The 121,992-nt window shown below is 37.4% G+C and overlaps 7 protein-coding genes and 1 long non-coding RNA gene across 12 annotated transcripts in view; 3 read left to right on the forward strand and 5 right to left on the reverse strand.

Moving 5' to 3' along the window:
- cracdla (cracd like a) overlaps nucleotides 1–5,189 on the reverse strand; it is a 12,155-nt gene extending 6,966 nt beyond the window's left edge. Inside the window, exons 1-7 of the mRNA XM_019069969.2 lie at nucleotides 4,699–5,189; nucleotides 3,055–3,126; nucleotides 2,819–2,945; nucleotides 1,998–2,133; nucleotides 1,723–1,884; nucleotides 1,437–1,505; nucleotides 1,138–1,326 (exon numbers count right to left, since the gene is read on the reverse strand). Of these exons, the coding sequence (XP_018925514.2) occupies nucleotides 1,138–1,326; nucleotides 1,437–1,505; nucleotides 1,723–1,884; nucleotides 1,998–2,133; nucleotides 2,819–2,945; nucleotides 3,055–3,112 (741 nt within the window). The 5' untranslated portion in view covers nucleotides 3,113–3,126; nucleotides 4,699–5,189. The remainder of the gene's footprint in view (nucleotides 1–1,137; nucleotides 1,327–1,436; nucleotides 1,506–1,722; nucleotides 1,885–1,997; nucleotides 2,134–2,818; nucleotides 2,946–3,054; nucleotides 3,127–4,698) is intronic.
- Nucleotides 4,702–10,532, reverse strand: LOC109052544 (MIT domain-containing protein 1-like). Its single transcript, XM_042730915.1, has 6 exons — nucleotides 10,384–10,532; nucleotides 10,209–10,295; nucleotides 9,964–10,076; nucleotides 9,800–9,860; nucleotides 8,998–9,621; nucleotides 4,702–4,840 (listed from the first exon to the last, which is right to left on the reverse strand). The coding sequence occupies exons 1-5, from the start codon at nucleotides 10,426–10,428 to the stop codon at nucleotides 9,601–9,603; spliced, it is 327 nt and encodes a 108-aa protein (XP_042586849.1). The 5' UTR covers nucleotides 10,429–10,532; the 3' UTR covers nucleotides 4,702–4,840; nucleotides 8,998–9,600.
- A 35,191-nt stretch (nucleotides 10,533–45,723) lies between these two features.
- Nucleotides 45,724–52,140, forward strand: LOC109056610 (indian hedgehog B protein-like). Its single transcript, XM_019073807.2, has 3 exons — nucleotides 45,724–46,727; nucleotides 48,371–48,632; nucleotides 50,493–52,140. The coding sequence occupies exons 1-3, from the start codon at nucleotides 46,428–46,430 to the stop codon at nucleotides 51,170–51,172; spliced, it is 1,242 nt and encodes a 413-aa protein (XP_018929352.1). The 5' UTR covers nucleotides 45,724–46,427; the 3' UTR covers nucleotides 51,173–52,140.
- Nucleotides 52,141–52,251: 111 nt separating this feature from the next.
- Nucleotides 52,252–60,542, reverse strand: slc23a3 (solute carrier family 23 member 3). Its single transcript, XM_019073809.2, has 12 exons — nucleotides 59,800–60,542; nucleotides 59,363–59,499; nucleotides 59,199–59,269; nucleotides 58,991–59,064; nucleotides 57,845–58,026; nucleotides 57,555–57,639; nucleotides 55,541–55,736; nucleotides 55,194–55,444; nucleotides 54,972–55,077; nucleotides 54,103–54,270; nucleotides 53,910–54,005; nucleotides 52,252–53,487 (listed from the first exon to the last, which is right to left on the reverse strand). Exons 1-12 carry the CDS (start codon nucleotides 59,932–59,934, stop codon nucleotides 53,225–53,227), a joined length of 1,764 nt encoding a protein of 587 aa, XP_018929354.2. The 5' UTR covers nucleotides 59,935–60,542; the 3' UTR covers nucleotides 52,252–53,224.
- Nucleotides 60,543–61,049: 507 nt separating this feature from the next.
- LOC109056614 (myc box-dependent-interacting protein 1) lies at nucleotides 61,050–78,013 on the reverse strand. Of its 3 annotated transcripts, XM_042730917.1 has the most exons (20): nucleotides 77,744–78,013; nucleotides 74,423–74,503; nucleotides 74,256–74,310; nucleotides 74,061–74,155; nucleotides 72,347–72,442; nucleotides 72,158–72,265; nucleotides 71,942–72,034; nucleotides 71,326–71,411; nucleotides 70,667–70,742; nucleotides 70,386–70,441; nucleotides 70,120–70,164; nucleotides 69,641–69,713; nucleotides 69,115–69,237; nucleotides 68,240–68,317; nucleotides 68,048–68,065; nucleotides 67,343–67,576; nucleotides 66,972–67,025; nucleotides 64,126–64,188; nucleotides 63,930–64,031; nucleotides 61,050–63,849 (listed from the first exon to the last, which is right to left on the reverse strand). In XM_042730917.1, the coding sequence occupies exons 1-20, from the start codon at nucleotides 77,828–77,830 to the stop codon at nucleotides 63,748–63,750; spliced, it is 1,725 nt and encodes a 574-aa protein (XP_042586851.1). In that variant the 5' UTR covers nucleotides 77,831–78,013; the 3' UTR covers nucleotides 61,050–63,747. The 3 variants fall into 3 exon arrangements, with proteins under 3 accessions (XP_042586851.1, XP_042586852.1, XP_042586853.1); XM_042730918.1 differs by lacking the exon at nucleotides 70,120–70,164; XM_042730919.1 differs by lacking the exon at nucleotides 67,343–67,576.
- On the forward strand, nucleotides 66,716–70,386 carry LOC122138453. The gene is made up of 2 exons (XR_006155573.1): nucleotides 66,716–67,088; nucleotides 67,273–70,386. It is a non-coding gene; the product is annotated as an uncharacterized LOC122138453 (long non-coding RNA).
- A 5,536-nt stretch (nucleotides 78,014–83,549) lies between the features above and the next one.
- tmem198a (transmembrane protein 198a) lies at nucleotides 83,550–106,504 on the forward strand. 2 transcript variants are annotated; one of them, XM_042730921.1, is made up of 5 exons: nucleotides 83,550–83,864; nucleotides 99,498–99,783; nucleotides 101,387–101,962; nucleotides 104,111–104,358; nucleotides 104,477–106,504. In XM_042730921.1, exons 2-5 carry the CDS (start codon nucleotides 99,615–99,617, stop codon nucleotides 104,627–104,629), a joined length of 1,146 nt encoding a protein of 381 aa, XP_042586855.1. In that variant the 5' UTR covers nucleotides 83,550–83,864; nucleotides 99,498–99,614; the 3' UTR covers nucleotides 104,630–106,504. The 2 variants fall into 2 exon arrangements, with proteins under 2 accessions (XP_042586855.1, XP_042586856.1); XM_042730922.1 differs by lacking the exon at nucleotides 83,550–83,864 and adding an exon at nucleotides 85,320–86,027.
- Nucleotides 106,505–112,396: 5,892 nt separating this feature from the next.
- On the reverse strand, nucleotides 112,397–118,599 carry desma (desmin a). 2 transcript variants are annotated; one of them, XM_042730923.1, is made up of 10 exons: nucleotides 117,965–118,599; nucleotides 116,191–116,251; nucleotides 115,969–116,064; nucleotides 115,013–115,174; nucleotides 114,779–114,904; nucleotides 114,212–114,432; nucleotides 114,078–114,121; nucleotides 113,434–113,543; nucleotides 113,209–113,250; nucleotides 112,397–112,784 (listed from the first exon to the last, which is right to left on the reverse strand). In XM_042730923.1, exons 1-10 carry the CDS (start codon nucleotides 118,519–118,521, stop codon nucleotides 112,743–112,745), a joined length of 1,461 nt encoding a protein of 486 aa, XP_042586857.1. In that variant the 5' UTR covers nucleotides 118,522–118,599; the 3' UTR covers nucleotides 112,397–112,742. The 2 variants fall into 2 exon arrangements, with proteins under 2 accessions (XP_042586857.1, XP_042586858.1); XM_042730924.1 differs by lacking the exon at nucleotides 113,209–113,250.
- Nucleotides 118,600–121,992: the final 3,393 nt, after the last annotated feature.

Below are 121,992 nucleotides of genomic sequence, written 5' to 3' on the forward strand. Positions count from 1 at the left end.
TTAAAATTTCTGATCTTCCACAAGCATTAGAGTGTTTCGGGAAGAAGTCCTAAAACCCAGAAATTAGGATCTTTGAACTTCTGCTTCCATTGTCCTCAAGTCAAAGGGTTTTTGGCTAAATGCATAAAATAAGTTCTGTAGTTAACACAAGCTCATGATATTTCCACATTTTATTCTACAACATAAAATACATCAGTAATACCCCACTGATGAATTTTCTTTTTCTTTTCTTTTTTCTTTATAAGACAAGGAGATCTGACAGGAGGCAAGTGGGAGAGAGAGGGACGAGTTCGGGAAAGGTCTACGAGGCGGGATTCAAACTCTGGACACCCAAAAAGCAACTGTGTCATATTTCGGCGTGCTGCCCACCAGGCTATTGGCGCAGACACTCTTGATTTTTAGAAGTATTTAAAAATAAGGCTGTTTACAAGTGGCTAAATGAGACTACAGAGGTCATTGAGAACACTAAACATCATCATGCCAAGCATTAGGGCTGGGCGATATATCTAACGATATAATGATGCGCATCTAGTCAGTAAAGCCGGTTCCCTGATTAGCGCTAAATCGCCATCACCTGCTTTCAAATGGAGCGGCATTTAATAGACAGAGCCGTAGATCACTGACAAGGTACGCAATATCGCGTTCATTATCGAAGGCGATACATCTGCGATAATGAACCCGATATTGCGTAGCTTGTCAGTGATCTACGGCTCTGTCTATTAAATGCCATCAGTTGATGGCGATTTAGCGCTAATCAGGGAACCGGCTTTACTGACTAGATGCGCATCATTATATCGTTAGATATATCGCCCAGCCCTACCAAGCATGTAAACTTATCTACTAACTAGTCTACTTTCATAGCCTCGTGTTCACTTTTCTAACTATGCTAATTCAAGCTTTCCAACTTGTAGATTTAAAATAAAGACTGAAAGAGTTTTTAACTTTTTACTACTGGCGATTGTATTTAAGTTTTAAAATTTATAAAGGCTGATGAATTTTTGATGAACAAAACTTACTTCCTACAATATTTCAAAAGCCAGTGGAAAATTCAGACTGGCTTTTTGTCGAGGGAACCTGGGTGATGCTAATGGATACCAATGGATAATAAGTTTAGAAGGGTCCATTAAAAAGGCTCACCGAAGTGGTCACCCTCCTGTTCTTGGCACTGGCTCTTTGGTTCTTAGGTTTGAGGGACATACGGTGACGGGCAGCAGAGTTGTCCAGGAGGGAAGTGAATTGTGGAGGAGTGCTGAAGTCCACTGAGCTAAGGGCAAGTGGGGAAAGGGGTGCAGGTGCTGGGCTGACCGGCCGAGGCTGTAAAGAGGCCTGGAAGGGAAGGAAAAGGGACATTAGACAATATTCAAATTTAAGCCATAAATCAAATATATGAATGACAGGTATAATGTCAACACGTCAGTGAAATGGCAGCAGGCTACCTGTTCTTCCTCCTCACTTTTTGTTTCAGCTAAGCTCAAGGTGCTACGGTTTTTGGGAGGGATAGAAAACTGCAAACATCATGACATAGAAGTTTACATCAGATTTAGGCTGGGGTAGTAGCAGCAGTAATGGAGACACAAAATGAGCCACACAAACTCATGCAGATGTTTGATTAATGATCAAACATGCATTTAACACCAACACATACATGTATTAGTGACAATACACTCAAATACACTATCACAACAAAGAAACTAAAATGCTACTGTATTATAGTTAAAGCACCTCGTTCGATATGCTCATGTTTATTCCTTCTCCAAGGGATACTTCAGAGGGGCTATGAGAAAAGCTGTCGCCTTCTGAACTTCCACCTAAGTCTTCACGCCGTTTAATGGGCAACAGAAGTGGGCGAGGACCTAAATGCAGCTTCTGCTGTTGGAGTTTCATCTGATCAACCGAAAAAAAAATCATCTTAGAATCTGTTCGAAACATTTCCGTCAGTCACACTGATGAGTGTTTATAATAAGATTGTTTAGTGTTTTGTGTGTGATCTGTCTTACCTGCAGAGCTCGAATTTTGCCATGAATGTTCTCTTGAGACAGAATTCTTAGTGGTTCAGGGTCCGAATGACTGTGCTCTGCATGAAAAATGCTGTCATGTGAAGATGCCCGGGATCCCAGCATTCCTTTGGAGCAACTTTGAAGAAAAGATGTAAAAAGGGGCATGTTATCCCTTGCGAAAAAAGTTAATTTTTTTTTTTAAGAGCATTTGTTATGAAAATAATATATAGTTTAAATGTATTTTCAATGCAATTAGCTGAATCTGAGACTGCGTTCTGACCCAATTATTTAGAACTTTTTTATATGCATTTCATTGCAATGGTGAAGTTGCAATTTAGTACATTTCAAATATATTACATTTGAATGTAATATTCAAATAACACATTGGGTTTGGAATTATAGTCAAGTACTTTACGCTTTAGTTTGTCATTAAAACAAGTCTTTGACAAAATACTATTAAAACATAGATGTAGAATATAACTTAAAGCAAAACTTTTAACTTTACTTTAAGTGAGCTTTAGTGTGTTAAGAAACATGAAAGTTTTCATCTTTTTAAATACACTTAAGTAGCATTTATTTCATTTATATTATCTACAAGTAGAGTTTTTTTAAAAATATACTTTTAAGATTTGAAGTACACTACATTCAATGCAACGAGGTACACTTCAGTTTCACAAGGGATCATCAAAACTTGTATTGCTTTAACGTGCTTCAAATTTTTACTTCATGATCAAACATTGTCCATTTTTAATTTGTCGATGTTAACATTGGTGAGTTTAGCTTTTCTTAAACCACACCATGCTGACACTGTGAACACTTACTCTGAGTCTTCCACACTCCGTGTGATGTCACTTTCAGACTGACTCGGCTTCATGCCGCTATCATCCTGTTTCCTCCTTATCTTCCCCAGCAGGCGTGACTTAGACTTTAACCTGGACTTCTTCCTTCCTAAACATCAAACATATTAATGCCTTTAGAATAGTATGTCATATATTATAAAAAAACAGAAACTGTTTTAAATGATGACAGCATTGAGCTTTACTGAAAGATTTCTGACCTGTTAAGTCGTCACTGCCTTCTCCCTCTGGGTCTCCTGAAGCCTCCAGAACATTCATCTTCACCGGTACAGCTGTTAATGAGGACAGTTACACAGAAATCAGATGAGACAGAATGAGGAGTAAAAAAGAAATCCAGGCGGGGTTTGGAAAACGTCAGTGGAATTACCAAAGGAAATGTTCTAGATTAATGTATTAGGACAACAACAAATCATAGTTTACTAACTATTAACTGTTAATTGTTGTTCTTAAATTCACAGTAGAGTAAAGTAGTTGTTTTACAAAGGAGAGCAGCAAACGAGTAATTTATTGACATGTAAAATACTAGAGGAAAGTCATATCTCTGGTGTGGCAACGTGGCTAGATTCTGGATCTGATAACAGAAGGCTTTCTCAACCCAACAGAGACCAAAGGTTTATCTGCAGTCATATTTTCCATGTGATTTTCCATTACTGAAAATTATGGATGTTATGTTAGTTAACAGCATACAATACTGTTCAAAATTTAAGTTAATATTTTTTAAAGAAATTAATACTTTAATTTAGCACGGATGCATGAACTTGAACAAAAGTGGCAGTCAAGACATTTAAAAAAATATATGTTTGAAAATTTCTATTTCGAATAAACACTGCTCATTTGATCTTTCTATTAATCAAAGAACACTGAAAAAAAATTGTATCCCAGTTACCACAAAAAATAATAATCCTGGAGTAATGGCTGCTGAAAATTCAGCTTTGGAATAAATACAGTTGAAATATATTAAAATAGAAAATAGTTACTTGAAATTGTAATAATATTTCACAGCGTTCCTATTTTTACTGTAATTTAGTTTTGAATGGTAGTGTATATAAGTGATTTTTTTATTTTACTTGAATGAAATCTGTTATGTGCTGCATGAATCACATATTAAATGCAGACTGTGTTAAATCAGGGCTCAGTAACCACAGGCTTGTGTGATAGCATTGGCATGCAAGCTAGATTGTAATTAATTTAGTACTCTTTCATCATTGTCAAACGGAGTTGTTTAGAACCAGTTGTCTTTTTACATAGACATTAAGTGAAATATGTGAGACTGTGTCCTTTATTTGGACAATGTGATTCACACTTATTTCAACCTTAGGTCATCTCTATCCTTTATTATTATAACAACAAACCTTTCTTATCACTGACCATGCCTTGATAATGCAGATATGCAATATAAAAAAAAGAAACATGCAAAGTCCAACCAGTCCATCCCTTTTTTGACATTTGCTGCTCTGTGCTTGCTTTCCTAATTCGCACAGAAGAAACTCCAACATGTTTCTTATTGCTACATGTTAAAATTAATAAATAAAATATGTCTTCATGTTTGAGTACACAAGATTGAATTCTTATGTAGTTGAGGAATTTTCTTAAAAACCTTTGGGTTTTAAAATTTAAAATAGAGATCTTTTATAATATTGCGGAATGTTTTGAGGAATAACAATATTTTCTTTCAAAAACAAATATATTATTGACCCCAAACTTTGATTACTTACTGAATACTTATATATTATATATAAATAATGAAATTGCTATGAATGATGCTGTACTATAGTTACCCTGGACAACAAAACATATGTAGGCTACTTCAAATAATATTAAGCATGAAAAATGACATCACTTACTTTGTCAGTATAAATCCTTCTTTCCTCTTTTCTGTGTGATTTAGCTTCTGTTCTTCCTTTTAAAAGACACACATTATGTCCTTACATCCTATGAACCATGGCAGCTCTGTCCCAATCACTAACATGCAGAGAGATGGAGGAACTGAAAGACAGACCGGAGAAAGCAAAATCAGGAGAGGAACTACTGAAAAAAAGAAAGCAAGGGAAAGGAAAATCAGGCTCTGACAAAGAGACAAACTGATGGATTTGATGTTTGGCAGTAAGGAGATGGACACACACTGACTGGCAACTCATGCTTTCCCTGCATGCCTAAGCTTCTTACTAAACACTAAACAGCTTTTGGAGCAGAGAGAGTGTGCTGCTGCTGCTGGCCGAGTGAAGACATCACCACTCGGCACTCTTATCAACAACAGCACGTGTGTATATGTTGATAGCAAGAGCATAAGGAAGCTATTTGATCAAAAATGAACATGAACAGAGCCAGTCATCCAGAGCATCACATCTGATTTATATTCCTCTTGTGTTTGTAAATGATTTGTTAAAGAAACAGCAGAATCACGGTTAAGACGACCGAACAACTGTGGTTTGTGTCATGCATTTGCATCCACACGTCAGAGTAGGTCAGTTTTTGTATGCAAATCATTTAAACACCGTCATGTTCCACTCAAGGGTCACTAAACATGGATGAAAAATTCATCTTCTGTTTTTGTGTACTGTATATACACTACAATTCAAAACTCTGAGGTCAGTATGATTTTTAGAAAGAAATGATTACTTTTGTATATTTTTGGAGATCTGGGACCCATTCATTGTCTTTTTTTCTTAAATGTCATTATGATTGTGGTCTGAATTTCTTTCTGTGTGTGCGTGTGTGGATGCCTGTATGTAAATACTTTCTTTTTGTAAGGAATTGTTTGTCGAAATATGTACGTATACTTTATTTGTGACCCTGGAACACAAAACCAGTCTTGAGTCGCTGGGGCATATTTTTAGCAATAGACAAAAATACACTGTATGGGTCAAATTATTTCAAATAGTTGTATCTCGGCCAGATAGTGTCCTATCCTAACAAACCATACATCAAGGGAAAGCTTATTTATTCAGCTTTCGGATGAAGTATAAACCTCAATTTTGAGAAATTTACCCTTATGACTGGTTTTGTGGTCCAGGGTCACATATATGGTTAAATTCTTTTGTTTCTAAACTTTAATGATTCATCATGAATTCTGTACATACTTGACATACTCTGTATTACAGTATAATTATGCATTGATCTTTTTTTCTTCTTTATTTTGTATGTATTTTAAATTTAGCTTGTTTTATTTTATTTTTAATACTTTTATTCCGCAAAGGCACAAATTAAATTGATCAAAAGTGACAGTAAAGACATTTTTAATGTTACAAAAGCTGTTTTATTTCAAATACATATACTGTTATTTTGAACTTTCTATTTATCATAGAATCCTGAAAAAAGGATTCCTCAAAAACACTGATAATAGTAATAAATGTTTTTGAGCACCAAATCATCATATTAGAATGATTTCTGAAGGATAATGAGACACCAAAGACTGGAGAAATGATGCTGAAAATACGGTTTTGCATCACAGGAATAAACAACTATATGTTTTATATTAAAATTGTAAAATATATATACAAAAAAAATTAGTATTAGCCATATTACCAAGTGACAGATGAAGATGAATTCAACAATAACATTTGAAAATATCATAAGCCTATATTTAGCTGTCTTAGATACATGAGCTTAGTTATTTTATAAATATTTGACCATATCATGGAAGACTAGTCAGTTAATAACCACTTATTAAACCACATCTGAACCAGACTCACGATCTACTTCTCAGTATTGTGTGCACAACAAAAAAGAAGTGAGCAGATACTGCTATCTGTGATGCAGAAATCATAAGCAGGTTTAGATTCATACACTTAGGTGAGACGGTGGAGCTGAACAGATGATGTGCTTCCTTTCCTTCTGTGCAGACAAGGACAGGAGCTTTCAACTCCCTCCTGTGTTACTATAAGTAACTGTGAAAGTAGGCTACAGCCTATTTGAAATGTTTAAAAGGTGAGGTAAAGAAATGACAGACAAGGCTCTCAAAAGAAAGTACTGGGTCCATTGTACAAATACATGTAGACATGTACGTCTCCTTCACTGACTTTTTAACCCTAAAAATGTCACTCTCTCATTAAACTACCCATTATCTCTGAGGATTAAACATTTTGTATCTGGCACTCCACAAAGCACAGAGCAGCTTTGCCCCAGATACAGGCATAAATCTGTGTCAGGATCCAGAGTTGGCCACAAATCCCTCTCCTTTCCTCCTACTGGACAAAAGTCAGCTCGACATCTGGGTGACTTTCAGCCAGCCAGGCCTTCAATATAATCCATCCGTCAATTTATATTTTCATATTCAGACATGCATATTGAAGGGAAGCAAAAGTATTCTGCACATACTGTATGCCTCTTTCAACGCAAAACCAGATTTTCTATGGAATGTTTTACTATTGCTGACACCTTCCTCCGATTATTGCTGGACAAGAAAATATATTGACATAGCATGCTGAATTGTTTCAGATATGTATTGCCTGCTTGCTTGCATTCATGCCATAATCTGATTTGATTTATATATTTTCCTTCGAATTTCCTCCTAATCTGGTGGTCTGTGGCAAAAATGTTATATGTATTATGTGCATACAGTATTTTATCTGTTTTCATAGTTGAAGCACATTGCATGCAGCTTAGAGATTGTGTTTCAATATATCTGTAATAGTAATAATATTATATAATGTTTTTGTTATAGTAACTTGTTTTTTTGTTTTTAAGGTAATTAAAATGCAATAGAGGAGACTAGTGCTAGTTGTTATAAGGGCTGTATGTTTTGAGTGACACCAATGCTTGTTTCCTCGAGCAGTGTTGGATTCAAACACCTAGACCTCTTAAATTAATATAGTGGATTTTAGTATTATTAAAATACTGTTATAGTTTTTGTTAAGTTTTTTAATATTCTTAATTTTAATTTTATTGTTATTGCTGAACAATATTTTGAATTGGTTTTATTTTACTTTTTGATTTTGGTTACGGTTTTAGTAATTTAGTTGTGTTTTTGTCTTTTTTGTTATTTTTTTCTCAAATATGTCCACATATTGTTTTTTCTCAACTATGTCTACATAGTTTTTATTAAATTTATTCCAGTTGTATTTTTAGTTATTTTAGTACATCAAGTTAAGAAATTGAAAAATGTTTTCTTGACAAGTAGCTGTATAAATAAAATAAGTGTTTTATTTTATTCCCAGAAGTTTATTCCAAATTTTTTTATTTATTTTTTTAATGGTTTTAGTTTTAGTTAAGTTTAGTTAACATGTTCAGTACTACCATTAAAATACTAAAGAACTAAAGAACGTTGGTTAAATATTTCACTTCAAAATCATATGAAATTACATTTTTGCACCGGAATATTGGAGCATTGTGACATTGTTTTATGGAAATTAAGTACAACACTTACCCAATAAAAAAATAAATAAAAATCTCAAAATTGCTAAAAATGCAACGTAAAATTATTTAAAAACAACAATAAACAAACAAAACCTAAACTGTATTACAGGGGAATCATGCTGAATTCTCATGAAAATACTGTCTCAATTCAAAAAAAAATCTTAATATGTCCTGGACATGTTTCATAAGATTCACCATCATGACCATCATCACTCCAGTATGTTCCCTTGAGAGATGAATAGTGTTATTTAGAGACAACGCTTTATATTTTTCATGAACTGAGAAGAGGAGCACATATCGAGATTAAGGGCGATTATAGATTTAATCTCCTCCTGCAGGGAATTCAAGCGTGTTTCATCACAACTAATGGTTTCTAATATGACGGGCAAGAGAAGCAATAACTCATACAAACATGTCCAAGCAAACAAATACAACACCACAACCGACTGCTTTTGAATATATATATATATATCACCAGTCATCAGTCCTTTCACAAATTGCAAGCATTTTACAGTATGAATGCCCCAAATCAAGTGGCCCATATAAATATGAATTCATATAAAAAGATATTCAGAAACGCATGAAATTATATGGGTTATCGATTTTTACAATCTGTACACGTCACAATTCCCGCATATTTATGAGTTCCAATTTAAAAAAAAAAATACATAACACAAACTTACCGTAACCACTATAACAAACAATATCTTAAATCAGAATGACAACGATAACTGACACACGACTGTCCTAAAACTTCATGTAAATATAATGTAGTCGCGTATACTCACATACTGCTGTAAATCATAGAGAGAGTGCAGGTGAGGTGATCTCTGGCATTCGCTTGCTCTTTAACTGAGCCGGTGGAGCAACACACCGTCCTATCAAGCGATTCTTCACGTGATGCTGCAATATAACGCAAATCATTCCCTTTTACACCACGACTGGAGGTTCGCCCAGTGACCACAGGAGGGCTCTGCAGCTGCACAGGATATGTTTGCAAATCGTTATTATTAAGGGCACAAACTAGTGAAGAACATTTTACAGACTACCACCTTATTTACAAATGCACTTATAATAGCAAACATATAATAAATACATATCAGTATCAATCAGCCCATCATATACTAGTGCATACATTTTTTCAAACCAGCAGAATAGAAGTAATAGCAATTACTATCGTTGGAATTACTACAATAATAGTTCATATCAGAACTTTTTTAAACAGGCAATAAAATATCACTCCTTTCGCGTTATTTAAAAGCTGTAAATGGGATCAAAAGGCACATTTCCAGTCATCCGGGTTAGTTTGTGCGGATTGCATTCAAATCAAGATTATGTCTTCTTAGTGTGTTTTGTATGAAAAATGTCCACAGTAGTCTCATGACACTCTCTCAGATCATAATCACAGTATCCTACAAAAAAAAGAGGGGGAAAATGTCTTTTATACATCCATTATGCAAACATGCACAAATAACAGTTATATATATATATATATATATATATATATATATATATATATATATATATATATATATATATATATATATATATATATATATTTCACAGGTTTATGTTTCACTTAGGTGGTACCTTTGGTTTTTTGAAATAATCAAGTCCCCTGCTGATCTTAATAATCCACCCGTTATTAAACCTGAGAAAACAAAATGAATATATGGAACAGAAAGAGTATAGGCACATTATCCTCCAGTGTGTTTTCTGTAACATACAGTAAATGAGAATGATTTGAGATGTACCTGATCTCCCTGTCATGAATAGTAGATGAGTACTGGACGTCCAGACAGACATTTTGACTCTGCAGCGACTGCTTTATTTCTGCAAGGGCAGTGGTTTGCTGAGCAGAGCTGTCCTGGAAAACCACGAGATTAAGGTCAACTTTAATGAAAGCCTCTGATGAACAAATTGCTATACATTGTACACTGTTTTCTGTGTGTTAGTCAGTGCAACTATAAAACGATTTGTAGAAGCGGGAGAGCCTTACCTCATCCTGTGAGGTCAGAAGGTGAATCGTCTTTACTTTACACTGGCATTTCAGCAGCATTTCACAGAAACGAAGGAAGTTATACAACTACAAAGGAGAACATTTGTAATTTATCATTCTGAGATATATTACTGCACTGTTCATTCACTCTGTAATATAGTCTTTTGTGCTATACTGTATATTCAGGAGCATCACTGTAGTAGATGGACATGCCGAACATAAGGGTCCTGCACCCAGACTTCAGTCAGTCCGTCTCTGATGTAGGGTTTGAGGAGGGATTCGTAGCTGAAACCAGTGGAACTGTCAGCTATCTCTGACAGACGACACAACAACGAGAAAGCGCAGCCAATGTGAAGAGCAAAGGTGGTTTAAGACAGGGGTCTTCATTCCTTACATATAGCTGTATATTTTCATGCATAAAAGCCTCATTAATACAGTAAACGATTAATATTGTAATTTATTTCTTATCATTTTTAAAATAGTTTTTCTCCCAACTTTTTCCACAGTCCCTTGCAGCCCCCTGTAGGTTCCCGGAGCCCAGTTTGAAAACCCCTGGTTTCATTATTGCTTAACCAACCTTCTTTCAGTTTGTTCACATGGTCTTTGATCTGTTCTACTTGGTCCATGTAACCCTTGATCTTCTCTCGGTAGTGGACCTTCTTTGAATCATCTTTTACAGCTAGGAAAACTGTGATCATATTAAGACTACCTTCTAACTCCATCAGCAATTTACCATTTCCAAACTCTTGGCATACCTTTCAGAGCATCCAGCAGGAGCTGGATCCCCTCCTGGCTGCACACCAGAGCCTCCTGGTGTTCTGTTATGAGTAGCGCTTCACTGTCAACGCCATCCATCCAGGAAAATAAATCTTAAAAACACTCGACTTTGGAGGGTTTTCGTAATCTAAAGTAACACTAAATCAATGAAGGCATATTTACATATTTAAAATTAATTATACGAGCGCGTGTCAATTTTCTTCTAAGGCGAATACAACTTTTGGAGCGAAAACAACTTATTTTAAATCAGAAGCTGTTGTGTGTTTTTACTCTCCCGGTGGGAACTAAAGTTTGAATACATCCGTTTCTTTTATGTTGAAGGACCAGTTCTCGCTTCCGCTGGACAATAAAAGTCCATAAATTAAAAGTCAATAAAATGGTTCAGCCCAGTTATGTTATGAATTATAACAATGGATCATTCAATAATTCATTGTCCAGATATCTACAGAAACTATATTATATATTAAAATTCTATATTTAATGCATATAGGCCTGCTTAAATTTAAACACATTTATTTTTGCTGCATTAGTGAGCTTTTATGTAAAAAAAAAAAAAAAAGGCCAATGAATGCAATGTGTGCAAATATGTGGCATAAATGTGCTGTGGTTAAATGGACTTATAATAAAGATAACATGTATCAACTTTAATTGATTTAAATAAATGCAAAGGTACAACTAATGTAGGAAAAATAAATAGCATTCATGACATAGAGTGTCATATCCATTTTTATGTAGTTAAAATGAGGGGAATTATCTAAATAATTGTGTGAGGACACAGGGCCGCTGCTGGCCAAATGGGTGCCCTAAGCAGGATTGGTTTTTACCTGTACCTGACTGTACATCCTTATAGAAATATGATAATATTTTGTAATTATTTAAATCTGATTAACTTTTTTGTTTGTCATAAATCAACATATCAGGAAAATGTTTATGGGGCTTCAAATCGAAATATGACTTCCTGTTATGAAACAGGACATAATTTTACACATGTCGACTGTAGAGGACAACAGGACTAAAAGCATGTTTACTGTTTTATGCATTTTGGGAGACAAAAGAATTGCATAGGAAAACAAATTATATAGCAATATTCTTATGAAATAGTAGATATTATTATGAAAATCTGCCCAATTACTCCCATTATTACACTTCTTTTTTCAACATGCTGCTCCAACAAGCACTTTAATGTGCAAATTAGATACAGTGTATAGATAACATGGTGCTTAATGGAAAACCCAGTTTATGGACTTTTTGAACATATTGTATAAAGCAAAATGGTATATCAAATCATTTTGTTATATATTTTATAACATAGTTGAGAATCATCCTTAAAGTTTGGTATAAAAAAATCCTGAAACCTAAAAATTTATTGTTTTTTTGTTATATATTTTATAAAATAGTTGAGTTTTTTTGTTTTTTTTTGTCTATTCTTGTCATTTTATTTTTTAGAAAAACTCAGTTCTGGTGTTCTCTACAGAGGACATAGCATAACATATGAATGAAATATATTTTTTTCAAAATTTTTATTTTACCTTTTTTTTCTCTCTCTCTTAAGCTCTAAACAATGTAATGACATCAAAAATACAAAATTGACAAAGCTTTTTATTTCTGGTTCTCAGGAGGATGGGGTCAAAATTTTACTAGAATTAAATATAAAAGTAAATAAATAAATAAATTGTATTATTTACAAATTACAATTGTAGCTCTAGACAGTTACCTATGGCTATGACTTTATTAATACAGTTGTCTGATTGCAGGTGAGTGAATGGGGGTTTTGAGGGGCAGTTGCTCCAACCTAAAAAAGGGCACTCACCCCCCAACCCCCCCCCCCACTCCAAAAAAAAAAAACTCACGGGCTATATGAAGGACTGAGAATAACAGGGTCTTTATTAAAATATATATACACAAGGTAAAACACTAAAATACAGCACTCAATCACCTTAACTACTACTAATAATAACATAGAAAAACATGACTTTTTAGTGTTAGTTTTAGTCTTTTTTGTAATTTGGGTTATTTTTCAGGGGCAAGATTCAAAAAGGTCAGAAAAAGTATTGTGTAATAATAACTCAACAAGAACATCATACAATTTTAGAAAATATTCATTCAAAAATAAAATCAGTACATAAAATGTACATATGGGCACACATATGTAAACAGTCTCAACACTCCGCAGTAAGTGCAAAATGTGTAAGTGACGTGTGCCAGTAAAAAAACCTAAAGAGCCAACAGACTAAAGAAGACATACATGAACCGCATGTGTTCAACCCATTTTTGAGCCACAACAAGACATTTCTGTCAGATTGTCAGGGAGCTTAATTTGAGAAAAGAACATGACAAATAACAAATAAAAAGAAAACTTTAAATACAGCATATTTTTTTTTAGTGTGTGTGTGTGCCGTGGGTGTGTGCATGAGTGAGTGTGCATGGGTGAGAAAGAGAGAGAGGGCTTTACTTTAGTCAAGCAATAATTTTCTATACAGAATTCACACCCTATACAAATTCCACAGCTGTACAATTTTTCACACCCTATACTAAATGTACCCTATATAATAGCCTACTCATCTGGAATGAAGGAGCAAACATTCAGTGTAAGAGTAAAAAATGACATAACATTATTTAATATTTATACTACGGGGCCGTTGAATGCTTGAATCTGATTGGCTGACGAACGTTCTGAGGCGTGACTTTATTAGAAGGGAAGTGCGTTGTTTGCGTTGTTGGAGTTGGGTATCTTGACCGCATTACAGTTCCATATCACTTCGCATAGTAAAACTGTAATAACGGAAATTACAGGACTAACAAAAACAACAACATGACAGACGATTTTCCGAAAGTACAAATGACATTTCTCACTAGGGTACTCACGAGGTAATAACAGCGCTGTTTAGAGACGCTGCTGCAGTCTAATTCACACAAGCTCTCTCTCTCTCTCTCTCTGTGTGTGTGTGTGTGTGTGTGTCTCTCTCTCTCTCTCGCTCTCTTTCTAATAACTTCATTAATAACTGCATCATAATACTATCAACGGCTCAAGCCTCCATTACCAGCTTTAAAATGACATTGTGAAACCAGCAAAAGAAGCGTTGGATGAGATGCGGAAGAAATAGTCCTACCCACAATAGCGATTAAGTACAAAAACCGAACGAAATCCCTTTAAATATATCATCTGATAGATGTCTTGAGGTGTGGTAACCGTGGTATAAGCGGAATAATTGACTCCGCTTCGAGTCGTGACCCGAATCACCACCTCAGGTGTGCATTATTTTTCTAATAATTCAACCGCCCGTCGTCAATTATTCCTTACTTGAATCACAGCCTTAAATAGTGTTTTTTGACATCGACAACCCAAGTGCATTTTACCTCGAACTTGGGTCTAGTTTAACTTTCTAAAGTAGCAATCGCTTCTCGGGTCGACATTAACACACTGACAAAAATTATATTCAGAATTAAAAATATTTTTATACCACTTTTTAATGTGTGATTGTGTAATGGTTTTCACGAGATACCAACCTTTCGCGAACTTGCTTCCAACACTCGTTATCATGGAGACGCGGTGTGCACGGAGGGGAGGGCTGTGCGCGCGCGAGTAACGTTATGTGAGAGAGACGCGTGAGTGAGAGACGCAGGGAAATGAAATGCAGCTGAACGTTTGCTCTATGAAAGACATTGACAAAGACGAAAACTAAGGACATTTAATCTATAATTTTATTTTATTTTAGTTAGTTTTGCCAAACACACATTACAGTTTTGGTTAGTTATCGTTCTTTTGTAATGCCTCGTTTTTATTTTTATTTCAGTTAACACAATTTTTTTTCCCAACTAGTTTTAATTTTTTTTTCGTTCGTTTTCGTTAACGATTATAACCTTACTATTACTTTTCCGACAACGTTGAGTCGTCTCACCCGACAACCGCGACAATCTCCTTCTAGGGCCGCTCATGCAGGCTCAGCTCAGGTGCCGGTCGCGTGTAGCGCTGCAGCCACGTAAAGAGTGTTTGCCCTTCCCCTACCGACTTTCACTTTCGGACGGGTGCCCGAATATGGAAGTGAGTGAGGGTTTGCGATTTTTTTTTTTTTTTTTTTTTTTTTTTTTTTATCTAGGCCTACGTGAAATTCTGCATCCATTGTATGATTTTTTTTATTCATTTTTTTTCCACCTCGGAAGGGCAACGTGAGTCGAGAAGGGCATATGGGCAGTTGCCCGGGCAACCTGAGCAACCCCCCTGTGCACGTCCCTGTCTGATTGATTTTATAGTCTCAAGCATTCAGAAATCATACAAAAGAAAATTAAGTAGTTTTACTACGATAAAACCATGGTTTGTTTTTGTAAGGGTTGTGATGTCCACATGTTTCTGTTGAAGAAATTATAAAGACTGTGTCATCATATAGCAAAAAGCTGGCCAAAAATGAAAGATTAAGTGAATATTTGAATTAAATGTTTGGCCAACAATGATTTGATTGTCCTGTAAGTGTAACAGCAGCAATAACGAGGCTTTTGGCTCCCTTTGCAGGCATTTGTAATAACATGTAATGTACATAAATTGTTTATTTTTTATTAGCCTACATGTGTACATTATGTATTTTAACAGCCTTATTAACCAATCATTATTGCCTCGTTTTTATATAATGCATTTTAAGTCATTTTAAATGCTATTGTTGGCTTATGTCTGTTTTTATAACCACAAAAAAAAAAAAAAAATCTTATCTTAATACTTCTTTGTAAATTATTATTCGAAGTAACAAAAACATGGTTAATTTGCAGTTACCAAAGCTAAAAGAATGATAAGTTTTGGTGTTATTGGTGTTAAAACTATGATTAATTTTCGTAAAGGAACATGGAAACTCAGAGAGAATATTAGATGCGTTGGTGATGGTGAAATTATTTCCAACATTAAAACACGTTATTAAAGGCAACAGACATAAAAGTTTCACAGGATTATGAATGTGCCTGAAAGCTATGCACAGGCTTCGTTTTCATCTTTTCTTTCTTTCTTTCCTTTTCTTTCTTTCTCTTTTCTTTCTTTCTTCTTCTTTCTTTCTTTCTTTCTTTCTTTCTTTCCTTTTTTTATGAGCAACTGGGATGGTACCCCCCTGGGAGTTGTTGCCCTACGCAGACTGCGGCTGTACTATGAGGACATATGGTTGTTGTGACACAGAAAACAACGGCACTTACTTACATATAACCCTATTTGGAAACAGATGTTCAATATATGTTTAATCTGGATGGTTTTGGGCAGGAGGGCATGTGACTGTAATTTTTTAAAATAAGTAAAATAAACAATAAATAAGATGATGATTAATATTAAGGTGAAAATATTCAAAAACCTCTATTTCAAAAAACTAAAAGTAGTTAAATGTGTTTCATGTCTCAAGAATTTGTGAGCTAGTACTTAATTTGCATATTTTCTCTAATAATTTTTCTGTTTTTTTCTCAGTATTTTTTTTTTTTGGAAAGGTTCCATGGAACTATAAATGGCAATTAAAAAAAGGTTATTTTTAAGAGTTATAGAACTGGAAAAATAGAAATTTAGAAAATGGCAAAAATATTTAATTAAAAACATATGTATTGTGTTTTTCTTTTGCTCTTCTCTTATTACTCACTGAATCCAGTTTGAATGAACATTTTCCCTCTCATCATTTCTCTGTCTTTTTTCTCCTGCTTGTTCATAAAGGGGCAACGATGACCACAAACAACATCAGAACATGTAAATGAAAAGCTGGCTGGGCCGCTCCAACAGTTTTAACAGCCGAGCAAGCCCGTTTTATTCACTGTCATGTGGGTGTAGTAGGGGGTGTTCTTTTAATGTACACAGTTTAAGAGTTGGGTGGAGCCGCATTTAGTGAGGAAGCATTTTATAGTTTAAATGGCTGAGAAGATTGAGTGAGAGCAAAGGACAGATGTGGTCGGGGCAGCTGTGGTGTGGAAACCTAAAGCCTGCTGTCTGACCAGCACCACAGTAACAGCATACTTCCCATTCTTCCTCCAAACCTCAGACCAGCCACGCCATTTCCTCTCGCCAACTGCCCAGAGCTTTCTCCTGCTTTGGCATGAATGGAGGTTGGTGAGTTGTTCAGTCAGTCTGTGTACAGTTGTAACTATGGAATGTAATTCATTACCATGTCTTTGTGGTGGATCTTTTTATTTTCTGTGGAATAGCATCCTTAGTAAATATGTGGTCATAATATTGTAGCATATGAGTAGTCCACTGCATCCCGCTGCTATAAGAAGGAAACTGTGTCCAAAATAACATGTTTTCCTAAATAACGAAAAGCAGATTGGCTTGATCAGGATGAAGCTATGATAGATGTTTAATAGAAGTTCATTTTAAATCTTTGACTATAAACTGAATATTATTAACTGAATATTTTAGACATTCTAGGAGATTATTATTATTTTTTTAAATAAAGAAATGAAATTTAGCTTGATGACAAATTGCAGTATTGTCATGGAACGTGGGATAATAAAACATGAAATTTTTGACATTGGGGTGGCGGGTGCGGTCCCCACAAGGGGAAAAAAATAAAAATAGTAAATTATGTTTTCTGTAAGGGGTAGGTTTAGGGTTGGGTTAGAGGATAGAAAATATTGTTTGGTCAGTATAAAAGTAATAGAAGTCTATGAAAAGTCCCCACAATTCACAGAAACAAACGTGTGTGTGTGTGTGTGTTAGCGTGCAGGTTCAAGAAACACTGCAGCAGTGGTCAGTGACGCATGTGTGGTAAGTCATGTCAGAAATATCATGTATTTAAAATTTCATTAATGTTCATTAACAATCTCATTAAATTTGAGAAACTGTTATTGTTAACATTTCTGAGGTAGCATGGTCGCACCACTGTGTTCACACCACTTGGTGACCAACTTCTCCAGTTGTTTCCACCATGCGTTCCACAGTGGGTTCAGTAGGATAGGCCCCCCATCAAAAACATGCTTAACATTTTCAGAACTTTGACTAATGTTCTGGCAAGGTTCTGAATAAAGATTCTTCCAGTAATGTTAATAGAACGTTCATTCAAAGTTATCTGGTATTTAATAACTAGCATTCTCAAAACATTAGCACAATACAATATTTATGGAACCTTTTCCTGAAACACTTTAGTTGAACGTTCATTTAAGACGGTTTAGAGAACATACAAAAGTAGCATTCCCATAATGTTTGCATTCCCATCGTGTAGGCTATGTGGAGGGAGGGGAACAATGGCGCACATACTGGCAGGATGCAAAACAGCCCTTAGCCAAGGAAGATACAGGTGGCGCCATGACAAGGTTCTCTTTTGCACTGGCTGACATCTTGGAGCGGGAGAGGCAGAAAAAGTGCCAGACCAGTACAAGGCCGAGGACATGCATTCAGTTCATCAGAGAAGGGGAGAAACCAGCAGCCCCCAAGAAGATCAAAAATAGCCTCTTGCAAGCAGCACAATCCTGGGAGATGGGGGTGGACCTGGGAAAGAAACTAGTCTTCCCCCAGGTTGTGCAAACACTGCTGAGGCCAGACATGGTCTTATGGTCTGAGGAGGCAAGGAAGATAATCTTGATTGAACTGACGGTCCCCGTGGGAAGACGGGTGTGAGGAGGCCCATGAGGGGGAAAGCCACAAAGTATCAGGACCTCGTTGAGCAGTGCAGGACCAAAGGGTGGCAGACCTGGCTATTCCTGGTTGAGGTCGGGTTGTAGGGGTTTCCCGGCACAGTCCTGTGTGGAAGACACTCTCACTGCTTTGGGTATAGCAGGAAGGGAGAGGAAGGCAGCTGTCCGTAGGTTGGGTGAGGCAGCAGAAAGAGCGTCTTGTTGGCTCTGGAGTAGGAGGGAGGAGTTGAGCTGGGGGCCAGAAGGAGGAGGGCAGTGACTGGCCACCACTGCCGACCCGCCAACTGGAGGGTGTTGTGGTTCAGGGTCGAAACACCCCGTGAAAGTTGGACGCCACCTGATGACATCTTCTCCTGGCCGAATGCTACAGTCATGCATTACAGTCAGTGACTGAGTAAGATAGCATCAGTTCAGATGTTTTCAATAGTGTATTTTTGATTGCACTTATTTGTAATTAGAATAATAGCCATCAGCTAAGAAGGAGCATTTGTTATTTATATTGCTCCATTCCTGAACTTAAGTGCGAACTTTAGTTTCGATTTGAGTAATTGTCCTGCTATAGGCTTTTGGGTGTGCTAATTAACAATGCGGCCACAGCTGTTTTTCTCTGAAGTGTCGTGTGGCTGTGTATTTATTTGTTATCTGTCAGCTCAGCTGACGCGGAACTTCAGAAAGATCAGGCCCTTCCTAACTGAGCATGCTGCACAACTTCTTGTCCAGGCCCTTGTCATTCCTAGGCTGGACTATTGCAGTGCTCTTCTAGCTGGACCTCCATCATGTACAATCAAACCTTTACAAATGATTCAGAATGCAGCGGCACGACTGGTCTTCCACGAGCCCACTGGTTGCCTGTTATGGCTCGCATCAAGTTCAAGACACTGATGCTTGCATATAGAACAGCCGGTGACCGTGATTTCACCAAGTACAACATGTTCTTGGATCAACATACTTGTTGATCCTAGAACAACATTCCAATCAACCAATCAGAATTGAGGGATAACTTTTCAGGAAATATCTGTTTTAGGCTTATGTTTGGGGTTAGGTGCTTCTACACCCTTGTTAATCAGCTATCATTTCACACTGATTTTAGGAATAAATTATGGGTAGGGTTAGGTTTAGGGGTAGGGATTGGGTTAAGTGTATATTTTTGGACAGTAATGTTGATCCAGGATCAACAAAAGATGTTGATCCAAGAACATGTCTTACTTGGCAAAATCATGGCGACCTAGAACAGCCACAGGCTCAGCACCCGCCTACTTCCACTCACTACTACGTATCTACATTGCCTCCAGAAGTCTGAGATCCGCTAGTGGTGCCATCACACTTTCCAGAACATTTTCATTCACCGTTCCTGGCTGGTGGAATAATCTTCCAACCTCTATCCAGTATGCTGAATCCCTGACCATTTTCAAGCAACAGCTGAAAACTCACCTCTTTCGTCACCATCTGACTTCATCCTAAAAAACAAATAAATAATAATATATATATATATATATATATAATATATATATATATATATATATATATATATATACACACACATACATGCATATATATATATATATATATTATTTTATTATTTTTTTTCTGTAATCTTTCCCTGTCTAGCTTGTACTTATTTGAACAATGCTTGAAACTTGGTATTATGAGCACTTCCTGTGTCTATTTGCCTCTTTAAGATTAATCGCTTGATGCTTTGCTTAAGAACGTCTGCTAAATGAATAAATGTAAATGTAAAAGATCACTCAAATTGAGTGCACAGGACGGATATTAGCAGATCGATTATAGATAGAGAGAAATGAAAGATAAAAAAGAGGAAAATATTGGAGGAACAAAACATTAAAAAGAAGGGTTAAGATCAGGCAAGAGGTAGGACCCTCTTAAATATCTGAGCAGCTTTCCAGCGGTGGAGAGAAACTCAGGAGCCGGAAGGGCTCGAATCGGACACCAAGGTTGCGTTGTTTCTTCTTGATAGGTAACATTGATTTAGCTTTGTTTCACACAACTTACCTGTGTTGGCTTTTGTTTAAATATGCTTGGGTGTCATCTTTGCTTGTTTCCGCAATCGTCGTTGCCATGGTTGTGTATGTACAGTTGTGGCCTTGCAAAGTTTGGGTTTTGCAAAGTTTGCAGTGTAAACTGTTGTGGTGCTCATTCACATTGTTTCTAGATTATTGTGTAGAGTGATCAGATGCATTTTAAATAATTGCTATTGGCCAAAATATGAACTTTTCACACACAAAAAAACAGCTTCACTGTTTTTTGATCCTGACACAAAATGACCAACTAACATTAATTGACTAATCATATCAGCAGCACATGTGAAACTGTGAATGAGTACTAGTCAGGTTAATCACTATCATACTTATTAGATTGTAAGAGCAGACTGGTTGCTATGAAAGGAGGGAAGAAGCCCTTCCAATCATTGTGTTCTTGTTAGCAATGGTTACCTACAAACAAACACGTGCAGCCATCATCACTGTGCATCAAAATGGCCTCACATGCAAGGAAATTGCTACAAAGAATATTGCACCTGAAAGAACCATTTACCGAATCATCATGAACTTAGAGTGGCCAAACGTGCCATTTTCGCAGGACACATCCTGGCCAGGATTTCTATATTGCCTAAAATATCCAGGTTTTGGCTTATGTTTCCTGTTTTCATACTTAATGACGGTAATGATCGGGTTTGACCAATAACATGCAGACATTGTATGTAATCGACCAATCGTGGTGTGTGAGAAGGTGGGATCTACAGAGAACGGTCAAAGCGATGCAAATACGTGTACATATTAGTGTTGGACTGGAAGCAGCACTGAGCATACCGATCGGTGCAAGACATCAAAGTACCGTGAGAACAATTCAAAAGCACAAGAAGCCATCTGCTCTCTAGAGTTCTCACGGTACTTTATACAACAATTGGTCTGCACAGCGCAAACAAAGCCAAAACGTAGATATTTTAGGCAATATAAAAATCCTGGCCAGGACGTGTCCTGCGAAAATGGCACGTTTGGCCACCCTACATGAACTTCAAGGAGAGAGGTTCGGCAGCAGTGCAGAGCTTGCTCAGGAATGACAGCAGGTTGGTGTGAGAGCATCTGCACACAGTGAGGCCAAGACTTTTGGGCAACGGCCCGGTGTCAAGAAGAGCAGCAAAGAAGCTACTTCTCTCCAAGAAAAACGTCAAGGACTCTGCAGGAAGTACAAGGATTGGACAGCAGAAGACTGATGCAAAGTTATTTTCTCTGATGAAGCTCTCTTCCGACTGTTTGGGACATCTGGAAAATCGATTGTTCGGAGAAGAAAAGGTGAACACTACCATGAGTCCTGTCTTGTGTGCCAACAGTGAAGCATCCTAAGACCATCCATGTGTGTGGTTTCTTTTCAACTAAGGGAGTGGGCTCTCATAATTCTGCCCAAAAACACTGCCAAGAATAAAGAATGGTACCAAAACGACCTACGAGGGCAACTTCTTCCAACGATCCATGAGCAATTTGGTGATGATCTGTGCATTTTCCAACGTGACGGAGCACCATGTCACAAAGTATGAGTGATAAAGAAGTAGCTCGAAGATCATTACATTGACATTTTGGATCCGTGGCCAGGTAACTCCCCGGATCTCAAGCCCATAGAGAACCTTTGGTCAGTCCTCAAAAGGCGAGTGGACAAGCAGAAGCCCACAAATTGTGATCATCTCCGAGAACTAATAATGAAATGGATCGCCATCAGTCAGGATTTGGCCCAGAAGCTAATATCCAGCATGCCAGAGCGAATTGCAGAGGTTATGAAGAACAAGAGTCATCACTGTAAATATTGATTTATATATATATATATTTGCCAATAAAAGCCTTTAAAACATATGATATGCCTTTTTTTATTTCAGTATACCATAGAAACATGCGGAACAATAATCTACAAATACTGAAGCAACAAACTTTGCAAAAGACAAAATTTATGTCACTTCCAAAACTATTGGCCATGACTGTACATGTGGGCAGAGACATCAAAATAGGGGCGAGGTCAAAGGTCCTGTTGGGATATGGGCGTGTCTGTTTTGATGCTTTCAAATATCAACATCATTTGGCAAAAATCGCTTATTGCACCTTTAATCTTGCCTTTAACAGTCACATGACCAAGAAAAAAAGTTTTTGTGTGAAAATGTATACATTACATAGTATAAAGCCATTTTTCATACAAATTTGCATTAGGAAACATGCAAATGTAGTCATCACACAACATACACCATCAATTCACACAGTCTAATGACTTTTATTTAATGCTCATTGCAAAACTACTCATGAATAGTAGAGGGCAGCATTACACAGCACATATAGGCTTTGAGTTTGAGGGGAAGCTCATTGTCAAGTAGCACATCTGTGCACTTCACCCATACGAGCTCCTCTGCCTTATGTTTTTTCTGGCAGCAGTTGCCAGGCCAACAGCAGCCATGGTGCGGAAATGATAATGGACAGTGGTCAGAATGGTAGTAGCTGTCAGACTTGTTTAGAGAAATGTCTATCCCCTTCCTATTTCTTTTTCTTCCAACCACTAAGTCTGTGTTCTGCTAAAAGCATGAACGTTAGGCTATGTCTGCTGCAGGGGTGTTATGGACTGTCTTGTTCATTCAGCATATTCTCCAGGCAACCAGAATGAAACCAGAGTTGTTTGTTCATCAAGGCTTTATTCAATGACACATTGCAAACACTGAAAAGTCCAAAAACATATTGAGAAAGCAATAATTATCATTTAATATTCTGAAATGCGTAATGTTGCCCATGACTAATTCCATATCACCTGCGATTAAAGAGATTTATCTGTGAGCACAGAGTGCTAGAGAAGACAAAGTATAAGACCAGGACAGAGAGAGATGTGTGAATGAGCCGTAGAGTCCGAGCGCCAGGGTGACGCAGGCGGCCGCAAGAGAGGGCTTATAAAATGTGAATCATCTTGCACCCTGTTTTTAGCCAAACCATGAAAATGCTGGAATGAAAGGGCACTTAATTTAGACTCCTCTTTTTTAACTTTCCTGTGGCTGGCAATTCATGCATGGCAGCAAGTAGACCGGATTTTGGGAGAGAAGGCAATGGGAACAGTTCGGCCAGGGGGCGGCACCTTACCCAGCACTCAACTTTAGAGCCTATTAGTGTGCCCACGATGCTGCCATCTTCAATTTACTGTGACAGAAGAGGTGAGGATAGGAGAGAAGTGGAGATGGCAGTGATGCTTGCTGACAAGTATCTGTTGAAACAGAAAACAGTGTGCACACAGTGCTATGTATTTGCTTACATGACTGAACTAATGTTTCCAAAAGGCACAAGTAAAGAGTGTGAACTAAACTGAACTGTTTTATGTAATGCACCAAATTACCCTGGTTCACAAAAGCCTGTACACTTACATCAACATTATTCAGCATTTGTGGGCTTTTGATTCAGCAAACAGTGTTGTATTTCAGTGCAAAAAATGCATTTTGTTCACTAAGTGCTTCCAATCGAGTTTAAGCAGGTATAGCTAACTAGTATAGTGCACTGTGAGAAATTAAACAAAAAGCCCTTGATACAAAACAAAAGCCCTTGATAATGTTTCTGTGATTTATCAATAAAGAAAAATAACGTTTGCCAATTTAATGCTAAGATAAATGAAAATATAAAACCATGCTAGATTTATGTTAGTAACTGTAGAAATGTGTCATCACAATCTGTGAAAATAGTACATTCTCATTCACAGTATACACAACCATTTATACTGTAGTCCCTTTATATTTAGAAAGGGGGTCTCTAACAAGGTGATCATCATATTTGGCACCTAAGGTTTGGCTAGTTAGCATATATACAGGTGCATCGCAATAAATTAGAATGTCATGGAAAAGTTCATTTATTTCAGTAATTCAACTCAAATTGTGAAACTTGTGTATTAAATAAATTCAGTGCACACAGACTGAAGTAGTTTAAGTCTTTGGTTCTTTTAATTGTGATGATTTTGGCTCACATTTAACAAAAACCCACCAACTCACTATCTCAACAAATTAGAATATGGTGACATGCCAATCAGCTAATCAACTCAAAAAACACCTGCAAATGTTTCCTGAGCCTTCAAAAGGGTCTCTCAGTTTGGTTCACTAGGCTACACAATCATGGGGGAAGACTGCTGATCTGACAGTTGTCTAGAAGACGATCATTGACACCCTTCACAAGGAGGGTAAGCCAGAACATTCATTGCCAAAGAAGCTGGCTGTTCACAGAGTGCTGTATCCAAGCATGTTAACAGAGAGTTGAGTGAAACGAAAAAGTGTGGAAGAAAAAGATGCACAACCAACTGAGAGAACTTATGTGGATACAGCCTTATGTGGATTGTCAAGCAAAATTGATTCAAGAATTTGAGTGAACTTTACAAGGAATGGAATGAGGCTGGGGTCAAGACATCAAGAGCCACCACACACAGACGTGTCAAGGAATTTGGCTACAGTTGTCGTATTCCTCTTGTTAAGCCACTCATGAACCACAGACAACATCAGAGGCATCTTAACTGGGCTAAGGAGAAGAAGAACTGGACTGTTGCCCAGTGGTCCAAAGTCCTCTTTTCAGATGAGAGCAAGTTTTGTATTTCATTTGGAAACCAAGGTCCTAGAGTCTGGAGGAAGGGTGGAGAAGCTCATAGCCCAAGTGTGATGATTTGGGGTGCAATGTCATCTGCTGGTGTTGGTCCATTGTATTTTTTGAAAACCAAAGTCACTGCACCCGTTTACCAAGAAATTTTGGAGCACTTCATGCTTCCTTCTGCTGACCAGCTTTTTGAAGATACTGATTTCATTTTCCAGCAGGATTTGGCACCTGCCCACCAAAAGCACCAAAAGTTGGTTAAATGATGGTGTTGGTGTGCTTGACTGGCCAGCAAACTGACCAGACCTGAACCCCAGAGAGAATCTATGGGGTATTGTCAAGAGGAAAATGAGAAACAAGAGACCAAAACAATGCAGATGAGCTGAAGGCCACTGTCAAAGAAACCTGGGCTTCCATACCACCTCAGCAGTGCAACAAACTGATCACCTCCAGGCCACGCAGAATTGATGCAGAAATTAAAGCAAAAGGAGCCCCTACCAAGTATTGAGTACATGTACAGTAAATGAACATACTTTCCAGAAGGTAAAAAAATACACTTAAAATATTTTTTTAATTGGTCTTATGAAGTATTCTAATTTGTTGAGATAGGGAATTGGTGGGTTTTTGTTAAATGTGAGCCAAAATCATCACAATTAAAAGAACCAAAGACATGAACTACTTCAGTCTGTGTGCATTGAATTTATTTAAAACACGAGTTTCACAATTTGAGTTGAATTACTGAAATATATGAACTTTTCCACGACATTCTAATTTATTGAGATCCACCTGTATGTTAATTCACAATTTCTTCCTGATAAAATATTTTAGAGCTTGGCATAAATAGAAAATTTCCATATCAAAATGTCCAAACTGTATTAATTTTCAGAAAATATAGAAATATCATTTTTAAAATTATTCTTTCAGTCACTGCCCCCAGCTGTGAACCCCTTTATTAGATGTTTCACCATTGCTTGATTCTCATTTGAAGGCTCTTAAAATTAAGAAATGGACTTTTATTTGTCCCTGTCTGCCGCCTTTGACGTCACAGCTCAGGATAGACACTAGTGAAGGGTTTGGGATTAGCCAGTTGGTATTGTCATGATGTAATTTTCCTGCGGCCCCAGAGTGAGTCACAAAACATTATGGCTTGAGTGACTGGCTCAAAAACTTACTTTTGTGGGGTCCTGTGCCAGCTATGCAACTGTCAAGGAGAAGAAAAAGTTTATGCCAACAGATAGCTTTCTCCAGGTATTATAGACCTCCTTTGTACTGTATTTAAAGAGAAAGATCTCTCCAGTCAGGTTTTTCATAACTGAAGTCTGGAATCCTTCGCTGCATCAGATTTTGTCTATTGGTAGTACACACACAAGCATCTAGCACTGAGTGCTTCCTTTATTTCATTCACTTCTCTTCTTTCCAGGGTAAGTGTGTTGACAAATTAAGACGTGTCATTTCAATTTAAGGCATGCTGCACAACTGTAGCAATCTTTCCTTGCGCACATAGTTACACACATACGCATACTCTTAGTGTATAATAAGCACTGTAACAGTGTGGTTTGCATTTCCCCATGTGCAATCTTGGAGAAGCCACATGAAAAGGCCTTGGTATTAAAGGACAAGTCTTGGTTGGGAGGGATTCTGTCATGCAACAAGAGTGTGTTTTTCACTTTTTTCCCTCCGTTTTGGAGAAATTCATCCACCCCATTAGACAGGGTAACCACACATGAGCCCTTCTTAAATGGCCCTCACCACCAAATTGAGAAGGAAATAGTATGGTGCTTTGGATTGTCCGACACTTTCATTAAGGCTTAATTAGACATGACACATCTTTGTGATTATAGGACAAGCAGCAGTTTACATGTGTGTGTATGTGTTCACAGGCTTGTAATCAGTGATTCAAGCCAAATTAATGATAAATGTCATGAAAAGGAATAGTTTGCCCAAAAATGACAATTGTATCAAGTCCTTCAAAAACTGGTTCAAGGACCAAGCTTCTCTTATAAAGTGAAGGTGACCACAAATGTCAACACTCTTAAAAATAAAGGTTCCAAAGGGGGGTTTTGTGAAGGACCTTTGTGAAGAATCTGAAGAACCTTTTTCACAACAGAGAACCATATTTTATTCAGACTTCCCAAGTTATAAGGGCTTTTATGATGCTTTAATGGGCCTTTCTAGTCCTGTTTGGTTCCGGCCTATACATTTAAAGTAGACAAAATTATATAATTCATATTTTCATATTTTTTGGATGAAGTATCACTTATAATGACATTGCCAGCCTCATGTTATCTTGTTGAAAATGATTGTTTATCCGCTGATGGCTTCATTCAGCTTATCCATCCATCCATCTGGTCATTTATCACCTGCTGTCCGTCTTTCTTCAGACAAGACAGAAGTGCATGAAGACAAGAAGAGGCCATTATTACAGAGAATCCCAGAATAGACATCTTTTTATTATAAGCCTGTCCAGTGCTAGTGGTGAAGAAAAATTACAGGGAGTTCCTCAAACACATAAAAAAGGTTGCTGCGCTGAAACCAGGAACCTCAATAAAGGTTGCATTAGAAAATCTTTAGTTTCCACTCTCCCCAAAGTTTTGAGAAATCGCTTCATTTCTGCCCTCTTTTTCATGTGCTTTGTTTTATGTTGAGCTGCAGCAGACTGTTTTGTGGCTTCTCTCTCAAGCCTGTGGAAAGAAAATACGCTCACTTGTGGCTTATTGGGATGCCACTCCTGAGCCTAACATCTGCTTAGAGGAAGATGTTGAAAGAGAGAGGGGTACGGCATAAAAAACCTGCTAATCTTGTGCTCAAATTTTCAGATTCATGTCATGTGTTGAGTTGAAAGACAAAAACAGCCTTTCTGGCTTTGGCGAATGGAGATCACTGGGCCTTTAGATCTTGAGATTCCTTCATGATTCATTTGATGTTTTTGTGACAGACAAGTGCACATCAAAGATGAGTGGCTAGAAAATGTGTCCCTAAACAGTGATTCACACCAGATTCTTGATTGCACATTTAGTCACATCCTTAAACGCACATCTGTCACAGCGAATAATGGACAACAGATGGAAGAAGGTCTATGAAACAAAAAAACAACAACAAAAATTATCCTACCATGTTTTATGGTTATCTGCTCATCTTCCTAGAAATGAAATTTCACATTTGCTCCACAGGCAGACAATGTTAACAGGCACCACACCGACTTTACTTTCATTACTCCACCCTGTATTTGGTCATAAACCATTACAAAAGACTGCAGAACTATGCTCTGATTGACTGCAAAGTAGAAACTTCCCACTAATATCGGCATGTGGGGAAAGCGAGCAGTCTGGCGGTGATGCTGGGCATTGTGGGCCACTCCCTACATGCTGCTAATTGGTGTAATCACTGCAGTAATGAAGTATGGCGGTTTCTCCAAGTGTGATTACAGGTCGTCAGCTCGCAGAGGAAATGAGGGGTTGGGGAGCTGTGGAATTCTCTGTTAAATGGGTGTTGGTGCTCATTTACGGGATGTGCGCGTGAGGCATGTGCCGTTGTTTTGACGTTGTCGTCTGACGGCTGGCTGGTGTCAGGCATTTGCCAGGGAAGTAAACAACTCACCCTGTGTGGACACGGACAGCCTTTGATATTCACGGACTTCCTTATTGACCCTTATCAGGATTTAGACATTTTTCACTTCTGACAGGACAATGCTGCGCGAGTGTGTGCGCTTGTGCAGTCCGACGGTTTTCTACAACACCGTGTGATGTGACATACACAGTTGAATACAGTATGTGTCAACTGTTTCCTACAAAGATAACATTTATAATCTGATGTAGCCCAGTGAGATTTGAACGCTCTGAAGAATGGGGGCAATAAACTTGAGTATTAAAATCAGTTTTAAACTTTTCTCACTTCGTTAAAGAAAAAAGAATGTCAAAATTATATAATGGTAAACTGTATTTAATCACTGTACAAGGCTGTAACCAGTGAAGGGGGCCTATTCCACCAATATTAGTAATATTTGGCTTTACAATTACCACTTCTTTATAGGGTTAGTTCAGCCAAAAATGAAAAATCATTTGATTATCCTTGTGTTGTAAGAAAATGGTACTTTAGATTTTCTGCAGAACATAAAAGAAGATATTTTGAAGAATTTTGCTAACTAAACCAATTTGGTTACCAATGATTTCCACTATATGAAAAAAAAAAATTCTCAATATATATTCTTTGGTGTTCTACATAAGAAAGAAAGACATTCAGGTTTGGAAAAAGAAAATTTTGACTGAACTATCCCTTTTCAATTTTTGGCTGAACTATCCCTTAAACTTTGTCATTGTGAGATCTGAGACATTTCAACAAATGTCACTGTCATTGTCAAAATTTTTGGTTACATGTGGCTCCATATGGTTTCCAGGCAGAGCACAAATCATGCTGAATTCAGTCTCATGGCTGTTTCTACCAGTTTAGAAGCAATGGTAGTTCTTTCCATGAAATCAGTTTTCATTTTTTTAACCTTCCTATAATATGGTGTCTTTAGCATAGTTTATTTTCCCTGCGTCTCCCAGGGAATCCTGAATCACGTTTGGTCTAATAATGATAAACTTGCTCTCATTCTACAGACCTGAACACAAACAGACATTTAAGACAGCTCACTGTCCCTGTCAATGTTTTTACAAGTATATGATTGATGAAACAGTACATTCATCATCAAATTCCAGAGACAGATATTTCTGGAGAATAATTTTCCCTCATTTGAAAAGTTGAAAAAGGAGTCTTGTTTCAAGGTTGTTTAACGTGGAGAAACAGAGCTTCCTACACGTCCTGTTAACCGCTCTTCAGCCTATCCTGAGAATACAGACTATAGAGTGATGAAAGATGGAGACAAAGTCATTCATAGTTACACAGGTTGTTACGGTAAAAAGGATGAACTCTTGGAGGTCTTACAAACGAACTTCACAGAGTTTTTTTGTTAAAAATGTCCGCCTTTGCTTATCTCTATAGGGTCTGTAATACCATGAATGGATTTTAAAAAATGCTGAACACACATCAAACTATAAACAAGTATTTCCGTATGTTTACTATAAGTTAGGAATAGATTCCAAGGGAATTTGTTCTCTGTGATCCCCTAGTCACACTTTTCCAACGGTCAATATTGACCTGTATGGTAATTATAACACTCTGAACACTGCTGACAAAACAGCCTTACTGTCAACAACTAGTGTTAGGGGTTTTCATTTAGATTACATGATCAAAAGAGCCTGGGATTTTTTTTTGCCATAAATATTTACCTCTGCACTCTTAGAAATAAAGATTCCAAAAAGGCAATGTTGCAGAAGAACCATTGCTTCCTCAAAGAAGGACCTTTCAGTGAAAAGTTCTGAAAAGAGTCATTCCTTTTTTCATGTGAAGAACATTTTAATAATCTATCAAACTTTTTCCCACTTAAAAGAACCTTTTGTGCAATGAAAATGTTCAATGGATGTTAAAGGTTTTTTATGAACCAAAAGTGTACTTATAGCAAACAGAACAGATTTTTTTAAATGATTATTTATTCTCTTAGGGTGCTTATAAACACAGTTCTTTGATTCTTATCATTTAAATGCAGTGAACTCACTTGTCCGAGTCTTCGCTCTGCGTGTCTGGCTGTCGCAGACTTTTATTGAAACCGTGTAGTTCTCTGCCTTGTCAATCAATGGGTAAAAAGCAGTTAAATCTCTCTGTTAGCCATACATGTAATTATAGCTTGCCAAAATGTTACTAAATATGCCCTCGCTGGCTTTCTGGTTTTGTTTTTTCCTCCCCTTTCGCCTTTTGAAGGAGTTCTAATTGGTGGAGACAGTGTGTCAGGATTAGAGGCTGGGAGTTTTAAACCCCAACACCCCCCGAAACCACACACACCCCCTCCTGTTCCCTGCTCGGAGCTGTAGCACAGGCTCTGTGAGGGACATACAGGGCTGTGTGCTCGCTGTGGCTGGCCTCTCAGCACCTCTCCTCTGATTCTGCTCTGCACCTCCAAACTTACTTCTCCACAAAGGCCACAGTCAATATACCGCTACATATGACTCAACAGGCATTTCGGGGAATTGTCGTTTATTTTCAAGTTCGACAGCCGTTGATTTGCTCAAGCCCTGGGAAGGATGCCTTGATTGAGCAGTGAAGATTAACATAACCAAAGCTTAAAAATGCATGTAATCCAATGTTGGGATGCAGGATTCGGCAGGTCCTGGGACAGGTGTATGAGAGCAATCAATCAGCCCCTTTCGTCACCTCCTCCTGCTGGACTTGTCGACTCTGTGGGTGCCTCATCTTATGTGCTAGGAAGTTATTCAGCCCTCCTTTTTACAGTGCTGCTGCTGTCCATCCGACTCCAACTGAGCCAAGTCAGAAAAACACAGAATCCCTGAGGTGTCTATGACAAAGCCTGCTGGGACCTGCTGATCATTCAGGTTAGAGTGAGGGCACTAAAGTACGTGAATGTAAAGTATGTTATTTGAAATCTGTTAAACCACTGGGAACTCAGTTCGGCGTCCATGTTTTGACACCGCAGCCACAGGAAAATTGTCACGTGAAAGCTGATTGCACAAGAACACGCAGTCCTAAACTCTCCACTAGTGATTATCCTGAGCTGTGACGTCAAAGGTAGCTTGGCAAATATGTCAGTTTCACAGTTTTAGAGTCCTCATGAAAAAAAAAGGCAAAACATCTTTTTTTTCTTTGCTTGTACAGTGCTTTATACAATACACATTGTTTCAAAGATTTAGATTGTAATCTTTTGAAATTACTTCAATTTCAGCTAGGAGCAGCTTTACAAAAGACATTCAGCTCAGTTTAATTCAATGTTAATTCAGTTTAGATCAAAAAGAGTGTAAATGATGAGAAGTTAATCAATTATTAAAAAGAAAGCAGATAATTGAAGTCATTATACATCTCATGCAGTTTAGTTCAATGTTAATTCAATGCAGTTAAATAACTGCCAACAGTGTTGCACTGTTCATGAGTTATGAAGCATCTCTACTAAATACAATATAGTGTCATTATCTTGGTCAATTCAGTTTAAGTTTTGTTCTCAACAGTGTCGATAATATTTCTGAATATTTCTGGCTTCTCTGCCCCAATTAAGGCAAGAATGGCAAGGAACCAAAACTCCATGACTTGACAGTAGTGAAGAAAAAACCTTGGGAGAAACTAGGCCCAGTTGACAGGCCTCTGTCTCATCTTATTTACTGTATATGTTGGCTTATTTTATATGCTGTATATTTACTGTATAATATAGCAAAACATCCTCAGAATATGTAGCTAATTTTTTTAATGATCATCATTAGGAAAAAGTTGTATTTTGAGTCCTTGATCTTGTGCAAAAAAGTTATTTACTAATAATAGTCACCTAGTATAGTTGCAAGTTTGGATTCATTATAACTTTGAACAGACAAGCTTGATAAGTGCTTCTATCACACCAGTCCCATGCTAGCATGTGTAATGTTTATGTTTTTATTTTCAGTGCGATACAATATTTTTTTATGGTTCTGTATGTGCCTTATAGATTTCAACTGTAAGAATTCCATTGGATTTTTCCTTTGTTTACATAAACTGAGGGATGAATTCTTTGTTGTGGCCACAAATGCTGTCATCATAGCTGAAATTGTATTTAAGCCATAATATTCCTGTAAAACCACATATGATCAAAGAATCAGAAGAGGACAGAAAATAATTGACTCAGCAGACCTGTGAAGTGTCGCTTAAGGCGAACCTTGTGGCCTTTTTGATAAATGGCACAACAAAGTCAATAGTCTCCATTAGCAAGCAAATTCACTCACTGACCGCTTGTTTAGGTCCATTTTAAATTAAATCGAATGAAACAATATGAACAATCAGCAAAATCTCTGGGAGCCAGCTAAAGTAATTATGTGCTCTACACAATAAACACATGAACAATGAATGAGTGTGTTTGGAGTCTCGGAGTGTAAATATCACTCCCCTCGTGCCCATTGCTCTGCAGGACAGACCCCCTGATGGGCTACTGGAGCCGTCTGTATTTTTGAGGGACTATGGAGTTTCCCATATTAAAATCAATCATTCTAGTTTAGAGTGAGCACTGAAGCTTTTAAATACTGTTTTTTATACTGTTTGTGATGATTATTCACCAGACAATCAACTCTGCTACAATCAAAGTGAATATACTTATACATTTTAAAGCTAACTTTAAAGGTTTACACACAAATATAGAGACTAGTTCATAATTTAATGCAATTATGCAGCGATCAACCTGTCTTCCTAGGTACTGGCTAGGAATAATTGATTCCAGGTTCACAAACCTCTTCATGATGAATGACCCTCACATATACATTAGACTGTCGCACACACTAACAGGCCTTTAAAATTATATCTATATTCTGCGGACTATATTGCCTCATAACTATTTCTGACTCTGAGTTCTTAGGAAATGGGGGTAAAACTGGTTGCATTGTGTTTTGCGTATGTTTTTCTCCTTCCTTTGCCTTTTTTTTTTTTTTTCAAAGTTGTGTTGCAATTCAGAGTTCATTGGACCAGAGGCTGTGCAGCTATCAGAAAGGAAGGGCTACGAGAGGCCAGTCCAGCCACTGATTATACTGCTTGCTTGCTCGTGCTCTCTCACTCATTCTTGCCCTCTTCCCTTTATTCTACAGGTTATACATTTACAGACAACCTGTCAATAAATGTTCAAGCTGTTTGATTATGTGAACTTGTAGAGGTGATGCAAACCTGTCCATTGAAAGAAATACTGAAAATGGGTTAGGATTCAACAATGTGTTCTTCTCCATTTTCTCCATTGAGAAAATTTGCAGTACATTAAAATTTATTTTTGGCTATGAAATGGTATTTTGTATCATTTAAAAAATGCATTTTGTATCTGTGATGATGGAAGTAGGTTACTTTTCTCATATTTCTGATATTAAGATAAAAGCTGTACTTTTCTGGTTAAAAACGGTCAAAAAATGTGAAGACAAAACAAAGATGTTTTTGCTTGTAATAAGTCGCTTTGATGACATTTAGGTGGGTGCTTTAGTAGATAGTTTGTAGAGATTAAGATTATAATTTGCAGTCCTTCTTATAATTGATCATATATTATGTTGCAAATTCTTTAAAGGCGTAGTTCACCCAAAAAAGAAAATCTGCTGTGAATTTACTCTACCCATGGTCCTTGGTGATGCAGGTGGCATCATGAGACACTGGAATGCAAATCATTGCACGTTTGCATATTTTATGCAAATCTACCTCCACTGAATCAAATGAAACTATAACTGTATGTAAGATTTCACAAGTAAAGCAAATTTGTAAATAAAACATTTTTTACAAATGACAAAGTACATGTTATTTGGCCACATGCTTGAGCAAACTAATCAAAGTTAATCAATTTGTTAATCCACCACTAACTCTCTAAGTGACGGCACCCATTGACTTGTGTATTAAGAATGACCAATGGCCATGGGATCAGCTTAAAATCATCTGTAGTGTTTAGTGTAGAAACAAATTCATCTACATCTTGGACGGCGTGAAGGTGAATAAATTAACAGCAAATTTGTATTTTTAGGTGAACTATTCCATAATAAAGGTAAAAAGTTTACTGGCCACATTATTAACTCACCAAAGCCATTTAACCGACATTTCGCTCTTACCTGACAGATATCTCATGCCATTCCAGGCATTAGTTTGGTTAGTTTTTAAATGATGTAAAAAAAAAATTGGCTTGTTAGAGATGGGTTTCCAACACATCTGTGCACTGAACTGACCAGGGCGCCCATCGCATTTGCCCTTTGAAAGCCACAGTGGGGACCAAATCTCTCTCTGTCTCAGTCTGTCCTGCATGCCCACTCAACAAACTTACAGTTTCTCTGCCAGTCTAGTGCGGCCTTGCATCTCCTCTCTAAAAATACTATTAGCAGCAAAATACAAGGATTATATAAAAGCATGAGTATAAATGTATAAATATAAAGTGCATAATGAATGTATTGATATTTGCCATTTCAGAGTTGCATTTTCTTCAGGGAGTGGCGAACCAGACCAGCCGGGACACTCTTTAAAGTGGTGCGCTGGGATGTGGGAATGTGCGCTTTTGAGCCGGAGTGCTGAGCGATGCAAGTGACTCTGGCTCTCGCTCATATAACATCACTGATCAGTCTCACTCAGGCTATACCTTTCATTTCCAGAACTTTCCACATGCATTCATAGACTCAGATATTACTGCGCTGAGGATTAGTTCACCCAAGTTGATCCTTTTGTGTCAGGTTATTTCTGTTTATCTCTTCTCTCAGCCTTTTCCTCTCTTGTTCAATCTCTTGTTCAATCTTCTCGTCATGTTCTCTTATAATGCCTTTGATTTTTTCTTCTTCTTTACTCTTCTCTAAAGTATATTTTGTCCAGGAAGGGTGTTTCTGTGAAGATAAAAGACATGTTGACTGAAACGTAAGAGACAATAACATTAGTCATTATTATAACTTCTGATTAAATGGCAATTCCGGTAAATTCTGTTGTTCTTACAGAAGTATTAAAACTAGCTTGATTACACCCCCCGCTGTTGACGTTTGAAATCTGCGAAGATCACAGAGCGATGTTTTGGTTTCAGTGCATCTGTACGCTGCTCACTGATTGCACTTGCCTGTTTAAATCACTACTGATGACAAATTGGGGCTGAGGTGGGACTGTTAGCACACGCTAGCACAAGAGTACCAATGAGTTTCAGCGGCTGCATGGGAGTTGCCTTTATTACTTCCTTCAGATTTTAATCTTTTTGTGAACATGAAGTTTGCTCAATGAGTCTCCTCCACTTTCCTTCCTATTCTGAATTTGACTTTCAATTGTGAGTCTGCAGAGAACACCTCCGCCCATATCTATATGCGGAAACAAAAGTTTGATCATTTATAGATATCCAAAAATGGTGAATTTTTCAACTCCTTTTAGCCAGATAGAACAATTAATTTTAATAGAAGTCATTTTAACTCATTTGGTTATGCAGTCTATTTGTTTTGTTTCTTTATTACAATCCAGGCAATGTCTTCTTTATTGCTACTATGATTTTTTTTTGCATCTATCTATTTAAAGGGATAGATAGATAGATAGATAGATAGATAGATAGATAGATAGATAGATAGATAGATAGATAGATAGATAGATAGATAGATAGATAGATAGATAGATAGATAGATAGAAAAATAAATTAAAATGCTATTATCATTTACTCACCCTCATGACATTATAAAATCTGTTTGACCTTCATTCCTCTGTGAAACACACAAGAAAATAAATTGTTAAAAATATTGTTTTTTTTTTCCACACAATGAAAGTCTGTGTGGGGCAGGAATTTTTTTTTTTTTTTTTTGAATATTCATTTTATTGAGAAAAACAGTCAAAATACTCTATCATTCAAAAGTTTGGTTGCTTATTCTTTTTCTTTCTTTTTTAAGCTTTGTTTTAACATTTAATTTAACATAAGTCTCTTATGCTCACCAAGGCTGGATTTATTTCCATCAAAAACACAATAAAAGCAAGAATACTATGAAATATTAATACAATGTAAAATCATGATAGTTTTATATATATATATATTTAAAAATATAATTTATTCCAGATATAGCAAAGCTTAATTTTCAGCAGTCAATAATCCAGTCTTCAGTGTCATGTGATCTTTCAGAAATCTTTCTATTCTGATTTGCAAGAAACATTTTTTATTATTATTAATATTATTATTATTAATATCATTTGTGACACAGCTTTGTAATTGTATAAATCTCTGTACTGTTACTTTTGAGCAAATATATGAATGGAAGTGTATTGGTAGAAAGAAAGTCAGTTCAAATATACATATAACACAATGTAGAGCATGGGGTTACTAACCAATTATTTCTAAACAAAATAATTACAATATAACAGTAAATCATGTAGTGTGACCAGAGTAAATATTATCTAGCTGTAAATATCCTGATCAGCCCCATCTCTATCACTGTTTTTGTAAATCTGCTCTCTGTCCCTTACTTCCCTTTCAATCGTTTCCTCAGACGAATGCACTATGGGAAAATTTACTGTAAGGCACTGGATGTATACACAAACCATGAGGACAGAAAATGTGTCATGAATCAGATTGTGGTCTTTCTTGGAAAACCCTGAATGATAAAAGCTCTCTCTGAGAGTAACAAACAGTCAGTCTGCTTTAAGGTGTATGTGTGCATTCATCGCAGTGTGGTATTTTTGTCCATTATAGCCCTAAGTGAGCATGTCTGTGGTAAGACGGTGTTTACCTATGGTCAGATTAGCTATACTGCAGGCCTGTGGGTCTCCCTCTGTATATAGGTGAGACAGGGAATGTGAGGGGACCTGAAGACAGACAGGGAAGAGGTTAAAATTAGCAAAAAGGAACACTATGTTGCAGTGCCGATCATAAACAGCATTTAACAGTCCAGGCCGAGATAATGAACTGATTCATCGTCACAGCATGTGCTAATGGCTTACTGAAGAGGGGAACTGAGACAGAGTTGTGGAATGACAGTCTTTTAGGGAATGATGAAAGGATGTTGTAGTAATCCTCTGGTGTCCACTAAATCATTAAACTGAGGAAATATCCAGGTATATTTAACCACAAACTGACTATATCCTGTAGCAGTAGGCTGAGGGCCATTGCTAATGGGCTGAAAGGTGGGAATGATTCTAGGGTCCCACAGATCCAAGGGGACCCACAGTATTTCCAGTAGGATTGATGTAGGATCGAGTATAATAATTCATTTGAAGCCACATTAAAAGGATAAAGGCGAGAAGTTTATGTGGTGAGCGAGTCATACTGTCAGGAAAGAAACAAAAATCTGTTCACCATATAAAGACAAGAAAGGAAGCAGTGTAGAAACACAACACAAAACCAAATTACTTTTTAAGAAAATTTAGTTTATCAAACAAGTCATATTAACAGTAACAGACAAGAAAGTTCACAACACCGCTCCTTTAGAACATTTAATTCTCACACAGTTCTACAAATTCATTTAATTTCCAATGATCATATGAACACATCAATATACTATAATTTTCCTTAAATAGTTCTATGATGACCACTCTCAGGAGATTTTAGCATGGTAAAGGATATGACAATGTAAATGTATTTGTTCTTGGCAGAATATATATGCTATGCTGCTGCTGCTGCTGCAAAACAAGTACAGGAACTTGCTACTGCCAATGCCTGTGACAATACGGTGCTGTGAGTATTTCAGACATACTGCTGCTGCACAAATAGCATGTAATAACCTGTAGCAGATCTATACAGGTGGAGCTGGGGAAGTGGAGGGTTTCAGAGGAACTCTGAAAGCACCCTCAGAATGCTCTAGCGAATGCTAACCAGCCATTAAAATGTAAAGCAGTAAACTCATTGGCTGCATATGCAACATCAACCAATCAGCTTGTGCCAAGTAGTTTAACACTGTGAATATCATCAGTTTACGTTAACGACCCATCAGCCTGTGCAATCTAGAGTTTCACGACAGAACTTGGCATTTACTGTACAGTGCCGTTTAAGTTTGGGATCAGTAAGATTTTTAATGTTTAAAGAAGTTTTTTAAGCCGGTCAAGGCTGCGTTTATTTGATCAAAAATACAGAAAAAAAAAAAATATAATAATTTTGTGAAATATTGTTGCAGATTAAAATAAGTTTCAATATTCTTTAAAATATAATTTATTCATGTGAAGCAAAGCTGAATTTTCATCATCATTACTCCAGTCTTCATTGTGACATGATGCTTCAGAAATAATTATGATATGCTGGTTTATAATCAATGTTGGAAACAGTTGTGCTGTTTCTTTGATAAATAAAAAATAAAAAGGACCGGTGTTTAGTCAAAATAGATAATAATAATAATTTTATAATAAAATTAATCATAGTAATAATAATATATAATGATAATTTTACATTACAATACACACTACTATACAAAAGTTTGGGGTTGGTAAATTTTTTATCTGTTTAAAAAAAAATTTATACTTTTATTCAGCAAGGATGTGTTAAATGGATAAAAAGTGATAGTAAAGACTTATATTGTTAGAAAAGATTTCTATTTTGAATAAATGATGTTCTTTTTAACTTTTTATTCATCAAAGAATCAAACTTACACTCTCTCATCTGACCAATATTTTAAATTAAGTATTAGGACATATATGACTTTATGATGTTTTAATGCCGATGTTTAATTTACTTCAACAAAATCACAAAATCATATTACATCTTACACCAATAACTTATTGCATACTTACAATCAACATGTTATTTTTCTCAAAATTTGGGAAAACAGAATAAAACAGTAAGAAGGTGTTAGATAGAATAAAAATAATGTATGAGAGATCTTCAGTGAAAGGAATCTTGATAAATATATAATTTTGTAATATTAGTAGAATCGGAAAATTACTCAAGCAAGATTTAAACTTGGGTCATCCTCATGCAAGCGCCACGTGTCAGAGCATGTGCGCCGTCCACCAGACCACATCTCCATCTAAGCTTGTCTTATAAAAGGTGAGGGGCCTAGAGAAATATACAGTCAGGAGGCCCAGACTCCCGATAGCTACAGTCCCAGATAGGCTACATCTACAGCACTAATGGTTTCCTTCCAGGCCTGAGCCGTGGATTGACAGAGAGAGATACAAACAGACAGAAAGAGAGAAAGACTACTGTGGGACAGATGAGAGTAAGATGCTATTCCTCCCTTCATCCATGTCAGCCTGCTGCTACTGAAGCGTAGTGTGTGCACTTGCGCACACTTTCCGCTAGCTTGTCCCCAGCTCCAAGCAGGCACCCTCTAATTAGGGCTGTGGGCAGGCCTGCAGTCTTTGAAGCTTGCAGCAGCACCACAGCAGCTCGCCACAGCCGGGGTGACAGCGGCATCCCACAGAAGATCACGAGACAAACCCGTACAACATGGACACGCAGGATCTGTTCTGTCTTTTCTTCACTATTCCCCTCTTGTGTTATTGCGCAATACTCTCTCTCTCACCTTTCTATCCTTCCTCTGTTTTTCTCTTTCGCTTACCTTTGTTCTTTCATTTTTTCTTCTATACCTGGTAGTACCACATTTCAGAACAAAGATCCATTAATGGATCCATAAGATCAATCCAGCCTTAAGCTGCTTGAATGATCACTTTAAAGTGCAAAAACACTTGCAACGGCAGGTGTGAGTACAATTAAACAAGCTTGGCAGCTTCTGAGATAATATCAAACTTAATTTCTGTACTCTTGCCTTTTACCTCGGTCTTGCCTCTCAGCAAAAATTGAGGCCTAAAATCCAGTCTTTTTTGCTTGTGGGCTCTATGTCAATACTGGGCACTGAATGTTGATGTTTACCTTCATTTTAGCTGTTTAATCATATTGTCACAGCCTATTTAAAGGAAACAGGCTGTTAGCCAGTACACAGCTGGCAAGGGCAGCAGCGGTATAGTAAAATATAAATATAATAAGAACGTTTTTGAGCTGGTGAATCCATTCTGAGCAGTGAAACATCACCACAGGGACCACAGCTGTGGCATGCGTGCAGGAAAAAAAAGCAGCCCAGGCCTCTGAAGCCTGAGAGAAGAACCCAGTAGAACCAATAAACAGGCAGAAATGTGCAGCATGTGCCCCACTTCATTTTAAACGCTGCCATTAGCATGGATCCCTCCACAGCTATTGGTTACGCAAAACAACACTGGACACCATCATCACCATAATAATAATAAAATCAATATCAGTATCCCTGGGAAACACAAACAACTTTGACTTCTTTTGGGTTCTTATAGGATAGGCCACAATCAGAGCGACATTTTGAATGAGCAAATGTCCTTTGACTTTAAAACATGCTGCATCAATTAAATAAAAAAAATTCCTTAATCCTTAACACAAAATAAAGTTATTCTAGAAACAGGAACACTGAAACTCACCTTTCATCTCATCATCTTATATATTAAGCCAAGAGTAAAGGTCACCACAACCATGGAGGTGAGTGATGTTTCAGCTCATCCATGAAAAAAAAAAGGCGATTTCAGGTCGGTTATGAAGGTAAAGAGAAACATAGAGGGGGGAGGTCCCACAAGCTGCTATTGATGCATTGAGTTATTCAGGGCTCTTGACTTTAGGCCTCAATTACAGCCATTTGGCAGGAGCACTAACGTGTGGAGACGCGGCTGTGGCGAGTCCGGTCCACACTGCCTGACCCTGTGCTTGTCCCCTGGGCAGTTCTTTGTTTTTTTAGCAGGCGGCTAGCTCAGGCTGCTTTTAGCCTCTGCTTTTATACATCTCTGGTATTATTTTTTCCCTGCTTGCTCCAGCTGTGACTGCCCCAACCACTCCTCGTGCTCCACTGCATGTGGAGGAATGGAGTAATCAGACATTGACGCTGCACAGCTCTCTGCATGCATGAATGAATTCAGTGACATCTTCTGTCTCTGCTCCAATCAAAACAGAGGCCTCCAGAGACTTCAGAAGTGAAGTTGGAATTCAGGTGCCCTTAGCTGAAGTCCCAAATGATGTACTATACATTGTGCACGTAAATGTCATCTAGTATAATAATTTTAGCAGGATAGTGTCTCAAACGGAGCACTTAGTGTATATCAGTGTGAACGCACTACTAGCATTACTGTACTTGTGCTACCATGTGGCACAGAACAGTGTAAAAGTTTGCAAAATGGGACACACCTTTTGCTCTGAGAAAAACTGTGCAAAATGTGAAGCTTGTCACTGAATCAGTACTCTCAAAGGGATTTCTTTGTACCTTATTTAACCCTAAAAAGTTCATGGTAGTACCTTGAGGGTGCTCTAATGGCTATTTCCATCGAGCGATACATGTCAGTACAATACAGTATGGCATGATTTGAGACAGTACACCCTTATCTGGCTTGCGTTTCCACCACCAACAGTACTCTAACTTGATAAGATTGGTGCATGCTGGAAAGTAGCAATGAATGTCATTCTCACGCAAAGAAGAAAATGCAACATTGTCTGTGTGATAATATGAAATTATAAAATGCACTGTTATATTTTTTTGTTTGTTTTTGCACACTCTGATGTAAACAAGCCTAACATGCATGAGCAGCATGGCAGAAAAAAGAGATTCTCCTTGTGCTGTCATTCTCTGTCAACCAATCAACCTTCTGCAGTGAATCTAGCTGCACCCTTCAGCTACCGAACTACTGAGCTAGTTACCTCAATGGAAGGGTACCAAAAAAAGTGGCATAGTTCACTTCACTGAAAAAATTTTGCAATCAATTTATTTTAGCTACATTTAAATAAACAAATTAAGCTGACTTACTTTAATTTTTTTTTGTTTAAATGTAGCTAAAATAAATTGTTTGCAACCACTTATCCTAAAAAAAAAAATTCTTATTTTTTTCAGTGTATTTTGGTACCATTCACAACTTCAGACAATAGAAAAATTCATAATTGCATATTGTACTGTGCTGAACCAAACCATACCACTTGGTGGAAATGAGTCATTACATATTAATATGCACCGTTTGTGGGTAGAATTGTCCAATCCTGCTCCTGGAGGGCCAAAGTCCTGCAGATTATAGAACAAACCTGCCCCAACACACTTTCCTGTAAGTTCCTAGCATGCCTGAAGACTTTGATTAATTGGTTCAGGTGTGTTTAATTAGGATTGGACCTTACTCTGTATGATATTGACCTTCCAGGAGCAGGATTGGACAACCCTGTTTCAGGGGTAGATAAGGTACAAAGTTGTTCCTTTAAGGGTATTGCAATTGTGAGAAACTGTTATGCCTAAAAGTAAAATTTTTGGATTTTTCTAAGAGTGTTTAATTGTGAAATTGCAATTGGCTTCCACCGAAAAGTGAATTAGTAGAGTATGGAGGCTGTTAAGATCCTACAAGGTTTATCATCCAGTTTGAGGGCACTGCCCCTCTTTCCCCTGAGGTTGTTAGGGACAGCAGGAAGCGGTGAGGGAAAAAAGCTGCTATTACCTTGAGGGGAGTGAAAGAGCAGCTCACAGAACACCGAATCCCACCACAATCCACAAGAACGCCATTCCAAAAAACGAAAACAACTAAAAACAGAGTTGTTTACCAGTTAATAGTGGAGAAATACCAAGTTGGCCATGCTCTTTCTCTCTCTCTCTTTCTCCTCCCCCTCGGCACTCAAGCTCCCTGTCCCTCCTGCACACCCTTTGTTGGTTAGTTCCGTGGGTAGCCCTGGTGCCCATGTGAGAACCCAGCAGACCCAGTTCACTCACCCCACTGACAGCAGATGAAAGGCTCCCTGGCTGGCATTATTTGAAAGGCACCCATCTCCCTCTGTTTTGGCCCGGGTGTCCTCTTATTTCACAGGGCAAATTAATAACTCTGCTACATCAATGGACTCTCGCTAAAAGAGCCTGGGTTGGTGTCTGAACCACTGGCATCGCCTGGTTGACGGGGAACAGCCGCTGCTGTGTTGCCTTTAAGGACGTGGGCTCTTTTCTTGAGGGCAGAAGGGATTTCTGACTGGATCTGACCACTTCTGGGGCATTGTCAACAGCCAAGTTCAATAGGCAGGCCTGCAAGGAGCCTTGTCTTTATTTACGTCCATCAAAGGGAAGAGGACATGCTCAGTGGGATCCACACACTCTGTAATTGTGTCTCTGTGATCTCCAAAGTCAAGATGCAAAAACTTGAAAACAAGTTCATCCTCTGCATTCCATTTATGCATGCTGGGATTGCTCAAACGTACCTGGTTCCCATGAGGACTTGGGTACCTGGAGATAAAATCAACTATCTGTGGAAGGTGAGCTATAGTGGAAGGAAGTCACCAGTAAGTTAGGGAAGAGCTTGGCCAAAGTTCTTCAAGACTCCAGTGACTGTAACTCATGGAGTGCTTCTTTCATATTAAGAATATATTTAGATTAATGGTCCAGATACAGGGCGGTATGGTGGCTCAGTGGGTAGCACTGTCGCCACACAGCCTGGGACTCCCTGCTGAGCAATGAAGCCTTTCTGTGGGGAGTTTGCATGTTCGCCCTGTGTTGGCATGGGTTTCCTCTGGAAGCTCTACAATCTAAAGAGATGCAAGTGTATTGGAGAGACAAAAAAAGTCAATCGATGTGAGTGAATGTGTGTGTTAGCCCACTGATGGACTGGCCTGTGGGGTTCCCTGTGATCCTACATGGGACAAGCAGTTTGGAGAATGGATGGATGGGTCCAGTTAAGGTAGAAAACCATTAGAGTTCAATATAAATAGTCATTAAGAGAGTTTTAAACAACCAGCAGGGAAGGAATAATAATTTAATGATTGATTAGAGGAGCAATAGGCCATGATGGTAGGAATGAGGGATGGGTTTCACACTGACCTGCACCAAATGGTCAAAGTGAAAGTGAGTTTGATTGGAAGAGTGACAGTAGTGTGTTCCTCATCCACTCAATTACTCTCTTTTACTCCTTGTTCCAAATGAGGACATACCAACCCCCAAACCTAAAATACTTTGATATTTACAGACATAAATAATAAAAATAAATGAATAAATCAACACCAAACACCACGTCTGTTAAATTTGCTTTTGAAATGGGCACAAAACCACTAGCCCCCTTCCGGCAAATATTTGCAGAGCTAATTTGGAAGACTTGGGTCTGCTTCCTTTCCCTCATTTAAAGAGAAAGTGAACAGACTTCGAGTGTCGTGGATATATCTGTTCTTAAGGTGCTGACCGCTGGCTACCTCCACACAGTCATGACTTGTGTATGTGGAGCGTCTTCTCTCAGTGCTGTAGAATAGAGCTGCTCCTGTGTAACAGTCTTCCAAGCTATATGCTCCCGTCTTTACCAGCTTCATCTTCAGTTAGAACAGTGAACCCCTCATGCAGGTCCCACCACTGCCCATTACCTCAGCATAGGCCAGCACACACCGGAGCTCTGTCCTTTAATATCTGATACAAATAAGATCCATTGAGCAGCTGATGTGAATAGAACCTGGAACCAGGAGGCTGTAATACACAAACCAACATTTTTTCAGCTCAACTGAATTTTCACAGTGCTTGTCTTGTCCATAAGCTATAATGTATTGCCATGAAGGTCAATGCAGATAAGGATGCCCAAAATGACAAAGAAGGAATAATTTTGAAATCTAGTACAAATGTTTTTTAAAGTCACAAATATTGAGAGTTATTCCATTTTATTTAAAATGTGCAATTTTTAATGGCCTGACACATAGTGATGAGGGTCGAAGGGATCACATAACACCAAAAATGGCTTCCTTCCTATTTGTTACACCATACTGAATTTGACCTGTCTGGACAAGTAAGTGTTGTCAAATATTATTATATGAAAACAAAATTGCTTTACTGTTTTTTTTTTTAAGAAAACATTGCCAAACTACTAATGCAAACAACATCCCCATTTCTCTTATTTGTAGACACCACTTTACTTTTATGTAACATTGCATAACAATAGATCAGGACAAAAAAAAATTACTTGTCTTTGAGTCATAAGCAACGTCGTTACACCTGTCACCAAAAATGAACAGCCTAAACAAACGGGCGTCTTCTGATGAATAAATGATCAATCATTTAAACGAATGCGCCAAGTTCGTCTAGTGTGTTTCCTGAAGCGTATCAATGTTATAAAGAGGTAGGGGAGGGCAGCAGTCGCTCACGTTTGTTTGAGGAGCAGCCAGGCTCGTTCTCTATTTGTGGATCTATGAATGGGAGAGTCTGATTCCACAGTTATTCCCCGAGACTTGTGTTTGCCCAGCCAGGCGCTGTGAAGCGTTAAAGGGAGCCGGTGGGTATACGACGCACCCAATGTGACCCATGGGGAGGAGTGGCAGGCAGGGATAGACAGGGGCAAAAACTGGCAGGGTGCGGTCTCAGTTCGCCGGCAACTCAGATCACTTGACGTGCGCCAAAGGACGTGCTCATTCAAAGACAGCAGCCGCAGCAGTCTCTCCGAGTCTGACAGCTCTCCCTGTGTGCGTCGGAGTCACCCTGTATCTCTCGCTCGTAGAATCTGTTAGATAAATAAATGGACTTGCCTGCTCACTCTCATTTCGGTGATTTTCTCGAGAGACCAGCGTTTCGCATTCTATGGGCACTGAACACTTGGTATCACTGGATCTTTTCTCCGGCGTCTCTCCATGACAGCCTCTGCGTAAAGCGACTTTTACGCACGGACGATGGCGAGGATAAGGGTGATAAAGAAGTAGAGGTTTTGTCCTCCCCATCTTTTACCCCGTGGGGGGGAATAAGGTTCTTCCGGGGGGTAGTTTCTCATTGAACGGCGAGCTGTGCCACCGTACCACTCCGTGTCGGAGTGCCCGGCGGGTTGGGGTGGAATGCGTCTCCCCGTGGTGTTTGGGCTCCTCGTCGGCTGCGCCCTGATTTTCGCACCTGTTAACGAGGGCTGTGGGCCGGGGAGGGGACATGGGAAAAGGCGGCCTCCAAAGAAACTGACACCCCTTAATTACAAGCAGTTTAGTCCAAATGTAGCCGAAAAGACACTGGGAGCCAGTGGGAGACACGAGGGCAAGATCACCAGGACCTCGGAGCGCTTTAAAGAGCTCACACCGAACTACAACCCCGATATCATCTTCAAAGATGAGGAGAACACAGGTGCGGATCGACTCATGACGCAGGTAATAATGCAGCTCGAATGAATTCAATTATCTGCCCATTAGAAACACACTCAGTGGCTCTGATTCGATTGCGAGCGCATTAAACCTGTTGCTCAGCGGTGTGCCCTTTGCTCAGTCCCACCGACGCGCTCCTATCGATCTTCACAGCTTTCAGAGGAATTGATTGCTGACAGCGGTTTGTCTCTTAAAATCGCTTAATAATAAAGCTTCTTCGATGGCTCTCGGGTTCAGCAGAGAATCTTATGGTTTTTTTTTTTTTTCCTTTTTTTTTTAAAAAAAAAACCTTACGTTTGGTGTCTTGAGTTTGGCTGTATGGTTCTTTGGGGATTTAAAAAAGTTATTGATGTTACATTGCTGGTCTTTCAGATCAGCATATTGGTTTCTTAGTTCTTCAAAGCATAAAGCAGATTGTTTGCTAAATGACTTGAGAATATGATGTTACAGGTCATTCAAGGAAAATCTAGGACCTGTCAAATACTTGTTCATGTGCTCTTTTATGTACAATGTGAATATTTAAAAAACATATATATTTTTTTCATGTTAACTCACACTAAAACTAACATTAGAGTATGACTTAGTCATAAATGGAAATAGTTTCAAAAATAAGTAAACTTTCCATTTAGTTTGTGGTTTATTTAACAATTTATAAATAAATCTTAAATGTCTCATGAAACTGAACTTATGACTCTTATTTCCTTTCCAAATAATGAAACCGATATTGCCAGAAATTGTGGTTAGTTACAGTATATCTGTGCTTTGGCAATGAACGCTTGTTTCCATGCCGAAATATGAATTTGCTGTTTAAAGCAAATTTGTCTTGTGTATTCTAAAGGGTGGTGAATGTGGTTAGGTTAAATAAGTAAAAGTGAATCACTCAACATTTTGTACCTTGGTCATTGAAAAATACCTGTGGGATGGTAAAAATAAGTCAGTATATATTTGTGGGTTCAAGCATCACTCGTTTCCCCTCATGATTCAATAATTTGTCCTTATGTAATGTTTTACGTGGGTGCTTTTGAAAACAAACTCTTCAGGCATGAAAGAGAGGTGCCTGAGTTAAAAACAAAAACTATGGCATATTGTATGGCATGTTAATGTGGAAAAACTGTTAATATAGTTAATATAGGAATAAATTCTAATTTATTTAGGAAAGCAAAATGAATTATTGGAAAGTGTACGGTGAGCTCTGCATGGAAGATACAAAACAGGGTAAACAAATGGAAGTTAAATACTAATTTCAAAAACTTAAATCAGAGTAATCAAAGTATCTTTATTTAAACAAGATTTAAAGATTTAGCCTGTTGATCTATTTCAGATATTATTTGTGGTGTTATAGCCATACACTTCAACTCACTAAGGAGGTGATCCTGGACTCTTAAAAGTATCATTTGCAGATCTCTAGATATGTTTTTATGAACCACAACAACAGAAATCAGTGTCATTTGCATTATTCTGCCTGTCTTCTGTCTTGCCCTGTGATGAAAGTCTTTGTGTGTGTGAGAGAGAGAGATTCAGACTGTTTTGCCCTTTGGAGTTATAACTTGTCTTGCTTGCGTATTTCTTGCAAAATTCCAGTAAATGCAGGCCATCATCTTCCACGTGTGTAACCCAGGTCTAAACATCTTTCCTTGTTGCATTCACAGCGCTGTAAAGATAAGCTGAACTCTCTGGCTATCTCTGTAATGAACATGTGGCCCGGGGTGAAGCTCAGGGTGACCGAGGGTTGGGATGAAGACGGCAATCACTTTGAAGATTCGCTGCATTACGAAGGAAGAGCTGTCGATATCACCACCTCTGATCGAGACCGTAATAAATATGGCATGTTGGCACGTCTCGCGGTGGAGGCCGGATTTGATTGGGTCTACTATGAGTCCAAATCTTACATCCACTGCAGCGTCAAGTCAGGTAGGGCTGACACTACATATATCTGTTTATTTACAATACAAAACTATATAAAACGTAACCTATGTGGTATACAGAGTAATATAATGTAACATTCAGCCATAGACTTTATTCACTGAACTTCAATAGTTTACAGTTATAGTTGAGTTCACTACATCTAAAAGGGGGAAATTGGAATATTATGTGAATTAAAAAAACAGGGTTATGATTGATGGTGTAAAACTGTCCGGTCTGATCTCTGATGTTTGAATGAAGAGACTCCAGACTGAACGGTTCATATGTGTTCAGTGTGCAGTTAAATCAGGTGTGTCCTATTGTGGTAAAGATGGTCATTTCTCATTAACTTGGGTGAGATAAGTAGTAGACCTGGGATGAAGGTAACAACAGGTAACAGAACACATCATTAAACCTTAAACACCTGCCTCTACCTGAGTCACCAGAGACCAAATTATTGGCCAGACAACAAGGAAAGTAAAAGTGCACCCATTTAGTGTTTTATTGTCTCTAGTTCTCTTGAGACCTGCATTTTCATTTTTTGGATGTTAAAAATTACCTGTTGCACACATTGTCTTCTCATTGAAGATAATGAAGTAATTTGATTTAACACACTTACTTAACTTGCAACACCTTTTCTTCGTGATACTTCTTTCTGCAAATGTTTTGGATTATTTGTTTATCTCATCACCTAGCTACCAATAAAAATCTGGGACTGTTCAACTTGGTAACTTATTCTACTTCAATCAGTTCTTCAGAGTTCATTATATCTTCCTGCATAGGCAGTGCAGAAAAAAAAGGTCTACAGATTTTAATATAAAGTATCATTTTTCAAAAATGTCTGCAGAGTATTTCACCACTGCTAAAGAGAAATGAGACCTGTGTGTGGACATATTTGAGGCCCTTCTGTTATCTTTCTGATAGAGCATGCAAACACAAGCAATACCTGTTGTCTACTTCTGCTCTATCAAAGTCCTCTATAGGTGTGTTCTTCATTCGGCTTCTTCAACTGTTATTGCAAGATTTCAGGCACGTACTTCAGTATAAAAAGAAGAAAGATACAGTTAACCAGAGATGATACAACATTACGAAATATCATATAAAATAAGTTCTTCAGAACTCAAATATAAACAAAACAGTATTAAATTTGGAGTTGTGAGCACGCATACATATGCTAGAAGCGCATAAGAGTAAATATGTATGCGTGCGTGTTTATGTAAGAGAGAGAGAGAATGTGCCTTAAGAAGTAGGACTGGCTGCTAAAGTGCTGTGAGATGATTAACCAAGCCCTTTGTTTTCCAGACGGCAACTCTGTTGTCCCCTTTTCTCAGATCTCTTATCTCAGCCTGTGTTATCACCTGGCCTTGATACTTACCTTTCCCAAATATTTGTGTAGGACTCAACAGAGACTTAAGACTCATTCTGGTTTTTCTAGTGTATAAATCGCTCCAGACCCCAGTCACTTCTGTTGGAAAGAAGTCATAGGGAGCTGGGATTCAATCAAGTGGTTATTTATCAGCTTTTATTGCATTTTTACCTGCTGACTAGAGTTGTGCGAAAAAACGAATTAGCTTGAAGGATGGCGCTTGAAATGTTTGCCTGCACACGCCAGGTTATTTTGCCACTGCAACTCTCTGTTTGATTGGATTTTTATGGGTTTACAATGAGAACGGGAGTGTGTTTGTGCTTGGGTGTGTGTGTTTTAAAGATTGAAGATTAATCTGAGAAAGGCACTGTGCCAGCTGAACAACCCAAACCCGAGCTTTAATAAACACACAAGACCTTTGGAATTATTTTAGGCTACTGTGCGCATCAAGGAGAGAAACAGGGCAATTTTATTGTTAGTTTGTCATTATATTTCTCTTTCAGAGCACTCTGTGGCTGCAAAAACCGGCGGCTGTTTTCCCGCATCAGCTCTTGTCACCGTTGAGGATGGAAGCGTGAAGACTATGGACAGCTTACAGCCTGGAGAAAAAGTACTCGCTTCATTAGAGAGCGATGGAAGTGGGCCGCACATCTACAGCGAAGTCATCGCCTTCCTAGACCGCGATCCTTCTGCAGAGAAGCAGTTCTACACCATCAAGACGGACTCGGGTGCTAAACTGAGCTTGACAGCGGCGCATCTCCTGTTTGTATCCGAAGGGAACTGCTCAGGGCCAGTAGCAAGTGCAGAGCTGAAGTCTGTATTTGCTAGTGACGTGCTGCCAGGTCAGTGCGTGGTGTCCACACGAGGAGCAGGACAGCAGGGACATCTGTCCCGGGTCACTAGGATCCAAATACAGGAGGACAAGGGGGTTTTTGCGCCGCTTACCCGTCACGGCACGGTGGTGGTCAATGGTGTGGTTTCCTCCTGCTACGCAGCCGTGGACCAGCACTGGCTGGCTCACTGGGTTTTTGGCCCACTCAGGGTACTTTCTAGCTGGGGAGGGACAGTTGGACATCAGGCTGTGGGGATACACTGGTATTCCTCACTGCTGCACTGGGTTGGGACTCGTGTGCTGGATCCAACACACTTCCATCCCTGGAGCATGATGGACAATGACAGATGAAAACAAGCATGGGGAATGAGAATGTCACGTTTTGGAAGGATCTAAAAGAAAGCGAAGTAAGTCCTGAAATGAAGAACACAATCAGTTATGACCCTGAATAGACCCTAAAAGACTAGAAAGGATGAAGCTATTCAATGGGTCGAGCCTCGTTTGAGGAAGTGGACATTGGATGTGACAAAATTGATCTTTAAAACCCATATTTAACACTTTTCAGATGGGTTTTCTATACTGCCTACACTGGAACATTATCACAAATATATCAAGACGCACACACTTCCACTCGGATATCTCCTATTCAGTCTCTTTCTCTTTTATACACACATACACATTCAATAAACATATCATTATAGGCATGGAAGTGAGGAAACTATAGATGAATTCGCTTTATACTCAGGTATGCAGTGACTCAACCACAGGCAATCAGACCAACGCGGCCTGATAAGGTTTGAGACGGAGGAGGAAGTTCTGTTAGAAAAGAAATGAGAGTGGAAGGTACACACAAACACTCCCATAGAACATACACTTTACAACTGGGTTAAAGTCTTTAAACATCAGAAAAATGTACGTTCTGGTCCAGAGCTGTTTATGATAACATGTTTTGCATTCTTTCATATGGTCAGTTACATGTTTCTCACTGTAAACGTAGAGGTGTCTGTCCCAACTTAATCAAGTATTTAATGGTCACATTGTACACTGTATTTCTCCATCTAGCATACATTATTAGGGTGTTGAGTACTTTTATGAAAGCTCCTTTAAGAGTTAACTCTGTGCAATGTGTAGCAATGTTTATGCCAGTTTATGTAGTCCTTATGTGTGCTTTATGCAGTAATACTCAGTTTCCCATACAACTTACTGTATTTATCGGTTTTGTGGCATTATTTACATTTTACTTAAAGATGTCAGAAATTATATAATATTTGTAAAACTATTTAAAGATCTATTTTTCAGAATTAAAGATTATGGAAATATCTGCCTTTGTCTTTCTTTAGTCTGCTGACTAAATTTCTCTGTTTTCAGAACTCCATGCTAAAATGTATAGGGTGTATTAATAGAGTGCATTAGTGTTCAGACACTTTTTCAGCTGCGTTGGTTCCGGAAGTATTTTTTCCATTCATTTTTCCAATAGGGATTTTAAAAGACTTATTTTGGCATTACAAGCCATGAAACCAAATCAACCAGCTATGAGGTGAATCACATCATCACAAATGTTTATTTAATATACAAAAGTTATTCGAAAATCAGACATAAAGACAAAGGTACAAGACTGGTGTACTGGATTTAGTGAGGGAAAGAACTAAAATACAATGAAGCATTGCCAATGACATAAATTAAAAATGCTGGTTAAAAAATAAATAAAATAAAAATAAAAAACATTTTAATTATAGCTATAAAAACTACATATTTTACATTTATTGAAAATATTAATATATATTTAAATATTTAGCTATTTTAAGAGTAGGTGCACCAGAAGAGTATGTTATTTGTGAAGATTCATGCAGTGGATGTTCTCTGCTAGCTCTTTTGCCAAATTTTGTTCACTTGCTCTCTCATTGGTCGAATTTTCTGCAAGGTATCAAGGGTAATGTAGTTTTTCCATTACAAATTCTAAGAAAAACATTTATCACCAGTACAGAACCTTGAAGCTCAAAACAGGTTTAAAAATCTTTAAAATGATTTAAAATGATTCCCTATAGAAAAAATGAATGGGATTTCACCTCCGAAACTCAACTGTAGCACTCTATCCAGTGATTCTGAACCGGAGGCTGGGGCCCATGAGGGGGCCTCAAATTAATATATTACTATTAATAAATTATCAATATTAGTAATATTATTCATAAAATAAAACAATCTAACTTTACTTAAATGATCTAATAAATAACTTTAAAAAAAAACAAATTTCGTTGATTAAAGGGGTCTTCGAGTCAAAAAGGTTGAGAACAACTGAATTAATGCAAAACTGTACCACTCATAAACATAACACAGTTTATAAAAAGCAAACCAGAAGTTAAATATTAAAAAACTAAAATAAAAGTTGGACTGAACACCAAAAATTCAGCCACTGCTAACAGCAGCATCCTTGTCAGGTAATAGGCTAGACATCTCTGGTACTGTCACTACCACCTCTTCAACAGGTGGGCTTCTGCAGGCACAGAACGGGACGGTCCTCAAGCCGCTCAGGTCCAGCACTTTCATCACGAGTGGAGGTGGGTCATACACCGCGTTTGGACTATAGCTGTAACCCTGCTGCTGGTCAGCAAGAGACAGAATCTTCTTTGTGCCTTCATGTCGCACAAGACCCCTCTCAGGCAAAGTCCCTAAATACAAAAAATCACAGACATTAATTTAGTGCTCTATTTTAGGAAAAAACGCAGTAAATGACAGTAAATACATTTATAATATTGCAAAAGAGTTCCATTTCAAATGAATCAATTCATCAAAAATCCTGAAATAAAAATGATCACAGTTTCCACTAAAATATGAAGCAGCACAATGGTTTTTTTAACATTGATAATAACAAGAAATGTTTCTTAAGCATCACAGGAATAAATTAAATGTTAAAATATATTAAAATAGAAAAGAGTCATTTTAAATTGTAATAATCATTTTCACAATATTACTGTTTTAACTGTATTTTTGTAAATGCAGCCTTGGTGAGAATTGTATGATACTTTCTTTTAAAACAACCTTTCAGACCACAAACTACTTGCATGGTAAGTGTATTTCTGTGTTGTTTTACCTGAAACAGTGTGCTCTAGAAGAAAAGCCAAAACCCCCACAAAGAAAACGGGCAAGGTTAAAAGAGACTGGAGAAACACATCAACACTGGGTACACCTGAATACAAAGAGATGAAAATTCATACAATAAAATGGACTCGTGTCCAAATGATGTATATAATGTCCTTTAATGAAGCGCTTGCATTATACCGTACCTGTTTGTATAAAACTAGAGTGAAGTCTGAACCAGCGTGGCAGTGCTAATGACATGAACACTGTGAAGCCGATGTTGAAAATGTTGCGTCCAGAGTCAACATCTGCATGTTGGAAATAAGTTATGCCTGTTGCTACGGAAAGCGTGTAGGTCACACCGAGCACAGCACCTGAGAGAACAAGAGCAAACGCAAACATTTAGACCATGAGTATAACGCCATAATCTTCAGGCTGAAACCATAGCTATAGATTGACCTGATGAAATCTAAACCTGTATACTCCTGTGTGGATTTGTGTATAAGTCAAGAAAGACAGAGAGATATAGAGGTAGAGTATGAGTTACGAAGATGGAAAGTACACTACCGCTCAAAACTTTGCATGTTTGGAAAAAAAGTTTCTTATTGTCCAAAAGACCAGCATTTATTTGAAATAGAAATCTTTTATAACAGTATACATGTCTTTATTGTCAGTTTTGAACAATTTAATGCATTCCTGCTGATTAAAAGTGTTATTTCATTTTTTTTTTTTAAACCAAAATTTTTAACTACAAAAATACTGTTTTCAACATTGATAATAAGAAGAAATGTGTCTTGAGCAGCAAATCAGCAAATCATTTCATGTGATACTAAAGACTGGAGTAGAATGGCTGTTGGAAATTCAGTTTTGCCATCACAGGAATAAATCACATTTTTAAATATATTGAAACTTATAAATTGTACTATTGATTTTACTGTATATTTTGATCAAATAAATGCAGCCTTGGTGAGCAAAACAGACTTCTTTCAAAAAAAAAAAACTTAATTATTCCAAAATTTTGTCCATCTAGTGTATCATAAAATAAAGATACAAAAAAATCTAAAATGATAATCACCGTGGATGGCCAGAGGGACTGAGCAGAGCATCTGAGCTAATTGAGGAGACACACCCAAAATTAACAACAACACCCCAGTGAGCTGCACTGTGCTCCGGGACCCAGACTGAGAGAAAGAGAGAAACACCATGAAGAGATATTACAATAAACATTAACAGAGTTAATTCTAGGCAAACCTAACAATCATAATACTTTTGTGTAAGCATCAATACAGTCTCTTACCTGGCTGAGCCCAATAACACATGCATTAGGCACACTGCTGCACAGTCCTACTGGCGCCCCCATCAGGCCAGAGAGCACACTTCCCAGTCCATCCACACACAGGCCCCTGTTACAGGCATGTGCTGGGGGCACAGGAGCCTTCAGGAGCCGAGCTGCCACCACGTACACAGCCGAAGAGCTGATGCTGCTAGACAGGCCTCCTGCCACTCCTGCGGCAATGCTTTTTCCAGACAGCAGGGGGAGTGCTGGTGCTGAAAGTACACAAGAAACATAAAAAAAAGGCAAAAATAACCTTTCGAGCACGCTGCTACAAGGCTACTAAAACTAAAACAGATCTTTCACATTACCAGGGAGGGGGAAGTCCAGCCAGGGTACAGAGTCATTAGGAAAGACAAAGTCAGATGAGTGTGGACTGTTCCTGGACTGAATGAAGGTGGCGTTTCTCTTTGTTGAGACAATTTGGGTCACAGAGTTCAGATGGACATGTCCCCAGCGCACCAATGCAGCACAAACACCACACGTCACCATCACAGACAGAAGGACCTACACAGAACGGGCACAAAGAGCAGGGACAATATATCTGTTATAGGGCGTGGACCTAAAAAGGGACCTTACATACAGTGACCCAACAGTATATGGACCCTTTAGTGCATAAATGTCATTGCACCTGTATTATTTCACATACAAAAAGACCAGATGGTAAAAATTAATTGCAAAAATGGAAAAACAGTAGTTCTAAAAAAAGGTCATCATGTATTTGCAGATGCCACATTTGCCTCATTTTAAATCTATGCGATATATAAGTACATGTAAAAGTTTGTGGTTGGTAAGATTTTTAAAATGATTTTTAAAAGTCTCCTAAGGGGTGCATTTATTTGATAAAAAAAAACCATAAAGACAGTGATATAGTGAAATATTATTACAATTTAAAAGAACTGTTTTCTATTGTAATATATTTTATTTAATTTTTTATTTAATTTTATTTAATTTTTAATATTATTACCAATCTTGAAAACAGTTGTGTTGCTTAATATTTCAGTGTTGTGGAAAAGTTACTTTTTGTTTTGTTTTTTTGTTTACGTTATTTTGCTTGCTTAGTTGTTTTTAATATAGGAAAGTTATATTTTTGACAAACGTAAATGCCCTTTCACACCTCTGCACTTCTGATTTCTCTCAACATGGGGACAGGAGAGCTGTCAGTCAATAAATGGGAAAGCAAAGTAACAGAAACAGTAACTCAGATATTTTCTTGCAAATTAAAAAGTAATGTGTTACTTTACTAGTTACTTGAAAACTTGCATTACTTGTAATGCGTTACTCCCAACACTGTAATATTTCTGTGATAAGTTTTTTGTGTTACGCATTTATTTGAAATATAAATTTTTGGTAACATTATAAATGTATTTACTGTCACTTTTGACCAATTTAATGCATCTTTGTTGAATAAAAGGGTAAAAATGACTTAAAAAAAATCTTTAAAAAATTGGATAATGTATTTCATACATTTTAAGCTGCACACAAACACTCCCACATCAAAACATTTACACAGACGCACACAGATGGATGAGAATAATAACTAGACAGTCAGGCACTGTCTAGTTCCACACAGCAGAGAAAAACCAATAAGGATTTCCCAAAAGCAAGATTCCAATACGAGCTTACGATCATTCATAAAAAGCTTTAAACTGTTTCCCATAACCTTTGACAACATTCAACCTCATATTAAATTAAGAACATTTTAGCCAAAGATCACTGTAACACAAGGCATATCTTCATTGGGAAACTTTGCCCAGATCAATGATATAATCTTCTTACAGGCAAAACACTGATCTAATGTACTGCAGGTTAAAAGCTGTAAAAGAGCTCGACTACCAGTGCAACACAGGAAATCCCATAAATCATGTTAGACTAGTTTTGGAAGTGAAAGTAAACTTCTTTTTTTTTGTGGCAAGTCACACAACATTAAAAAGTGAAGAAGCACATGCAGAAATGGCTCTCAAAATCAAAATAGTGTCTGGAATACACTATACTTTTCCAGTCTGGACGAGTGAAAGTTTCCGAAAGTCAGAGACAGACTGCAGATTTTACAGAAAATCATGTAGCGTATGATGGGAACTGACTCTGACCAGCTGGAGGATATCGAACATGTTTAATATTTCATACCATTTCAAGCATCTTATTTCAATTGGTCTCTTAGAGCCACGTTTCTGTGCAAGTTAGTGTGTGATCCTAAGTCATTTAGTGTATGATGCTCTATTAATATAGCCATTTACAAAGAAATCAGCAAGTGTATCAAAGTGTTTTAAAATCAGTTGAGTTTTACAGTGTAGTCCAGCCTAAAAAAAAATTTATTTGACTCACAGAAAGTCTCTTGCAGACGGAGAACACTGACAGCCGCAGAAAGTAGTGCTGATGCTGAGACAGGATCACCAGAAGAACAACTGCCCTGAAAAAACAAAAAGAAAATTTTATTTAGTGCAGTATGTGTGTCTATGTAGTTGTATACTGAGTGCGAAAGTGCAAAAAAACATGTATTCTTTCTTATAGGGTGTTTCTATATTGTTCAATTAATAATATAAAGAATATTACAAATTACTAATATTATAAACTGCTGTTTTTTCATCAAAGACTTCAGGAAAGTGTTTGCTTACAGTGCAGCCATGCCCCAGTGGTCAGAACAAAACAGTGCTGCCTCCCTGTAGATGGAAAAACCCAGAATGCAGAGAAGAGGAGCCAGAACTAATGGTCCACAACGTCCCAGTGCAAAGCCACCCAGACCAGTCAAACCCACAGCGAGCTGCACCATACCTGCAACCACAGCCATGCCTCTCAACTGCACACACACCAACACATACACACAATACGGCAAGTATAATAAGTATAATGAAGCTTTAATGGACAAGCATTGACAAACTTGCATAGACACATTAAGTACATACAAATCAAGATGAATATGAACTGTCAACATAACATATATATCAAATATTTGCTTATCTTAAAAATAAATACAAAAATAAATCATTTATATATTACAGTTTTTGGTGATATTTTCAATTTGATTTTATTTAAAACAGTAATAGCGTGGAATATTATTACAAATACTTTTACAATAACTGTTTTGTTTAATTTAATTTGTAAAATGTAACGTATTCCTGTGATGCAAAGCTGAATTTTCAGCATCATTACTTCAGTCACATGATTGTTCAGAAATCACTCTAATATGCTAATTTGGTGCACAAGAAGCATTTCTGTTAATTTAGTATCATTTATATACTATTATATTTTTTGTTAATATTTTGAATTTAATTTTATTTTTATATTTTATTTTCATTTTCATTTTAGTTAAAGTTGTAGCAATTTTGGTGTGTCTTTTGTCATTTTTATTATTTCTTTTGTACATAGTTTTTGATAAATTTTATTAATTTGTTTATTTCGTTTTAGTTATTTTGGTTTTTCCATGAAAATTTGAAATGTTGCCATGGCAACTAGCTGACATAAAGTTTAATTATTTTATTTCAGTTAAAATGTATTTTATTTCAAGAAGCAATTTTTTTTATTTACCTTTAAAAACCCTTAAATAAATACATGTTTTATTTCAGTTAGCATTTACTTTATTTCAAGTAGCAGAACTGTTTAAATGGTTTTTGTTAGCTGTAATAAATAAATAAAATAAATAAGTAAATTTGCCTGCTTCTTTTTGGGAAGTGGGATCTGCTGTTACTATGCGCTACTGTAGAACAATGTGACAGTGGAGGGTGGTCTGAATGTTCAGCACCATGGACAGCACTGTGCTCTACCTCTCTTATTGGGTGTGCTGGGGCCACAGGCTCCTCTGGTTCAGTGCACTGCCCCCTGCAGGCCACAGCAGTCCCTAACACACAATACAATCAGCACCAGTGATATTTAATTTTTTTCTGTAAATGGGTTTCATTGGGTTTGTTAGTATGTTTTATTGGGTAGGTATTAAGATTGTCTTTGGCTTCATTTTAATTCTGCCATTCTCACCTGACTGAGCAGAAAGCAGAGCCAAGGAAGGGATCAAAAAGTCCAAAGATGGAGCCAGGATCAATGGCAAACTAAACAGAGGAAACATTGGACTTATCCCTATAGATTCTTTAGTACAATGATATCAGCTTACATGGAAAGCAACAGGATAAATGTAATCTTACCGTGATCCAATCCAGCTCTGCAGCAGTGTAGATATACCTGAGTTAAAGAACACATAGGCCACTATTCTGTCTTTGTCTACTTCCTGAATGAGTGTTTCCACAACCAGCGCACACAGAGAGGACAGTACCAACACATGCTGCATGGAGACAGAGAGCAAAACACTTTTTACTTTTTCAGTTGTTGTTTTCGATGTTTGCTCTGAGAACTTCCCATCTATGTAATTCATTATGAGGTAAGATTTCAGCATTTGTAACTAAAATGTGAAAGTATATTTTCTAGTTACAAAAGAAAATCAAGGATGACTTCAATTTCAACAACTAGTGTATAGCTGTGATCCACACAGGAGTTTAAGTGCATGCTTTTATTGTACTCTGCTGTGCTATATGAATGTATTAACTTGCAGAGAGATAAGAAATATAAATAAATAAATACTTACTTGGAGTGCAAGGGCAATATTCAGCAACAATGAAGGACTGGAATTCACATCTAGGCTCTCTATTCTTCCATGCCTTTCTGGGTCCAAAGGTTGCTCTTTACATGACAGTTTCTTACATCTATGAGCCTTCACCATTGTTTTCTCCTTTTTCTTTCCTTCTTCTTTGTCTTACCTTAAAATACTATTTGTGCTGTCACTCTGTTTACAGTGTTAACTAAATTCCTTCTTTCTTTCTCTCTCCGTTTCCTCCTCATATGATGGCCTTTGACTCAGTTATGCAACGTGTGGTTTTTCATCAGCATTACTCCTTTTAATCATTATCTTCCTATTGACTTAAAATAACAATGGATTATTGCAACAGCTTTGCTTGGGAAGCTGATATATGGCTTGTGGTGAAATCTGTGTTTTTGACTGTAAGATTACTGTTAACTAACCCTTTTGAAAAAAGAAGTGTGCTTAATAGCAACTCTAGTGTACTTCAAATCTTAAAAGCTTTCTTTAAAAAAACTGTTCTTGCAGCTAATATGTGAAATAAAATGCCCCTTAAGCACACTTACAGAAAGTAAAAAGTGCACTTTAATAAAGTCAAATTAAAAGTTTTACTTTAAATACATTTTAAATCATTGTTTTAATTATCTTTTGTCATGCTTTAAAGAAGTGCACTTATTTTTATGTGTTGACTAACATATTAAAGCACATGTAAAGAACTTGATCATAATTTAACTGAAGTGTATTAAAAGAAATTACATTTAAAATGTATACATTTTAAATGCACTGAATTGAAATTTCATTACAAATGGGTAATTACAAATATATCTGTATGTGTGTGTGTGTGTGTGTGTGTGTGTGTGTGTGTGTATATATATATATTCAGTAGAAATGACAGTAAGTATATTTTAATTTCAGCAGTGCACTTCTACCATATTTCAAAGACAACAGAAGCAATCATGAAATTATATATTATTAAGATACTGAAGTCCTACTAATATGGGTCATAAAAGCTCTCTAATTTTTATCTAATTGCATTTCATATTAATTTAATCTATAATATGTTTTAATTTAATTGCAATGAACACAATCACAACTGTTTCAATTACAATCAGTTTGCACAAGTATATTCTTATTTCTGTAACAAATACTTTAAAAGCTCAATTTTTTAAATAGAGTTTACTGAAATAAAATGAAGGTTTGATTTTTTTTTTTTTTTTTTGGAATATGGACAATTTGTGCACACAAAAGATGAAATATGACAGGATTAAATCCATGTTTATTAGCATTGGTGAGTCAGCAGGATACAGGACTGCAGAATGACTACTCATGGCTTATAGTGGCGCAAAGTGACCCTGGTTTCCCAGGCCACCTCAGCAAGAAAACATCAAGTCACTACACACAGACACACTGCTCATGGATTTAAGTATGCTCCTTTCACATTCACACTAATTACAGATATAGATATGCTCAGAGAATTTGTATCTTTAGTGACGAAACGCAACAAAACTACACAATGATCACAGCCACAAATGCAACAACACAACAACACTAGCAAATATTGTAACTGCGCTCAAATACATGAAGAGGAAGTGTTTGTCCACCAACAAGGACTTTCGATTTAATTAAGAGCTTGCGTGAGAGGTCATTAAAGATGCCTTGGCAGCTTAAATAACTCAGTGATCAGTCTCTACAGATCACATTGATTTCTCAGTACTGGATACAAAAACCAAGCACGCAAACACACACACATGCTTCAAACCTGGTGAAGCGTGGCAAGAACTCCCTCAAAGCTTGGGTCATGTGACACATCCAATTAGCAAGAGACCAGGGGTAGCAAGCAAACCAAACAAAAAGCAAACATGTTCTCATTCAGCACAACAGATGACTGGAGAATCCGCCATACCAACTTGAGTTCAGTTCCATATAAAAGTTCATATCCTCACTAAACCTGCTCTTGCTCTGAGATTGATGGTACTTTCTGATCCAAACATGAAAAGACCAGAGTATACAGCACTGAGAAAGACCCCAGTTAAAAGCCAGTGTTCATGGCACATAGAATCATTTTAACTCTCAATTGTCTCACAATGTACAAAAATAAAACTATAATTACAGTGTAAGAGGACTGAATTCATATTATGCATATTCTGAGTCACTTTTGAATGTTACACTGTATTAAAACGCACACTAGTGAGCATTAATATCCACTTTCAAATCACAAAATGCCAATATCCAATATCTCTGATGTGTCTATGAATACGATTCATAAAGAAATAAATATCTGTGCAGAGATTATTGCATTTCATGTTAAGAAGGACAGAAATTCTCCTTCACTGAATATAAACTGTTTTACTAAATGACTGAGACTAATTATGTGTATATGACTCCGTTTGCACAGTGAAGTACAATATTAATCACATTAATTTCTGAAATGGCTTCATCAAAAAAAAGAAAAAAAAAAGCAGTGGACAGTAATATTGTGTATAAGGTAAAGCTGAGGGTGAAAGACAGCACACAGGTTTAGATAAATATAACCTGAGCAAGAGTCTGGGGTTAAATACGTGAGCCATTAACTGCATATGGAGTGCATATGTTTTTTGTTTGTTAATGAGAAGGATTAAATACTCCTTTAACTATATTAGTCTGTTTTATTTTAACTTTTGAGTTTGTTTCTGATTTAAACATGCAGAAATGCAGCTGGTAGATCTTTGACTCTGAGCAGTCAAACTCAGTTTTCATCAAGGAGTGTTCAGCTGTCATATTGTAGGACTATGGAACTGAAGGCTGGAATCCACTACATGACTTTTGTACAGATTTTTGCCCTAATTTACAGTCTGGAGGAGTTGGCGCTAGCTGCTGAAAGTCAGATCCTATCTGCAGATTTTGGGCAGTTGGAGTTGACAGATTTCACAGAAAACTTTGCCTGTGATTTAATCCAATCAGAGGATATTAACCATTTAGATTTTAGAATACATATTGCTTTTATTTGTCACACACTCTTAAAAATAAAGGTGCTTCACACAATGCCTTAGAAGAACCCTTTTGTTTAAATTGTTCCATAACGAACCTTTAACATCTGAAGAACCTTTCTGTTTCACAAAAGGTTCTTTGTTGGCGAAAGAAGGCTCTTCAGATTATAAAAAGGTAAGAAAGAGATGGTTCTTTAAAGAACCTTTGACTGACTGGTTCTTTGTGGAACCAAAAATGGTTATTTTATGGCATTGCTGTGAAGAACCTTATAAGCAGCTTTATTTTTAAGAGTGCATCTTCTAGAAACAATAAGTTTGTTGTGTTCGGAGGAAATTTAAATTCGTTTGTAGTTTGTGACCCTCAGTAATTTAGTGTTTGATGCCCAGTTTTACCTCTGTAACCATTTACAAAGATGGCAAGTGTACAACGCCTAGTTGGTGTTTTTTTTTTAATCTATTTAGATTTGAAAAGTTGTGTAGTGCATTCCGTTCTCGAGAGGAATATTAATCACCTTTTAAAAATAAATATTGTTTGCTTCCACCTGTGACATTACTATATATATCATGCAGCTCAAATAGTGCTCAGTATTAAGACTATAGAGAGTTTGTCACCAGTTTGTTAGATCATCTGGGATATGACTTTAAAACATTGCACACAAAATGGGACATAGTTAAGAATGTCTAGTCTAAAAACATTTGCAGCAACGACTTACTTTGGGTATTCTACTCCATCTATTAAAAAAGGCAAAACTAGTTAACAGAATACAACTTATTTTGTCAGAGGTTGTTCCAATCTTTTTATATTTGCACCGTGACAAATATGAGACACAGTGACAACAACGCAAAGACTAACCTTCCATAAACATAACCAGCAGATTGCCTGTGGCTGTGCATTTGTTGGTGTAGTAATGTTTTTTTGTCTGCATTTTGAAGGGAAGTAATAAGGAGTTATATAGAAGGATTAACAACAGGTCAAGCGGATCACAGGCTCTCACATCCTCTGGGTGAAGTTTTCAGGAAAGACTCCTTTTTTCCCTTGATCTTTATGCTGAATCCAGTCAGACTCTTTGACTCCCACTAACCACCCTTCATCCTGTAAGCACAGAAACACAGTTAGGTGATGCTAAAACCAAGATCTCTTGGGTAAGAACTGGTCAGAACGACTATACTAACCTGCTCGTCTTGGTTTTCATAGCTTACAACCAGCACCACATCTCCGGCCTTCAACTCCAACTCATCGGAGTCATTGGCATTGTAGTCGTGCATTGCTTTCACCTATATTCACACAAATACATGTCTCACTTATTCTGCTTCAAATTCTGATTAAAAGAACAATGTTAGTTAAACTGAAACATAATTTTTCACTTACTTTAAACAGGAAGGATTCTGGCATCTCTACACTCTCTGTGCTCTCAGTGGTCGCCTGTGCAGTCTGGATTAATCAATGAATGTAAATACAACAGACATAAACTTTATACTTTTTAATGTATTATATGAATAATTAGCATCAAAACATGAAAGGTGCTCTGCTTGTCCCTGACAAGCTAATGATACACTAGGGCTGATGAGGGGTTCTGCAGCTGCTCCTTCGGTCCACCAGGGGGAGTCCTAACTTACTTATTAGCATCCACTACCATTCTTTTATTTCTTCATTTTTTTTAATACAAGGCTCACCAAGGCTGCATTTATTTGATAAAAAAAAAAATAATATAATGAAGTATTATAATGTTTGTTATTTTTTTTTATTTTAAATGTTTGTTTTTATATTAATATATTTTAATAAATGTAATTTTTTTCTGTGATGACAAAGATGAATTTTCAGCTCCAGTTTTCATTGGCACATCATCCTTCAGAAATCATTCTAATATGCTGATTTGCTGCTCAAGAATCATTTCTTATTATTATCAGTTGTGCTGATAATATTTTTGTGGGAACCGTGAACATTTTTGTGGGAAACAAGATTCTTTTTTTAAATATAAATCTTTTATAACATTATTAATGTCTTAACTGTCACTTTTGATCAGTTTTATGCATCCTTGCTGAACAAAAATGTATTTATTTCTTTAAAAAACTTTCTGTTTGTTGCTGGCTTGTCTCGAGTTTGAGCTCCGTCATGTTAATTCTTTATCGTCTATTTTTTAATCTTAAGTTCTATTTTATACAACATCATTTCAGTTTCTATAACATGTGAATATATCCTCTATTTCTTATTCTACAACAAAAAAAAAAATTAATCAGAGCGCCTTGTTATCGCTAGTTTTATTTTGATTTCCCGAGTCCGCTATTAGCTTATAACCCGTTAGCATCGCAGCATGGTTGCTGCTAAACCCGCGTGCATTGCTAATACTCTATTCACACACATTACCATTGCTTTACTCACTGTTACTTGCTTTAATGGCGGATGTATGTCTACCTTTGAGGGCAGGTGAGGACACATTCGAGCTGCCATCGGTGCAGCTCGAGCTGGAGGCCGTGGAGAAACAGATAGGTTCGACACCATAGATCACGACATACTCCTAGATCGATTACAAAACTATACAGGTATTCAAGGGCAGGCTTCAAGATGGTTTAGATCCTACCTGTCCGATCGCTACCACTTTGTTTATTTAAATGGGGAGTCATCTCATTTATCACCAGTAAAATATGGAGTGCCACAAGGATCTGTCCTAGGTCCTCTGCTATTTTCAATATACATGTTGCCCCTTGGTAATATTATTAGAAAATACGGGATTAGTTTCCACTGTTATGTTGATGATACTCAACTATATATCTCAACAAGAACAGATTAAACTTCTTAATTATCTAAGCTAACAGAGTGTGTTAAAAATTTAAAAGATTGGATGACCAGTAATTTTCTCCTATTAAATTCAAATAAGAGAGAGATATTACTTATTGGACCAAAAAACATTACACAGAATCTCGTAGATTATGATTTGCAACTAGACGGATGTACTGTTACTTCCTCTACTGTCAAAAATCTGGGTGTTATATTAGACAGTAACTTTGTCTTTTGAAAATCATATTTCCCATGTTACAAAAACAGCATTCTTCCATCTTAGATAGATTGCCAAGCTACGAAAAATGTTACCTGTTTCTGATGCAGAAAAGCTAGTTCATGCGTTCATGACCTCTAGACTGGACTATTGTAATGCACTGCTAGGTGGTTGTCCTGCATCTTCAATAAACAAGCTACAGGTAGTCCAAAGTGCAGCGGCTAGAGTCCTTACTAGGTCAAGAAAATATGATCATATTACCCCAATACTACAGTCTCTGCACTGGCTACCTAGTAATATCCGTATCAGTTACAAAATATTATTACTTACTTATAAGGTCCTTAATGGTTTAGCTCCTGCGTACCTAACCAGTCTTCTACCACGGTACAACCCATCACGCTCCCTAAGGTCACAAAACGCTGGACTTTTCGTAGTACCTAGGATAGCAAAGTCCACTAAAGGAGGTAAAGCTTTTTCAAATTTGGCTCCCAAACTTTCTCTGACACACTTTCTCTGTTTAAATCTAGATTAAAAACACACCTCTTTGGCCAAGCATTCAAATAATGCATCTCATAAATTTGGACTGCAGTTATATCTGATCAAATGCACATTATTATTCTTTAGCTTGGGTTAAACTAATTAATTTTACTTGGCTGGAACAGCACTTATGCTAATTATGTCTCTATTTGTTTCTCTGTTTTGTAACTAGGATTTACAAAGGCTCCAGTCTGGATCCAGAACACCTGAGAAGAGATGATGCCAACCCCTTAGAGGACTTCAGATGATGCTAACCCAGAGACAACATACAGAACTACCACATTTTGCTATAAGTTTGATTGCATAATTACTGTTAATAGTGTCAATCGTCTGTTTGTTTACGTCTTTAATTGATTTTTCCGAACATTTCTGCCGTATACACATAAACTGACAGTCATCACTGATAAGATACTACTAAATATTGTAGAAACTTAATTTTCTGTAAAGTTGCTTTGCAATGATTTTTATCGTAAAAAGCGCTATACAAATAAACTTGAATAGAAAACTTGAATTAAAAAATACTAAAATAAATATATTTTTGAATGGTAGTGAATGCTGATGCAAGGTTTGAGTCACCTACAGACTTCCTCTTTGTTCTTTATGCTGTTGCCTTGGGTAGATGATCCGATTTTACACTTTTGGATCATATGCTATGCCTTATTTTATTTACTTACTCATTACTTACTTCATTTACGGTTTCAGCTACTGCCTCTTCTTTAACAGCTACCTTTTCTGTGGCCTGCAAAAAGGAAAGACCGGGAGATAAAGAAGAAGAGAGCCAATACAGATTGAAGAATAAGAGGTAGAAATACCAAGAGAGAGCCAAGAATTGAAAGAGAGAACAAAAAGATGCATATTACATAGCTATCCTCATAACATAGCAAGCCCAGCTGTAGCTGTTACTACTACTACAACTACTGCTATTAGCACTGCTACCAGCATTCTCCCTATTGCCATGCTAAGCAACTTTTTGCCTCCATCCACAGGTTCCTACAGGAGCACGACCTCAATATAGCACAGCTCAGCTCCTGTCAGCTTGCTCTATGAGATTTGTACCTGGGCCCCATCATCGTCCCACCCCTGGGCCTGCTGGGTAGAATCATTGTCATTCCCCTGCACAGGCTGAGAGCCATCATCGTCCCAGGTGGTGTATGCAGCTGGAGCACACACAGGTTGGCTACCATCATCATCCCAGGTAGCCTGGGTACCATCATCACCCCAGCCAGAGTGCCCAGGCTGGGTACCATCATCGTCCCATGTCTGAGGCACCTCAGCTTCCTTCTCTGTTTGCTACGTGTGGCAGGAAGGAGGGTGGGTATGGTGGTGAGGGGAATGGTGGGGAAGGGTACATGTGGGAGCAGGGGAAAATCATGAGCAGGGATCATTCAGAGTGGAGAAAGAATGAGGAGCCAGAGAGAGTGTAATATACAGATGAGCATTTCTGCAGCTGAACACACAATACTGGAGGTCATATAGCCTCTATGGAATGATGTGGGACATGCAACAGTAATATCGCGGACAGTTACTAAAGCGGGACAGACAGACAGACATTTACAATCTTTATGCTGGAAAGCTTTGCAGTGAAAGGAAATTTAATGGAATAGCTTTAACAAGGGCAGACTGATTTCCCTGACCATTACATATACTGAATAGTATTAGCTAAATTCTTCAAAATAGTGTAGGAATCTGTTTGAATTAAAAGGAAAGGTTACGTATGCTGATATACACTACAGCTATGAGAAAACATAAAAGCACACTCACCTCCCATGATTCCCAAGTCTGTAAAAAAGCATAAAAACATAGTAAACTTAATGACTAGACAAAGCAGTATGGCCTTGGACTGAGTCTGGTCTTGCCTGGACCTGAGTACTACAACACTGCTATAAGCTAAATTGAGTGAAAGTTTAATAAAACTCTAAAAAACTTGACTTAGTTCCCCTAATTCTGACAGACCTGTGCGGCTGGTGTGGTGGCAGCCTGAAGTGAGTCCAGATCCATATCCAGCAGATTAGCAGTGGCTGGAGCTTCATACTGACAAAAAAAAAAAAAGAAAAAAAAGAAAGAAAGAAAATTCCTGTGAAATTTTGCAGGACAAAACTCCATTGTTGGTTAATAAGCAGGACATTTGCTTTACTGCATTAAACCTGTTGCAAAATTTGAGTGGGCAAATCTTGACAGATTCTTTCTTTGTGAAATTACAGATTACACAGATTCCTATTGAAATGACTGCAATACATCCATGAAAATAAGAGCATAATGTATAACTATCAAACAAAACATTTTAGGGTCGGTTGTCATTCAGAATTGAATTATGAATGCCTTTCAAATTTTGAATCCTGAGTTTGAAAAGGAGCCAAAAAGAAGATTTTGAATTTAATAAAAAGTAAAATTAAATTGGTTTACATTCCAAGAAATGTATATTCTATGTAAAGTGTTATTTTTATTTTTCAGTATTAAGTACTACCTGTGTTAATTATTAAAACATTTCTATTCCATCCATAGAAAAGTATTTAGTTTGAATATATTTCATTCAGATTTAACAAATTAACTTCTTCAAAGTGGAGCCAAACACCAAACAGACTTTTAAAAGAACACCTGAGAAGTGACCTGCTGCTGCCATGTTCTTCATACCAACAACATTTATTGCATTTTAATTCAGTAAACCCCATCATTCCAACCCAGATTCAACATCCTACTATTCAAATTCCAGCTTGTGAACTGGCAGGAAGTCAGTTTTCAAACTGCGTATTTTAGCCAATGCTGGTGTCTCTACTATTAGCAAAATTAGCCTGAAGACGAGGATTACAGGAGAAGAAAGTACAGCTGACCTGTGTTGGCGAAGTGACACTGATGTCTGGAGCAGCAGCCTCACCAAACAGATTGATAATGTTCTCCTGCTTCATATCCTTTGATGGAGTAACTTTAGGAGGTGGAGGAACCATAGGCCTTAGCTAGAAACACATAAAAATTAAATAGGGTTTTATATTTCATATAGAAATCGCTGTAAAACTGGGATATCACAGCAATTATTCATTTTGGGGTGCTGATTTGCTCAAGCACATCATTTTACATTATTTTATGTTTCCTGATGCAACTCCTTTGCCAAATGTAAGTTAAATTAATTGAATAATTCATTTTAATTGCCATTTACCAATGACCGCTTTTGTTATTTTTATATTTATTTTGTTATTTTAAGTGCATTAAAGCTGATACATAAATATATGATGATATTCTTGTACTAAGTAAATGAATTACTTTTTTGCAAATCACCAGATTTCAGATTTTTTCTCAAGATGCAGGGCTGTGTTATTTTACATGGCAAGTACAATGCCGTGGTGATTTCTAAATGCATACCTTGGATGGTGATTTGGGTATGGCTGGCGGTCCTCCTGGGCTCAATGTGTGATTGGCATCTTGTGTTCTGTCACTGCAGCATAAAGTACAAATAATGAAATACAGTATCATGGCTATAAAGAGCCCCTGTGTGTCATGCTTTGATTAGGCTCAATCCAAGCACCGATGCTTCACACTGCAAGCCCTAGTCACAGATGGCCAGTGTGACCAACAGCCTATCTGGGAGACTTCCAAGCCAGAACTGATATACTGTAACTACACTTAGTATAGTACCAAAATTAACAGGTATTCATGCAGACACAGTTGCTTCCTGTGCAAAATCATTCTGCTCATGCAGTGAATTCTCAGGACTGCAGACAGACTGCACAAGACAAACCCTTGTCTAGGTGGGCAGCACTTGAGGGCACGCAAAAAGCTTTAGTACGGAATGCAAAGATCCACACACACTCAATCACACAGCACTGTAGGGCTACCGTTACCTCTTCTGGGCTGCTGATGTCCTCACCCCTTGGCTACCTGTTTTTCTGTGAGAGTGGTGTTTTTGGTTTGTTCATTTATTTAATTGTATAAACTGTATAGAGTGTAATTGTACCAATACTAATTATTGCCATATGCACAATTTACACACCATTTTGAGGCAAAATAGATAAAAATGAGCCAGCATGGTTAAAATATACAATTCATACAATGCAGTGCTTATAAATGTAAACATTAAGTATGTATGCTGCATATACATTTGACTAACCTGGACATATCTTGATTTTCTAATTTCTCCAGCGTATCATTCAGATTCTGATTAATCTGTAAGAAAAATATATTATATGGAAAATCAACATCTTTTGAAATGTAGAAGTTTGTTCATAATTTACAGTCAAATATATTAATAATATTTATATTAATCAATATTATATACACACACACACAATGCTCATTCACCAGATTATTTACTTGTAATTAAATTACACTTATATACAAAACATAATCATAATGTTCTGTCAGTGGATGGTGTTGAGCTGGAGCCCTTACTTTTCCCATTTCTCTGTGAAACTTCTCCTCCAGACCAGCCACACTCTGGAATGTATTCACATAAAAGCCAACACGACTGGAAGAGAGCAAACACAGTCTTAGCCCTTCACAAGATGACAACAGACCTCAGTCTAAGACCATTTATGACCCATCTGGTGCATACTGCACACAAAAATGGCAAGAGTCAATCAGATTGTCAGGCTTCTACATCATTTCCGTGATTCAGGGTGTACAGGTACTGTATTTGACAAAGTGGCAAATACAGAGGTTTATGGCACTGAATCTGTGAAATATGTTCTTTTGAATTTTGCTTGAGGTACTTGCTTTTAGCAGTTAAACTGCATACTTATTTTTTAGACATTTCCCACTTTGATGTTACCTGTAAAACAGAGACTGCTGTGCAATAATTTGATTGCATTACTGCATTGCTAAAAACCAGTCCATTATTATTGTAAATTTTACATTTATCCACCTATAAATTTCTCATAAAGAAAATGAACTGTTGCATGTTGTTTTAAATGATGATCATGGTTCTTCCTTTCTAAGTAGCTGATTTTTAGCTGGAATGTGGACCATAAATGCCTGTAGTCAAAAGTCTGTGAGACTAAACACAAAGAAGATCTGTGAAAGTAAGACCATAAAATAAAATAAATCCAGACCTGTTCCACAGAGATGGCAGTTCCTCCTGCAAATCTATATTAATCTCCTCAAACACTTTCTGTGCCCTCTCCAGCTCTTCCTCTGCCTATAAATATAAAAAATCACATTAATCGCGTGACATGGAGTTCAATAATCCTGTTCACCCACAAGACTTTAGCTGTTGAAACAAATTTACCTCACCACAGCTAATCAAACATGATGAACTGCTTCACCTCCCATATTTGATCTGTCATTTATTTGGCCCAAAAATAGCCAGGTAATAACAAGATACTTATTTGTTTTGGCCGATATTGCTCTCCTGTCTGAGCAAAATGATCAAGATGATGGCTAGTATCTCAGAATAGCTCGGAAAGTAGTAAAATTAAAGGAAGCTATTTTGTAGAATGTTGGTAACCAGACAGTTGACGGCAGCCATTGACTTCCGTAGTACTTGTTTTCATCCTATGGAAGTCAATGGCTGCCGTCAGCTGTTTGGTTACCAACGTTTTTCAAAATATCTTCTTTTATGCTCAACATAAGAAAGAAACTCATACAAGTTTGTAACAACTCGAGGGTGAGTAAATAACAGAATTTTAATTTTCAGGTGAACTATCCCTTTAAGTTACAGTGTTTCACCTGACTCCTGGAGAGGCTGGTTTGAGCCACGTTATGGGCAGACAGGATCCCCTGAGCCCAGCCTGGGGCGGCCCTCTCCAGCAGAGAAGCTGGCTACATAGAGAAGAGAAAAAAAAAGTGGCTTACTCCATATGCACTGACTGTAGAAACATTAAAACACAACATGACTACAAGAAACTAAATGGCAAAAGTCTTGTGAAAAGGTAAGGGCTCTACCTTGGTGATCTTGATCCCCTCCTTTTTCTTGCCTTTGTTCACCGCGGCATAGTTGTGTCGTGCACTGTCATAGTCCACCAGCTTCCTGTCACGCTTTGCAATACGGGCCTGAAAAGAATTATACAGATATTAAATAGAAAATCACCGCATGATATGCTAAACTACAGCATCGTCATGGGATCTTAGTACTTTGATGTCAGGAAACTGGCCCAGGTAAGTGTCCATGGATATAAGTGCATGGTCCACAAGTTTCTGATGGAAATCCGTCCAAAGGAGGTCTGAATCCTGTTACACACACAACAATAGATACAAAAGATCAGGATGGTGGAAGACAATCTTAAATACATTAAGTACACACCCACACACATTCACGGCGACACGTGCTGTACCTATCGGGACAACTACAGGGCAGCTGGATCCTCAGTGTTGTAAAACTATTAAGGCTAATACTAAACAGCATTTACATGTTTATTAACTAGCTAAAACAATAAACAACTAATTAATAATCAAAACCCATTGAATTACCTCCCATCTGTTTCCTCACTCCTAACATTCCTTTCAAAGAAAGCAGAAATCAAGTAAAAATGGTGGACATGTAAAATGGATACACATACACTACTGTCCAAAGGTTTGAGGTCAGTAAGATTTAAAGAAAAGGAAAAGGAAATTAATATTCAGCAAGGACACATTAAATTGATCAAAAGAGAGAGTAAAGAAAACTTAAATAAATTTTATGTCTATTTCCACAAAATATTATGCAGCAAACATTTTTAACATTGATAACATTGGAAAGACATGGGGGTAAGTGATTAATGACAAAATTTCATTTTGGGATGGAGTATCCCTTTAACCACTGATTTCTAGTTGTGTCCTCTTTTGGAAGACCAAACAAAGTAGTTTCGCTTTCACAATGAAACACAGCATCTTCTCAACATGGCAGCGGCGTCAGCAAAAATACCACAGCGAAATAAAAGTTACGCCTCTTTCTTTGCGTGAACATTTGGGCGGCGTTATGCAAATCTTCCCACACAGTGATGTAGAGATGTTGGGGCGTGTTTAAATGAGGAGTTTTAGGAGGGCGTGGACGAGTCTTAACTTTTATTAAGAATATCTCTTTGGGTTTGAGACTTTAGTCTTTGCAACTTTAGGGATCTTATCTATTCACGAACAGCTTGTAACACTCCAAAGAGAAAGGGAAACTTAAAATTGCTTCATATGACACCTTTAATCAATTAAAATTAGAACAGTAGTGTAATATGTAATAAAAACATGGTGAAATGACAGATGGGTGTGAATTAAAAACAAGAAAATGGAAAGGAGAAAAGCAGTAGGAGATACCTTGTGCCACATCTGCCCTCAATTAAAGTGTTAAATTAATTTTATAACATTCTAAATCATTTGGTTTACTCTTTACATTAAAAAAAAAACATGAAATAGAAATTTTCTGTCCTGTTTTGAAATTATTTCATTTTAAAATAAAAAGCTGAGACGTTACACAAAACAGTCATAAGGCGAAGATTTGCTACTAGTCAGCTGCAAAAGTGCAAAAGCAATATTGAGGGATGGCATTTTCATGTAAAAAAAAAAAAAATAATAATTTTTGGACCAAGTTTTGGATTGTGCAAGACAAGTTATCAACATTTGGTCCATTTTACGATAAATACTATACATTTTAGATGTATAAAAGGGAGAAAAAAAATCTAAAACATGGAAGAACATGCATTTTTATTTCCAAAGTTTTTTGTCTGAATGTATACTTTATAAATTTAGACAAAAACAACATATTTTCTCATATGAAATCTTTTTTTAATTTGTATTAATGGGACAAAAGGGGGCTTAAGTTACTCCTGAATTGAGTCTAAAACACATTTTACTGACAATGAATTAAGTATAAAACAATAACCTCGAAAAGTGAGTCCACTTCCTTTCTGCCATACCAGTCAGTCTCATACATGTCATCCAGACACTCGTACAGATGTTTAGAAGACTCATGCATGGCTGTGGGAAGCCAAGAGAAAGAAATCAGCAAGGCTAAGAAAACAACATACTTGATCCATGTTGCATTTAGGTGTGTAAATTTGTCAATCGATAATCTCACTTTTCACAGCAGTCAAATAGGCCCGCAGGTCTTTCTGCAGTTTGGAACCCTCAACCTATGTGAGCACATGACACAAAATTGAAACAGAGAGTCACAGACCAAGAGGATAAAACTAGACTAGATCCCCGATGCTTGCAGATGAACATATGAGTTAGAAAAACACTCACCAGCTGTTTGTTGAAGTTGATCACACCCTCTTCGAATGCCAGATCTTTAGTCTCGTCTGCCTTGCCAAGCTTTTGGAGAACCTGAGAGAAGATGATTGACCAGATTATTCATATTTTTTTAAAAGCATTTATTGTGGCTTGTTACATTTCTAGTTTTGCTAATTATGTACTTCATGTTATTGAAATATTAAAAGAACAAGAAAGTGTTTTCAATGTGCAATGACAACCCAGAACTTCTATATGGAGGGAGATTCTTTGCACTGAAGAGAAATACATAGGTTAAACCTGGATATCTTAGGGCCTATTATACTGTAAATGTGTGTCTACAACATAAAAGACTATTACTCTTTAGAAAACAACAGTAGCAGATTCAAGTCAAGCTAATGTAGCTGCACAGATGACCATACCGAAGATCTAAATGGGACTATATTTATTAAATACTGTACAAATATCACTGAAACATTTATTTATTGCTCAAAGACCATGACAGGCATATGTATTTTTTGTCTGCAAAATTGAAAGGAAATCTCTAATTTCCGTAGCCTTATTCAGTGACAGCTGGTGTGAAGAACCCAAACATCATTCTAAAGGAAACAATCAATAGTCAGAAAAGACAGATGGTTCCTCGACCTATTTAATCACGCTGGTAACATCTATGACCACAATTACTTCTGAGTTTGAGCGAGGAGGTAAACAAAAGCTGCTGGTGTATTTTACATAAAGTTGTGAAATGTCAGGCTGCAGAAAAATAAAAACTGGATGAATCAAAAGGATGAGGGGCATCAGTGCGCGATGCAGCTGCTCAGTTACGCGAATCGGTTCTTTAGAACAATTCGTTCAAAGAACCGGTTAAAAACGTCATTGCGTGATCACGTGGACGCGAAAAAAACTAACAACCGTTCTACTACTTGCATACTTTTCGACTTATAAAACGTCATACGACTCTAAACATACTAAAATTGACTCATATCACAGAGTTCTCGTCTCATTACAAATCGCACAATCACGCATGCACGAAGTGACGGAGTTTGTGCGTCAGTGCAGATCTATTGGAGGGGCATTGGATCATCGGCGGGGGGGGGGCACTGTCGTTTGATAAATATTTTTAGACGCATTGGCAACATCATAGTAGCATGGAAATCCAGACCTAAATCTGAAAGATCTATATAGAATGACAATGAACGATTTAGACTTGGGTTTTTATCTAAAAGAGGAACAGAAGACAGGGCTGTAATTTGCTGTTTTGCCGACCGGATACGGGCAAGAGTCAGTTAGCTCCAATGATCTATATAGAATGACATTCTACCCTAGAATGTTAGCTCCAATGATCTATCTATATAGAATTGTGACGAGTGGGGCGGGGCCGAGAGCCGTGGGAACGGAGCGAGGCCATTGGAGTGATTGGGAAATGAGCGACACCTGCTCCACTCACCGGTCTCGATTCCCACGGAGGAGATTGGGAGGATACAAAAGAGGAGCGACGACAGTGAAGGACGAGAGAGGACCAGGCCTGGGCTTTATTTTGTGTTTAGTTTTTGTTTGTGCGCGGCAGTCGCCCGTGAGGGGCTGTCGCGCTGTTTTATCTTTATTTGGTTATTAAAGTTTTATTTAAATGTTCGCCGGTTCCCGCCTCCTTCTTCCCGTGGCTATGGAGTTTTTTATTATTATTACAAGAATGTCATTATATAATTTTTTTATTTTTTTATTTTTTACCTGTCTTGATTACTAATACACAACAGATGACGATTGTTAGTTAAAACGTTCCGATTCCATATAAGGTTAGTATAGCCTAGTTCAGCACTTTGCGAATGGACAGCGAGCTCAAGTAGCACGTAGTAGCCTATTCTCGCGTTCGAGTTCAGTAGCCTACATTTTTGGGAAACGCGCGAGGAATTGCGGCTAATGTTTAAAACCTTGCACTTAGAGAGCGCTTTTAAGAGCTAAGATAGGCTAGGCTACATCGTTATCGGGAAACCCGGCCCAGAACAGATAGCCTAAACAACAGAACAGGACAGAAAATAATAATATAAATATAATATAGGCTAAAAAAAAAAAACATAAAATAGGCCTACAATAAATAGCAATATATTTTTTATACTTAAATAATTAAAAAATTACGACGACAAAAATAAAACACTGAATCAGTTTGAAGCTTTGAAAAACCGGCAAAAAAAAATGTCCCCATCAGACAAAGTTTTTTCGTATAGATGTTTGTGAAAACTTAAGGCTTTTTTCTTCAGAAAACGAATTGGACATCATCACACAAATGTCTGCGTATTAAATCTTTTGGCGGTTGTCCGGAGCTAGCATTTGCAGAAAAAGCGTCAGCTCGGCTCTCATAGACCATGGTACTGGTGGTCGTGGCCGTATCTAAGTCTACTGATTGACGAGGCTGCGGAGGTCTAAAACATTTTCGTAAATCCATTTTTTTTTTTTTTTTTTTAGACATTTTTAAAATTAGCTGCTAACATTTGTCTATAATATAGACGGACAAACTGTTCTTCAACTTGAAATGGATTTTTCAAATCAAATGTAACAAGTTTACTCGGCGACCAATAAGCATTCACCATGACGAAGCCTATTAACGTGCCATGAACAAGCAAAATTATGCATTTTCCCCATTCTTTTTATTTTAATTAATTTAAGTTACTGTTTGAACATTTAATATTAAAATAATAACTAAAAGGGATATTTTTTTTTGGGCCACGCCATGGCCTGTAGGAGGGGCATCAATAACCGCTAGGGGGGGCACGGCCCTCGAATGCCCCACCACAGCGCCGGCGCTGAAGTGACGGTTCTCGGTTTAATGAACGAGTGAGCCGACGAATCGTGATCAGATTCGTGAACGAATCGTATGGACTTGTTTAGTGAACCGATTCTTTAAAAGGATCCGGACATCGCCGCCGCACTGCCAGGTTACTGCAAAGGTTCATAGACAAAAAATGGGTTAATTGAAGCTTAAAGCACACTGAGAACTGATCGTCGTGGTTTTAAAGCGAACGCATAAATCTAGTGTAACAGGCTCATTTCCATATAGCCCCAGTTAAATAAACAACGAGCTTGCGCTTTCAAAATTGCATTATCCATAAAATTATTAAAACATGTGCAAATAAAGGTGAGGCAAATGCACGTATTTTAGTATCTGACAGTCAGTATATGGATGAACCTCGACTCTAAAGCGTCCCTATTATACATCACGCTAGATAGAGGACGATACTGACGTCCTTAGATGTTTTATTGTGATGTAAGGCAAATAAGACTGAGACCAGTGTTGAAAGAGGTGATGTATTTGATATATAGCTGATGATTAAAATGTCTTACCTTTTCCTGAGCCCTGGTAATTTTTTTCTGTACATTGCTTGCTATTTTTCCTGCGGATACCCCTTTCCCCATCGGTAATTCAGCCATTTTTATCTGGATTGTGTTATTTGCTAATAACGAGTCAAAAGAGCATTTGTCACAATATCAAATTCAACAGATTAATTTTTCCCTCAGTGCAGGTGCATTAAATTCTAGGCCTTATAATAACACTCGCCCCGGGAACAGAATGAACCTGCACAAGCGCACACGATACAGATGCCCATTGACCAATGACAATAGCGCAGTCTTAAAGGGACAGTACACTATTTTTTTTATTTCACACAAACCTAACTCATTATTTTAGGCCTGTTGTCGATTTTTCAGTGGTTTTACAGTGAGATGTGTAATAGAAATATTTATACTTGAGGCCAGGTCTTTATATTGTACAAGAGTTGTTTCTTCTGAAGGACGTATTGACCAGCTGAATTGCTGAAAATGGATTCAAAGCTACTACTTCAAGCTATCATAAACAATCATAAAAACCAGACTGAATGATTTGCTTCAGTAGTCTATTTAAATCAGTAGCATTTGCTTTAAATACATTAAAAGGGAAGAAAAAAGGAAAATAAATGTTTGTGGGTTGTGCATGGGTCAGCCTCATTTGCGGATTGGCATCGACAGAACTCCATAAACTCCAGAGTTTCTCCGCAAAATCTCCATCACATTTCAGCAGATGGTTCTGATTTATTTGTGGTACACAGCCAGCCTCTTAGTGGTTCGTGGATCAAACATTTATTGGAGCACCAGAATTAGGCAGTCCAGAGCATTTGATAGTTTGTGGTGAGACCTCAAAGCAAGCCTCTGGAAGCTACCATTTCAAAACCAATAGCCATTGGTTGCATGCACAACAATGGAAACAAAAGGAAAATATTCATATATAAGATGAAACATACATTAAATATGCCAAAGGTTAAAATAAATATTAGTGTATTTGTACTGTCAAAAATACAGATTTAGGTGGTATAAGTGAACTCACCTATATGCAAAATAACCACTCAAATCAATGTGACCTAGAATGATATATATATATATATGTGTGTGTGTGTGTGTGTGTGTGTGTATTATTTTATTTTTATTTTTATTTTTTAATCCTTCAGCATATATCCACATCCACCATAATAACACAAACTGTAAAGAGAAAGCCTCATGGTGAATGAAGTAGCTTGTATTTTTTTAACATAGGTTCAGTTCACGTGTTATTGTGTAAAGCATAACATTGCCCCCCTTGAGCATTTTCTGGTAGTGTATCGAACTAAGCATTAAAAGGCTGTCTGACATCCCTTAAATGGATCATTCGTGTTGTTGTTGTTGTTGTTGTTGTTATTCAATCGTTCATGCATTAATTCATGTTTTCCTTTTGTTAATGCCAATTCTTCTCTTTAGAAAACATTTACAGTATAAACTATATCAATATATGTGTGCCTTAATCTAAATTAAGTGTATATGTGCAAAATCAAGCATGTCATAATGCCATTTTATAATTTAAGAAATGTATTCTGACATGCATTGTCTCATTTAACCAATCCCTGTAGCAGTTTTAAATTATCACCAGCAGAGGGGGTACTTTGCACGTGTAGGCCTATTTGTGCAGAGTTTGATGTTCATGTGTCTATAACATATAGACTGTATATATATGGTCTATAATGACGTTTAAAGTGATATTTCCACACTAAACAATTTCGCCCAAATCGTAACGTGTAGCCTAATAAAAAGCAAGCCCAGCTTATTTAACAATGAGACAATGGTGTCTGTGAACATCGTTTGCAATGTGACACATAGGGCCGTATGTGAAGAAAACAACATAAAAGAAACATTATTTTATGCAGTAAATGTGAAAATACCGTGTAACACCTTTTACTTTATCCTCTGTTTTATGCGCGGTCTTACATTTTCCTTTATCTGCTACAAAATAAAGGTTGAAATCCAATAATTATCCCAAAGAGAAAGTGACGTTGCAAGGAAAGTTGTTTTTAATACTACAATAGCGTATAAAACATGGATGTCAGTTTAAATTTTGAATAATTGTGTAAAAATGTTGTGTATTACCATGTTAATTCGTAGGCTATACATAACCCCAACACTCATTTATTTTAAATTAATAAGGAAAATAAGAAACATTTTATTTCAAAGTTGGTTCACCAAATCATCACCAAATCAAATATATATATATATATATATATATATATATATATATATATATATATATATATATATATATATATATATACTGTATTAATATATACAGATGTATATAATCTAACATTAAAATAATAATAATACTATGATAACATTCTAATATCCAAAAGAGAGTTAAAGAAAAGCTATTTTTTCCCATGTAAGCTACATAGTTTTGGTTTGTAGGTTTGTAGGATTTTATCTCTGAATCGTGTTATTGTATTGATGCAGCTGTCACACTGGAGGGCGCTCGTGTTTTATATCTCACCCTGTTGAACTAATCAGTAAATTAATCCTGTTTAAGACAGGTGCTAAAAAACCCGAACTATGTGCAATCTCACCAGTCACAGTCATCCCCTGCACAGATGAACAGAAACAGTATGCTTTGTTATTATACAAAGGTTTCTTTGCATGTCATTAATGGCCATTGGTCTAGTCTAATAACATACTTTAACTTCGATGTTCTTGAAGCTTCTTTTCTATTAATAGAATCGTATCATGTTTCAGCAGTAGACAGCGCCAGAAATGAGTCAAAACTTTCCTGTGATACAAATGTGCAATCTTATATTCTTTTTATAATAAAAGACATTTTTGCATATATTTGTTTGTTTTGTATTATAATTGATACATGGCTTTTATGTCTTATAGTAGTGGTAATATATAGCTCACACATGAGGGAAAATAAAACTTAATTATATTCAGAAGCAACAACGAAGCAAAAATATCCAATTTGATGCAGTTATTTTATATGGCTAAAAAAATGTATGAAATTCTGCTTGTAATGTAAATCAATGGCATCTTTAAAAGTGTATAGCAGACTACTTAACACACAATGCATATAAACAGTTGTCGCTAGGCTATATCTCAATACGTATCACAATCACTATATATTAATACAGTATATCTTATTGAGATGAATATAAATATGAAGAATATAAAGATGAATATAAATGCTTTGATCAAAGCTCTGTAGTTTTTTGTTGTTGGGGCAAAGCATGTAATGCCACATTTGAGAGATGAACAAATAAACATTCCTCAAGGCCTGACTTTCATATTTGATACTTATAAATAAATAAATACAAAATAAAATAAAAATAAAGATGTATATGTAATCAAAATAACCAATAATCAATAGTAAAGCTGCTTCAGTAAAAGTCCATCTTGAAATATTAGGCCACTAACAACATAAGTTATTCTTAAACATTAATATGCCTTTATTTGCAAAGAAAAATAAACTAACAATCAGACGACAGAGGGCATGATTGCGTACAACAACTTTCAAAAATCTTCTGCAAAGTTTTGATCATGCTGATAATGTAGAGGCCTTAGAAATTTACATATCAATTATGATAGCCTACTGCAATGCATTGCTGCAATGAAAGCGATGAATGGTATTTAATAAAAAAACAAAAAAACATATAACTGCAAAGAATTAGAATAAATGCCTTCTAACCCTAAAACCTAGTGCACTTATTGCATTCCTGGTCTCACTGGCAGCAGGGACCTTGCGGTGACTGGACAGCTGAAAAGGAAATACATTATGTTTCCATAGTGTTGACATAAACATTTGATACATTTTTAAAAAATAATAATAATAAAAACACCAGAAAGTTTAAGATAATCTGTTTATTTTTTGTGTATTGTCTAATTATTTAGGCCTATTTATTTATTTATGGAAAAAATGTTGCAGCAGAGAAAAAACATAAACATTGTGACAGCTTTGTGAGAATGTTCACCATACAACAAATTGTATCAGGGGACATTTCTTATTCATTTAATACAAAAATCCAACAGATATCCATCTTTTATCTTGCAAAAAGGGGAATATTCTATACTGGAATTTGCTGTTTTTGTGCTGTCCGATTTGGTAAATGTGAGGTTTTGCTCTTCAGAATAGATCTAAAATACGTTTCTGTATATATTTCTTATAAATATTTGTCCAAAATAATGATTAAATTATGAGAAAGGTTTTTTAAAAAAATATTTTGCTCATGCATTTAAATTAAATCATCCATTTTGTGTATGACTGAGAAATCAGTGTCAACTGTGTTACTCCCTATAAACACCCTATAAATCAGCAATGGTTTGTTCCAAAGTCACATGTCAAACATCACGTGATGTATTTTCCTTTTTTGGAGGGAAATTTGAATGTGGAAAGTCATAACTTCTCCTCTTCAATATGTTATCTAGATTATTGTCGGCACATAACTGACTGTCAACTGTGTTATCAAGATGTTCTGGTGAACTTGCGTCACATGTTATATTTCTAAATATGTAGAGAAAGAATATAAAAACAAAAGTTAATCAAGCTCATGTACTAACTATTCCGAGGTCAGCAGTTTGCACAAGACCCTAAACTGGCTGAAATGTCAACTGTTACCCATCAGCTGTAACACAGTTGACAAGGATTAACACGGTTGACAATGTTGGCAATTCAGTGTCAGTTTATGCTCCCACTGAGTGTTGCTGATAAAAATAAATACTTACAAACCTTTGTCATTACACAGAAAAAACATAGAAATTGCCTAAAACCATGGAAAACAATGGATAAACTTAACGGCCACACTTTCTATGAACTCCGTATCCATAATATTATATACACATTATATTCACATTTGTCAAGGGTTAAAAAGCATTCATAATTCCTCATGATTGACATAATAATCTATATAATATTATAGATTTGGCATATATCTATTTCTGCTTAGTCATGACTGATAAAGTGTCATGATGTTATTGTGTAAGTCCTTACAACTTGAAGTGTCACTGATGCATTATAAAACTTCATTTAATTTTTTAATATATATATATATATATATATATATATATATATATATATATATATATATATTAACGCTATAATATATAAAATATTATTATCATGAGTTTGTTTAAAATGCTTTATGGATACTAAGTTCATTCTTACCTGTCAACTGTGTTACTTCGTCAACTGTGTTATTTGTGGTTTTTATGTTATACATCTTTTAAATGTGAACTAATCCGCCAGAAAAAAAAAAGATGGGGATATCTCTGGAGACTAAATTCAACATACTGTGGATTTATGTTAAAGAAAAGTATCATCCTTCAGACAGATAAGTTAGACAGATAACCTCAACAACTCAAAAACTGTCAAACAAATGTGTATTTCAACATGTGGGACTTCATTCATGTTTCATTTGACACAACATTTGTCCATAACAGGGTTGACAAAACAATGCATCAAATGTTAATTTTCATTAACATATTTAAAAAGTCATTAGAGCTTAAACTTGCCAAACGATTAATTTAGCACTTTAAGGGGATCTATTATTCAACCACCTAATTTATTTATCAAAAAAGAATACCGATTTTCTGACTCTTTAGCTGACGTGAAATGTAGCTATATACCCCTAAATATAGAATGACTCTGTTACGTTACAAGTTTTGTGGCTGCATTTACTTTTTAAACATCCAAAATTTGAAGAATATGCTTATATGAGTGGACAATTTGATTAAACTAATACTGAATGGGGTGCAAAATGCTTCAGCTTCATTCACTGAGGCCCCCATTGTGCACCCCCCCCCCCACTCTTAAGTGAATGGTACACTCCAAAGACACGAAGCATGTGAATCAAAATGAAAACACTGAGTGCCATCAGATATACAATAGAAAGAAAGGAAAACGGAGGGATACCAAAAAATGCATGCATATGATGATACCAAACCAGTTTGAAAGCATCTGGACTTCTTTGAACAAATTATATGAAACACTCTTTACTACAGGCTTAGAATCGAGCCAGATGTATTATTAGATCGGATTCTGAATGCTTCGGAATGGAAAAAAAGCCTTCGCCACAGAGGATGCTGAAATGAGTTATTAGCGCTTCGTGTAAGCAGTTTAAACCCCTGATCGCGAGCTGTCACAGCGGTGAGTTCTGTGTTTTTCACTGTCCTTCATGGTTCAGATATTTATTTATTTTTTGCGCTGTTTTTGTAACCAAAGAAGTTTTCAAACCTTAAGATATCGAGAAAAATAATTCAAGATGTTTTACTGATATTAGCTACTAAACACAGGGAGGTTAACGTTATGTTGGAGGGTTTGTTCAGTCCTTTGTCCACAAAGCGTTCGCGGTGGGCTGAATTACGATGTTAACATTTAGTATCACAAGACAAAAGAGCTTTTAGGAGTATTGTCTCGAAGATTTCTTCGCCATTTATATCTATACGTGATAACAGTTTTTGGCAGCGGACTCGTCGTTGAGCCATTGTCCAGCCCATTGTGTGTGTGTGTGTGTCCTTTTGTTTCTCGCGCTGTATACATTGTGCTGTATGTTGTTTGTTTTTGTCCAATAGTGTGCATAACAGCTGAGTACTGTGTCCTGGGAGCAGCAACAAGCTGCTATCACAATATGCACTACTATAGTGCTTGATTGTGTAGAAACGTTTTTTTCACCAACACTTACAATTAAGGTATCCGCCGTGAAAACAAGCGGGATTGTTCTTGTGCTCGATTGCTGTGTGGAAGAGTCACGTGTTCCTCACGACAGAACTTTCTTATTGTGTTTTTTTTTTTTTTTTTTTTTTTTTTTTTTTTTTTTTTTTTTTATGTCGTCACTGTTGTAATCCTGTACCCACACTTTACCAATAAAATATTTCTGGATTACGATTCACAAACATTACATTATATTAAATTTTATATATATATATATATATATATATATATATATATATATATATATATATATATATATATATATATAATATTTTAATATTTATATATATATATATATATATAGATTTTTTTTTCTTTTGTTTGTGTTGCTTGTCTGTAAGGTATAATTATTTAAGGGTGTCAAAATGGCCTAAAGAAGCCCCTGGAGTGTTCATTTGAAGATTTGACTGATTAATTAAAGTTTGATTATTTCAATAATTTAAATCATAAGAAAATAGGTCTGAATTCACATTAATCCAAATTAAATGAATTTCTAAATGTAGGTTCGGGAGAAGCCTAATCATTCAGTCCTGTCAATCATCATTACAAGCCTATATAAGCAGCTCTTATTGCATGGTCCCAGTGTCAATTCTTCCAGCATCCCTCCACCTCCCCAGCTCCTCCTCTATTTCAGTTTTTCTCGCTCTAAGTAGTACCATAATGGAGGGTTGAACTCGGGTTCGAGCCTCCATTAAGGACAACAAGCTAAATTTGTTTACCATTAACCATCAGGACTGAATGGGTAGGCGATCTCGTGAAATACAAATTCAAAGGGCATGTTTAAAAGACTTAAATACAATTAACTAAAAACATTCTGTTTACCTCTTTAATGTTTCAGACCCTTGGATGGAAATATATAACATTTTTTTTTTTTTTTTTTAATCTTTATTAGGTTATTTATTTAGTGGCAGATTTCCTGTTTGAGCAGAGTGGGGCTTTGCATTATCAATTGAATATAATATAAACATTATCTATTTTTTGATGACGAACATTGCTTTTACTGAGATAAAAAAAAAAACGTGAAGACTTTCTAAAAGCTTTTATTGATGATTTGCTAAACACCCCTAATGTGCCATAGATAATTGATGTATTAGAAGGCTTTTCATTGTCCAACCACCTGTCCATTATGAAACATTTATGAAAAACAAAGCTTTTTTCCACAAACAAGAACGCATGATTATGTAAGGAAAATATTGTTCAAAAAAAGTTGTCACAACAAGAAATGTCCTCATCTGTGCAACATTGCCCCAACACATGAAGGGATGTTAAAATAATGGGTGGGGAGGAGACAATGTGAAAAGCATGAAGTTGTATGAAAGCCAAGTGCTGTTTTCCATAGTGATGACTATTATGTAATAATAGGTGGATGAAGGAAGCAGCATTGCCCCTCAGAGATCCTTGTCTAATTGAGTGAGGCTGCAGCACACCAAACATTTCTGTCTTTGATTTGTGGGAGAGTGGAAGATGAAGCCCGAAAGAGAGATAGTGAGAAAGAATGAGATGATGTGTTGCAAAGAATGAATGAATTTGGACATTGCAGGGAGAAGAATGCTTGATAATAGGCCAGAGCGGGGAGAACGGAAAAAGACACGTAGAGAGGTGAGTGGGAGAGCAGGAGAAAGTAGATGATAAATCCATTTCACTGCTGCTCTTAAGACACTTTCTGAAGCTGGCCATATTAAACAATGAAACCATAAGTGTTCAATTCATTTTCTAAAGCATTCTAAATCAGTCTCTCTTCTATGCATTTATTATTGAATAAAAAATATATTTCTTTGAAGAGAGAAATTTATGCTGTTTAATTCATAGGCTACTACATTTGCTGAAAAATGCTTTTCAGATATGCGTTGCAGTAACTTTTTAATGCAGAGAATTCAATCTTTTTTATACTATTCACAAGAGGACAGAAATTTTGTGCAGTTTATCTGTAATCCTTTTTGTGACAATTTTACATTACATTTGCCGTCTCTTTTGTTTGATCTGTTCTTGCACCGATCTGCTGCTGAATTTGCTTTCTATCCCTATTTCGCATTTGTCTCCGATCAGTTTTCTGCGAGCAACACGTCTTTGTGCGTGGGCAAGAATACTGGGAGATTAGAATTGTCTCATAGGCACATCACTCATCTTTTGTTCGTCCTTGGCTTTTAAAAGACTTTGAATGTCTCTATCTAAGCTTGTACTCCATAATATGATACATTAGAGCAGATGTTTGGTGAGTCATGTAATGATATAAGAGCCAGGCAAAATATTCCCCAGTGAATATTGTACATCTATCTACTGATCCCCTGCCATGCCATTGAGATTTATGGTTTAAATTACCACCCTGTGTTCTTAGCTGTGGATGTGAGAGCTGAGTGTCTTTCTTTCTTTGGCTTCACGATGTTCTCTCAAGTGGAAAAATAAATTATTTTTGTATGAGCTTTACCTGGAGTCATTTTATTATCAGCTGCATTTATGATGGATGGATTTCTGAAAACTTCATTTATCAGCTTGAGCCAAATTTAAAGCTTCTTAATGGGTCAGAAGATGGTTTAAGCAACAGATGACGCTTACGCTAATGTTTGCTTTTAGACTCCGGTGTTGATTTGTAGTCGTCATGTTGGACTTGGCTGAGGATGGACACTTTAATCTGAGAAAAGCCTATTTAGATCTTCATCTCTCAGTCTCATCCCCAGTGAAAATCACCAGAGGACTTCAAGGCATCAGTTCAAAGAAGTGAAATGGGTATTTATATCTCGAAGATGTTGCTGGATTTGGTTTTGGTGTTGGTTAAATCGGGAGATGCGATTAAAAGCTAGAATAAAATAGTGACAAAAGAGGCTAATTCCTGCTCCTGGCGCATGGTATCATTAATGTCGACATGAAAAGGGTATTGCGATCGTCTTTTCTTCCCTATTGTGACGTATATCGTGCTTCTTGAAGTAGAAAAATGTACTGTGGGACTTGATTTTGCCAGCTGATTCTATTATTGGATCGTTGTTGAGTATCATATTGATACATCAGGCTTTTATGGCTCATAAAGTGTGATATAGGAGAATAAAGGGCTTCTATTCGAGGAGGAAAACACCTCAGTTTATTCAGAGGTCCAAACAGAGCAAAATGTGCTGATATTTGTATGGCCAAAAAGTAAAGAAATTTCTTATAGATTGTAACGTAAATGAATTTTATAACATATAGCAGACTACTTGCATAAAATGCACATAAATATCTTTTTATTTTTAGTAAGATCATATTTAAATGCTGAGTTTTATGTGGGGCAAAACATTTAATGAAATTTTAGGTTAAATAAAATATTGATGTTCACGGACAAATTATGTATAATAAACACTCCCACTGTCCTTCCATAAAAAATCTGTCAATTTTAATTTCATGGTAACTTGAACATGCCTCCAATTTTTCTGAATAAATTTCATTTTCCCAATTGATTTCTTCTAATTATTATGCCCATCTGTGACATTGCCTTAAATTTCAGCCTCAAAAGCTCAGAGGTCTTCATAAGTGGGATTCTGTGAAAAGCGCATGATCTTAACTCACAAATGGGGCTGTTCTTTGCTCTTAGTGTGATTTTTACTTTTTTTTTTTTTTTTTTCTCTGACTGCGGGGGAGAATGATGCACTTAATGTATTTCCTCCATATATCTCTCAGTAAATAGTTCTTTATCTGCCTGTGCCTGCTTTCTTTACTCTTTTTTCCTGTTTTCCTGATTTTGTTCTTCCTGTACATGCCGGATAGCACCCCCTCTTCCCTCAGGCCTTTCTTTACTCTATCCACTTCTGCTCCAGTGGACTGTCAGAGACTCTGTTCCTAGCCAGGCCAAGAATAGCTCAATAGATGCTCTGTATCATCCCTGAGAGCAGCCTGGGAAAATCACCAAAGCATTTGATTTGGAAACAAAGTCGATGGCAGAGGTCACCCAGCCCTTTTGTAAGCTTGTTCGGTTTGTATTTGTGTGTGCATAAGAATATTCTTGCACCACATGTGTATTGAGACAAATGTAATGTGAAGCAGAGGCTCGGACATAATTACGTTATGTGCTCACTTCATTTGTTTGCTCAGATTTACATGCTAACGACTGATTGTGACTGGGGCCCATTGATTACTGATCCACCCACAGCACAATCAAGAGCAATCAGAGGTAAATGGGCCACTAATGAAACAATGAAAATAATGAACAGCAGATGATGATGAATTACCAGATCAGAAGTGTGAAATGCCACTGCTTTTGTTGTTTTTTCTTGGACTTTTCTTGCTGTGTATTCTTTGAAGTCACTATCTTTTATCACAAACCTCAGACTCTTTTTTTTTTTTTCTTTTTCCTTTCCTTTGTCCTGTCTGTGAAAGTGGAATGAGTTTGGAGGGGTTCACCCAGGGGCCTCGCAGTTCGACTGTGTGCCAAGAGCACTGAGTGCTCTGCCTGCCCCCATGCTGATGCAATGTACTTTTTTTTTTTTCCTTAAAAAAATGTTAGATTGGTGTGTTCTGCTCTGTAGCATTTCGAGCCGTACAGGACTGATGTTTAGTGCAATTGAGTAGGCCATTTCTAATCTGAAGTCAACTGGATTGGCTCTGAGGTGCTGAATATGTTGCTAATGAGGATTGCACTCATAATCACTAACTTAAATCACACATGTAGTTTTAAATTTGATAATTATTCACTCTCCCTGATGTTGTTCCAAACCTATATGCTGTTATTGTTTTCACTAGAGCGAAAATGTGAAGGAATGAAATTTGAAGGCATGAAGCTTTTTTTACTGTTCTTTGAGAGTTCATAAGAACCATCTGCTATCAACTTCCAAAAAAGTAAAAAAAAAAGCACCATTAAAGGGATTGTTCACCCAAAAATAAACGTTCTTTAATCAATTACTTACCCTCATGTAATTCTAAATCCATTATACTTTTGTGCACCTTTGAAACACAAATGAAGATATTTTAATGAAACCTGGTAAATTACTGATCCTCCATTCAAAGTCCATTACACCAAAACCTTAATTCTTCAGAATTCAGAACGATGTCATAAACCAATTGTGAATCAAGTGGTTATATCCAAGTCTTCTGAAGAGACAAGATCACTGTTTATTTAGCCTTTTATTTATATAAGCATTGATCAGAGCACATTCCGCATTGTAAATGGAAGTACAAACCTCTTTGGTTCTTGTATGTCCAGCAAGCACATTTGAGCTTTTGCAGGTCCATATAAGCTGCAAATGCTCTGTAGACCCAAGCCATTTGAGAGAATGATTTTGGTGACTGGATAAATAATATTTCTGTCGTGGTAATGTACATGGCAATGTTAATGTGTTTGGTCATGGCAGAATAGATTCCCCCCCTTTGGCCCCCTAAATTTGGAAACATATCGCACCAGACAATTTTGGGTGAAATGTGCAGTTTGTCCTGTAAACTATGTGGGTATGTGTGTGTATATGTATTATATATATATATATATATATATATATATATATATATATATATATGTATGTATGTGTATATATATATTTATTTATACGTGTGTGTGTGTGTGCTTGTGTAAGAAAAAGTATATGTATGTTTGTGTGTGTGTTTTTGTGTATGTGTGTATGTATGTATTTACCAGCTAGCTGCTTAATTCAAATCTGCATTTGCTGGCTGGCACAGAGCCACTCAGCCAGAGACACACACGTTTTTAAAGCACTGCGCATTATAACCAATCACTCACGATTCTGTTGAGTTTATGAATGCAAGGACCATTCAGAGGCTGACTAAATTCTCTTGCTAATTCTCTCATCAGAAACAACAAAGTGAAGATGCATGAATGTAAGTAAGATATTAATTTCACACTGTAAACAGCTTTAGAGATTATAATGGGGTTTTTTGAGAGTGCTTGAACTCGCTGGACTGAAGTGAAAATGTTCTTTGATAATGTAAACGTTCTTTGCTCTCTTTTTGTACAATAAAAGTGTTATTAGGCTAATTAGTAACTAAGTAAAAAGATGGATTTTTATGCAGAGTTAATAGATTACACTATTAGGCTACTTTGCCCATCGCAAATTATAGATCAACTAACATAATCTATAAAGGTTGCAAAGTGCATTTACTTACACATATTTGAGAATCGAGATATTTCATGATATACTTTGGGGATATTTTGAATAAAAATAAAAAATTATTAATCCCTGCTGAAAAAAAAACAATAGACCCCATTACAAAATTTGCAATGGTTTTACTGTTTATAATGGGACTGTAAACTGTAATGAACACTGTTGGTGTCTTCTGGTAGCTGATTGCCTTTTATTGGTGGCTTGTTAAAACCAATAAATCCTAATGGAATATGTCCCAAAACACACTCCAGAAAACCCCTTTTTAATGGTTTTAATGGTTAAAAGTTGATGGTTTGTAATGTTAGTGATGGTATTTGTAGTGGAAAGCTTTTATATATTTTTCAGTAGGGACAAAAGCCTATATCAGTTATACAGTCAGTGGTATTGTGGCTGCTGTGTGTCACATGACAAGCATGAGAGCCCCCCCCCCCCCCCACTTACTTGTGCCCCCTCAAAAATAGAACAGCATGATGAAAGAATTTTCATTTTTGGGCCAACTATCTCTTTAAGCAATTTGTCATAGATTGAAGAATCTATGCTGTCTGTGTTTTGTGTGTGTAGTCATGATGTTTTCAGAGCTGACTGGCTGCTGTGCTGTCTCCACGTTCGTTCTCTCTCACGTCTGACTCAGAATGGTAACGCACAGTGAGGCTGCTGTAGGGTTAGTCATTGTTTAGAGCCGACGGCCAGTGGATAAAACTGTAGAATCCCAGACTGAAAGACACACACATTGGTTTGCACATGACCATGTACACATAGCATACAAACACCCATCACATTGCTAATATCATTCAGGTCAGCAGAAGGAGAAAGCAGTCCAGTGCTAATGGAATTTGGAGCAGAAGCTCTCAACAAGATTAACGAGGTTTAGCAGGGCCATCGCCATGTCCGCTAAATCACTCAGTCCAACCACACACACTCTTTTCTTTCTCTTTCAAACACACAAACGCACATACCCTTATACGTGACCGTTCTCTTTGTCTCACTCTGTCACACACCGTCACACCTTCCTTTCTTTTATTCCCTTGCAGGCTTACCCACCCCTCCGTTCAGACGCTCACATTTCTTTACACAACCACCGTCTGTCCCTTTAACCTGGCAACCATTGCCAGGGAGACCTCCACAATGGTGACTGTAGCGGAATAAGAAACGGACAGTTTAGTAGGTTGTACTGCTCCTGCTCCTTTATCTCCATTGCCCAAAGCCTTGGCTGGTATTTGCTCTCTTGCTCTCGTTCCAGACGAGTAAGTGGTTGTTGAGGGAGCAGGAGCAGTACATTTACCTGTCAGATGCTGCCTTCCACACCTGCAAGTGCTCTGCAGGGAGCTAATGAATGGGGTGTTGGGATTCAGCATTTACTGTATTTGCAGAAGGATTTCCTTCTGTAGCTCTCGAACCGGTCATGCAGCTCATAGTGGGATTGAAATGGAGAGTTGTGTGAGTTTAAAAGCGCTCATTCATGGAGTTCTACACATTCCTTGCTGCTTGATTTATGAAATATTTAGGCTAATTTTATGATGTTGTACGCTACCATTAAGAGCGTGCACTTTCAGCCCTCTTTCAAACATTTTGCCATGTTGAAAACCATTCTGCAGATTTTCTCCTAAAACCAACACAGTAAATATTATTAGAATTGACCTTAGAATGACTTAAAAGTGGTCATATAAAGCATAATTCGATTTTCCTTGATCTGTTGAAGTGAAAGGAAACATAACTTTCACAACATCCAAAGAGACCATTTATTAAATCTACAAAAACAGAGCTTACTGATGAATTCATTAACACATTAACAGCATCTGCTTGCCGTTCAGGAGCTTGACTGCTTGTCATGTTGAAGTAATTAAGAGGAAGTAGAATAGATTCAGTCCTGTCTAAATACATAAATACATACTATTGTTCCAGTTAGTATATAGCTTACGATAAAATTGTCCTTCCAGTTTGTTTTAAACATGATTCTTAATTTCAGTCCATTTTACATGTCACACATTTCAGCACAAATTGTTTTGTAATCTTGTCACAGTGTAATGTTTTGTAAAGTGGCTGTTATTCAAGAGTGGGGCAGAATCAATTTTACTGAATCTGACAGCAGACCCACAACATTAAGTAAATGCTATTCATTGAATTTATTTTACATGGAAATGTACATTACCAGGACAGAAATATTATTTATCCAGTCACCAAAATCATTCTCTCAAATGGCTTGGGGCTGTTGTACAGGTTCACCCTAAAATGAAAATCATTTACTCGCCCTCATGTTGTCCCAAACTCATATGATTTTTGATTTTCATCCTCCTGTTGAGCACAAAGGAGATATTTTTATTGTAGCAGAATGTTTATACAAAAAGATAATTATTTTAGAAAACTTGGAATGTGCAAGTCTAGTGATATGGATTCATTTCACACTATCTGTTTATCAGGGGGAGCTTTTGCAGTTTTGGGTATCATTGACTTTTTTATGGACAAAAACACCTGAAACATTTTTAAAAATATGTGTTGCACTGAATAAATAAATACATTAACATTTGGGAAGACAAAATGGTGAATAAACGCTCATTAACATTGTTTATCCAATGGTTAAGACCCTTCTTAGAGAGAGATTTCACCAAAACCGAATTCGGTCATCATTTACTCACCTTCATGTCATTTTAAAATAGTTTGACTGACAGTACAACAAAATATATTTTTAAGAATGCTAGTAACCTAACCTAACCTAGTTGAATGTTTAGACTGTTTACTTCAAATGTGTGGACAAAAAACACACCATTGCACAAAATACCTTCATATGTTTAAATTTAGTCATTTTGCAGACGCTTTTTTCCAAAGCGACTTACAATTGGGGGATACATAAACCGATTCTTCTTAAAAGAGGCAAACAGACACAGGAAGTGCTTGTAATACCAAGTTTTAGACATTGTTCAAATCAGTACAAGCTAGAAAGAAAAAAAAATTTTTATGATGAAGATGAGTTTTCAGCTGTCGCTTGAAAATTGTCAGGGATTCCGCATTCCGGATAGGGGTGGGAAGATCATTCCACCAGCCAGGAATGGTGAACGAGAATGTTCTGGAAAGTGATTTTGAGCCTCTCTGTGAAGGTACCACGAAGCGTTGCTTACTAGCGGATCTCAGACTTCTAGAGGGGATTTAGAATCGTAATAGTGAGTGGAAATAGGCGGTCGCTGAGCCTGTGGTTGTTCTATATGCAAGCATCAATGTCTTGGACTTGATGCGAGCCGCAACCGGTAGCCAGTGCAAGGAGATAAACAGAGGTGTAACATGGGCTGTTTTGTTTGTGAGCGTTTGGGTTGTCAGGGGTGCATTCTGAATCATTTGTAAAGGTTTGATTGTGCATGATGGAAGTCCAGCCACAAGAGCATTGCAGTAGTCCAGTCTAGAAATGACAAGGGCCTGGACAAGAAGTTGTGCAGCATCCTCCGATAGAAAGGGCCTGATCTTTCTGATGTTGTGCAATGCAAACCTGCAAGATCAAGTGTGGTCTTTGAAGGTCAGCTGGTCATCAAAGATTATACCAAGATTTCTGACTGGAGTTGTTAGGGAAATTGTAGAAGAATAGAGTTCTACAGAAGAAAGAATGTATTGAATTTTTGGTCTTTTTTGTTTTGTATAGATGACTATATTGTTGTCATTTGTAGGTGAACTATCCTTTAAATAAGAGAGTAGCAGTTTTAAATAAGGGATTGTTCTTAAAGGGATAGTTCACCAAAAAACGAAAATTCTGTCATTAATTACTCACCTTCATGTCGTTTTAAGCCTGTAAGACTCATCTTTGGAACACAAATATTTTTGATTAAATCCGAGAGCTTTCTGACCCTCCATAGACAGGAATGTAACGGACACATTTAAGACACAGAAAGATAGTAAGGACATCATTAAAATAGTCCATGTGACTTCTGTGGTTCAACCATAATTTTATGAAGCTACGAGAATACTTTCTGTGTGCAAAGAAAAAAATAACGACTTTATTCAACAATTTCTTCTCTTCCTTGTCAGTCTTCATGACAGTACCGCATGTTTTCTCCTTTCTATGCAATACAATACACAATATATAGAGGCATTATGCTGGTTTCTTTCCAGCTAGATGGGTGTTTACCTGATTCTGTCATCTGTGAATTGTGCATCCAGTGTCCCACATTATAGCAGACATAGGGGGCATGATGCATGTTCAGGACCACCAGGTGCCTAGTGACTGCTGTAGCAGTTAACCTAGATGCACACACATGGGGCTGATTGTGGAACAGAACTGTGCTACTATTCAGTGTTTTTCATTCTTTGTGCTCTCAAGCAAGGCTTCTAGTTCCAGACAGTCTCCAGAGGCTGTTCTCAAGCCCATCACATTGTCTGTTTTTGTTCAGCTGGACAGCTGTTTACATTGATCTGCCATTTTCCATCTAATGCGCAGGACACATACATATACACGTGCATAAAATATACACGTGCATACATGGGTCGAGCTTCATTCTGCTGACATTTTCTCTGCGGGCCTATCAGCTGTCTCTTAAATATTCATGTGAAGTCGCAAGCTCAATAGAGCCTTTTGTTCTACATCATGACTGACATCTACACCTGAGGCAGACAAGGACTCGTTGCCCATGATCTGAAGTGCTCTGGGACGTTCCGAAGGTACCATCAGAAGATAGAAAGAGATTGATTTAGTGGTTGAAAAGAGGTTGAAGACCGCTTCTTTTCCTTAGAGACAGCTGGCGTTGAATAATGCGCTTTGCATGGAGATGGAGAGTAAAACCTGAAAGTTTTTTTCCCAGGCCATTCCACTGGTGAAATTTCATGTAATGTTATCTCATTCTGTCTCTCCATCCAATTGATGAATTTTTCGCCTGAGTGCTGAGAGTTGTTGTGGAGTGTTGGTCCGGATCGATTTCTTTTTCTTGTTGTAGCATGAGCCTGTTTGAACTGTTACTGCTACAAGTTTACTCATACATGGATGAAGGCAAACATGGCTTAATAAAACGATCTCTCTCTTTCACTTCTCATATATATCTATGTTTTTCTCTGTTCCAGTTTAAGCTGGTAGCTTTGGAATATGATTGCTGGTTTCCAGGAGATCCAATTTGGTTAGTAAAGGAATAGGTCACCCAAAAATGATCACCCTCAGGTGATTTAAGATGTAGACAAGGTTTTTTTTTTTTTGGAACAGATTTAGAGAAATTTAGAATTACATCACTCGCTCACCAATGGATCCTCCGCAGTGAATGGGTGCCGTCAGAATGAGAGTCTAAACTGATAATAAAAACATCACAATAATCCACAAGTAACCCAAATATCTCCAGTCCATCAATTAATATGTTGTGAAGTAAAAATAAGTGTTTTTAATTAGGGGTGCACGATAATTAATGCGCATCTCATCAGTAAAGCCAGTTCTCTAATCAGCGGTAAATTCAAAACACAAGCTGTGCAAATCCATGCTGATAATGAACGTGGATTTGCGCAGCTTGTCAGTTAACAACGGCTCTGTGTAGTAACAGCTGCTCTACTGTATGTGAAATTACGCACCTGATGGAATTTACCGCTGATTAGAGAACCAGCTTTAAATGCGCATTAATTATCAGCCGATATTTATCATGCACCCCTATTTTTAATAAATAAATCCATCATAATGCTTTTAACTTTAAGTTGCTTCCAGCTCCTGTCCGTACTATTGCTTTCTCCAGGCAAAAATTGTCTCATCTGAATCAAGAGAGAAATATGCACAGATAAAGCAGCATAGTCCAAAACAGTTTTAAACAAATGTGTTGGTGCGTTTTGATGAAGACAACAGGGGATGAACTTTTTTTTTATTGAAGAAGCGTTAATATTGATGGACTGGTGTTTTGGACAGAAGCAACACTTTACAGTTAAAACACCTTAACGATGGATTTGTTTCACACAGTTTTTCACCCCATCAGACAAAAATGATTGACCAGAGTTCCTTGAAATGAATAAGTTGTGGATTATTGTGATGTTTTTTGCTGGTTGTTTGGACTGTCATGTTTACTTTTTTGGTGAACTATTCCTTTAAGTGGTCCTGGGCCTGGCCTTTAGTTGGTCCAAGCTGATCATTGGATGGTTGACCAGTCAGCATGTTCAAAAAACCATCTGGTTTGTTTCAGGTCCAAACTCTCTAGCTTGGACCAGCCAGTGCCCAGCATGGACCAGTTTGGACCAGCACAAACCCGCTACCATATTCCAAATCAAAACTACAGTTTATTTTTTCTCCTGATCACATTTTTTTTTCTTGGTTTATTCTTTGTATCTTTCTCTCTTTCCCAGGCTTTCCCAAGTGGGCCAAGTTGTTATTTCATGTATTGGGTGCAGAAGAGGAGGGGTTTGCTTAAGGAGGAGAGAAAACTCTCCAGCACTGGAAAAAAAAACTGCAAGGCAGGCTAAAACATTGATTGGTTCTCAGGCTGTTGCCATGGTGGCAGGTCACTCTCCTCATCTCAGCCAAATGGTGTATAACTTGTAGCATCCCAGAATTACACTGTTGTTATGACAACAGACAGGAAGTGAGGTATTGTTATCACAGTTATATAGGCTGAAGGCTTTATTTTCTATAACATTTCTTGCGGCAAGAAAACATTAATTTGCACTGGAGAATCTTTCATAACACAAGAGGCTTCCAATAATAATGTCTAGCCTTATTGCCAATTGAGGTTACCCCTAGAATTCTGTCACAGAGCTGAAGAGCTATATTGTTCTGAAAGATGTGTCATGAAGTAAATAAATAGAAGTGGTGTTGCTGGAAATGGTGCTTTTATATTGATGTATTAAAAGCTCTGCCTGGTTTTTCAGTTCAGTTTTTTAGACACTGATGAAAACATTTTTGTCTCTGTTCATTCATGAAGCGTATTTGTTGGTGTCAATTTTACAGTAAACGCCAAAGGGCAAGTTAAAGTGTATGTCAGGTTTTTGAGATATTTTAGTTTGAATTAGACTAATGAATACCCCAGACAGGGTCCCAAGTCAAAGTTGGATATAGGCTTATGTGGGAGCTTAATGGAGGCTTAATTTTTTGCTCCTTGCTTTCAACAGATTTTTAAGTTGGATAATGTCATTTCAGGCCAAATCAAAGCCCGAATAGAGAGAGATTAGGCATTCCTCTGAGTGTAGCAGAGAGGATATTTGTAATTTTTCCATCAACATTATTCATTTTATTCAAAAATATATATATAATTTTTTTATATCTTTCCAATATAGCTTGTTGTATTTTGGAATGGCAGTATAATGCCTGATGTCTAAATCGCAAATGTTTCCTGAATTCTAGAGGTAACCAACATATAAATCAACCTTTGCGATTCAGAAGTCAGGCATTACATTACCTTCCCAAATGGCACTAAACCCTACTGGAATCCTATGAAAAACAGTTATGTTTTCAAATAAATTGATATAAAATAATGCCTCATGTCTGAATAGCAGAGGTAACCAACATATAAATTAATGGAGCAGTTTTCCCCCTTCAGTCATATTGTGCAGTGGACCATTTGTGGTGTGATTGAGGCTTTTGTTGTGGTATATTTTTCTAAAGCAAGCAAAATCCCTCACTAACAAAGAGATGTAGTCTTTTATGTTTGGATGTTTAAAAAAATATATATATATTTTGCTTAACATTATTGATTTTCTGTTCTGTCCTTTGGGCTTGTGCATTAACAAATACTCACTATGCTTCTTTGAAGTACACACACTTACAAATATTCGCTTTTCAATAAGGCAGATATGCTCAGTGTGATGCACTTAAAAACAGGTAAAGCACTGCTGACAACCACGCATTACACAAATCACACCACAGAACTGTTCGGTTTTAAATCAGAATTATAATACTTATAAATGTTTATTATGTTTACTAAAGCAGTTTGACTAATCCTTTGAGGGCTTTTCTGTGACCGAGTGTTGTTGACGTTAGAGGGATAGTTCACCCCAAAATAAAAATTCTGCCATTAATTACTCACCCTCACGGGTTCAAACCCGTATGACTTTCGTTCATCTTCAGAGCACAAATTAAGATATTTTTTGAGGAAAGCCGAGAGCTTTCTGACTCTCCATAGACAGCAATGTAACTGACACCTTCAATTTCCAGAAAGGTAGTAAGAACATGTTTCATGGTTCAAGGACAAGGCTCATGTCGTGAACGTGCGTTAATGACTGGCACAGAAGAGAAGAAATTGTTGAATGAAGTTTTTTTTTTTGTTTTCTTTGCATACAAAAAGTATTCTCATAGTTTCATAAAATTACAGTTGAACCACTGATGTCACATGGACTGTTTTAACGATGTTTTTACATATCTGAACGTGTCAGCTTTCATATTTCATTAAAAATATCTTAATTTGTGCTCCGAAGATGAACGAAGGTCTTACGGGTTTGGAACGACATAAAGGTGAGTAATTAATGACAGAATATTCGTTTTTGAGTGAAAGTAAAAAAGAAAAAGTGAAAGTGATGTGTCGTGACATACAGCCAAGTATGGTGGCATACTCAGAATTTGTGCTCTGCATTTAACCCATCCAAAGTGCACACACACATCAGTGAACACACACCCGGAGCAGTGGGCAGCCATTTATGTTGCGGCGCCCGGGGAGCAGTTGGGGGTTCGGTGCCTTGCTCAAGGGCACCTCAGTCGTGGTATTGCCGGCCTGAGACTCGAACCCACAACCAGTCAAACTCTCTAACCACTAGGCCACGACTTCCCCAAAGAGTTAGTGAACTAACCCTTTAAAGGTTATTTATCGCTATGTTACTAACATCACACATTTAAAGTTTTTAGGTAATGCCACTATATATTTTGAAGAGTGAAAAGATTATAAGACTAAATGAAGAGAAAATATGACTTGACCTAAGAGTTTAATAGAGTCAGACAGCAGCTTGGCTTTAATCTGTCTGATGGAAATGTGATCTGGCTATAACATGTTTATTTTGACAGGTAGAGTCAAACCGTGTCTGATGCTCATGAGTTAATATCTGCGTATCTTCTTCTCATCTCTTTGAACAGGTAAATTGTAGTGGATGGGAACCTTCTCTGCACCCTCTACCTTCCACATGACCCCACTCTCCCTGTTTCATCGGCTCCCGTGAAGATACGTAACACTCTCTAATACACACTGACAGCATGACGTCCACTGCCCAGATTCTGGCCTTTAAGCTCTCCCCACCATCTCAGGATGGGAGTCCAGAGCGTCTGTTCAGCTGTGATGAGGACATTGAACGGCGCTATGAGGTGGTCCCGTCTGTCGTCTGCTCCATGTGTTGCCTGTTTGGCATCATCTACTGCTTCTTTGGTAGGTTATGAAGGATGAATAATTATATTTAGAAAACTGAAATGTGTCTGGTTTGGAGAAATGTAGATTTACGTAAGAACAAGCCCAAATTCTGGCATGACCTGAATGCGTGGGTTATGTTTTTGTCTCATTATCACAAACATTGTTTCAGCTGTGGTTGTTTATGGCCAAATTTAATTCACCTAATAACCATCTGAATGTGACAACCAGACAAGGGTGACAAATCTATGTCCATCTCTGTTAGATAAGCTTTATCACTTTCACTTGACTGTGAAATTTGCTTTCACTGCCCATTACTTGCTATGAGAGAGAGAGAGAGAGAGAGGGAGGATCGAGGCTATCTCAGCTGTGACAAACAGCAGCTTCTCTCTGTGGCATTCTGGCCCCAGTGTGACTACATTAAAATGTTAAAACATGCTATTTATTCTTCCTGCCCTTCTGCTGCCAATTTGGGCCATTATTAATAGTTCTATATTGCATCAGGTGAAAGCAGATAACCTCTTAGTGAAAAGCACAATGCATTATGAAAGGCTCCTGTTGATTTAAAAGCTACTTTTGTACAGTAACTGTAGCAACAGAATGGGCATTAATGGCATAAACACCTTAACTCAAGGCCTTTCTGATGATCCCACTCACATGTTTCCAAACAAAATGTTTATCCCTGGAATTTCAACTAGAGCTGTTTTTGAAATTACCTTTAAAATAAGCTCAGCAATGAACAATGTTCTTGTCTCTTTTATATTTATTTATACATATACATACATACATACATACATACATACACACACAAACACACACACACACACACACACACACACACATATTTATTTATATATATATATATATATATATATATATATGTGTGTATATAAAAAAAATATATAAATATACATATATATACACACACACAAAGTTTGGGTGATTTTTATTTTTCCATTTCATTCAATATCTGTATTCATCATGATATTTATTTTGTTAGAAATGCATTCCACATGTTAGTTAGATTTTTTGGAATGAATTTTAATGTACTTGAATATAATACTTTTAAAATGTAATTAAATGAAAATATAACAATTAACATTTTATTTTTTGTCAAATAAGGTCCTGCACAACAGAACTTGTATGCTGTATACATTAAAACATGAAAAATATCTTGGTTGTACATTATTAGTTAAAAAAATTGAATAATATGAAGTAAATTACATAAAGTATTATAAAGTATTATAAAAGTATTATAAGTATTATAAAAGTAAATTATTATACAATAGTAGTATTTCTTTCCCAGTTAAACAAGCTTTTAATTTGGCGATGAATATTGTTTCAGTGTGTATTTTGAATGTAATTTTTCACCTGTAGCTTAAAATTGGCACGAGTTTTTATATGCAGGTCAAAAGGTGACTGTCCCATTTATTTCTGCTGTGTGATAGGTTGTTAGACTTATCCATATTGAGTACAAATGTTCAGAGCTTATCAACATTATCTACATATATTTAATTGCGATGTCATTTGCTAATAAAATAATCATCTCTTCCAAAATCATTTTCTTTTCCACCCCCTCCTCCTCCTCCTCTATCCTTCCCTCGCCACCTTTCTTCTTTTGTAGGGTACCGCTGCTTCAAGGCTGTAATGTTCCTCACGGGTCTGATGTTCGGTTCCATCGTCATCTTCATGCTCTGCTATAAGGAGAGGGTCATGGATACTCAGCTCAGTGTGGAGGCCAGTGTGGGCATCGGCCTGGGCATTGGCACGTTGTGTGGTTTGGTCACTATGCTGGTCCGCAGCGTGGGGCTTTTCATGGTTGGACTTCTCCTGGGTTTACTGGTGGCCCTGGCCTCTCTGGTAGTTCTAGAGGAGTTTTATCACCCGAGGACAGTGTGGCTTCCCCTGGGTGTGCTGCTGGGCTCGGGCATGCTGTTTGCTGTGCTCACGTTGCAGTGGCAGCGCTGTTTCACTACCCTCTCCACCGCCGTCTTCGGATCTGCTGTGGTGACTGTGACTGTGGATTATTTTGTCGAGCTCTTTGCTTTGACACGGTATATCTATGAGAGGGTGAAGGTGGATCCACCTCGCCCAGTGTGTTGGTTCACATGGGTGGTCATGGGAGTCTGGCCCGTGCTGGCGCTGCTGGGTGTCCTTATTCAGTGGAAGGTCACGGCTGAAGGATATTCACACACAGAAGGTAAGTTTGGCAAGCGATTGTTGAGAAACGGACAAGGCTGTGGCTTAAAGGCACAGTTCACCCAAAATTAAAATTCTGTTATTTACTCACCCTCAAGTTGTTCCAAACCTGAATGAGTTTCTTTATTACGTTGAACACAGAAGAAGATGTTTGAAGAATGTTGGTAACCAAAGGTTTATTTTGTGTTCAACAGAAGATAAAAACTCATACAGGTTTACACACTGTGTCCTAACCAGACTTTGTGTGACACAGCGACACACAAAAAGGTATCTTTTCCATGTTAATCTGAGGTTTTGTTCCAGCCGCGACAAGTGACATAGGGTTCTATTTTAGAAATGGTTTCTATTTCTGCAACATTGCGGTATACAAACTATGACAATGATCATCTCAGGAACTGATCATGTGCTTTATTCAATGTTAAAAGTGTCTAATTTGATTTAGAATAGATCTGGAGGTTAAGAATGTGAACTGAAGTTTATTCCATGAAAAGATGGTACCAGCCACTAAGTATGTACTTTTAATAATGTTAAAAAGGTTTAATATTTATGAATTTGATTATAAATGTATTAATTTCTATGCGAGTGCAGTGCACTTTGGTTAGAACAACTTGAGGGTGAGTAAATTTCATTTTTGAGTGAGCCTAAGCATGATTGATTTTTTTTTTTTAATTTGTAGAAGGTATTTTGAAGAATGTTTTTGTACATGTCAGTGGGGTCCAAAACTTTCAAGCTCAAATGAGTAAAAACTTAAGTATGCCCCTTTCAGTTCTTTAAAGATTCAGACATTAATTTTCATAATATGGACAAAAGAATCCACAACATTCTTCGAAATATCTTCTTTTGTGTTCTGCAACAGAAAGAAAGCCATAGGAGTTTGCAACAACAGAACTGATATTTTTGAGTGAACTATTCCTTTAAGAGGACGTCCCTCTGTGGACTTCATTACAACAAGGTGTCTTTCTGAAACTTCCCCCTGGGTATTCTGGGTGTTTTGAGGTGATAAGGTTTTTGGTGGTTTTCTATTTATGGGTGTCCTAGTTAATTCCTGTGGTAGATCCTGTGGAGATCAGACTGGCTCAGCTGTGCCCTGCATACAAGCTCCCATAGTCTCAGAGTGATCAATGGGAAGGGCCTGACCTGAAATCCATGAATGGGGATTTTTAAATTGCTTCATCACTATCTTGTAGAAAGCAACCCTGAACATGAAATTTCCAAGGGTAGAAGTCACACTCTCTATAACCCTCTATAGTCGTGTTAGATACCATATTGAATTTAATGCAAATAAAAAATAAAGCTGTGAGGAATAGACAATGGTTTTTACTGACTGAAAGTTTTCTCTCTTTTTTTTTTTTTTCTCAGAAAGACGTTTGGTCAGTCGACGTGTTTGCACGCACTGTACTTGTATCCCTTACAGCCTAATAGTTTTCACTCCTGTCAGAAATTAAATATGACCAAGGTCTATGGCTGATAACTAAGAACAAGAATACTTATCTCACAATAAGAACAGAATTGTGGGAAGTTAAAAACAAAGGAAGCACCTTGAGCAGTTCTATTTTAAAAGCACACATACGTACTCTAATTTTCCTTGTCAGGTGCAAGGCTAAACAAAACGTTGCGCTGATATTCAGAATTAAAGTGCGCACTGGGAGAACAGGCGGCGTGAACTGCGCTGGGGGTGGTTGCCATGACTACAAGCTGGGCCCTTGTTTGGCGGGAATGGGGGAGGGGGCCGCGATGAGGAAGGGGCAGAAGAATAGAGGTGAGAGTGGGAGGAGTGTTTTCTGAGGCGGAAAGCGAGAGAGAAAGATCATTACATGAATTCCCTGACAGATGGTCCACGAAGCTGTTGAGGCACAACAGAGCGACTGAATGGGCAGAATTAATCCGTCTGTTTTTAATAATGACAGAGAACAGAATGTCGATTTAGCCCTGCGCAGAGCAGAATGTGTCAAAACACTCAACGGTTTGTTTATCAGCTTGGCTTTGGACCACTGTTTGAGAGACCCAGCCAGTACACACTGCATCGTGTCTTTACAGAGTAGAATAACGCCTCTGTTTGGCAGTGGTGACCTGATGTGCTAAAGCCATGTAAGAAAATATCTTCCATTAATATCTGTCTTTCTTAAATCCGTTTTTTTTTTTTTTTAAGTCTTTATCAGTCACCAGCAGAGACGAGTGCAGTTAATGCGAATTCGTCAAAAGGAAGAAAGAAGGGAATGCCAAAAGAAAAAGAAGAAAAAGCCGCAGAAACAGCCGCCGCAGCAACAGAAGTACCACCACCCCCTTCAGACCAACCCTCATCCCCCAAACCCTCCTCCCAAACTCCAGCCTCTGGAGCCCACCCACCGCCGGAAACCCAACACCATTCGCCGCTTCGATGGAGATGTACTTTCTCCAGTAAGTATCAGTCGTCTGTCTCGCCGCAAATCCATTATCTTGAAACCAGATCTGCGAATCCCTTTGCTTATCTTTTCAGTTGATCAGAGATTGATTGCACGTTCGCTTTCTCTTTTAGAGTTACATCCAGAACTTCCGTGACAGACGTACGGAGAGGAGGGGCTACTCTCATGGCAGGCTGATTGGCGGCTCACATGTTGTAGATTTGGACTATGACTACGGCTCCCAAGTGCCCCTAACAGCCCATACAGGCCCCGCAGTGAGAGGCTGACCCTGTACCCTTTAATGAACAGGAATTGCGCTGCACAAACCATTCCGAGAACTGAAAACTTTGTGGCCGGATCAGATCTTAGAGCATGCAATTACCTCAGCCGTCACAATGGCTGACGGGACTTTCATACCTAAATCCATTTGCTGTATTCCCATGATTTTTTTATTTAATGCCAGAGAAGTTGCAGCAAATGGATTGTATGTCTACGAAACAATGCGTAACCGCAGTATGGTTCTGTTCTCTTGCATTTAGCTCCATTATATATTGCTGAAGATGGTTGTGGTATGTGTGTCTGGTCCTCCGAGGCTCATCTTCCCATAATTAGGCTGCTGTTTCACTCCATCCGAAGAACGGTCTCATTACCACAGCAGAAGTTTTAAAGAAGATCCATTATGTTCAATCTGAACTCGGGACCAAATATGGCCTTGGCTTTTATGCGACTAAACTGTCATAAAGCATGCATGGTTTCTGCCAGACAGACTATTTGTATATCCATTTTACAGATTCAAACTTCAATCCTCCTGACCTTCTAAAGATGTTTCAGATAACATTGTGTTTACAGCACGGGCAGGGAGGTGTGTAACATTTTATAATGTTTCAAATGGCTTTATCTGCTCTGTGCCAGGGACTACACAAAATCTGTCAAATCGTGTATGGTGAACACAATCTCTGTTCAGTCTGAGCCTATTGCACAAGCATATACTGAAATGTGCGTTTATCGTTAGCCAATGCATGTGGGGAAAGTGCCACCATTGCTTTTGTGCTATAGATGTACACTTTAATCTGTTTTTAGTTGTTTTTCTGTTTATGGCTTAGTATCTAGAGACTGTTTGGGTGGCTCCCAGTTAAATCTCAGGGGCTGTGGCATCGAGAAGAGCCCTAACGATGTAACTGTGAACACTGAGGGGTTTTGTGTGAGTGATTTAAGTGTCCTTGACCTTGCCTACAAGAGAGAGTTTTGAAAAGGATTAAAGAAAGATGCCTAAGAAGGGTGGAAGAGATTTACAGTGGTGGGCTTCTCACAGAAAAGGTTTAGCGTATTTCAGTGTGTGAAGAAAGCATGAAAAGGGGAGAGAGAGATATAGACTGTCTGTATGTGTATTTTGTGTGTTGAGTGTGTATGGATGTGTGAAAGCATTTGTCATAACTGTGAGTCTGCAGTAGATTGGCAGCAGGGTTGAGTCTTGATTTCTGATTTACCTTCATGTTCGGATGCGGGGTGATTTCACACCCAGTTTCCCGTCTGTGTTTATCAGGGCTGTCGGAGCAATGAAGAGTCAAAGATTAATCTTTTCCTCACTCTAGTGAAAGGGCTCAAAGGCTTAAATTCCTCTCTGTTTACTGTCTTTTAAAATGACAGACTGGCTCTCTTGTAAATTTTTGTACATTGTCTGAATGTAAATATGCTTACATGCAATTCTGTATTATTACTAGTGCTTTGATTAATTTTATAATTTTTTTTCTTCTAATCAGTGGTTACATCTGTGTGTTGAAGAACTGTCTTTTGAATTGTCCCATTGATAGTGATTTGTAATTATAATTTATTTCTAATTTATTAGATTAAGACTTCAAGTGGAGTTACATACTCAGTATGTAATTAAAATTGATGTTGACCATTATTATTATTATGATTATTCTTGAGCATGTATTTGTACAGTGCTGATAACCATAAATGTTGTGCTCCTGAAGTCAAGTGCATGTGAGTATGTGTCCATTTTCCTCTTAACACTGCTGTTTAAAAAAAGAAGTTGGCAGATAGATGGCAAAGAACGTGGCAGTAGATGCCTTTGAGGCACGGGGTGAATACATATTCAATTGTGTGAACTAGTTACTGGTGGGAATGCGCCAACAATAAAGACAAAACGTGCTCAAGTAGCTCTGTGATGCATAGCATAATTTTCCATTTTGAAAATAAATGTGCATATCCCTGCAGGGGTAGAATTCATTTACACAGAGGAAAATGAAAAATCACATTAAAATGGATTGTTGTTGTCATCCTATTGTTTTACTTGCAAATTGATGGAAAAAGCTACAGATGTGATTTCAGCTGTGTGGTTTCCTTTAAATTATCCGAGATGTCTCCAATTGCGGTTTTTCATAATACAGAAATACTCACTTGTCCTTTATTTGACTCGCATCTTATGAGCGGTTGGATAGTTTTAACTTGAAAATTATTTCTTTGCTTTTATGCAATGGTCACTATCCATACTGAGTATGGAATGTATGATAATGAGTATATACTGAGTCTGAGACTGAGGGGCTGAACTGGTAACACTTCTCTTTCATTCATGAGTTCATGCTCAGAATATACGCTTTCTGTGGTGGTCTAGATTCTCTTGATTAGAAGACACTATCAGCTAGTTTTAGCATGATTATATGCTCCTAATTACAGCCTGTTTTGTACTCTGTTGTATTAATAGCCCCACAATCTCTGTGTGACATTCCATGTCATTTCAGTTAGAGGGAGAATCCCATCTTTAATCCAACACTAACAATACCAACAACCAAATTCTTAGAAAAAAAGATACCATTTGCACCTTTTTTTACTCTCACATATTTGTATCTTATTTACCTTTATAGGGTATATAGTACCTTTAAGATAAATATTAGTAGTCTAAAAATAAAATTTAGTAGATAAAGGGCTTTTCATACTTGAAATTATTAACCCTGGCCTGTGTCAGGATTTGAGTTTGGGTTTGGTATTTGTCAGTGCACATTCTCAAGAGTACCACAATGCATGCGTGTGATGCTGCTGACGCAGGAGTTGGTGTAGAACGTAGAGCCGGATGTGCTGTGCTTCGTATGCAAGCAGAGGAATGCACATGCATGTCTCCCAATACTTTCGTGAACGTGCGTCAAAGACTGACATGGAAGAGATTTTTTGTTTTCTTTGCACACAAAGTATTGTAGCTTCATAAAATTACAGCTGAACCACTGATGTCACATGGACCGTTTTAAAGGGGTCATATGATGCGATTTCAACTTGTTACAAGCTCTTGGTGAATAGAGAAAATCTGTGAAGTTGCAAAGACTAAAGTCTCAAATCCATAGAGATATTCTTTATAAAAATTGAGACTTGTCCACGCCCCCTGAAACAGTTCGTTCTAACACGCCCCACATATCTACTTCACTATGTGGGAAGATTTGCATAATGCCGCCCAGATATTCACGCAAAAAAAGAAGGCCCCTCGTTGTAGTATTGTTGTTGCTGCCGCCGTGAAAGCGAAACCACTTTGTTTGGCCTTCCAAAAGAAGACGATATCCGCTTCGTCATGCCTGGAGCTGCTGGTCGCTGAGGAAATACATCAACTTTGCACTGTGGATCGCCGAATCGGCTTTCACCTTGGACGAGGCGGCGTCCAGCCTGGGGCCGTCACATGTGGTTGCTGCAAAACCAAGGTACGCTCCTTCGTAGAATCAGTCAGCTGCACCGTTCTCAAGCCGCTCGCCTCTGCTCACTCAAGCCGGTGTTCTGTCGATTTGTCCTACGCTTTTTTCTACGTATTAGATTGTGTTTTATAAAAGTCTATACCTACCCCAACCCTAAACCTACCCTTACAGTAATACAAATACATTAAATATAGTTGTTTATCATGAGAAAAAGGACGCGATATTGCTGTGCGCATGCGCAGTTAACCCTGGTAGGAAAATCTGACGGGTAGGATAAAATGTCAGGACACCGGCCGCGGCTCACTCTAGGCCTCCAGCCTCTGCTCACTCAAGGCCACGGTGTGTGATGCTGTTTCGTTGAGAAAGCGAAACTACTTTGTTTTTGCCTTCCAAAAGAAAACACGACTGGAAATCATGTTTATTTCACGTTTATAATGGGTTTTATGTTTTTGTCTCGTCTCTCCGGCCGGACAAGGCATCACAATATGTTAAGAGGCGTAACATTTCTGTCACACGCTTGAGGCAATCACAGCACACCTCGCTTTTCAGAGAGATGTGCCTTGTGAAAATCGACAGTTTCAGAAGGCGGGGCATAGAGGAGAAACAATAATGTACAGTATGTGGAAAATAATTTGTTTTTTAACCTTAAACCGCATAAACATTTCATTACACCAAATACACAAAGTAATGTTCTTTTTAGCAGCATCATATGACCCCTTTAACAAAGTCCTTACTACCTTTCTGGGCCTTGAACGTCGGTAGTTGTGTTGCTCGGATATGACAGAATTTTCATTTTTGAGTTATTATTTGCATATTTGGGGAGTCAGTGATTGGATGAACACAGCACGTGATCTGCGCATCTTCGAGTTACTGCCGAGTGCGGACCGTACAGGCAACATTTTCCTGAATTTACTTTTTTCGGTGGATTACAAAGGTAAGAAATTCACGTGTTTTTTTTTTTTTTTGCCGTTTGTCAGGTTCCCCTTTTATAAAATGTGCAGTGTTTCCGTGACTGTAAAAACACGTGAAAAGTCTGTTGCTAAGCATCAAGCTATAACATTGTAACATCGCATGTTGCTTTACACTGAACAAGTCTGGCGCTCCTGCACAGTTTCATTTTCCCGGGTAAAAAGCTGTGCTAACCCCACTTCTTATTTACAAGTCTGAAACGTTCCTTCACGCTGTGTTAAAATAAAAACTAATAAGCCCCAAGAAGCAGTGGTTTACAGTGAGTTTTAACAGCTAAGGGGCGTTGTTAGGCATAGATATGTATATAAATCTGTGTTGTTAGGTGTGACACGGAGCAGAGTGCCTAAAACCCCCTTATTTTAGCTGCTATAAATTCACTGTAAACAATGGCTTTACAGGGCTTATTGCCTTTATAAAACGGTTATTCTATATACGTAGCAAGGTTTCACAAAATAAAACAAAGCAAATAAAATGCAATAATATATTTCCTCAGAAACTGTTGTGGTTGCAATAGATATAAAATACATATCTACATTTTGTTTTGCAAAGTTTGCTGCTTCAGTATTTGTAGATAATTTTTTCACGTTTGGTTTACTGAAAAACAATGATTAAGCATATAAGTTTAAAGGCTTTTATTGGCAAAAAAAATAAAATAAAAAATGTGAGTCAATATTTAGCCTACACTGTTGACCCTTGTTCTTCATAACCTCTGCCGTTGGCTCTGGCATGCTGGATATTAGCTTCTGGGCCAAATCCTAACTGATCCTTTCTTGCCTTATTAGTTCTTGGAGTTGATCAGAGTTTGTGGGCTTCTGCTTGTCCACTCGCCTTTTGAGGACTGACCACAGTTTCTCTATGGGATTGAGATCCGGGGAGTTGCCTGGCCACGGATCCAAAATGTCAATGTAATGATCTTCGAGACACTTCTTTATCACTCTTGTTTTGTGACATGGTGCTCCATCATGCTTGAAAATGCACGGATCATCACCAAATTGCTCATGGATCGTTGGAAGAAGTCACTCTTGCAGGTCGTTTTGATACCTTTCTTTATTCTTGGCAGTGTTTTTGGGCAGAATTATGAGAGCCCACTCCCTTAGTTGAAAAGAAACCACACACATGGATGGTCTCAGGATGCTTCACTGTTGGCACACAAGACAGGACTCATGGTAGTGTTCACCTTTTCTTCTAACCTTTGATTTTCCAGATGTCCCAAACAGTCGAAAGGAAGCTTCAGAGAAAATAACTTTGCATCAGTCTTCTGCTGTCCAATCCTTGTACTTCCTGCAGAATTTCAGTCTGTCCTCGACCCTTTTCCTGGAGAGAAGTGGCTTATTTGCTGCCCTTCTTGACACCAGGCCGTTGTCCAAAAGTCTTGGCCTCACTGTGTGTGCAGATGCTCTCACACTGACCTGCTGCTGTTCCTGAGCAAGCTCTGCACTGATGGAGACAGGATTCTGTAGCTGACTCCTCAGGAGGAGATGGTCCTGGCGCTTCCTGGACACTTTGGGACGTCCTGACGACTTCTTCACTGCAGTCAAACCTCTCTCCTTGAAGTTCTTGATGATTCGGTAAATGGTTCTTTCAGGTGAGATATTCTTTGTAGCAATTTTCTTGCATGTGAGGCCATTTTGATGCAAAGTGATGATGGCTGCGTGTTTGTTTGGAGGTAACCATTGCTAACAAGAGTACAATGATTGGAAGCAATTCTTCCCTCCTTTTATAGCAACCAGTCTGCTCTTACAATCTAATTAGTATGATAGTGATTAACCTGACTAGTACTCATTCACTCTTTTACATGTGCTGCTGATATGATTAGTCAATTAATGTTAGCTGGCCATTTTGTGTCAGGATCAAAAAACAGTAAAAATTGTTTTTTTGTGAAAAGTTCAGTGAAGCTTTTAGCAGTTATTTAAAATGCATCTGATCAGTCTACACAATAATCTAGAAACAATGTGAATGAACACCACAAAAGCTTAAGCAGCCAACTTTGCAAAACACAAAATTGATGTCACTGCCAAAACTTTTGGCCACGACTATATGGTTGCAACAAAGTGGTTGCCGAGCAACACACAAAGACAACAGCTTCGAACACGGCTCAACCAATCAGAATCAAGGACCGGAAGCAGGGTTTAGAATGATGATAACCCGGGGTTAAAGGCAGTGAATGCCCTGAAGTCCACATACCGCCCCAGTGACAGTATTGTTACTTTTTTGTGTATTTTTGAAATCTGTTCATAAAAGACTGCATGCTGGTTCATGGATCTTTGGGGTACTTTGTGCCAAATTATATCAATTTAATTAGATCAAAATTAATTAGATTAAAATTTGATTAATTTTTATCAGTTGTCTCAACATTGCAGGGAAGTTTGATTAATTCAAAGATTAATCAAAGTTGAAAGGTTTTGATTTCTCCAGCTTGCAGCAGCATTACTCTTTCTTTTCATTTTCATTTCAAACCTACCTTGCACTGACACAGAAACAGACATGCCAGCATGAAACACAACACAGCCCAGGAGGCTTTCTAAAGGTCAGAGTTAACGCTAATAAAAGAGTCTCATTAAGGTTATGATGATGCGTTCATAACCTGTCAGTATAAAGTGAGGTAACTTTAAGGTGATGGAGTGAAGGTTATAGTGTTGTGAGTCTGCACATGTTATTGCCTTCGCCTCAGGAACAAAGAGCTGGATGCTGAATTAGGACAGAAGGTGGTATTTTACTGTGAAATCTCAGCATGGTTTACTCAGCCTGTCAGTTTATTCCCTGTTGTGATTTATTTGGATCTCTAGCAGGTGCATGTTGGTTTCAAACACCTAGTTCAAACATTTTTGTCAAGTTTAGACTCTACTCTATATGGGTGTTTTCATAAATGAAAATGGGTATGCAATTTATTAAATACAATTTTCAGTTTACAGAAATTAAATTTTTTGTTTCATAATTATTTGACTATTTTTATTTTGCACAAAAGGCTATTTAGCATTTAATATACTCTGTATTGACAAAAGGTCAGTATGCGTTAATCTGTTGCATGTGCAACAACAGTTTGATGTTCAATACCTATTTTATAGCCAATATTTTAAGGTTAATTAATTTCAATTGAAAAATACTATAAATTATGTTACTATATATTATGCATGAGAATCCAAAATCACAGGAGCCTTCAATTTTCTAGAAGTAAAAGACAGTGGAGTGTATTGTTGTCTTTATTTTTAATAAATACTTAAATTGAAATTATATATATTTTTTACTATTAAGTAGTGAGAGATTAATAGAGATAAATCCAAAATTACAAAGCCTTCAATTTTATAGAAAGAAAACATGGTGCATTTTATTTGTCTTTTGTAGTAAATCGACTTAAAACATATATTACTACTATGTATGAGAATAATCCAAAAGTACAGAGACCTTCAGTTTCATAGGAAGAAAATACAGTGCAGTTTATTGTTGTCTTTTTATAGCAGTGGAACACAGCTTCTCAGATATGACCCTATCACACATGCACACATACATTCATATCAACAAAAACTCTTGAGATCAACTGGCCACTTTCAGGACTCTCCAGACAGTATGCACATTATGCCATTTTGCTCGTACTCCCTCTTGTTCTTCAGCTCACTTTTCCTTTTGTCTGTGTCATCCACACATGCAGTAATGGGTCATGGCTATACTGGGCGTGTACATAAAAAGCCTGAGGCCATCAGTGAAAATTTAAGTTAGGAAAAGGGATTTTATGAAACTCAAATCTGTTTCATAGGCTTTACATGATGTCCTGCTGGTGCTGTGTGGACTCACTGACGACCTAAAGAGAGAGAAAAAAGGGAAATGATTCGAGCGACAGAGTCTGAACAGGATACAGATGATTCACATGCACAGATGGCTGCACAAACATGTTGGGAAAACAGAAAAGCGCTTTAAAGTGAATGGTTGATACTCCGTAATAAGGAACAGAGACAGTTGGGAGAGGCGTTTCTATAAGTTAAAACAGCCCATTTCCTGCTGGAAATCAATACTGGGCTAGTGCAAGGACACATTCTTTAATAAATGAACTTCTCCATATGTGCTGTGCAGAAACAGTGACATTCAGCAGAGCAGAAAACAGATATTAACAGTGATACACTTGAGAATTGGAGGATTCTGTAGTGAAACCAGCAGTGGTGGTTAATAGGGAACATGACATTTTTGGAAAAAGACTGTACAGACAGATGAGCCATGGCTGAACTTACACACTGAGCACTGAGGGCACTCATACCCTCACTTGTCCTAGTCTAAAGTAAAATAGAAAATGATTTTAATGATAATGATTATATGCACGCATATACAATAAGTGTGTGTGTTTGTGTAATAACACGAATATGAGGTTAGGCAGCCTGTAAAATCCATAAATTACTATAACTGTATCAAGCAATTACTAGCCTGTTAGCGAGTGTTTGTTTGTGTGTTTTTGTTACCTCGCCATCTCTGGTCTCAATAGTCTTGATCAGAACTGTTTTCTTAGAGTGGACTTCAGATGCACGCTGTTGCTGTTGTTGTTGCTGGTGGTGCTGCTCTGGGCTTGTCTCTATGGCAACAATTCACACCCACGGCATCATTAAACTCACCATCACATGGTAAAAACATACATACTGCATAATTGATATCAAAATAAGTTAAGGTGCTCAAACACAACAAAGCAGGCGGAGAGCTAAAGATAAAAGAAACAAACAAACAATGGCTTTGCCCCCCCTTGTGGATGAAGAAGACACAAGCTTTGGTCAAAAATCTCTATTCAACCATTTACATTTATGCATTTAGCAGATGCTTTTATCCAAAACGACTTACAGTGCATTCAGGCTGTACATTTTTATTTTTTTACCAGTTCATAATTTTTTCACCCTCATGTTGGTTCAAACTTTTCTACCTTTTTTAAGATTTGTCAGTGGGTTCCAAAGTTGTTTCAAAACCCCAATGCCTTTCATTGTATGGACATAAACAATTGCACAAAAAATATCATATATATGTGTCATATGTTTAGAACTATAGCCGAATTGTAATTTTTGTAGGTGAACTGTCCCTTTAAGAAGTGTAAAAGTAGTTTTTCTTGTGAAGAACCCACCTCTGAAACTCAAGGCAGAGAAGGACTGCACAGGCAATGAGATCCTGAAAATACGAAAAATAATCACATAAAATATAGCTTTGTTATATCATTTAAGGGAGCAATTAGCAATCTAAGTTCTTTCCATCTCTTACCTGCTCTCCTCTCCTTCCAGAAGCTTCCTGTAGGTGGCAATCTCCACATCAAGTGCCATCTTAACATTCAGCAGATCTTGGTACTCACGGAGATGGCGAGCCATCTCATCCTTCATTTTTGCGATGTCAGCCTCAAGGCGGGCAATGGTGTCCTGATAACCACCGGCCTCACGACCCGTCCTCTCCTCCATCTCCCTCATTTGCCTCATCAAAGACTCATTCTGCAGAAGGAATGACAAAAAGATGGAGCGAGTGAGAAGTAAAGACAAGAAGTAGGCTGAAACTGATGTACAGAGGGAAGAGAAAAAGCAGTATTTATTAATACTTGAGTGGAGTATTAATAAAAACTACATATGAGTTCCAGTAGATATTTCTTGCGCCACTATGGGCTATTACTAGCTCTTTACTGAATCAAATTTGCTCATTGAGCACCTGGGGAAACATACTAAATATTTCATAATTGATAATAAGATGGATTCAGGTGTGCTGAGGCTCAGCTAATATTTGTTTTGGCTGGGAAATAATAACTCGGCTTAGAGCCCATGCACACAATCTTTAAAGACTTACGATGCCCTTGAGAGAGTCGATCTCACAAGTGTAGGACTGGAGCTGGTGACGGAACTCCATGGTTTCCAGCTTGGCTTGTCTGAGAGCATCATTATTCTTGTTTACCGCCTGGTTCAGATCTGACACCTGTGGGTGAAACAAAATGTTTTAACTCAAACACCTGGCTACTTTCAGTCTAGATACATAGATCTCATTATAGCCTTTGTGTGCCTGTCCAAAATCAATGATACAGACCTTAGACTTGTACCATTCCTCAGCCTCTCCGATATTCTTGGCAGCGATAGCCTCGTACTGCATGCGGATGTCCCTGAGGGCGGCAGTCAGGTCTGGTTTGGACATGTCCATTTGGATCTGCACCTGACTCTCCTGCATCTGGTTTTGCAGCTCATGGATCTCCTAAAGGAAAAGGTAAAAAGAGAGATGTGGCTTCAGAGCGCGCTTATGGATTGTCATTTTACTTGACAAGTTGAGGCTTGATGGGTGTATGAAACAAGTTAGTGTCATTGTTGAGAACAAAGTGGGAATCAAATGGAATCCAGGATGTTAAGTGTAAAAAACACATATTTTTAAAAATGCAGGTTCTTTATTGGCATTGATGGTTCCATGAAGAACCTTTAACATCAGTGGAACCTTTCAAGTTCAAAAAAGGTATAGTGTAAAAACATTCTTGAGATTATTATAATGCTGGTTCTTTTAAGAATTGATTGCTGGAAGGTTCCCAAAATGGTTCTTCAGTGGCACTGCTGTGAAAACACCCTTTGGAGCTTTTATTTTTAAGAGTGTAGCTGTAATCTCTGATAGCTATGTGTAATTGTAGGACTGTGAGGCCTTGTAAGGCCTTTTTCCTTTTCCACCGCCCTTCTCACAGCTGCGTCTCAGAGAATCTGTCTCTGTTTAATTATAGGGATGCATCTGTTCCACAGCTTTACACTGCCCCCTCACTGTCAGTGTGCAGCTGACACGCACACAGACACACATGTGACCATTTTATCCTTGCATGTCAAATAAAAAGCAGAGAAAAAATGTAAAGAACTTGACTTTAGAGCCTCGTGAGTAAAAGGTCAGTGTACGTGTTGTATGCTGGGTACGAGAGTGTGGGAGGTTGCAGACAGAGACAGTGAAAGAGATGAACGGTAAGTCACGTATAGTTTTGGGAAATGTTGACAATATAATTTTAGATGTATACAAACCTCCTCATGGATCTTCTTGAGGAATGCAATCTCTTCATGAAGACCCTCAATACGTCTTTCCAGGTCCAGCCTGGCCAGAGTAGCAGCATCTACATCCTACGTAAAGCAAAACAACAATAGGAAGCTTAAGTTTTGGTCTTGCGTTTTATGTTTCACCCCAAGAACCCTTCTTAAAAATTGACAACATTTTGCCAAAAACTAAAGGTGATGTAAAGAACATACAGCTCTAAATGCAGAGAGGTTGTTCTCAGCTTCCTCTTTCTGGTGGATCTCCTCTTGAAGTCTATGGAAGAAAGAGATATTAGAATATTCAAAGAATTTTTAAGTAATCATATGACTTAACATACTTATTAAAGTGCTGTATTAAGACCTAACGGTTTAAACAAGATGGTCTTTGTTATATTAGAATTCCTACATGGACAGAAATAGAACCTTTTCTAATGGCCAAGGTGTCCTGAGTGTCCTCTGTCTTTGAGATATGCTGAGAGAGACTTGTTGTCGTTCCTTCATGCACAGATATCAAGACATTCTCACATACTGCTTGGAGTCACACAAGGCTCAGGTTTAATGTAAACATCCCTGAGTCTTGTTTTGAAAGTGGCATGTTGATAATGTGGCACATATCTGGTTTCATGAATGTAACTGTTGGCAGTCAGATGGCATCTGATATTTTCATCAGAGAGATGAAAGACGTTGTGCTATAAATCATACTGATGTTTTAGGCCCTTTGGGCTCTAAAACAAAATGGAGAGATAAAATACTGATAATAAAGTCTTTTAAGTTGTTTTTTTCATACAGTGCTGGGTAGCTTATAGCTATAGCTGCAAGTCATATAATGTGTTGTGTTATATAATCTCTATGTGTCATCTCAAAACAGCCAACCATCAGGTTCACTTTGAACAATGTCTATGAATAGCAATTGCTGTTGGTAGGCTTTAAACAGTTATCATTAATTAGTGCTGATAATGCAATGCACTCAGACACACACACACACACACACACACACACACACACACACACACACACTAAGTGAGATAAGGGTTATTTTTAAGAACACATTCTCTTCAGTGCTTGGGGGGTATATTGAAGAGGCTAATAATAGCAGTCTAATCTGAGCAATGTGTAATGTGACTCTGGGTCCTTTTGCAAATAGGAATAACACCCTTACAGTCTTTCCAACATCATACACAGACATGAGTTACTATGAGTTACTACTTGCAGTTACCATATACCCTGTCATAAGCATTCTTGCATTCATGTTGTCTTTACGTCTAAGGTGGTCCTGACCTCTTTCCTGTGGTCTCTGTTTCATGTCTAGTGCTTGTGTTCTAGAAATCTGGCCTTGATGTCATTGTTGGAGAACCTGAATACTAATCATATTGTTCTAGAATATTAGGGAGAAGTTTAGCAGTTAGGAATAGTAGGTAGAAGTCTAATGCACTTTTCCATGTTCCCCACTCAGTGACGTACGTGAGTTACGAGCAGTACGCTATGTGACTTCTTCCAGGATCCACATACATACTTAAACATAAAGGTTCTAAAAGGGGATTTTTTTTGGCAGCAATGCAATAGAAGAACCATTTTTGGTTCCCCAAAGAACCTTTCACTGAACAGTTCTTAGAAGAATCTTTTTTTCTTAGTGTGAAGAACATAATCTATAGAACCTTTTGTGGAATGGAAAAGTTCCATGGATGTTCTTCATGGAACCATAGATGCCAATAAAGAACCTTTATTTTTAAAAGTGTTTTATGTAATAAAAGTCACTATGGCTCCAAAAAGTAAACAGTTATGTACTCTTAGAGAAATAAACCAAATCACTTCAACACAATACCAGTACTTTAAGAGATACTGTCTGGATATTGAAGATCAGAGCTTGTGTTTGGTCAACAATTATGGCAATATCCTGTTACCTCGAACTTCAGTGAAGATAAGCACAATGCTGTCTAGATTTAGTCATTTAAAATGCATAGCCCTAAATAATTCTTGAAGGTCTCACCTCTGTTTTAGTTTTTGCAGGTCATCGGCCAGATTGTCCCTCTCTATCTCAATGCGGGACCTCTGATTGGTCACTGCATCCACCTGTCTGCGCAGCTCTCTCATCTCCTCCTCGTACATCTCTGCGACGCGTGTGGGCTCGCGGCCCCGCAGACGTTCAATCTCCACAGACAAGGCTTGGTTCTGCTGCTCTAGGAAGCGCACCTTCTCGATGTAGCTGGCGAAACGGTCGTTGAGATGTTGCAGCTCTGCCTTCTCATTAGTGCGTGTATTGAGGAAGTCCTGGTTCATGGCGTCGGCCAGATTGAAGTCCAGCTTCTCACCAAGGCCTGCATGGGAACGGACCATTGATCCACCACCAAATGAAGCGCTGGATGCGTGCTGGCTGGAAAAAATGGGAGAAGAGGAGGACTTGGTGACTTCATAAACTTTGGAGGACATACGAGCGGATCCAGAGGAACCTGCACGGCCAGAGAAAATGGAGGAGCCCAGGCCGGAGCCGAAGGTACGGCGGTAAGAGGAAGCCGTCTCGGCTGAAGCTGAATATCTCTTGCTCATGACTGGGTCTCTTAGGTTTGTACGGTGTGCAAATGCCAGTTCGCTGAAGGCTGTGTGGTAGAATGAGGGTCAAGCAGTGAAGCTGAAGTATATATAGTGTAGCTAGCACCCCATCTGCCCCCACCCACATTTTTCTGTCACTGTTATCGCCCCACACGGTGGCCACTTCTCTCTCTCTTTCTAAACCTTGCTTCCTCAGCTGTCATGAGGTCTGGTTTCCAGCAGCAGGGTGGAGCATGAGGTGGCACAGGTCACTTAACGTAGAATGTGCTGTCATTTCTTTTCAAACAAGAGGATGCTTACCAGGAAGAGCTCTTTTACCACAGTAAAAGTAATACTACTTTGAGAATTCTACATGATTTTTGGCTTATTTAAAATGTTTAATTTGAAAGGGTCATCATTTTTATGATCAAGTTAGTTTTCTTTTCAACAGTAATTCCAAACTTTGTCTTTCACTTTTGCACAAATAACTAAAGGTTACGTCTCTTTTAAGCCAGCCTTCTAGTTAAAATATTATTTGAATCTGAAATTAGATTTTAACCCTCATGGTGCAGTCATTTTCTTGTTTTCAAAAGACGTTCTTTTATTGCATTTAACTAAAACTTATTGACTTTTATCACACAGGGTATAACAAGTCAAAATTTATATATTTTTTCCCACCTTGTTATCCTTGTGGTGTTCCTGGTCAAAAGTAACTGGCCTACTGCTTATAAATTTCTTGTTATGTTATATTATTATTAAATATTGTATTTAATCATTTAATCAACTTGTGTACTTTGTTACCACAGGTTTGTATTTCTTTTGGAACTGATTGATCGTAGATCTTGTTATATTGATCTGGGCTTATGCAACTTTTTCCCCTAAAAACAGATGCTCAGATCAATTTTGTTATCATTTATTCACTTTCATGTTGTATGGAACTTGTATTAATTTTTTTCTTCTTTGGAACAGAAAATATATTTTTAAAAATAGTTTTATGTTTTTCGTCCAAGAAGTGAAGGTCAATGGGACAGTGTTGTTATATTTCTTAATTGGACTCTTCATAAAATCAAGTGAGGAAAATAATACAGGTTGGGGTTGACATGAGGGTGAGTAAATGTTAATAGAAGTTTCATTTTTGGGTGAACTATACCTATTTAGGTTTTGCTTTTTTAAACACAGAAATTACAACCCAATCATGATTAATCTTGTGACATTTTGAGTTCAAGCAAAAAAAGTAAATAATGTATGTATTATAAATTTGTGTTGATTAAATATGTGCTATACTTGCATTTACTTTCATAATATCAATGATAATGCTAAATGATGTCCAGATTAGTATGGCTTTAATTGGAGCTTTTGCATTTTGCCTTTTTTTGCATAGTGTGAAATGTATTTCCCTGGTCTAAATTGTCAGTTCATCTAATTTTATTTATTTATTTTTTTGCCTTTAAATGCCTTCAGCTATATAAAATAGTCTTCAGTCATGAGAGGAGGGCTTAATATTTTAGATATACCACATCATCCTTTCAATGATGGAATGTTCTTAATTTGTTTTTCTTGTGTCATAAACTGTGTACATTGCACCTGGGAAATCAAAGTAATGTAACTGTGTATTTGTGTCATCAAATATACCAAATGCAATCTCTGCCACTCCAGCCCCCGTAGTTCTGGCTGTTCCCCAAGCTAACCATAGTGCACGAGAAGCCGATGTTACTCCACAGCTGCTGTCATAGTTATAAATAGACTTCCAGTCTTAACCCCGTCACCAGGATGCTTTCCTAAGGGCCTCTTGGAAAAAGAGTAGACTTGATGGGGCAGAGACTCAACAATCTCAAAACACTTTTTTAGACTTGTTTATACAGAATACAACTGTGTAAATATTATTGAAACATGAGTTAAATATTTTACATACTGTATATCTCTGAATGCATCTTTGTGAATGGAATGTATTGTGATCTTTGTCTCTGGTGTCTAAAAGTGCCTCAAGGAATTTAAACAATGCAAATTATACCCTCAAAATTTAACACCATCTTTCCGTTTGGGGTGGTGGGTTAGTTCATTATTTACAGCAAACCCAGGCCAGCCCCTGTGAATGCAGAATTAATTAAACAAATAAAATAAATTGAAAGTACAAAAGAAATGTATGAAAAGTGTGTGTATAGTTGGGTTGAAACAACCCAGCATTTTTTAGTGTATATACACACACACACACACACACAAATGTTTAGACTTGATCAGACTTGTATTGTATCTTGTCATTAACTGTTGGATTAGTATAGGTCTTTACATGGAAACACAGATTGTTCAAGTTACTTAGATCTGTCAGATTTTATGATCAAAAACAGCAACATTACCAGTGAAGATCTTAATTTAACCTGACAAATGTGTTTCATCATCACAATGCTTCACCATTAATCTTATAATCTAATTTATTTTCGGCACACTATGAGAGTAGCCTCTGAAAATTCCTGGGTTACAGAGTAATTCTGGGACAGGCATGTGTCAGGTGGGAAGATGGTAGTTTAAAAATGAATTCTGACGAGGTCAAAACACATGGAGTTTATGTTGCCAGGTAACCACAACAGAAATTCAGCAGTGCTTCAGTAACTTCAAATCTATTTATTCACTTAAGATAAATGCCATAATGTCTATCAGTTGAGTATGCATGCATAGCTGTTTTTAAATTGAAATAAATATAGAAAATGAGACCATAATGTCTAAATTTAACTTTAAAAAAAAATCCTTATTTGTTTGTTTGTTGTATTTTAGATAACAGTGCCATAAAAAAAACATTACTTACAGTATCTAAAGAAACTGATTTAATTGCTTTGTTTTCATCGAGTCACTGAATAAGAAATTTGACTAAAACATGATGTCTGCTAATGTGGTGTCCAAATGGCGGGACATGTGAAACCACATGTGGGTAGGGTTTATGGGAAGTGGTGGGAGTTGCCCAGTAGGTTGTCTTTCAAAAACTCCCTCTGGCTGCCTTAGCAACCCCCCAAACAGACATACACAGATTCCAACAAGGTGAAATGCCACGCAGAGGGAGTAAAGGGGAACATGGCGAGATTTGGGGACAGAGTTTGAAAGATGTTAAATATACAAGGGTCCCTCTATAAAACATTTACATAAATAGCTGACTTATACATATATAGCCATAGACTTGAGGCCATATTTCATTAGTCCGTCACATTTACAGTCAGAACAAAACTAAGAGAAAACAAAAATCAAGAGAATGATTGTTCAAAAAATTTAGGAGTTTGGACATTTTATTATTAATTTATTTTTTTTACATTTTGTTGTGGAGCTAAATAATGTGCATCGTAATATATATATATATATATATATATATATATATATATATATATATATATATATATATATATATATATATATATATATATATATATATATACACACAGTATATATATATAGTGCATCATATGGCCACTATTTAAAACGTGTATTGTAACAGTCTTATGACAA

This window comes from Cyprinus carpio, chromosome B9, assembly GCF_018340385.1.
Source record: "Cyprinus carpio isolate SPL01 chromosome B9, ASM1834038v1, whole genome shotgun sequence".
NCBI lineage: Eukaryota > Metazoa > Chordata > Actinopteri > Cypriniformes > Cyprinidae > Cyprinus > Cyprinus carpio.

Excerpts from the sequence above, each read along its gene's own strand:
- LOC109052544 (XM_042730915.1), bottom strand. The coding sequence starts at position 10,428 with ATGTTCGGCATGTCCATCTACTACAGTGATGCTCCTGAATATACA. Across the intron at positions 10,296-10,383 it reads GTGATGCTCCTGAATATACA|TTGTATAACTTCCTTCGTTT; the intron begins GTATAGCACAAA and ends TCTCCTTTGTAG. Across the intron at positions 10,077-10,208 it reads TTCTGACCTCACAGGATGAG|GACAGCTCTGCTCAGCAAAC; the intron begins GTAAGGCTCTCC and ends GTGGTTTTCCAG.
- LOC109056614 (XM_042730917.1), bottom strand. The coding sequence starts at position 77,830 with ATGGCTGAATTACCGATGGGGAAAGGGGTATCCGCAGGAAAAATAGCA. Across the intron at positions 68,318-69,114 it reads GTGTCACTTCGCCAACACAG|TATGAAGCTCCAGCCACTGC; the intron begins GTCAGCTGTACT and ends TTTTTTTGTCAG. Across the intron at positions 64,032-64,125 it reads CAGAATCCTTCCTGTTTAAA|GTGAAAGCAATGCACGACTA; the intron begins GTAAGTGAAAAA and ends GTGTGAATATAG.
- tmem198a (XM_042730921.1), top strand. The coding sequence starts at position 99,615 with ATGACGTCCACTGCCCAGATTCTGGCCTTTAAGCTCTCCCCACCATCT. Across the intron at positions 101,963-104,110 it reads AGGATATTCACACACAGAAG|TCTTTATCAGTCACCAGCAG; the intron begins GTAAGTTTGGCA and ends TTTTTTTTTAAG. Across the intron at positions 104,359-104,476 it reads ATGGAGATGTACTTTCTCCA|AGTTACATCCAGAACTTCCG; the intron begins GTAAGTATCAGT and ends TTTCTCTTTTAG.
- slc23a3 (XM_019073809.2), bottom strand. The coding sequence starts at position 59,934 with ATGGTGAAGGCTCATAGATGTAAGAAACTGTCATGTAAAGAGCAACCT. Across the intron at positions 59,270-59,362 it reads CAGAGCTGGATTGGATCACG|TTTGCCATTGATCCTGGCTC; the intron begins GTAAGATTACAT and ends TCCTCTGTTTAG. Across the intron at positions 55,078-55,193 it reads GTGTTATTGGGCTCAGCCAG|TCTGGGTCCCGGAGCACAGT; the intron begins GTAAGAGACTGT and ends TCTTTCTCTCAG.
- desma (XM_042730923.1), bottom strand. The coding sequence starts at position 118,521 with ATGAGCAAGAGATATTCAGCTTCAGCCGAGACGGCTTCCTCTTACCGC. Across the intron at positions 114,122-114,211 it reads CTGGAAGGAGAGGAGAGCAG|GATCTCATTGCCTGTGCAGT; the intron begins GTAAGAGATGGA and ends TCGTATTTTCAG. Across the intron at positions 113,544-114,077 it reads CTCTGCCTTGAGTTTCAGAG|AGACAAGCCCAGAGCAGCAC; the intron begins GTGGGTTCTTCA and ends TTGTTGCCATAG.
- LOC109056610 (XM_019073807.2), top strand. The coding sequence starts at position 46,428 with ATGCGTCTCCCCGTGGTGTTTGGGCTCCTCGTCGGCTGCGCCCTGATT. Across the intron at positions 46,728-48,370 it reads CGGATCGACTCATGACGCAG|CGCTGTAAAGATAAGCTGAA; the intron begins GTAATAATGCAG and ends TTGCATTCACAG. Across the intron at positions 48,633-50,492 it reads CCACTGCAGCGTCAAGTCAG|AGCACTCTGTGGCTGCAAAA; the intron begins GTAGGGCTGACA and ends TTTCTCTTTCAG.